Source organism: Psittacula echo (assembly GCF_963264785.1).
Source record: "Psittacula echo genome assembly, chromosome: 2".
Lineage (NCBI taxonomy): Eukaryota > Metazoa > Chordata > Aves > Psittaciformes > Psittacidae > Psittacula > Psittacula echo.
Window position 1 is genome coordinate 34,716,226 of NC_137737.1, and position 144,179 is coordinate 34,860,404.

Consider the following 144,179-nt stretch of genomic DNA (forward strand, 5'->3'; position numbering starts at 1 on the left):
ACTAATACAGCACCAATATTTCTGTTCCAAAAGGTAATGCATTGCTTCCAAGGCACAACCAAGATCTTCATATTTCAGATATGACTTCGTTTACAATTAGCAAATAGTATTACTAAAAAGGCAATTCTGTTCTTAAATACAATTAAATATAGAAGAGGGAAGCAAAAAATAAGGACTCAGAAATGCCTATTTTGCTTACACTTGCTTCAGCTTGGGGAAAAGTATCTCTGGATAAATGGCTGAAAGGTTTTTTTAGAAACTGCCCCTAAAACAATTTTAGCTTTGTCAAATTTGAAAAAATAAACCCAGGAGAAACTACAGTTAGCAAGCTTTAGGGGGAATCTTTTCTTCTGAGTAACGTATTTTGTTGTTTGCTTGTTTGTTTTGTTTTAATGGATAGGATAATGACTTTGACTCTGCGGGTGGACTTCTGGGTGCAACTATGGGCAGACTGAGAACACTCTCCAGAGGAAGCCAGACAAAACTATTATGCTACATGATGCTCTTCTCATTGTTTGTCTTTTTTGTAATATACTGGATTATTAAACTGAGGTGATGTGATGCATGTTACCTCTAGTTTAAATGGTGTAATTTCAACTATAAAGTAGTCTTAATTAATGAAGACATTGATCTAAAGTGGCATATTCTGTTGATAAAACACAGTGAGATTGTTGGAAATTGCATTAACAATTAATGCTATGTTATATATATATTATTCTTAATGTATCAGAATTTTTCCCATCATCCCCTGTTTTGGGGGGATTATTTGTAAATATACAGAAACTGCTAGCATAGTAAGTTGCTTTTTTAGGGGAAAAGAGTTTTTAGAATTGATTTTTAAAATACAGAAAACAGCAGTTGTTCAGATATGAAGTAACTGCAGAATTACAACGCTTTCTCTTTCTTTCTGCTTTTCATTCTTGGCCATGCTCTAAATTAGAGCTCCAGTTTCAGGCATGTAGTAATTTCTAGGTTGCAAAAGCATGAAGAATAGTTGGATCTTTCTAAATTGGTTTTATCTGTGGATTTTTGAACGGCTGGCCTGAAGCTAACAAGTGTCATTGTGGGAACCCAAAAAAATTTTTGTGGATAAGTCTGATAGTATATGTATTTAAGTAGCTTAAACTGTGTGTTTGGGGAAGAAGTTACTTAAAACTGTTGTTTTGGTTTGTTTTTTTTTATTTCAATGTGACAAATTATGCTTATACATCTGCTCTTTTAGGCAAATGCCTTAGATCATTGGGATCAACCAGTATGGACACAGTACAAGTGTTTTCTTTATATTTAAAGTATCTAAACCTTAATGATTCCATTGAATCATTACAACTTTTACCATTAGTGTGTTTACATTTGAATCTGTGATGATCCCTAACTCTACACTGCACAATGTCTGAAACAAAGTCAGATATTTTGAATTTTATATTAAAGTATATTATGATGCACCTGTTGGAGGTGCTGTCATATTAAGGTATTTTATTTTGAAGACTTAGCTTGGCTCACCTAATAGTTTCTTATAGTTGGAACTATTACATTGCTGAGTTCAACATTAAAGAATAAGTTTCCAACATAACTGAAATTGTATCTACAGTTTTTGAAAAACTTTTCTAGAAATACCGTAGAATGTGTTGCCATTAGTAACTAATTATGAACTAACAAATAAAGTGTCCTGTAGTATTCCAGCCAGTGTTGTTTATATACATTCTTTTCTACTGTAGAATACCGGTGTAATTTTTGGAAATGATGCTGCATTTAAGGGGCTATCCTGTGTGGGGTGCAGTATTAAGAGTAAGAAATGAGGGTGTATGCTACATCTCTTTCATGTTAGATTTCATACATAATGGAAGTATGCCATGTAAGTCACTAATATGAACACACAGAATGTGTAAAAGTAATTTGCAAAACTGAGTATTTCTAGCTGATTTAATCTCTGACTGTTAGAAGGTTTACAGTACTTCTACAAGTAACAGAACATTTAAGTATTAACACTAGGGTAATGCATTGTCTGTATATGAGAATTGTAGGCTTGCTAAACAAGTATGGCATTCCCAAGGCTAGTCAATAGATATAGTCTGCCGTCCAAAATTGATGCACTTGTCTAATTTTAATGAGACAGTGGAGTGCAAGGTACCTAACAACTGAGATGATAATTACTGACATGTTTGACAACCACACTCCCCTGATAGTTGTCATCTTCTAGAAATACATTTCTGGCTCTTAAACACGATATCTGAACAATTTCTAGACTTCTTTTTCAGCAATCAGTCTGCCATCCTAATAAATGGAAGACGATTTTAACTACCTAATTCACAGTAGAAAAATGGTGGATGCAGCCGGTTACACAGCTGATGCACTTCCTGTCTTTGTTCTAGAGAATATGCCAGCGTGTCCCTTAAGTTCTGATAGAACACACGTTGCTAAAATGTTTCACCAGTCCTTCAGATCAACAGGATCTGAAAAAAAACCAACAGGATTTCAGTTTTAAATGTCAAACTAGATTAAAAGGTAATTCATTCAGAACAGGAACTATGCTGTTGTCCCTCTCTGCCTCCCAATTCTTCCGTGGTGCAGAGGAGTGAGGGGAAATGAATTGCTGGTAGAACCTGCCTTTCTCTGTTCCTTCACTTAAGGAGGGTTATCAGTTTGCTGTCTAGATAGGGTGGGAAAAGGGAGAAAGCTTAAGCACAAGGAATACATGAAGCCTGCAAGCAACCCTCTGCATGTTCATTAAAAAACAAGGGCTTTTTTAAAGTACTGAAACAGTACTTTAGGTTCTTTTTAACAGGAGCATTCTGAACTGAAATGTAAACTAAAAGTCAAAACGTGGCAGGTTTCTCTATGTTTCTATGTTATTTTACAGAATGTAGCACATTTCCCTTCAATTCCAGTAAAAGTTAATTTTCAGTTTAAAATCTGAACTGAGATCCTGCAAATTTGCTTAGAATGGTTAAGGTGACTTTACATAAAGGTGAAACTGCTTTGAGAATATTTCAGGGAAGGGGTGTAACAATTAGTGAGAACCATATACCACAGCTTTAGAATTTTCCTTAGCATCTGTACTTGTTTTACTGGTCATTTGCTAGTAGAAAAGTATTGTTCTGACAGAAAAATACTAGTAGCATTAATTATAGTTTTACAAAGTTGCAGTTAATAGCAGCCGCATAAGAATACTGCAGTTGTGATTATTCTTAGTTTTAAAATCTATTTTTCATAATTTTTACACAATATATATTGCATTTCTCAGTGTAATGTAACTTAGACTCTATCTAGCAACTATATAGCTTATTTCCAGATGGAAGGAAATACCATATTTTAACTATAAAACTGTTAACCTTATGTATCATGGAGATTCCTTAGGAAATGCTTAATACTTCCATTTCATAACAAGGATAATTCAACTGAAGGTTTGTGGGTTTTTTTGCAATGGTACAGGCTGTCTCTTCTGGCTTAAATGGCTGGTTTATGAAGAGCTTAAGTAATTACACGTAATTTTCATATTAATATGTTTATTTTTAATGTTTTTCTTTAATGATTACACACAAAAGATACCTCACTGCTGAAGTTCAGGCATCCAAAAGCTTCAGATACGATTAAAGTTTGTTGTAGAATTCTACGAATAAAAATCCACCACTACTCCCATCACCAAACACCCACGACAGTGTAGTAGAAGTCCATGGGAACTTGGCCAAGATGAGAGAGCTCATTTAGATTAAAAGGCAAGGTACTTGTAATGGAGAGCAAAATCACTGTGCCAGTATTTGAATATGGCAGGGAATAATTTGTGCCTTAATTACTGGTCTTGAAAGCTACACAGAAATTAGGATCAGCTTCTAGTGAAATCATAGCTATGTACCTATGGAAGCTCTCTTTTTTAATTGGCAATTTAGCTGCTTTAAAATGTAAATACACCTTGATTAAAGATGACATTCTTTCTGGGTGCTTAGTGTGGGTCATTAGACTCCCCAAAGCAGTAACCCACTGAAAAAAGGGAAGAAAAGTCTAGCAGGAGGACACATGTTTTCAGACTGCTTCATATCGTATGATTATATCAGCAATTTGACACTGGAGAACACACAGAATGATACTGGTCAAACACCCTGACAAACATTTCAGCGGCAAAATTACTGTTATGTTTTGTACTTCTTTTATGCTTGAAATGTGCTGGCTGTTACCTTCAGTGTGCAGTACAAACCATGCTCTTGCTGTCTTAATTTTCAAGGAAGAGGAGATGTGTCACTTGTTTGGAAGTATTTCCATATGACGGAAAGCATAATTTCGTCTGTACCACCTCCGGTTGACATAAACCTCAAGTCTCTGTAGAAATACAAAGAGTAGATTTAAACACAGATGGAACAAATGCAGGACTTCACATATCCATTTATTCTATGAATTTATTATGGACCTGCTTTTATTATATTGAAAACCCTTGCTTACAGACATATATACATGGTATGGACAAATGTCAGCACTGTAAATACCTTTTTGTGTACAGGGATGTTGCTAATTCAAAATCAAAAGGCCCAAGATAGAATTTGGCACATCCAATTTTCAGATTCTTTCAAAAACAACCTTAACTTTACATAACACTGTATTTTCGTCTTTAAGTTAAAAACCTCTCCTTAGTATGCAACTGCCCCTTAAGGCCAGCCAAAGAAACTGCAGCTGAACTGCACACAGACCTCTCTTTAGGTCTCACCACTTTGGACTGACATGTAAAGCATCCCAAGGTTTTCTGCTGGGCTGCCTGCTCAAATTACCTATACATTACACACCACTAGCAGTTGTATGCAGAACATCTGATCCCCTGCCTCCTCCTGGTGGGATGGTCTGCAGTACTGCAGCACTACCCACAATATCCCCCATGGTCCTTTGTCGAAGCTAAAGTGGTCTAAGCCTACAGCTGAATTTTAGGAGGGGAAGGAGCTTTTGGAGGGCCAGCAGCAAAAAGTGTTGTAGCACTTCACTTTGCTTAACTGTGTGATGAAAAGAATATTAGTCAATTAGTACATAAGCCATTGGAGAATTGTATGGAGAAGGTACAATTTTCACTCAAGTTTTTTAACCAGCAAGCATCCTGATTTCCCTACTAGCTATGTGAGATCTGGCATAACCTGTATTAGTATTATATAGTGGTATAGTAAATATATAGTATATAGTAAATATATAGTAAGTATATAGTAACTAAAGCTGCTCTGCTTTAAAAATTAATGGCTGCTCCAAGCTTACTTTTGATTTGATATTTCTAGTCATCACATTCATTTAGAAACTGCCACTACTATCACTGAGTCATCCCTAATAGTATTGACTAAGTTCCCTGTGCTAGCCAGACCGCAAACTACTGTGAGCTTAAGCAATTTTTTTGTTGGGCCTTGCTGAAGCAGCTGAGCTGGAGCAATGGTAGGTTACTTGGACTTTGTGTTGTGGTGCTGTCTGCTTTTTCAAGCTGCAGAAAGCCACTGCCAATGCTTAGAATCTTGCATCTTCACAGCACTGTAGCAACAGTAAGTAATTAATCCTCAGAACTTCTCTGTGATGCCAGTGAAAACCCTCCATTTGCAGCAGGAATCCTGGACAAATGTGGCTTCATATGAAGTTATAAAGAGGCAGTGGTAAGGTCTGGCTTTGGTGGTGTGTGACAGACATGTGAGGTTATCGCATACAAATACATGTTTCAAAAGACCAAAACACCTTTCACGTATGTTTCTGTTTGTGTGGATATTTATGTCTGCAAAATTGCTGGTGATTGTATTTTTGTCTCTATGGGTTAGATAAGGACTATTTCCTCTAGAATCTACAGGCAGGTGGCTGATGTTCTCTCCGCTGGAGAGACAGGACAGAAGGTTTCACCTAGTCTAAGAGGATTGAGATGACAGTGATTTTAATCTAGCAGCCCTCTTCTGGGAAAGACTTGCCTTAAGCGTTAAAAAAAACAAACCACAGGACTAACTATCCTGCCAGGAACTCTGAGGTAGCTGGGAAGATGACATAGTAACGTAAGCTTGTATATGAGCTACTTATTGCAAGTTTATGGTTTGATAGTTTATACTGTCTCAATAATGCATTCTTAATGCAGCACATAAATAGTTTAATATATTTAAATATTAGAATTTTATTGCTTTGGTTAGGCTAGCCATGGCTTGCTGCTGATCTGGCACAGCAACACTTTGCTTTCTGATTTCTCCATTGCCTCATTGCTGCCCCCATGACAGAGCAGCACATCCTGCACCACCTGCAGCCCTGCTGAGGTGAAAACTGACCTGTGGTGCCTTCACCCTGGCCAAGGACAGTGAGAAACCAGCCTGCAGTGCACCATACAGTTATGTAAAGGTGTCATTTTAAGGGACCAAACCTCTAGCTGCTTATTGAATGCTGTTCTCCTCAAGAGAGTGGGAGTCTGCCTGAGATAAATCCTGACTGTTGTGTTCTGCCCCCTAAAACACTCCCCTCCTTCAGGAAATCCCATGCACCTGAAACATCCACTGTAGATTGTAAGACTTACTCTACTCAACCAAATCAAGAGATGTAAATGTTAAAAAGCAATACATTTTTTGACAGATTAAAAAAAATATTTCTTCAATGTTAAGTTAAAAACTGCACGAGGGAGGATGAGGAGCCCTTCCCATCTACCAAACTCAATCCAGGTTATCTCTAGTGAGGCAGCAAAAGGAACAAAAAGGACCCTCTACGTCGTCAAATCAAGTTTCCCATCTCCATTGGTACCATGTCATATAACCACCTTCAGAAATGTATCAAACACTGCTTTAAGGAGAACGACAAGCTCCCTTTAATCTTAGACTATCCTAATTTGAAGGCTGTCACATAACAAGGTTGATTACAAAACATTTACCCTTTTTTCTCACAATTATTAAAGTTGTACCACTGGCAAGATTTTTCTCCACAAAATACACTGATGTACCCTCAACTTTAATACTTGTGACCTCTTCCATCTTCAGACTCAGCTAGATTGCTTACGGCCTGTCCAAATTAAGCAAGATCTAAAGGAGACTTGGGTCCAGAGGGAGAATGAGCTGACACTACCCAGTGCGCCAGGTCCAAGGTTGGCATTGCCAGCCAGTTTGCATGGCCCTGCTCATTTCCACTAAGGGGTATTCTTAAAGCCCAGCTGAGCAGGAGTGGATGTCATCTTGGATGGCTCTGGAGCATAGCTCTGCCTTAAAGTCATCATTGTACAGTTACCTATTTTGATTTGCCATATTAGAGCTAGATGTCATGGGCTTCATCTCCTAAATTCCTCCTCAAGGTACTCATAAAAGTCAACCAAAGCGGTAGACAGGAATCTGTCCCAGAACCTCTGCAGAAGAAGTTTGAAACTATGGCTGTTTTCACAGATGACTGAGGAATCGCTATTAAGTCTTGTCCCAACAGTTAGCTACTGATTTAAAAGAAAATTGGTTTTGTCAGCAGAAACAGATAGGTTTCATTTCACTTGGTACAACCATAAATTGTGATGACAAAGACTGATTAAAAAGAACCCAATTGTCTAGAGTCATTCTAGTTTAGACATGCTTCGTAAAGAATGAAAGAATATAAAAAATAAAATAATGAACCTGAATAAAATATTACAATGGACATTTTAAACTGTGGGGAATACAATAAATAATTTAGAAGTAAATGCATTACTTCTTCAAAAAAGTCCACTTAAAACTATACAGAAGTTTGATTTTTAACTACCCTGAATTACAAATAAAACTTCATGTTGCAATACCTATGTGACAGCTGAGGGGAAAAAAAAAATAAATCCATTTTTCTTCTGCAGCTATGAGCATTTGCAATGCTATTTATGCTTCATCTATTTCACACAAGTCGTCAATCAATAGTTTTCACTACTGCTTTCTCGAGTCTTTCATAACACAGCAAGTAAAGAAATGATCGCATTCTCTCCATTACATGGCACAAGAGTAAAACACGTAAGACTGGCAGCAGTTAGGCGTAGTGTTTAGTACTTAGAAACAATCTTGATTTCAAAACAAACAAACAAACTTTAAGAAGGCTAAACAAGTTCTTCCTGTAACAACTGAAGTGTAGATAGTCACTATTAAAATATATAGATCACCACCTGAAATCTTTTAAAATTCATGTTAATTCTGGAAAATTTCAATATGCTCGCCACAAAAAGTTTTCATCCCTCTGATCTCTCACAGCCTGGGGTTTTCACAGATTGTGGGTTTGTTCAATAATTGATTTTTCCCTAGTCATGATGCCTTTGAGGCATTTCATGCAGGGGAGAGAAAAATAAATGCAAGTCCAGTCTGACACTCTCCTTCTCCAGAATCCTTTGAGTAGGGTAAAGTCTGGAGAGTCAACTCAATGTTTTTCATATGGGCTTGTATTTCTCTATTAAACCTTTTGATATTTGGACTCAAAACTTCTTTCAAACTCATTCTCATTCTTCAGAATCCCAACAACTGAAAGTGAGAGACGCATATATATAAAACCAGCCCTGTATAGGGTCCTACATGGTGAAACAGCTATCTTTACATCTTCCAGAGAATACTGCACTTTAGAAAAGTCAGTTGTTCTACAAAGGTTAAAAGACAAATTATTAAACTGACAGACGTGACTGAAGTCACTTGGCAGACAGTTTTGTGCTGGGCCTGTTTATTATCTCCCCACCAACACTAACAACTAGAATTCAAAGACTTCATGCACTAACCATGCATTATGTTGTGTGCTCTTTGACGAGTAACAGCCCAACACGTGTCAAAAGACTAACATTTCCTTAGAAACTTGGTAAGGATTATGCTACAAAAATGTTTGTATATTATGACTAGATGTCATGCTGTGCAGTTACACTGCTTGCTACTTGACAACACAGTGATGTGGATGGTTACTCAGACTGCTGTAAAAAAAAGAATGGCTTTAGGAAAGTTGATGCTTTGCTTATCGTTACAAATTAACAGGATTCTAACTTGAACCTGCAATTGTTTATTTAGTTAATACTCTACTTCTCCCTTCCTGGAGCGTATGGTTACTCAACAATGGACTTTTACTGATTCACATAAAATTTTAGAGTACGGATACCACATCACCTTTAGCCTCATTTATAAGTGTTTGATTTAGAGACAGAAAATGTTTCTTTAGCCAACTGACAGAGTTTATACCAATTGGAAATACTCTGGATGTCTTCTCAGGAAAAAAGTCACTGTGCTGGTAAATGTAGAAACCACTCTGGAATTCACACAGAAAAGCCCTGCCCAAACTTAGCAATAAAATACCAGGCTGGGAAATCTAAAGAAAAATCAAAGCAAGATAGAAGCACATGCACATTAGTGTGTACACATTACTACATTGACAGTAAGTGCTGCAAGAGAAGGATTTATTTTATTCAAAGTGCCTCCCGCAGTAGCTTTTAACATCAGGACCATTAGCTGCTAATAAAGAGGCTGTGAAAAAAATAACTAAGGAAAAATGTCACATTGACAGCTGGCTTAAAACCACCACCATACAGCAATCTGCACCTTCACCAGAGAATTGCAGGAATTCACAAGTCGAAAAAGGCTGAGAATCTCTCTGGCTTACCACAGTGGCATTCTTGTTCATAAAATGCTATTAAAATAGAAAAAGTAACTCAGCCTGCTAAAAAGAAACCAGCTTTTTAAGTGTTCCGCTCTCACTTTACACAGATACATTTACCAAAACTTTCAACTAACTGAACCACTAATCAATTTTGCTAACCTTTGATTAGGTATCGTATATATAAGGGCTGAACTGAAATCTGTTACTGCAAGAAAACACAAGCTCCTTTTTGGTCCTTCTACAGAGTATAAGACACTGCGACCAGACAGCTGTCAGAAAACTGTTTGCTCTGAGAGAATTTTGCTCTAAGTAGATATATGGTAAAATTTCAAGGGACTTTAATTAGTTTGCAAAAAGGCATCTGTACCATTTTAACTGCTGGAAAAAGCTATGACTTTCATATGCCCCACGGGGCATCTGATGTGACTAATCAGTTGGAGACTGCTATTGAAAAGACTGATAGTAGGCTGAAGTAGCCTGATGGTGAATTCCAGTTTCACACACGTATCTGGGGGAAAAGATAAAGCTGATTTTCATTGGAAGAAAGCTTCTGTTGTGTTTTAGTTCTGCTCTTGTAACCAAGGAAAGAGGAAAAAATACCATCTGTTTGTAGGCTCCCCTCTTCTTCTCCTTGTCCTATTGTTTGGTATATATCAGAGGACCATCAGGGAAAATGTGGAGTCTACTTCTTTCACCAGAAATTCCAGCTAACCTGTGGGTAGTTCAAACTATACAGTTATAATGCAAGGCCAAGATTTGGCAAAGGAATAGTCAGCCTATGTCCTGACACTCACACATGATACCCCAAAGTCAATGGGCTGTGGATGCCCTTGGATTCACTGGGTACATCAGTGACACACCATTCAGTGGAACAACACCATTCACACTGCCTAGGAGCTGGTGCCCTTTTCAAGTGGGTGATTTTTTAGGAGGACATTTAAGAGGCCAAATTTCAGTAAAGCCATTTCCTATTCTCTTCACTCACTCACCTGTATCACCAGTACCTCACTGGTGAATCCCATTCCTCCCCAAAACTGGAGACAGCTATCAGTCACTTCATGGGCCAGATGACCTGCCTTTAGCTTAGCCATGGAAACAAATTTTGTCACATCATTGCCTTCCACATAGCGAGCTAAAGAAACAAAACAGAAATAAATAAATCAGACTTATTCGTTTGGTCACTGATCCCAGCCTGCCTCTCTGCAGTCACCTCCTTATGCTCCTTCAGCCTAGCAACATTCTTTGCATGAAGAGAAGCACATCTGGGAAGGCAGATGTGGGAGCTCAACAACAGTGCGGTATAGCAGGGAGCAGGAGCTCCACTTCGGTTGCCAGCTCAGCCAGGCGGAAATGCACAGCTTGGTTGTGCATCATGGGCCAATCAAACACTTTCCACTGGTGAGTGTAATCAATAGTCTCTTGTTATTATGTTTATATATAATTATAGTTGCCAGCAGTGTCAGGACTTGAAGAAGCAAAGCACAGAACAAGACATCATTTTAGCCAGATCTGTTGTTGCTCTTGTTGGAAAAGATGTTTTTTTTCACATTGTATGAACAAGACATTAGGTTTTCTAAGGTAAATGTTTCCATACGCTCACTTTGGGGTGCAGTTTCAATTCTGAAAAAGGTCTAATATTTCTTTGTACCTTGAAGACCTCTTGATCACTATTTTACCTGAGCCCCAAACTGCCAAAACTTGGAGGAAAGCAAAGTGGTGGGGTGGAGGGAAGGAAAGTTATAGAGAGTAGTATGTGATGATGATGAGTATGATAACTTTATCCTTAATGCCTCATTTGGGGGCCTAGCCAAAGCTTGTGGCAACTCCTTCTTTCCATGCTACCCATGTCCTGAAGGTCTGTTACAATCCCAAAAGAAAATCTGAAGGCAGACAGTGTGCTCACTGAAGAATGCTGTAGAAATGTAAATTCATGGAAGCTTTCAGGGAGAAGGAAGAAACCTCTTCAGAGATCAAGGAGCATGAATAGACTACTTACTATGTCTGCATTCTGTGCTCAGATCCCAGTATAAAAAGGAAGGGAAAATCATTGAGATTCACAGCTGCTTTTAGTAAATGCTAAACAGTGCTTCTAATGGAAACAGAATCAAAATAGGATACTACTAAAAGACAGATGAGCAAGATGGCAGACACTGCCTTAAAGAGAACTATTTCGCTGCTACTTTTTGAACAAGAGAAAAATGAAAAGTTCTTTTCTAAGGCTAATAAGCCTTGAAGTGAAGGGCTAGACCACCAGGTTCTTGCAGCTTAGCTAGGATAACAGCAGGTACTGAATTTATGGAGAATTTTGTTTGGCAAATGCAGATCCATGTCACTATGGCAAGCAGTAGGGAGAGAGTTCAGAAACCCATCTGTGTGATCATTTTCTTTTCTTCAAAATACGCATATCCACACCCTTTCATATTTAGAATCTAAACCACAAAACTCTGAATCTGAAACGCAAAACACAAGCAAGCCCTGGACTACTACAAAATCCCTTTTCCCACATGCCAGTTACTCACATGACAAGAGTTCGTTACAGGAGCCTGGTGTGCTTCCATATTCCTTTTTGCATCACTTTCCAGGTCACCTCTGTTTAAATTCATCCCTATACTGCTCTCATATGCAGACTCCGCATCCCATCAATTGCTCCCTTCCAGGACCATTTCCCAGCTTTTCTGCAGAGTGCTATTTTTCATATGCTGTCCCCATATTCTGTAAGGTGATCAGATTTTCTCATGTCTTAAATATTTTCCCCTTCTTTCTCAAACAACTAAACTCAATGCTTATTTTTCAAAAGAGCATATACTCTAATGTCCTCATTTCTATGCTATGCACTATGCTGCCACCCTAATGTTGGGTTTTGGACAAGAAAATACATTGCTGTTTTCAGGGATATCTCTTGTACAAAGGAAGATCCCTGTTCTTCCAAAGGACCATTTAACACTGTAGCATATGGAACACTAACAAGTTTTTCAATTGTATGTCTATGGTGTCCAGATCGAGAGATGATAAAGGAAGAAGAAGAAGTGTTCAGGCACCTTTTGCCCCTTGCCCTCAAACTGGTACCTGTGAAGCATATAGCCAAGCAGTAAATGCTGTGGTAGGACAGCAGAAGGGAGGTGGGAGGACAACAGGTTAGTCTTGTGTTTGTCGGAGCAAAGTGCTCCAGCATGGCTCCCTATGGTTCTTAGCATGCAGCATCAGTGAAAGAAGAAGTGGAAAACAGCAAAGAGGAGGCAGAAACAGGACCTGGGAAGGAACAGGCAGCACCTAGTTAGGTCCTGAGTGTAAAAGGGCTGAAGATCATGAAGGGGTTTTGGCCCATCTCTGCTCACCACATATCAGGGCTTGGAGTGGGGGCCTGAGAAAGCTGCTCTCACAGCGCCCACCTCTTTGTTTCGCTGCCTCCTTCCCGACCCAGCTGATCCATCCTCCTGCTTCCTTAGCTCATCACCACCCTTCTGCTTATTCCTGGATCTGCCATTTGCACACAGACATAAACAGAGGAATTCTTTTAAGGACAGTCCTGGGCAGCATGGCCACCAGGTCAAGGGAGGTGATTCCCTCTACTCTGCTCTGGTAAGACACCACCTGGAGTACTGTGGTCAGCTCTGGAGCCCATAGTACAAAAAAGACATGGACCTGTTGAAGAGTGTCCAGAGGAGGGCACAAAAATGGTCAGAAGGCTGGAGCACCTCTCCTACGAAAACAGGCTGAGAGAGTTGGGGTTATTGAGCCTAGAGAAGAAAAGGCTCTGGGGAGACCTTGTTGCTGCCTTTCAATATATAAGGAAGCCTTTTAAAAATGATCGAGAGAGACTCTTCACTAGAGCCAGCAGTGACAGGACAAGAGGTGTCAGTTTTAAACTGAAAAAGGGTAGATTCAGACTGAACATAAGGAAGAATATTTTGGGCTTTGAACTGCATGAGCTTTAAGGTCCCTTCCAGACAAAACCATTCTGTCATTCTATCAGTCGAAGAAATTCTTTATGATGAGGGTGGTGAGGCCCCGGCACAGGTTGCCCAGAGAAGCTGTGGTTGCCCCATCCCTGGCAGTGTTCAAGGATGGGGTTTTGAGCAACCTGATATAGTGGATGGTGTCTCTGCCCATGGCAGGGTAATTGGATGTGATGATCTTTAAAGACCCCTTCCAGTGAAAACCATTCTGTGATGTTACATCTACAGGTATTTAAAGCTATGAGCATAGCTCTAACATGGCAAAGCAGTCATGTAAGTACAGAGAAATGTCATTCTTAACAGTGAAACTAACTTTCTGATTTCCCCTTCCCTGTATATTTGTTTCCTCTTCTGTCAGACAATGTTTTCCACATGCTCAGATTAACTTGGCCCCATGGATTTCAACTGACAGCACATGTAGGAAATATTGCTCTAGGGCAGCCTGAGGAACGCATGGTCTACCACACAGCTGAAAATTGTGAAAGCACTCGAAGCTGCCAGATATAGAATAATCTTTTCTTGTACCTCCATCCAGCTTACATTTTTTCCACTTGGAGCTTCTGCTCACTGTAAACACGCTTTGCCTTGTTACATCTCCTTTCAAAAGGAAATTCATATATTTTTCTTCGGTTGTGGCTGGTCACTTTCTAGTGAAATGTACAGTGAGCTGCAAGCTGAGCATCTGTCTCTTAAGGACGTGCATTGCCCATGTAAAAGGATCTGTCATCCTGCTTACTGGCCATGACTCAATGACGCTCATAAAACTGAGACTATGGCAGCAGATAGAAGTCATTAGAAAAGTGCCATTCTGCTCTCTCACACACACTGAACTCCCTCTGCCTCCAAGTTAAGCAATTCACAAAAAAACCTGTTTGCTTTCTTGCCACAGCAACATTCTTTTCCTGTGATCAGTGCAACAGGTCCATAAATGGACGGTCTTTACCAAGTGTCACAACACATGAGAGACACGTGGCAGCTCTTTCACTGGAGCAAGAAATTACTTTTACCAGTGCCTTTGACACGTGTCACTTGGAAGAAAAGACCACACCGTGACCAAATTTTGCAATTCCAGGAAATTAGTTTTCCATTTATATTTTAACTCAGTTTGAATGAAAATTCATTCTGAGGGGAGAAGTGAAGAAGGAAGGAAACTTTCCCACATGTTGGCCACAAAGAAGGTAATAATAAAGAGAAAGCTGGAACACATGATACGTGGTACTAAAAATGCATAAGCAAAACCAACAACATTAAAAAAACCCACCAAACACAACAAAGCAATGCCCAAAAAGGAAGGAAAGAAAGAAGGAAGGAAAGGAAGGAAAGGAAGGAAAGGAAGGAAAGGAAGGAAAGGAAGGAAAGGAAGGAAAGGAAGGAAAGGAAGGAAAGGAAGGAAAGGAAGGAAAGGAAGGAAAGGAAGGAAGGGAAGGAAGGGAAGGAAAGGAAGGAAAGGAAGGAAGGGAAGGAAGGGAAGGAAGGGAAGGAAGGGAAGGAAGGGAAGGAAGGGAAGGAAGGGAAGGAAGGGAAGGAAGGGAAGGAAGGGAAGGAAGGGAAGGAAGGGAAGGAAAGGAAGGAAGGAAAGGAAGGAAGGAAAGGAAGGAAGGAAAGGAAGGAAGGAAAGGAAGGAAGGAAAGGAAGGAAGGAAAGGAAGGAAGGAAAGGAAGGAAGGAAAGGAAGGAAGGAAAGGAAGGAAGGAAAGGAAGGAAGGAAAGGAAGGAAGGAAAGGAAGGAAGGAAAGGAAGGAAGGAAAGGAAGGAAGGAAAGGAAGGAAGGAAAGGAAGGAAGGAAAGGAAGGAAGGAAAGGAAGGAAGGAAAGGAAGGAAGGAAAGGAAGGAAGGAAAGGAAGGAAGGAAAGCAAGGAAGGAAAGGAAGGAAGGAAAGGAAGGAAGGAAAGGAAGGAAGGAAAGCAAGGAAGGAAAGCAAGGAAGGAAAGCAAGGAAGGAAAGCAAGGAAGGAAAGCAAGGAAGGAAAGCAAGGAAGGAAAGCAAGGAAGGAAAGCAAGGAAGGAAAGCAAGGAAGGAAAGCAAGGAAGGAAAGCAAGGAAGGAAAGCAAGGAAGGAAAGCAAGGAAGGAAAGCAAGGAAGGAAAGCAAGGAAGGAAAGCAAGGAAGGAAAGCAAGGAAGGAAAGCAAGGAAGGAAAGCAAGGAAGGAAAGCAAGGAAGGAAAGCAAGGAAGGAAAGCAAGGAAGGAAAGCAAGGAAGGAAAGCAAGGAAGGAAAGCAAGGAAGGAAAGCAAGGAAGGAAAGCAAGGAAGGAAAGCAAGGAAGGAAAGCAAGGAAGGAAAGCAAGGAAGGAAAGCAAGGAAGGAAAGCAAGGAAGGAAAGCAAGGAAGGAAAGCAAGGAAGGAAAGCAAGGAAGGAAAGCAAGGAAGGAAAGCAAGGAAGGAAAGCAAGGAAGGAAAGCAAGGAAGGAAAGCAAGGAAGGAAAGCAAGGAAGGAAAGCAAGGAAGGAAAGCAAGGAAGGAAAGCAAGGAAGGAAAGCAAGGAAGGAAAGCAAGGAAGGAAAGCAAGGAAGGAAAGCAAGGAAGGAAAGCAAGGAAGGAAAGCAAGGAAGGAAAGCAAGGAAGGAAAGAAAGGAAGGAAAGAAAGGAAGGAAAGAAAGGAAGGAAAGGCAGTCACCTGCTTCTTCCAAGTTTTAGGAAGTAGTGATAGCGAGGATGCCAGGACTGGTCCCTAAAGTGTTTAAAAGCAGGCTGATGATTTTCAATGTCACATGAATAGTCATGAACTGGAAGGAACAGAAATGTCCTTCTGAGGGCCAGAAGTGAGGACTAGGAGTACATATGCAGACCTAATCACAAAGCTACTGAAGGCATGTATGTAGTTTTGCACATCTGAGCTTTCAGCAAAGCACTTGTTGAACATATGTAAAACCATTTGCAGGACTGGAAGGTAACAGCTAGATGTCGTGGTGGTACAAACCGCATCCATCAAGCACCTGGCTCCTTTCTGAACATTGTTTACTCTTTTTTTCTTGTTTATCACAACTGGTTACCCCTAAAGTTCACAACTTGACCCAAACAATGAGTCTTGCTCCTGCTCCTAGAGCTTTCACGCACTTTATATGTGTATAAAAGCAAAACCAGGGGGCCCAGCAAAGTACAACATACTGTCTACTGTGCTGAAGAAGGCGGCTCCCTCTCCCTTGGTGAGCTCCAAGGCTTTTCCTACCTGATGGCCTCCCCAGACTGCTCATCCAGGGCGAGGGTTTGCCTGCTCCACTGTGTTGTTCTGGGCAAAAAGAAGAATTGAAACCTGGTGTCCCGGTTCCTGGCAGAGCACGGTGACTGTCAGGCAGTTGTGCAAGGCTGGACAGCACCAAGCCGCCAGTGGTTTTAACAGGAGTGATCTAACCTGCCAGGCTTTGTGTCTTGATGCTGTCAGTGCGCGTCACTTTTGCCTGGGGCATGACTAATGCTGCGGGCTACTCTGCTGCTTGGGGAGTATCACTGCAATCCAGGGTTTCTGACTGTTAGACCTCAAACTGAGCGTAGAAATGGACAATGCACATCCTTGCAGTCTGTGTATGCCTCAACTAAAACAGGAGCATCAGTAGGACCATGACTCCTCCTTGCCTGAGCCTGCAGTAGCATCCCTTACAAGTCTGTTCTTCACTAAAACCACTCTCACAGTTACTATTTGTCGCAGGCTGAACTGAGAATTTTGGACCAAAGCAAAGATTTTTTTAAAGCATCTGAACTCTAAAATATTTGGTCTGGGATCAACCCACAACAGGGAGTGATTTTTTTATTTCGTCACTGAATCAGAAAATCACTTCTTAGAATTCCCAATTCCCCAGCCACACACAGACAATAACAGACAGGGTATGCGCAGGAGCACGAATATGGTGAGATTATATAACCCTGAAATTTAAAGAGGATCAATCTTCTTACAGTGAACCACATCATATTTAAGATGAAACAAACACTGTGGGGTGAGAGGGAAGGTTGGGAAGCTGAAATTGGACAATCCAGACTTGGATCTGTTTACCTGGAACATCCAGAATCCATATAATTCAAATACGTGGATACAAGTACAGCCTGAGTTTAGAGTAACAGGAACCCTGTGACAGCTTCAGGGAAAGGAATTTGGTGTTGTACCACTGACGTCCAAAGTGCACACAGGTAAAACACATCCACAAAACAAAGCTCTCGTATCCTGTAAGAGCCAATTCTCTACACAGCCACTACGTTAATTTTCTAAAATCCAGGATAAATATCACAGCTTACTGTACTACAGGAAAAGTCACCGTCCTATTTCATGGCAGTATTTTGATAGCCTTTGTACTATTTGTAGCAGACATAATATGATGCCGTATTTTCTTATCAGCAGAAAAACACCACAAAAAGAGAAACAAGGCAAAACCAGCCTCTGTGATGCCTCACAAAATGTTTTCTATTTTTGGTTTTCCTACAGAAAGGGAAGGTTGTCTATACCCAGGCTGTGACAGATTTCAAAAACAGGCTGTAAGAGCCCATTGCAATCTATGAGAAAAGGAAAGTCCTGTTACTCATGCAAAGGGTGGCCCCTGCGTCCCTGCCCCGCCCCAGCAGCACAAACGATGATTTACCAGTGGGTACTCCCCACAGCCGCTCTTCTTGGAACTGCAACATCTGATATGTAAAACCCGTTCCTTCCTCACCGATGAGGTTTTTGCTGGGGACCCTTACATCTTCAAAAAAGATCTGTGCTGTGTCCGATAACTTCATGCCCAGTTTATCTATCTTTTTAGCAACATGAATGACTGAAGAAAGTATTAGAAAAGCCACAGAAAATAGACACACTATATACAAGTACAGCATTTTAAGAAAGCAAAGTTTGCAGATGTGAAGGTATGTGCCAAGACTACAGTGAAATCTGCCTTTAGGAAAAACATAACAGCGTTCTGGAATTCAAGAGTAGAACAGCCCATGTCCTATTTCCAAGAGTTTTTATATTTTATTTAACTAGCAAAGCAGAAACTGTAATTGTAAAGGTTGCGTTTTTCATTATGTCTCCAAATAATAATTCTTTACTAGTAGTAATAATCTTACTTTATGCACGTCTTGAATCAATGCAATATTTATTTGCTTGCTTGATTTTTAGTGCACTGTAATGAAATGCTGGAATTCAATTTAGGAGTATTTGCAGATTGCTTACACTGCTGTGGAACAGTAGAGAAATATTTAGTAATGACAAAAACAGAGCTACATTTTAAGCTGCAACTAGAGAATTTCTCCTCCTGGAAATCCTATTCCCTTCCCCTCTTTCATATTTATCCTTCTCTTTCTAGTCTATCCTGATATTTTCTGTAGAAGAGACAGTTTATAATCACACCACACCAATTTGTCCTAATAAAAATTTAGACTCTAATTCCTAACTGCTATGAACAGCCAACAATTCCATATCACTCCAAATTTTGTTGAAACTATGTATTTTATGATGGCTTATAAAATACTGTTTAGTTCACCTAAGTAGTATAGAAGGGTTCATAATGATCACTGTTCATATCTCTGAGTTTTATCATGGACGTGCTTGTGAAGAGGGTTTGCTTCCCCACAGGCCTCCCTACACAGCACTGACAGACCCCACGTGCAATGGCCTGCTGGAGATGAACCTGGTTCCTTCAGGTTCAGTCACCTAAGACTTCAGCTACCTAGTCACATTGGTTTTTTCATAGCCACAAGTTCTTTCTTGCTCTTGTTCAGATGCAAGTATGGCTTCATCATTGTCCCATGAGAGCTTAACAGACACTCAATGATTTTATCTTTTTCTTTTGGGTGGCAAGTCCCTTGTCTTCAGTTTTCACCTCCTTGTTGCTCTGGGACTAATGAGAATATTCAAGATGGAAGTCAAGAATATTTCGGACATAAAATAAACTGAGGCCGACAACCAGGTGTGAGGATTTGTGCAAAATATGCTGATTACATCTGCCAAGTCAATATATATAGAAAAACAGTTCTCCAAATCAGCATGTATGTCTTTGAAGAAAACCAAACATTTTACTACCCACATACATATTCTAACCAGCTCTGCAATGAAGAGGTATTCTGGTAATATTTTCCTCTTTATAATTTTTCCAATCCTCTACTACTCTCTAACACAGCTCAGTAGGAGCTGGTCACTGCACAGCCCACTGTCATCTTTCATGGAGTTCAGTGAGCAACTAATAAAGACATCTCATCTTCTACTAAGAGGAGGCCCTCAGTCATATGAAAATTACTTTGGTTTTGCAGGCAGAAGAAGTTGGCAATCATTCCCTTCAAATTCACTCTCTCTGGCTGCACTGAATAAGGCTATGGAAAGTTTTACCTCTCTGCAGACATTAAATACTGACACCATTTCCAAGTGCCATGACTGCTCTCAGAATAAGTCCACGCAGACTTCCACACCTTCCACTCAAGATTTTTCTCCACTGGCCAAGCCATAAAAGGACTATGTGTTAGGAATACTTGCTTTGATATGTGTTCAACACAGGAAGAAAATCAGGACAGCTGTGTAAAAATGTTTTACTCTTATCCAGAAATTTGCACCCACTCATGCAAAAAAAAATTTGTGGTTTGTTTCTGCATTAAAATCAGAGCTAAACAAACACACTGAACCATTTACAGACCCAGAGGATTTCTAGAACACCTTTTCCTATTGGATTACTGCTTGGTTTCTTTGAAAGTCTCAGATCATGTCTTTGGTCTACTTCTAGTTGGTTTTCTGCAATCACTGCTCTTTGCCTATACGAAGATGTGCTTACTATCTGCCCAGGTAACTTGTGGAGTTTGTATTAAATAAATAACAAGCAATAACACAGAAATCTCAATCTAGCAAGGCCAAGCGCCTGACAGTTGGCACTCTAATAGAGCCATTTGTGCTACTCACACCAGTATCACTGAGATGGATTGCTATATCTCTTCCTGGGCAGTTCTTTCCAGAAGTCTTTGATTTTTCATTTTCTCCCACTCCTCCAGCTTTCTGACAATCTCTTTTGTTTTCTATGTTCCATCATGAGAGAAAGGCAGTCACGCTCTCCTGATACCATTAAGTGCCATTACAAATGGAAACAGGCACATTTCAAATTGCAGCCTGAGAAACATGCTCTTTCCCCTGTCCTGAATGTTCTTCTCTTTATTATCTCCCCCTTGCAATCTACCCTAGTGCCATTTGAGGAACCAGAGGATAAACCATTGCACAAACAGTTGCCAGATTAGGGCTGCAAGTCATTTGTCTATATATATTACTTACAGACATTCTACAACTTTTTAGATTCTCTTTCATCATATGAGAAATTAAGGTTGGGGTTTTTTTTAAGACATTGTTATTATGAAGACTATTCACCTAATTTGGATATCTATTGAAACCACACTGCCATTCTCAAAATTCCTTTTATGAGAAATGTATTCAGCAGTGTCTGTCAAATCTAGGCCATGATTTACTTCACCCAGAATACACACTGTACACACATGAAGCAAATCCTGCTTCATATCTCCAATAAACTACCGGCTGTTGAAGTCAGTAATTCACTTTTAGACCTGGAATTTTTTTTCTATCATCACATGATGTAAGTATGAAACAATTAATGTTTTTTGGGGTAAATGCTGGACTAGTCTCCCATGTCCTTCCAGCTGCTAGCAAGGAATGAGTTACCGCTGCACCACAGATCCCTTCCTTACTGCACCATATAGACTGGTGACTGCAGCAGTTAGTCAGATATAACACACTCATTCTCCACTGCATGCATTCTTACTTTGACACACATACATCTACAGACGCTTGGTAGTGCATCATTTGGTGATGTCCTCCAGACACTTCCTGCACAGTCTTGATCTGCTGCCCTCCAAAGAGCACCAATCTTTGGCAGACAGACATCCTTAGGATGTATCAGAACAGCCGGGACTTCCTCCTCACATCTGTGTCAAATGGCAGCCTTTTTCACCCTTTTCCTCTTTATCTTCCTGAAAATCTCCTTTCTGATATGACCCACCCAAAATCAACTATTAATATTTCATTTCCAAAGGTCAGTCTTGGTACAGTGACCCTTTTGGAAGCCAGTATCTGTATCACACAGAAAAATGAAAGTTTATATACTTTAAGGAGTGCAATTTTTGTTTCTGGGAAGACTTCTACAGTTCTGCAGATCAGCTTTGTGCGACTCAGGCAATTTTTCGACTCAAAATCTATTTACTGCAGTAAAGAAGATCTATGTGGCTGTGTGACCTAACAACACCTCCCACCCCCAAACCCCCCAAGCTATAATGACTCACATGTCTTTTTGCAATAAGCAAAATAGCTGAAAGCCTCCAAGTCGATTTCTGTATATTTGATCTGCCTCTAACAATGGGTTGGCTGTTTTGGTTTTGGAAAACTGATCTCTAAACTCTTTACCCTTTTATTTTCACATACTTGAGAATCACTTTCAATATCTTCTGAACAAGACAGCAAGCTTAAAAATACTTCTCTATTCACTGACAAAAGCAGCATGCAATCTGTTCATCAGTCCTCACACAAACCAGGAAAGAATTTAACACTCTTTTTAAAAAGTAGTTTAAAAACATTTTACAAAGAGTTCATGTGCAAAGGTCTATGTAAATAATGTTATTTAGTTTTGCAGACTGTTTGCATCTTCTTTCTGCCTTTTGGGACAGAAAACAACGATACAAATTTTTGTGGAACTTCTCCAAAACTAAACGACACCGTGTTATAACTTCCAAACAAACAAACAAAAAAAAAAAGGTTGGCCTTTTAATGATTTCTTTGAGGCATGAATTTTGTCTTTGGCATTGATTTGTATATTCATTCTCACAGAAGGTTATGAAATCTTACCATGCAAATGTATCTGAACAACTTTTATAAACTTATTTTTGGCAAAAAAGGACTCTCCTTATGAAATTATTTGGGAGTCACAAGCTGAAGCCTGCAAAATACTTAACTTCCTTCTCATTTTCTCATGTCCCCTACTCTTTTTTGAGATTGTGCAAATGCATTTCAGGACCAAATTCGTAGGACAGTGAAGCACCTAATTTAGAAGAGCATTTATGGGTGCAGTTCTTCCTGTTAAACACCTTTCCTTCTTACACTGGTGCATATTTAAAAACACCAATGAAATCAAATTAGGAGAGAAAAAGTTTTGTGTTATTACCAGGTAGATTCATTGGCAGACATATAAGAGATTTATTTTGATGGGCAGGCCCTTCACTGGTGTTTGCCAGCAGGCACATCCAGTCCGCTTGGCATCTGGACATAGTCCACATCTAACTATCATTTATGATGTATTCATCCCCTTTTTTTACAGCTGTCTTGACGTCTATTTCAAAACAGAGGAAATGAAGGGTTATTCTTGTGAAGGAGGGGTAGGCTGGTCCCTGTACAACTGGCAGAGTCACTCCTTTTCTCTCAGAAAGACAACTAATATTTGGTTCTCCCTTCTTACCCCCCCCCAGGTCCTCTAACCCTACCAGGCTGCACAAGGCTTGGGCAACTCCTGAAAGGCACACAAGGGAAAAGAGACCACTTCTCGCACCCTCCTTTAGGTAGAGTCTTCATCCTTGCTGATGAAAGCAAAAAATTTTCCCTAAGTAAATTTGGTTGTCAGAAACTTGGGCCAGAAATATTTGAATCTGATGTGATGCATTATGCATTTCTGTAACTGTGCATGTTAGTCACTGAGCAGGTCATTAATTTCTGAGTCCTGACTTAAACAAACATATGCTTCACTATCGGTGTATGCATAAAGATATATGTACACGCATTTCCTGAGTGTTCTTGGTCAGAATGGTGTAATACATTCAAAGCTAGTAAACTTTCAAAAAGCCAAGTCTAAATGCTAAGAATGTCTTTATATAAAGGAGTTCCAGACGCCTGCTATTTATACCCCCTGGCAAAAAACAATGTTCTTTTCATCTGTGAGTGTTCACATCATGCTGCAAGCAGCCCTAGCTGCAATAGACAGCCAGAGTGAATCATTAGTTATTATTTACACACTAGCAGAATTTCCAGAGGTCTGGATTTTTTCCTCTGCAATTGAACTTCTTCAACTAAAACCCCAACTGAGGAAGACTCTTCAACAGATATCTAGCTATAAGTAGGTGATGGTATAAGAGAACCCTATCAAACTCCTAGTAGCACCTGTAAATCTAGTAAGTCTGTGAAGTCCGTAAGAGTCCACCTATTGTGAGGGAAGCAGTAAACTTGAGGGGTAAGAGTCAAGACATTGAGTGGGGAGGCACATTTAGGTGAGCTGGCTATACCTTTATACACACCCACCTCAATCTGTACATGAACCTTCTTCCCAAAGGCTCTAATTATAAACCAAAGCAAAACCAAGTATCTGATCTTCATTTATGCCAAAACCAGCATGATTTACAAGATAAACCAGGACTGAGGTCAGCATGGCTGAAGTCTTGTTAATGAAAGAACTGGGAGAAAATAATGGGAGAAAATTGCATAAAATATAAGCTAAGAGAATATCGGATATAGCTATGGCTAAAGGAATTTACAAGCAGATAAGGATGAACAGAAAGGGAAAGAAATAGTAATAATGTGGATAAAACCAGTAGGCATATAGCCATTTTGTCAATGAATGACAGACAAATCTGTCCAAGGAACTTGATACAAAATCCGTATAATAATTGGAGACCAACAAACTGAAGGAACCTAAAGTACTGATAAAAGCTCATAATATACAGACAAAGAGACTAGACAATCATACACACAGGGACTAAATAATAAAAGAAGGACACATAACAGCTGGGATAAGAATTATGACAACACTATATTGATGTAGCATAGAAAAGATGGAAGCATTCACAGTGATTTACATCATGCATCCCTTTGTTGTGGAACAGCTACTGAAGAGATTAGATAGAGGTTCCGTGGAAGGTCTGCAGAGGAACAATGAGCACTGTGATGTTATCACAAATGTAAACAGTTCTTGCAAGCAATGGCGTCACAGGGGACTAACCACCCAAATAACAGATTCAAGAGCAAATGCCTTACTAATGGAAACATTCAAGTACTCCCAGATGTGCTGGCTTATAGTTTGCTTCAAACACTTGAAAAATGACTATTTATAATCAACTTATGAAGAGTTATTTCTCTTTAATTAGAAGAAAGATCAAGTTAATAAGTAAGTTTTATGTTTAAAATACAGTAGGCTCTGAAAACCTACTTAACAATTTACCAAAGCCAAGTGGACTGAGTCTCAGGGATTTGGCTCAGAATATAATTTGGAATACTTGACTGTAATTATTCTCCCAGCTAGAGCATAGCTCTGGGAAAAGGCCACTTCAGTGGGTGCTCCATAACTCATTCTTGGCAGCCCACATCACTGCCCCTGTAGGGACTATATAACTCAACAACTTACAGAGCATGCTGTGTGGGCTCCTTCCAAGAAAGGCCACCATCAAAAGGCTTTTGATACAGCTAGTGCCATCTATAAGCAACCAGGGCTGATCACTTCACCATTCAAGTCACAACATACTTGAATCTTCAGTTTTCTTCTGCACTGCGCTCTTGAGTCCAGCCATGCATCTAGATAGATTTGACAAAAGACAAGGTTGACTTCAACTTTTAAGGTCAACATTACGATCAAAGATAGGCAACACATATTCTTCAAGCAAACAAACAAGCAAAAAAGAAGAACAAATATCTGGGATTTACATCGTCAGCACAGGAAAAAAAACCCAAAATGTGCATGAAATAGCTTCAAGTCTAACTGGATGAATAATCACTTTAAAAAACAGTAGATGGCCTACCAGAAAGGAAAGAGATTAATCAAAGTAAGCTACAGTTTGGAGGTCAGAAGGTAAGAACTGCCACAGGTCAAAATAAGTTAAGTCTTGCAGATGAAAACCAACACAAGCAAGTAAGATTTAGGTGGCAAACAGGAACATTCCAGCCACAGAAATAAATAGAGAACTAGAAAAAACATGAGGCATATAGAGAATGCCTCAAAACTAAAGAAATATTTCACACGAGATTACAAAGGGATTCACAATGTAGCTGACAAAGCAAGACATCTACAGGAAAGACTAAACAGAATTAAAATTAGCGAAAATAGAGGTTGTTGGTTTTGGCAGTCTGCACGGCCTCAGAATAGATTTGGAAAGAAAAGAGAATTCAATTTACCAGTGGTTTCTTATTTAAAACCAACCTGATCTGTTTGCTATGAAAATGGATTTTCTAGAGAAAAGAGAATGGAAAAAAAATTCTATTGGACTCAAGCAAACTAAAATTGATGCTACTAGGTGACTATGAGTTAAAATTTTGACAAGATAAGAATTTGGACAAAAGTGGAAATGTGGGCAAGGAACTTGGCAAAGGGGAAATTGCATCAGGTTGCATTAAAAGAGGAAGTGCTGATATGCAGGGAGGTTACTATTGGAGATCTTCCTTGGATATCAGCCTTTGGACAAAACCTATTGAATATTTCCATTAATGATCTTTAAAAGAAGAAAAGGAATAGACTAATGAAATTTGTTGGTGGCACAAACTTGAGAGACATCACTAACAAAGACAACTGAGGTATCCCCCAGCAAGAAAGGAATCATCTTGAGTTTTCAAATTAAAGATGGAAAGTACAAGTAACTAGGCACAAAGTAATAAGAATGACTGCTGTACCTTACAATGTTTCAATAGCAAACCAATGATGAAGATGATCTGCATAGTCAATCACAAGACTCACAAGCCAGCGAACTTGTGTAAAATTACGTATTAGAGGGTAATATTTCTATCAGGGTTGGAGAAGTATTTGTGCCACTATAGACAGTCTGTGCAATTTTAGTTTTCCAAGCTTAAAAAGAATTACCTAAACCCATAAAGACAGAAAGATTGGATTCCACAGAGACAAAAAGGTGCAAGGTGTCTATGCTGAACCAGAAAAATAGTTGCATGCAAAGTAACTAAATCACAAAGATAATAGATTTGACATGGCAAATTCTTCATTAGCTCTAAACAAAACAATCACCAGTTCAGAGACATTTTTGCTGCACAGGAATGACAGAAGGGGCTGAGGTGAGGTAAGAATGAGCAAGAGGAACCCATTGTGAAAGTGATGCCATCATTTTCAGAATGGACTAGCTCTGCAATGGAGAGGTCTGTTTTAAGGAAGTGCAAGTTTTAGTACAGTTGAACAGGCTACACCCCTATCATACATCTGCAGATTTGCACAACTGATGGTGGCTGTGCAATTACAGAAGTTGCTGGAGTGCTACCTGCCAGTGGTAAGCTTGGACAGAACAGAGAGGCGGCAGCAGCAGGGCAAAAGCAAAGGATAAATCCAGGGCCAGCATATCAGCTGCATACTAATCTGTTCTGCTCAGCCTCTACAGTGTTACAGCTATCAATTCATTGACAGATACGTTCAATTTGACTGCTTTTGGATGCATCAGAGGCATGTGTTACTTCTCCTAGAATATTACTTTTTGCTCTCACCACACCAGTCTTTCCTTCCTTCATATTTGTTATAGACAGTGGCAAATGGAAGGGTCAGGGAAACCAGATTCCTTCCATTAAAATACCAGGCTGTCTAAAATTGGCAATTTGCTAGGTTAACTTACTTGTGACATCTGACCCAGCTCCAGCTTCGCTGATTTCCCATGCAAACCACAAAATCTCCAGATATAGCTGGTCCTGTTTTTGAAACTCATCAGAACCAAACCTGCAACAACATAATGAAAAAGATAGGCTAGCCAGACGGAACAGATACCCTCCAAAGTTGTGATTCAGAGCCTTCACCATAAGTCCAGCCACAACAATTTTAAACAAGGTTTTTAAAGTATTCAGGCATCTTACTCCCACAGAAATGTGTGGGCTAGATGCCCCGAATCTCATCTTTGACTTGTCTTGAGAGCTACCAGATCTAAATAAACATAGTCCCTGGGATTTCCGCTCAATGCTGTTGCTCCAGTCTGCAGTCAGCCAGGATGGAGGACCTGCTCTCTGCCTATCTTCTGACTTTTGCACCAGCTCTTTGCCAGGTTTTAGCGATGACTGAAATGTTATGACATGTGATGGCCACCCCCTGCAAATAGCTGTATTTACACTATTAATATTCCACATATGCACTTAAATCACACAATGAAAACCATCAATGCTTCTTCTCATGGGTTCTTTTAGTTCCCCGCAAAAATAAAAAGTGAAACAGCAAACTGTTGATGGCATTTTAACACAAAAAAATCACTTGTCCATATTTCAATTCAGTTAAGAGGAATCCTATTTTTTTCAGCGTTTCATTGCTTTCATCCATTCAAAACATAGTCTCATTTCACGTTTTATTTTGTCCTGATGAACATTCACTGATTTGGTCTTGCAGCATGAGTGGTGAGCTTGTGATCTAGTTCTTGAACCTTTCTTGTGCTACACTTAGGACATGAGATGTCTCTTCAGTGAGCAGAAATCCATGAAAGTCAAGTTCCTCCTCAGCCTCCTCTTCAGCATGAGGCTTCTCACATTAGCATCTTCACCCATCTCTTTAGGCTCTTTGGCTGCCTAAACAAGCTGCAGTTACCTGGGCCCTTCTTCTAAAACACTACTTCCAAAGAAGCAATGCCATTTTAGCTAAGACTTCATCCTTTCCCCTCTGCTCCAACCCTGACACAAAACAGTCAAAGGTCACAGGATGGTCAGAGAACAGACTGGGAGCTGGCAGACACTTTCAGCTTGTGCACACAGGGAACTCAATTCCTAGTCCTGTCCCTGCTGATAATCACTGCAGCAATCCCAAATACAGCAGCAATCTTTGAGTGTTTACTCCTTCCTCCAGCATACTGGGACAAAGTCCCCTCGTCTGTTATGCAGTGTTTTTCGCTTGTTTTTTTCTTTCCCTTGGGACATGATGAAGTACAGCCAGCTGAATGTTAATTAGACTAAAAACTCCAACCAACAACATAAAAAAATCAGATTATGCAAGGAGCTAGCAGGAATTTTTGGCAATGCTTTCTGATGCTTAAAACTTCGCCAACCATTAGTTATTTCAGCAGAGGATTTCCGTGACAAGAACTTTTGTCAGAATAATATTTTGGTTTGGTATCTTTCTTTGTTTGGTTTAAGTTCCAGAAAACAATTCAGCTCTTCCCAAAAATGAGGCTACAGAACATGATCTTTCGCAATTAAAAAGAGTTTGGCAACATTATCTTCAGAAGATCGCGCGTCTCTATGCCTTGCAGGAAGAACATGCAGCTCAGCAAGCAGCTAGATATTATGTTAGAAACATGCTGTTTCTGTAAAATTCTACCCATCTTAAATGCATCCCAGAAAAATCTCAAGTTTGCATAAATACCCACTTCTTTCCAGTTTAACAGCCTCAGAAATTAGAAAACTGCAATGAGATCATGCTCTGTCTCAAAACAGAACAGACTAGGTCTGCTTTCTGGGCAGGGGCTATGCCCTAAAGCACAGTTTCCCATGTGATTAACTGTGCAGCTTTAGCATTACTTTAAAATATATTTTCATGTATGTGTGTATGTATGCATACACATCTACAGTCTACGGCTCCCTTTTGATGCTGAGTAACCCAGAAGTACCAAGTGTGAGATTCTGACACAGTACAAGTTGCATGGAAATGGTCCACCCTTTCTTGCTCCACACTTTATAAGTGACATTGATGGAATGTCATGAATACAAACAAAAATGACAGTGGTATACAATGATGTCAATGGTGGGTAAAAGGAAAATAAAACCATGGCAAAATACAGATGTAAGAACACTTCCTTGATCCACATAGTTCTGTTTATGTGCTCTGACAATTAGAAATTTGAACTTACCTTTCTATATCTCAGATATACATATACAGATCTGGTTTCTGACAGGTTAGATTGCTACATTGAATGAAAATGTCTATTCCACATCACTATTCTGACTCAACTGGATTGATAATCACCTTGGTAGAACCGTAGATCTTACTCACTTTTGTTTCTTCTGCTTCTGGGGAATAAAACTGAGCTGAAGTGAATTAATTAAATTAATAAGGAAAATTCTGAGTAAAACTGGCATATTTTCTGTAGTACGATACACTATTCAGTGCAAATTGAAATTGTGACTCTGAACAGCTGCAGGCAGTTCTAACATAGTTATCAGCATTTCATCAACTCAAGCTTTCTTGCACTGGAGCTCACACATTCAAGCAGCATTCGCCACCAACATAAGGGGTGAGGGGCAGAGAGAAGTTTTTAGATTATCTACTCACTATTCTACAGTATCTCAAAGATAATACAATTGTCTACTCACGGACTTCCTAGGAACATCAAGATTTCCTTTAAGCAAGGAGAAGTTAACTTTGACCTACAGACACTTCTTACGTGCTAGCAACAGGTGAATTTCTCCCAGTTCTCTTTCAGTTCCACTCCTAGACTCAAACTATTAATAACGCAGTAGCCACATGCCACACTTTTGCTGCAGTGTAGTACTGCACAGGCATCCTACCATCTGATGTCCAGGTCTAGCTTAGCAGTACTCCTTGGATCTTCAAGATATAGGAAAAAAGGAAAAGGAAAGGCAAACAAACAAACAAACAAACCACCCCCCCCCATACACACAAAAACCAAACAAACAACAAAAAACCCCCAACAACAACAAAAAATAAACAGGAAAAAAAAAACAAAACACAAAAAAACAAACAAAAAACAAAAGGGAAGAGATGCTCTTTAAAGGCACAGAAAGGGTTAGAAATGCATGGTGAACAGCAGCGAGCACCCTTGGCCAGCATGGAAGCCTCATGAAGTTCAGTAATTTACATAACCTGGATTTAAAAGAACCCACACTGCAGTCAGCTTTCTCTCCTCGAGTCCCTATTTCAGTTAAGAAGACACACAAGCTTAAAACCCCACATTTAGAAAACTTATTTACTTTCTGTGAAAGACAGCCTAAGAAAAGCGCTCTGACTCCCAGTTTTTAATCAAGCCTTTAAGCTTCAGTTACTTGAAGATTTTATGAAATAAATTGCTCAGTTTGAGCTATTGCTATGTTCTGCAAAGAATATAGAGATGAGAAGCCTGTATGAGACTACCTGACAGGTATGGCTACCTCATGCAGATGGGACTGACTGAATGGTTTTGGTTAAGAATGATGACATCAATATTCTATTTAGAGATGTATTATGCACTAAAATGCACGTGTTGTAGAACAAGAGTCATATTAAAGATTACCCCCTTCAAATCATGCAGTTTCTAAGAGCTACTCACGTGGCTCATGTCCTGCTGCTACCACACGAGCTCTCAAGGCTGCCCACCAGACAATCTGTCACTGTCACACAGGCAGGCTGTCACCAGGAGCTGGAGAAACCTCAAAGGTATAGGAACAGCAGGAAGCTGTTTCAAGGAAAGCTAGTTCAGAAGTAGCTGCTTGACTTCATATTGTTCTGAAATCAGGTTAGACCCTCACAGGTATTCAAAACCACAAAGCAGCAAACTGGCCATGGCTGCAACATAACCAGCCATCATGGCAGTAATGCTAAGTGATATGTTGAAAGCTGCACCTATAACAGTCTCTGCTCTGGCCTACCTTACATGCACTACACAAATTAAGCACTAAATGTGAGAATGAGACAGATCGGTGTATCTGTTTATTGAAGAAGCAGAAAACCAAGCCTCCCTTACGCTATGCTAGTGGGAAAGCTGCTCGCTCTGGAATGATGCTCTATTTTCACCCTTTTCCCAGTTGATCAAGTGGATGATCCTCCTTTTCAAACCTGATTGTCAACTGCAGCTTCTCTCATTTACAGCAAACAGGAAAAGAGACAGTAAAACTAAATTTTTTGATATATACTCTCAGTTATGCTGCTGTTAGAGAGGAGAAAGAACCAGTGATGAGTCAGCTGATAGAATAGAAAAGCACTCTCTTACCACTATAGAATCATCATTATTATTTATTTCCTATAAATAACAGGAGAAAAAAAGAAAAGTTTACTGCCTACTGCCGAGATAAAGGAGCACTACACTGAGCTGGTATCACTATGTGTCACCTTGTAGGTTTATTTATGTGCCCAGCAAAACGTATCTCATTCACTGCCTTAGCTGAGAGCTGCTTTCTCCACTCCGCTTGCAAGCATGAAAGCAAATGTTATATCTGAATGCATTTGAAAGATCTGAAAAAGAGTTATGTTCAGAACCAGGTACATCAAAGGTCAGATCACTGCTGACAAAACATTTTTCATTTAGTTTAGAAAGTGCTATTGCTTTACTTAGAGGAATCGGGGAGGGGAAGAGGGAAGGGGAAATGGAGCAGTCTGGGCATCTTCAGTGAAACAAAACTATTTTCTTCTCTATTTGTCTGCACAATAGAAATGCTTCTAAATCAAAATCTGCAGGGTTTCTTCTCAATATGATCACGGATATAACTTTCTGAAGATTGTAAAAAAAAAAAAAAAAAGATAATCATAATGGATGAACTAAAAAGGGGCAGGTTCAGTGAAGCGGCAAACAGACACAGGTAACATTTTCAAAATGTATTATTTATATAATTAAAACAGTTACTATAGTCTACTTCCCATTTAAGTGAGTATCTCTAAGACCTTCACAAACTAAGCCTTGCAATAGCTTGTCACTGAAGCGAGAAGGAAGTTGCAGAAACAGCATCAGAAGGCACCCTGACTCTTGATCTTTTAAGACTTTATTTCTCCAAAGTATTAAAATTCTAAAAGTTGTGTACATCTGCATATGTGTATCCATCTGTTCAAACTACTGTGCTGCCTATATATCCAACTAAGGGAACATCTCTAACTTATAGTGGCAAGTGATACTTCATGATGTATCACATCCACTGAGTTGGTTTGCAGGTACACTGATACATGCTTGATGAAAAATAAAGCCCAAAGTTAGAAAAGCCAACAACAAGCTCCAGACTTCTTTTTTGAAGTTGTTTTAGGAGATGATGGTTGGTTTCCATATTACTGTTTACTTTGTGCATCATGCATGATGCATCATGTGTAACAATGTATAGTTAAATTGTGAAATTTGGATTATCTCTTTGAACTTGTTTAGGATCACCACAGCACACAGATACCTTTAAAGAAGCCATCCAGGTTGTGAATGCAATTTGAACCCATGACCCAGGACAAGTAGTTAGCCCTCTCACTATATGACATGAAGGAAAGCTGCAGCCATGCAAAATTTCCTGCAGCTTTTCTCTTTTCATTACCAAGTTTAATTTTTACATCTTAAGAGTGGTAAACTGCACTGTATAAGTAATCAGTGGAACTGACATAACGGTGAAGGAAAAGTTCATTAATACAGATGCAAATTCAATTACAGATGTCATCATGTTGAAAACTTTTTCATATTTACTTTCCAAGAACATCCCCTTTAGGATTTTACTAGCACAGATGTACACAGTTTCATTACTTTACTACAGCAAAACAGAGTAATAGAAGGCCAAAAAAAAAATGTAATGGAAAAAAAATCCTGTTTTCCTTTGCCCACAGATTTTTTTTAAACTCCTGGGAATAAAAGGCTATCATAGGGACAAAGTACTGTTCTCTGAAGTCTTTTAAAATGCTACTTTTATTCCCAGTTGACCTGTAACTAAGCTACTGTTGAAACAGACATACCGAACTCCATGCTTTCAGCAAGTTTTTGGTGTATTACACAAAGGAGAAGAAACTTTTTGGAAAGATTTCCCATGGCTGAGACCTCCAAAGACCCCAGCAGGACAAATGGATATCAAGGGAACAGAGTGTAAGTTCCAGACCATACAGTGGATAGAACCACCAACAAACAACCCAGCCCTAAAATGCTCTTCTGTGCAAAAATTTCCCTCATGTATATGTTTTGTGCAGAGAAATTCCTGACTTCACCATCATTATTTGAATTTAATCCCCACCCCTGCCTTCCAGAATTTTCTGTGTATCCATATACCAGGGGCAAACTGCTGCACTAACCTGTCGCCTCCCTCTCGTTCTGCAAACTGCTGTTTTGATGCAGAATGTTTGTGAAACTACTACATGAAGAAGAAATTGGTAACTTCCACTTTTATTGAGGGAGGAAAAAACCCCAATAAAACAGATTCAGGAAGTGCAGGAGCCTGAATGAAAGCAAGTGATGAAAGGGGAACACTGACACTAGCAGATGAGAAAAAGCAAAATGAGTAATTGCCTGGAATGGGCGTATTTAAGAAGCATGATACATATGGTTTAGGACTCACACCAACATTGACCATTACTTCTGAAAAGACAGAGTCAGTAAGGAGCACCTTGTAAAGCTGGAAAACAGCAAGTAAATTCTAAAATAGAATTAGACTGAACCTAATCATTATAACTAAGTACATTCTTAGTATGACTGCAGTGGGATCTCTGGCTAAGAAAGAACACAAACATGAATAGGGGATTCTGGAATTAAAATTGTTTATTGTCTCTGGCACCAAGGTTCTGTTGTGTAAACATATCATCTACTATTAAATAAGGTCTATGTTGTAATATGTAATATTCTAACATTAAAAAAATAAAAACAACCCAAAAGCATTATTTTCTCCCCTAAACCAAACAGAAGATGTAGACAGTAGGTTCTTTTCTCAAGCATTACTGAACAGCAGCTAGACAGTAACTCTTCATAGTTATGGGTTTTTTTCCTACTTTTATATAGATTGGGTTTTAGGCCAAAACACATGACAACTTGGGTTTTAGGCTGAACTAAGCTTCTGAAAATTACCCTGTAAGAGCAGGAGTAGCCATGCCAGCTTGCACTCCAATAGCCATAGGAATATGTCCACAATGGATATATCCCAGCTCTTCTGCTACTGCAATGCTATAGGAGAAGTCCAAGCCCATGCCTTCATATTCTGAGGAGAAACAAACCCAAACCTATGACACTCATGTTCTAGACTGGCATAAGAAACAAGGATAAAATAAAATATTGAAAATACTGCTACTGCAAGGACTTGCCAACTGCAATTTCATTGCTAAATTTTAAATATTTGACAATTATCAGCTTTCCTTTCAGAAAACCAGTGCCATGCTGTTCTCTATAAAACCTGAATTTAAAATTACATCCAATCTAATTACCTCTGTGCACATCAGGTCACCTCCGAATATCCTAAGTAGCATCATTATTTTGACTGGAAACAGCAGGAAAAAGTGATGTGCTGCTGAAAACTACAATAGAAGGCAAAATTATTCTAACAGCAAGGTCATGTGAAGAAATCACCACAAGCTAAGAAGTGGTTTTATTTCTCCATGATAATGCTTGACACCTACTCTCTCCCCCAGTGCACTCAAAAGGAGCTCATCTTGCTCACACATTGCAGTCTAGTCAGCACAGAGCAAGACCGTGTGCAAGTCACGTCCCTACATTAATTTACTGCCATAGCTCAAAATCCACAATAGACACAAGTACAATAGTGAACACGTGTATTTTGTATCCTGGCACCTGGTTGGTGCAGTCATTAAAGCATTTTTCATCAGCAGGAGGCTGACAACCTGGGATGCTGGCTGGGAGCCAGAATGGGCCATTTCTCCTCCCCACATTCCAATCTGCAAATTCAATTAAAAAGGATATTATTCTTCACCTCCTTCCCATGCCCAGCCCTGTTAAACCCACTATGTAGTGAAAAAGGGCTACATTACTATGATGGATGAGGTAATTTCTATCTGTATTAAATAGTTTATAGTCTAAAGGAAATATGGTGAGAAAGAGGTTACTGCTTGACGTCATTAGTTGACTGAGAAGCTGCGATTAGATAACATTTTCCTTCTTTTTTGTTTTGGAAATTTTTCTCCCTCTCCCATTTGGAGACCAACTAAGAAAATTTCAAATAAATAGATACCATCCCCCATCCCTCACACACACAATAAAGGGCAGATGGACGACCCTCTCCATTTTCACTTGCTGACGACACTGTCTGAGCTCAGCCCTCTACTGACCCACTTTGAAGTTTTCAAAAACTACCATTAATTAAAGATCAAAACACCACAGTGCACTTAAATACAGGGCTTTGTGTGTTATCATCTGCTTCCTAAACCCACAGAAACTATCTTTGTGCATCCTTTTTCTGTAGACAGAAAGAAAAACACAAATGGAAAAGGGTAAGTGTGAAGTTCAATTCTCAAATTAGAGTTCTCCTAAAGTCATCCTCAATAGTCTGGATCATCAGAATTTAAAAAAAAAAAAGCTATTTTTCCAAACTTTTATCGGAAAATAAAGAATGTTTCTTAAAAATATACACAAAATTAAAATTCTTTCTGGGAGCTTAAGCAGTACAGTGAAACAACAGTAACATGGGAATGTGTTTAGCATAATATCTAATCCAATTCTCTTGCCTTTACAGAGTCCTCATCGATAAATAGACGCTCTGAGGAACAGTAAAAATTGTATGTGCATGCAAAGGCAAGTCTATTTAAAGATGCATGGTCTGAAAGAGTTTTTGCTTGTTTTATACGAATCTATAGCAGAGTTATAATAGATAACCTCAGTTCTGGTGTCACACAAAATGCTTTCCATTTTGCTTTTAATTTTGTTTTTAAACAGTCAATCATTTTATTGGCAAACTACAGTTATTAATAATTTTGTCTTTAGTTTTGTCTACCAAGCAGTTATACTCCTGTGTTTCACTTAATTACACAAATCAAAACATTTGTTTCTTGATTTACTCAGAGCAATTTCACAGGAGGAATGCTATGCACAAACTGACCATTTTATGCAAGTGTATGGCTTACATACATACTTTGTTCGTATCACAATTCATTATATATAACAATGTCGCAGACTTGTCTGGCTTTCATTTGAGGTTAGGCACTAAGCTGTACATTTTGAGAACAAAGTGCTTCAAAAGGCCAGCTCTCAAAGCGATGACACTGAAGGAATTTCCTACCAAAGAGAGGATATGACAAGAAAGAAGCCTCAGGAGCTGAGAATGTGTAGAGGAGGGAAGCCCTGCCAGGCAAAGAGATGATGCATCCCCCAAAGATTTTTATAATCTGGGGATAGATAATGCGAGAGACAATCACAGATGCAGACCAGCAGGAAGGGCAGAAGCAAGTGGTAAAAACATTAATCAGACAATACATGACCTTTCATCAGTTCTCTTCCAGGAGCCAAGGAGAAAATGTTTCATGGAGAAGTGTGAGTGCTTTGACACAAGGTTACCGGGAACACCTCTTTTGAACCCAAACAACTTGACTGAGACAGAGATTCACTTGTCAGTGCAGTCTGTGCAGCTATATCCCCAAGTAATTTGGGTAACCAATGCCATGGCTAAAGACAGTTGTGTCTGATATCTTTAAAGAACTGGATCTCCGCACCGAGACATGCTGCCAGCAGTCACACAAAGCAGTAGCAGGAAGTGCTTGGCTCTGAACACCACTGCAACTTTCTTTTTTCCCTAGCACATGGTGGCAGCCTGGCTTTCATAGCCCTGCTGCTGGCACTCCAGACAGCTATTCTGGGGCTGGTCCAAGCACATCACCCTGTGTGCTACTGGACTCAGCTCTTAAACTGAGACAACCCCTCCCCACCATTCTTACTTCCACCTGCTGCAGTGATGACAGTGAATGTTTTACTGATTGACTGTTTAATTTTTATTTGGAATAAGACTTCCTCTTTCATTTAACTCATTTGCAAGAAGGGAATAAGCTGGTGGTAGGAGGCTCATGTTTGCCAGTCTCATCAACAAACACCACCTCCTGGGAGTATCTGTACAATGATGTACTGCTAATAGGTCAATTTAATTTTCATTCAGAAAAGCAAACACCACGCGGAATATAATTTTTGGTGAAATACCCATAATGAAAGGAACCAAATCAACTTTCAGATTTGATTGGTTGTTGTTTTTTTTAAGAACTACAAGCTATATGTAAGAGCTTTAGTGTGAGGTGTCCCACCCCATGGCAGGGGGGTTTGGAAGTAGATGATCTTAAGGTCCTTTTTCCAACCCTAACTATTCTATGATTCTAAATATTCATGTGAAAAACATTTCTAGGGTAAATATTTCATTTAACAAGTGACCTTTAGAGAATTGCTTGGCTACATCTTCATTTTTAATTTGCAAGACATATTAACATTTCTTATTAAAGAGAATGAAGCAAATCAAAACTACGCAGAAAATCTAATGCACTAACGATTTTATAATTCAAAACAGATAGAAAAGGGCAACTCTGCTATATTCAAATTGTTACAGTTTTGATGACAGTAGCATAATTTTCATCTGTTAAATGGCTTAGTACAATATCTCATTGTTCTTCTACAAAGAAATTAAATTATAAAACCCAAAGCAAGAATACATGAACATGTAAATAAACAAAAGATTTTGCACTGCAGACCATGGACAGGATCCACGGTGGAGTAAGGGAAAAGTGTGAGGGAAAAGGAGAAGCAGAGAGGAAGTACTATGGACTGACTGCAATGCCTTATCCTGAGCTGTCAGGATGGGGAAGGAGATAGATGACTCAGGAATGAAGGACTGAAGCTGAGCCTAAGAAGAAGAAGAGGATGGGGGGGAACGTTTTAATTTGTGAATGCTTCTCACTACACAAAACTATTTTAATTGGCAGCAAATTGAATTAATTTTCCCCAAGCCAAGTCTGCTTTGCCCATGACAGTAACTGGTGAGCAGTCTCCCTGAATTATGTCAAGGGCTGAGCCTTGCCATCGTATTTTCTCCCCTGTTCTGTTGAGCAGGGGGAGTGAGCAGCTGCATGGGTGTCTGGCTGTTGGCCATGGCAAACTCACCACACCACATATTAACCTATTTTTCTTTTAAATTGGCTCTGTGCTTTTCTACTAATCACCACCAACACAATTCTACAAACACCCCCCAAAAGCTTCTTATTTTATACAGACCAGCTTATTTCTACATATTAAGTTTGTGATGCTGCCAGTGGAGTGGGAATCCAAGAGAAAACAGCAAGCTTAAAAAACCATCATTTATAAAAGATGCAGATATACATTCTACAAAATCTGATAATTTAAGGTATCAGGACTTTTACATTCGAATACAGGCAGACAGCAAATATGATGCACAAAAAAACAAATAAAAGATCATGACTGTCTGATCTGTAACACGTCAAAACAGAAACACTACTGAGAAGATCAGTTGGCAAAACAAAGGCAAAGAATGTCTATGAAAAAGGACTTTAAAAGCCGAAGGAGAAACTGAGGTCTTTCACATAATAATTTCATTTTTGCAAAGAACAACACATTTCTTGTCACTTGTTCAGCTACAACTTTCCTGTTCAATTATGAGACAGGCTCAAAGTCTCTAGTCCAAGCCTTGTAAGAGTTTAGAAATTTCTCTTTGGAATTTGTCTCTGAGACTCATTTAGTACCTGTCAGTGGGAATGACAACAACTGTGGTGAAAAGTGTCTAAGTGAGCTGAAGCAAGGTCGAACAGCGTGTCTTCAGAGTGTTTTAAGAGTGTGAGTGAGCCTGGAAAAAAGAATGGTGAAAACACCATACAGCTGTATCAGTAACTCATTCATAGAATCACAAAATGGTCATGGTTGGAAAGGAGCTTAAGATCATCTAGTTTCAACCACCCTGCCATGGGCAGGGACACCTCACACTAAACCATGTCACACAAGGCTCTGTCCAACCTGGCCTTGAACACCGCCAAGGATGGAGCATTCACAATTTCCCTGGGCAACCCATTCCAGTGCCTCACCACCCTAACAATAGAGAACTTCCTCCTTATATCCAACCTGAACTTCCCCCGTTTAAGTTTAAACTCCTTACCCCTTGTCCTACCACTACAGTCCACGATGAAGAGTCCCTCCCCAGCATCCTTGTAGGCCCCCTTCAGATACTGGAAGGTTGCTATGAGGTCTCCACGCAGCCTTCTCTTCTCCAGGCTGAACAGCCCCAACTTTCTCAGCCTATCTTCATACGGGAGGTGCTCCAGTCCCCTGATCATCCTCGTGGCCCTCCTCTGGACTTGCTCCAACAGCTCCATGTCTTTTTTACGTTAAGGAAACCAGAACTGCACTCAGTACTCCAGCTGGGGTCTCACAAGAGCAGCATCACCTCCTTTGACCTGCTGGTCACGCTCCTCTTGATGCAGCCCAGGACACAGTTGGTTTCTGGGCTGCGAGCGCACACTGAACCTGGATCATATTCAATTTCTTGTCAACCAACACCCCCACATCCTCGTCTGCAGGGATGCTCTGTGTCACTTCTCTGCCCAACCTGCAACTGTGCCATTCTTAAGTACTTTTATAATTTATCTTGTTTGTTTACATGGCCAAAGTTCACATAAAGCGTGTCTACACCAAAGGAAATCGCGCAGTATTATTTCTACTATTGGAATCTAACTCAGCGCAAGAAAAAAACCAAACTTGTGCTTTTATTTCTAGTGATTAGAAAGACAAATAAAACATGAATCACCTCCCATTTCTGAAGATAGGTCTGAGAGATTCCTACATCTGACCCTAGGATAACACTAGTATGACAGAGCTAATTGCCAGTTTTCATCACAGCCTACAATTTTAAAATCAACAGAAGCAAAATTTAAGTGTTCAAACCTTACTCACCTGCCATAAATGTAGCTCAACAATTTCAACTCCAGAGGACTACAAAGAGCCCAAAAGTTACAGAACTGCAAATGTCATCAGGTAGCATCAGGTATGACAATACAGAAATCTGACCATGATTCCTTCCTCTTCTTTACATAAAAGGAATTAAAAGTATTACCGAAGGTGTACTCTCCACAGTGTGCAATTTTCCACAAACCCATTCTGAAAAGTTGAGGCTGATCAAGCTCAGAAAACACCTCCTGCCTTCTTAGTGGTTTACTTCTTGCTGGGTACAATGGGGGAAAAAACCTAACAGAACAAAACAAGAAAACAACCAACCAAAACTCCCACAAACCTAAACAAATAATCCTTTTGTACCAGATGCAAAGTTTGCTTTAACCGATTACCTCAGTCAGACAGATCAAACTCCCTCAGTTTGACTGCAAGTTTGTCCCAAACTAGGAAAAACTAGTGCTTTACGAATTTGTTTTGTTGATCCTAGAAAGACTGAAACCACAAACAGTACTTGATCCCTCACAGATACTCACTAGTTCATCAAAAATTTCAAGGCAGATAAAGACCTCCTCTGCTAACCAAAGTTTGGCTTGTAGTCTCACTCTAGTGATCCAGTATTCTTTGGAAAAGGAAAAATGTGGATTGGCTGCCCATTCCTTTTCAAACATGCATAATTAGCAGCACAAGTAAAATCCCCAAGCAAATAGTGTGCAAATTGCGTGTTTGTGCCATACTCATCACTACAGAAGTCATCACGGTTGCCACGTCAGAAATGAAATTTACTGAGATGAGTAAGGTGATTGGATTTGTATAGCATCATTTTAGATTAAGACAGAGGAAAATACAGGAGAAACTTCTCCCATAGTGTAAGGGCAAAAACCCCCTATAAAACCAGCTCAAAATACCAAGCAGGGATTCATTAGTGCCTGCTACTGAGAAGATAAATGCACCACACAGACCTGGCTGCAGCTGGGGGCAGCATGGATGCATTTAAATAGGGTTCAAAGCTGTATAGGACACCATTTAGAAAGTGAGAGCAGTATATTCTAAATCCCTAATTGACAAGAGCTGTACTTGTTACTCTGATTTCCAAAACCTTCACTTTCAAATGTGGAAGCTTTCCTTTATTTTCTAAATGGTTATGCAGTGTCACCAAGTGCCATCTGAGTCAGCAATTACATCTGCACAAATCCTCAAACTCAGAGGGATATCAGAACCTCTTCAGAAAAAATAACACAACCCCCCAAAACTGTATTCAAACAATATTACAGGGAAGGAAAAGCTAAGATGCACATTACAATATAAAAAAATATCTACATGGCAACACAAGAAACATTAACAGTGTTAAAAGATGCAGTCGCCAAAAAAAGGGAGAAAGAAAAACAAAGACTGCACATATTTCCAAGCACCAGCTATTGCACCAGCTCCAACTCAGAGAAAAATCATGCAATTCCTTAGTCATCTACTTGCTTTTAACCTGAGATTATTTCCACACCTCAGCTCTAACCCAGCATCAATTCCACAAAAGCCTAGTTAAATCATCCTACAATATTTTTTTAAGGTTAAAAAGTACAGATCTCAATAACTGTATGTTTGAAAATGCCAGTCCATCTAAATGTCACAGCATAAAGAAAACAACAAAAAAACCACATGGAAAGATGTAGTCAACAAGTGTATGAACTGCGTATAAGCTGAATATCACACCCCCTGAGCTTCAGCAGCAAAATCATGCTTCTTCTCGTGGGATTTCTCTTTGGGCAAGCTCATAAACTGTAGATAGTCTAGGTTTGAAGGATATCACTTCCACAACTGCTCCACTGCTTGAGGTCAGTCAATCAGCAACAACTGCCATCCTCTTTCAGTATATTGAACACATTAATTTCTACAACCTGTTTCATGTTCACCTGATTTAAGCTTTGCCTGTCGATGCTCAGTTTTATTTCTCCGAGTCAGGCTTATCCAGTAGGGAATACTGCTTCTCTGCAGCTAGAAGGCTGCCACCCTTCTGATGAACAGGCCAACGCTGCATCAATGTTCTTCAACACACTGCATGTCCACTGCAGTCCTACTAACAACACTGTGAATCAGCCCTCAGAGGCACTGAAATCTGCCTTCAGGCTCAATGAGGCATCATCTGTCACGTGTTCTTGTAAAATATGCTCTTCCTTCCAAGAAAACAAATTCACAGCTGCTCATCTAGCTTCTTTCAAATTCTATTCAAATATTCATTTGAATAGGTAACAAAACAATCTCACACCTGTACATGAATGAAGCAGGTACATCATCTTTATGTGCTGCTGGTGCTCCTATTCAGGATTCTTCCTTTCATGTGAACTACTACAAACTACTAAAAAAAATTCACACTACTCTGCATCACAGCAAATTTTACTCCAAGAGGATCTGAACTGTGAATATTATAAGGAATCTACAATAACGTAGAGACATTCATAGGTGAAGATGGAAAGAAAATGGAAGTACACTGTCAATAGGTAACAGAGAGAGCCTGAAGAACTTTCTCCAGTTTAAACACAACACAGAGATAAGACGAATAACAGGACTGAATAAAAGAAAATACATTTGCAAGGATTTTTTTAAAGCTGGCTGAAAAGGGGTCAAGATCTGAAATCAGAGGAAATTGTACTTGGTTTTGTAGCAAACCCTAGGAGCAAAATGCAGACTGATTACTTCCATTTCTTACACGCATCAGGATAGAGTTAATATTCAAAAGATCCAGAGCTCATTCGGACTCCTCTGAATTCCACATAAATAAATAAACTGAAAAGCAATGCTATGTGATTCAGGGATTAAACAGATTTATTACATTTGCTACTTACTAAAATTTCTATGGTAAGATTTAATACAAAGGCTGAGTATTTATCAGCTGAAAGCTGTGTTTAACTTTCTTCCCTATCTTTTATTCCAGTCCAAGTGATAAATAGCTTGTTGGAAATCCAAATTTGTCTGGCATGGAAAACTTCAGCCACTTAGCTAAGATGTCACATCCTAAGACATAAATTTTACTAGATCATAAGTTCCAAAACTTGCAGTCTCCAAATGGAGTTATAAACTGAGAACTGAAATTGCAAGCATGGGGGGAGAAACTTGTGAAATGCTGGTTTTGAATACATTCCAGAAAAAGAGGATTTCAGAATGCATGCAGTGAGTAATTAAATGAACTTTGGACAAGCTCTGGAGTTAGCTTGCCTAGCACAGGGGTTTTAGTTCAGTAGCACCAAACTCAGAACAGAAGCACATCGCAGGAGGCTTCCACAGGAGTTTCTGATCAGCAGAGGCTTACAGGACCAAATGATTTTCCAGTGGCTGACTCCTTAATTCCTTGAGAAGCTGAGCCAGATACTGAAAACAACAGGCCATGCCACATTGCAGATCAACATATTCTTACCACAGTCACAGCAAACAAATTGTTAAAGAGACATCTATCAACTAATGCTGCAGCCAGAAGAACACCCTTCTGTCATTAGTAATTTCCTTGTTTATAAATATTAACAGGTAAAACCCTCCTCAGCTGGCACAGCTGATGCAGCCATCAGTGTGGGCAGGGCTGGGACCGCCAGTTCCACAGCTCCTCATCCCCAGCAACTCCCAAGCCCTCACCCCATGGGACAGCCTGTTGTGCTGCTGGAGCATCTCCAGATGTTTCAGATGCAGAGTACAGCAGAGACCAAAGGAGAGCATCTTCTGTATTTTGTGACTGTTTGTGAAATCTGTTTATTTTCGAAACTGCTGCTGAGTTAGCAAAACAAAACAATAAAAGAGCATCTCTATTTCTGAGCAATCTATTGCGTGGTTAGCTGTTTAAGAGAAAACCCAAATTTTCAGTTTTTGAGGAAAGGTCATGAGTCTGATCACAGACTGGGAACAGAAGTCATATGAAAAGGCAGAAATTGGAGTATTTTTATAATATGAAATTGTATTATTTTGTTAGCTTGGTTTTGTTTTTTTCCAAAAGACAATGGAAATTTAACTATAAAAAAAAAAAATCCTTTCTAAATGAAAACCGAAGATTTTTCACAGTGTCAAACTAATGTATTTCCCCTTTTTCTCCAATAAAATAGGTATTTCATTAGAACTGACAAGTTCCTATGTTTGCTCTATTCTTGATAATTTTAATGGAAAAAACATTTCATTGACAATTTCTATTTGGTTTAAGAAGTGTGAACAATGTTTTAAGCACTGTTCGAGAGCTGAAAATATCTGGTGTAGTTCTCATTTTTGCCTATGATTCTGCTTGCATCCTTGCTTTTAAGATTTGTCAGCCAGTGTATTATAAAACACATTATCCCTCTCTATTTGTAAAAGAGCTACCACAAGAGCAGGATTCTCATCTGAATTTCTGACCTGAAGTACGCTGCATCACTATTTTTATTTATATTGAAACTGGAGAATGTGCTTTACATATTGTATTAGCCACACAGAAATGAATTTTCAGTTTAGAGTGAAGCATATCAGAAACCAAATGCCTCATTCAAGAGTGTTTTTTTCAAAAAAACCTTCTACTCAAAATATTATATTATTTCTATGACCATTCCATCATCCTTATGATATGCTCCAAGAAATTATCACTGATCAGGATTATATGTTCCTTTGTATTTATATCTGTTTTCTGAAGTCAGTAACAAATCAGCACTCAAAACCATGAACAGCAAGTTATTCCAAAGGGCAATGACAGCACAGAGCAGATAAAATTTTAATACAGTTTACTCCTAAAAACCACATCAAACTGCCTAATCTACTGCCTAATCTGGCAGACACAATGTGGTCTGTAACATGCACAGAGAATAATCAAGGGCAAAAGGGAACAATGACATGGTTAAAGGTATCTGTAGAAGACTGAGATGAGTTAAGAAAACAAAAAACCCACAAACCCCTCCAGAAAATCCTTTCACCTTCCCCGACTCCCAGTCCTACCCAAATTATATGACCCTATGTTTTTATGCACCTAGTAATACAATTACTCTTTTACTGTGCAGTTTAACTGTAATGTTTTACAACAGAAATAGAAAATAGTTTTAGTCATAGCAAGTTAAAGACTACAGTAAAAGTGCATTTGCACTACTGACTGTATGAACACTTGCAGCGAAAGTCAGACCTCTTCCAATCATGAATACTATCCCTCCTGCTCACAGACCATTCAGGAACCCAAGCAAGGACATTCGTGCATTCAGCTACCACTCAGGAGCTCCAAGAATACCAGGCAGAGACAGGCTATGCAGCTCAATCATTTGCTTTTTTGTAAGTAGCTATACAACAGATTATATCTCAAATTCTTGTTCTTCAAATATCACACTAGATTTACATAGCAATAAATGTATTCTTCAGGAAAACAATACCTCGAATATGTGGTCACATGAAATTTAATTCCTTTGCAAATTTGCTATTTCATATGCTCAGTGATTCTGAAAGGGAAAACATCAAATCAGCATGTACATTGTATTATATGTATTCATACTCAAGGGATGGCACTGAAACTGAGATGTAAATATTCATAATTGAAAATAAAAGCAGCAAAACAATGTCTATGGAGGGGTGAAAAAAATTCATCTTCCCAGAAATTAATAAATTATTCCAGGAGATATTTGAAAAATAATCTTGGAAGTATTGCCAAATACCTGAGTTGTTATCTTCATGGCTCAATAATTTAGCCAACAACATACCTTCCCTTAAAATCAAAAGGAAAATGCCAGCGATGTTGGAGTCCTCTCCACCTTCCACCTCCTTCATGTTTCCCCCATCTCTCCCACGCATGTACAAATAAAGGGAAGATGGTGGGATGGGGCAGGGAAAGATTGCTTTTCATGAAGAAAAAAGCACTTGCCAGAGCTTTACTACTTTTTTTAAGTTGGTCTTGTACCATGCACATTCCATTGCACCATGTATTAGATCCACCTAATTGCAAACAATTTTAAAAACATGATAGGCTTGGCAAACACCCATCAGATACCAGGGGTTTATTATAGTGTTCTGTGTACTGCTTCTAAATGACTGAAACATCTGCAATCCCAGTCAGTTTATTGGTACTTAGGTATAAGAACCTCCAGAAACAGAACACGCAATTATAAAATCATGTTACTATATTAAGTCTTTCTGGCATGTGCTTTCAGAGTTCTACATTCTGTAAAACATTTTGACCGTTTTACACTCCTTTCCATCTCATTCAAAGTACTATTTTAAGAAACGCATCCAATCGTCATAAAAATATCTGCCTGATTTTCATTTGCCCCCATCCATCCAGCTGTAACACAATAGGCTTCCACGGCCATGAGACACTGCTGAGTGGCACAGGGCTCTAAGAAAGGGAAATTATGAGGATTTTATCACCACTGGCACCTTTTACCATGCTTAGAAGGCTCACTGTGTAGCTACTGTTTTCCCATGGTCTCCTGGACACTATTCCGGTTCAGAGAGAGAGATTTTCCACCGCCTCCTCATTACTCTTAATCTCTAAAGAGGTGGCTGATAAATCTTCCAGAATTTCAAAGACACTCTGAAGAGGTGCTGAGATGAACTTGTTTGCCTATTTATGAGCAGTGCATAACATGGGAGGTAGCTAGGCATGCAGGATCATCCTGACAAAGCACTCTAGGAACCCACTGCTGGTGGACCTTTGGAGTTCACCTGCAGCCAAGACTCCGCAGGCTTTACACATTGCTCAGCAGATGTGCAGATGTCTGACCTGGAATGGCTCTGGTGAAGACATGAGTCCCACACCAACTCCAGACTGTCTTTATAAACTGCCTAAGAGCCAGATCAGTTTAAGTTTGTGAAGCAGCTTTTTCAGCAGTGCTAGAATGATCCAAGTCCAGAGCTAGATGCAGAAGCAGCAATATATAAACAGCCACAGATTTTAATCAGTGACCCATTCTAAAGCTTCTGCAATGCTTCACATGAAGTTACATAAACATATTAAAACTCACAATCCTCATGATGTTGAGAATACTGCATATCCTTTCAGCACTGCATTATTATAAAGGTTTCTCTCCTTTTAAGGACTACAACTATTTGATAACTCATTATGCTTACTGAAAATCCAGATTATAGCATCTCTCAGTATTAGATAGCCCCAAATCGAGTAATTTTGGCAACTCTAAATTAAGAGCAAGCAAAGCAGCAGTGATTGTCCCTCCTTTCTCCCAACTACATCATTACATTGAACCATGAAGAATGAGGAAGCCCACACCAAAGACATCCATTTATGCTCCACTCTCACTCTATATTTAAAATAGTTTAGGAAAGAACAAAAATATTGTTCATTGAATACTGAATGACCTCAAAATTTGCAGTAAGTTTGAAGACCATGCAGTACTTTAAGGCCATGCAATACAGAAGCAATGAAAAGTTACATTAACTATTCCTCAAACATAAAGCTGAAATTCTCTTTTCATTAAAAAAAAAAGGGGGGGGGGGGGGGGAAGGGCAAGATAAGCTTTCCTACCAGGAAGGGATCACAGCATCTCCTAGGCTACAGCCCCACCATTTCAAGAGTGACCATAAAACAAGACGATAGTGAATTAATGCGTATCTCCTTCCTAAAAAAAAAAAAAAAACAAAAAAAAAAACCCAAACCAAAACCCCACAAATCCAAACCCAGAAGGAAATGAAAAAAATGGTTCATTTGTGTGGCTCACGTTTATGCAAACACAGTAACGGTAATGACTGAGCTACACATTTTCTAATTTTTATTTACGACACCAAGTGTTGGTGAAGCGCTATTTCTTGTTTGAAATCCTTCTCACATTGTGACTGTGGCTAATGCTGTTTTCTAAATTTTAGAGTAGTGCTGATAAAGTATGGACTAAACTGAGTCATTAATTAAAGCAAGGCATGAAAAATTAACCAAACACAAACTCACTGAAACAGCATGCTAAAACACAAACCTTAGTAATTATGCTTTCAAACCAAACCGAGTCACTATTCTCTGCATTTTAAGGAGGTTTACACAAAATAACCAGATACATTTCCTATTGCACAGATCTTTCTTATGTGTCAGAAATATTGCCGTGAAGAGAAAAAAAAAACCCACAAAAGAAACCCCAGCCTACTTCCACTTTAGAAAAATTACTGTACTTAGGAGCAATGCTGTTGCAGACTGAGGTTACCCTGGCTAACTAGAAAATGCCTCCCACTTGCAATGTAATTGCAATTCAATTGCAAGATATGACTTCCTTCTGATTTTGCGTTGGAGTGGTTAGTGCTGCTGGAGTCCTGTTTAATCCAGCCCTGCAAGTCGAGAAGATGTGCACAGCCTTTTTTTTTTCTGAAAGCTGACAGAACAGTGTTAATGCTAAATAACTTTGAGCAAAACAGAAAACAAACTACCAAACTTTACTATATTGGAATAAAGAACTGTAAGAAACGGGTTACTCTTATTTGAAGATGAGTATGGATAAATCAAACAACACATCTCGATATGGTTTTTATTTTTCTTCCAGTTGTTTTCCATCTCTCAGTGTGTCTCTTTCATGCTAACTTTCCAGAGTTTGGATGGATCTTCAGGCAAACCCTGTCCTGTAGTTTGTGTTTCCCATGCTGGCATGTGATGAAACTGCTTCCTAACTTCTCCCGTGTTGAAAGGTCTTCAACAGTGTAAGCCAAGCATCCCCCAGTGCTGCTCCTTATGCTCACAAAGATTCTTTTGCCACATGCAGGAAGCTTTTGGAATATCTTAGTGAGATGAATGGGCATTGCTGATCTGATTGTTTTGTTGATTACAGACACAGAAAACATGGAAAGAAACAAACCAAATTCATACAGATTTTACAGCTGGATCAGGAGACTTCTCTGTTTAGCCCTGCCAGCAATGCAGAATGTGTGACTAGAAGGTTATATAAAAACTAATCATATTGGAATTTAATCCCTAATGTTTCCCTGTTGAGTCACTATTTTTTTTTTCTAATGTGACCTTTAGCCAAGTTTCTCAAGTGCCGTCAACAACAGCCACAGTGCTGTGCTCTGTCCATCGCTGAGCAAAAACCCCTCACCTCCCCACACTGCCTCACTGCTGTCCCCGCTTCTTGACAGTCAGGTCTCACTTTGGAGATACAAGGTACATGCTATCAGGTCTTTCCCGCTAAGAAAACATCATACCAAATAGAGGGACTGAATACCCATACCTCTTATCCCTCATTTACCCACCCATCTACCTTCATTTTCAAATCTTGCGTAAGCACAGACACATTTTGTGTGCCTTTAAAATAAATGGCCAGTGAGGCAATAAAGTCATGGTATTATACCACAGACTTTCTTTTAAAATGCCTTACTACTTAGTAAAAAGACAAAAAATTCTTTCCCCTTAATGATGACAGCAGGATCCATAAAACTGGTAAAAGAGGATGGTGTGGAAGGACAAAGTAACTTAGGAAAAGATGCGCTGCCTGCAATTTAACATTGCATTGTTTATGGTCTCTATGGAAAAGTAGATGCTGCAAGATACCGAAGAGAGGTATAATGAGCAAGTCTCTTGACACATGAATTACGGGATTTTGCCACAGACTTGAAGAAGTCTAAGGAGGAGAAAATAAAACCCTACCTGAATCTGGGAAGAGTGTAATTAATTAAGTAACAACAATAGAGGAGTAATTTCAGGGAAGCACATAATAGAGGAGTAATTTCAGGGAAGCACATAATAGAGGAGTAATTTCAGGGAAGGAAGGCAGACAGAAGGGACGAGTGATGCTCTCCATCGCACAAAACAAAGGAGAAGGTGGGGTGTCCCTGCCCATGGCAGGGGGGTTGGAACTAGATGATCTCAAGGTCCTTTCCAACCCTAACTATTCTATGATTCTATGATTCTAAGGAAGTTTAAGAATAAAAGTATTTTATTTTAAAACCTAATTCAATGAAGCAAGGGGTGGAAGGAGATATGAATCCTCATAATCATTTTGGTATGTGCTCTAACTGAAGATTCCTCTTGGTAAAAGCAAACAGTAAGAGAAAGCTGCTTGAGAGGCAGGTGGAGAACCTGGAGAAATACAGTCCAGGTGCACTATGGGGTAAAGAAGCTCAGAAGCTCTCCTCAAATACCAGCAGGGCAAAATGCAAGACGGAGGCCTCCAGAGCAAACTAGCCCTCAGGTGGACAGAAGTTGTCAATGTGCACTATCCAGAGCAGCCAAAGCGACACACTGTGATCTTCTTGTGAAGTTAAATCAAGAATTTAAAAAAAAAATTAATAAATTATAATCTGCATTTCCAATTTTGCAGCCAGGCATCTAGTTGCATGTTTCAATAGATTAAGCTTTTTTATTGACATCCCATAATCTCCTCTGGTATAAGAGTAGCCTCCACGGAAATGGGCAGACACAGGACAAACCTAACCACAAGGTGAGGGCATGCAGCCCTGCAGAGACTGCCACCCCAAACACATATCTGTGACTTTTACCAGCTGGGACTGTTGTTTTCCTCATCGCACTGTGAAGATTGGTTTGAAGATAACAGATTATCCCTACATAAGTATGAACCACTGCACCCCCAGCAAGCAGAGGTCAGCAGGAGGAGAATTTTAGACTCCTGGTGCAGTGGTGACTGTCACACCACTGCTGTCAGCAGCACTGCTCTTATTTCAGCCCAAGCACAATTTGCCTCCACCTGTTTCCCCATCCCTCAGGCATACAATCACAACTGCCTGAATGCAATAGAGAGTTAGGAAATAACTGGTACTAAGACTAGTTTACAGTACACTTCAGTAGTTACTCTATCACCCTGCCCAACAAATTGGGTCCCTACTATTAATTCTTAGAAGGATACTTTTTTTTTTAAAGCATGAACTTATAATATTTTCATCAGCTTTCAAAGCACATTTGTGACAAGAAAATATGCTTTCACATTAAACCACCGTTTTTCTAATGTTAATAGCCAAGCTACACATTCATTAGTAAGTGTCACTAACCACAACAGGAAGACTGTCTGAATAATGCAAAATGAAACGATATATATGAAAAACCTCTTGTCCCATATCCAAGCTCTATGTAAGAAGTTTCATATTTGTCTATTTAATACCCACTTGGGTCTTTTAGATGATGAAATAGCAAAAGATACAAACAAAATCACACCAATTTTGTGGTTTGTTCCACAAAATTTACTTTGAAAGTCCTTCCATCACATATGCTGTCTAACTTCAAAGCGCTTTATCAAGCTGTCTAGAAGGAGTAACAAGAAAAACAGGAAAAACATCATCCTAGTTATCTTTTTCCAAGATTATTTTCCCATTAGTTTCATAATAAATGATTTCACATTTTTCACTACTTTCAATGATGCTAGGTTTCTCTTACAGAGAAGCAGAGGAAAACTTAAGAAAAGGAAGAAAAAAATATTACAAATTCACAAGAGAACTCACTACTGAGAATTTACATGCAACTGAAGAGTTTTCATTTGCATGTAGAGAATTTATAAACATGCGTTTGAAATTGTTTAATAAACACTTTGTCTGAAAAAATCTATGAAGATATTGAAGACAAACTGCCTATTGACAATACCAAACTGATTCCCTTTTCATTATTCATAGTGACACTGTTCACAGAGAACATACTTATTTCTATCCATTTCTTATCTATAAAGGTAGATGCTCTTACTGATGGTTAAACAAGAAAGACTTGAGGACATGAGAAATAAAGCCAAGTAATTATACAGATATATTACATGTACAAGTAGTCTGTATATAAATTAAAGAATATTAATTTCTTGAATTCCTACTTATATACCTCATATGTAAATATTAATATTGACCACAGGACCCCCTCTGTTTTTATCTTGACTTACTAAGTTACAAAAGCTAATCTAAAATCACTCATTGCACTGTCATTTCATTGTTATTTCAAAGGTAAAACCTTTAAAGCATTTCCTGAGTTTAATGGAAAAAAAAAAATGTAAAAAATTAAATTAAGTCAGTGTTTCATAAATAAATCTGGAAAAAAAAAACCAACCCACCACCTAAAAACTTGGATAGCATCATAGATAGTTGCACCACTGAAGATTCATAGAAGCCAGGACTTCCCAGTCACTGACACTAGGCCAGTCCTCAAGCAACTCCATCACAGTAAAAATTCAGTCTGGATCAGGCACAAACACGTTTTTGCATCAGCACACAGCGAGAGGTTACCCGCTCTACACTGACTCCAAACTGAAAGATGCTACCTGCTCTGGCCTGAAATCTGCTAGAGATGTTACCCCTTCAAATATTTGTTAATGAACTTATATTGGTATGCTACTTTTTGATGCATTTACAGTAGCTTTTGGTCTCCCTGCTGTCATCAAAGCAATGATAACCGAGAAGGCAGGTAATACATGAGCCAACAGGCAGAAGCTGAAGACAGCAAAACTGAGTCTTGAAACAAGACACAGATTTTAATCCAGGAGTATAACAAATTGTTATAAAAATCCTGCCAAGTAGCGTGCTGCCTGTTCCTCTATAAAAATTAAAATCTGATGTCTTTTAAAGCACATACAGATGCACACAATATCTTCATTATTTCTTTTGTTTTATTGGCCTTTTTCCCACCTTCAGGGACATAATTTTTTACAGCAAATATCTGAGCCTACTGACAAGAAGTTTGCTGTCCTCCTTAACTTTTTGCATTCATCTTGAATATATCCTTCAGAGAGCCATAGGCCACAGGCTGAAACCTACTTACCTAACTTATCCACATGTATTGGATTTGATCAGTTGATTACCACATGGAACTTAATTACCCATATTAAACCTGGAGTCAGATGACATGCTCAAGCAGTCCCCCGCTTGACACTAAATCTGAAACTCATGAGGAGTTCCAGAAGAGTGAGTCCCAGCTGCATACCTTCTCCTGCCCATTAAGTACAACTGGTAGGCCTCCAGCAGTAAGTTTTCCAGCTTTTGATGGTAACTCTCACCACTTTATCTGCTGGTAGTTTTTCAGGCTGTATTTCTCCTTTTCATTCATGGTCCTAAACAGCTCCTCCTTCCTTGTTTATGCCTGACACATACATTGTAATCACATGCCTTTAATCACTCCCCAGCTCAACTACTGAACTCTTTAACTGCTCCTATAAATCAGTCCTTTGAGCTTTCTTTGTTTCTTCCTTGAACTGATTAGCTTGCCAAAAACTTTCAGGTCAAGACATGCCTAGCTAAGAGCTCCCACTCCAAATCCATCCTTCAGTGTTAGTAAAATATGCAGATAATTTCAGGTTTGGGCAAAGAGTTGTAGATGAAAACTCCATGAAACACAGGAAAAGTCAATTCCTTCATTTTTGAGCTCTCTATAGTAATTACAATGATGACTCTTGCAACATTTGTGGTAAAGAGATGCAGAAAGCAGCCTTGTAGCAAAGAAAAGAAAGAAAACATCTTCTTAAAATAAAGAAGGGATCAAATTTTGCTTACATTTACATAAAGGATAACTGCAAGCTTCTGACAGCAGAACACAGTTCAGTGCTACCTACTGAACTGAGGTCTTTTACTAGCAGCAGCAGTCCAGCACCACAGCAAAGTTATTCCAAGAGTCAAACAAACAGCTTTCAAAGATGCGTCTCTTGCTGACAGAAAGATGGTTTATTAAAATACTGTATTAACTGCAGACAGTCAAACAAAAGACACCTCACTTAAGAATATCCTCAATTGCTACTCTGGATTTGGAGCAGCTGATGCATGCAATGCCAATTTTACTGCAAGAAAGAAATCTTACTGTTCTTTTTTCTAAATATGAAGGGTGACAGAAACTGCAGTCACCCTCCCTACTACAGACTCAAGTCACTCAGACTCCAGCTCCTGCAAGCAGCATGAAAACAGCTACACTTCATCTCCTATATATTTCAGGAGACAGCTCTGCTTCCTTCATCCCCTCCTGGGAGGTTGGGAGACGAGTGCAAAAGCAGCCACAGTTTTGATGTCAGTGTGAAGAACAAACCCTCACACTGCATTATTGCAATTTACAGCAGGAGAGGGTCTCTGAAATGCAGGGCACCCCTCCAAATGGTAATTTGTTTAGAAATATATGTTGCCACCACAACAGGAGAAAATACAGACTCACAGAAAAAGAGTCTTGCTAATATCTTCCCATCGCAGTTACCAATGTACTGGTTTTAATCAGGCAGAAGTTGGGTTCATGCTGCCATTGGATCAAAATGACAGAAAAGCCTAATCCCCATACCACTGCATGACCAGATCCCACAGGGGCAGAGCAGTTCCTCAGGCAGCAGGCTCTCTGCTCTGCCATCTATACCTTTGCTGCCCTGCAGAGCTGCAGACACATGGGAGAACAGCTAGCCAGGAAAGATTTGCGCAGCATGCTGCAGCAATGCTTCTTTGCCTGCAAATCCACTGCTAACAAGTCACGTCCAGCCACTCAGCAAGATGTAAGACCTTGGACTAAAGTCGCAATGAAAACCAAGCTATCAGCAGAAAAACAATGGACATCATTGTTTCAGAAAATGTAATAAATAAATAAATAAAATCCCCAAACTAAACACAAACCATAAAACCACAAACCTCCCCGTAATTTTGACTTTGTTAGTCTTCTAAGAGTGAGCTCTGAACCTCCACATCTTTTCTGAACGAACAGGGAGACTCAGGTGTATGTTGGTCATGACAATTTGAGATTGCTTAAGAAATTCTTATGCAAAACTGCAAGAGTTATGAAGCATGAGCAGGCTTCCTCACTTCAATAACACTGGCAAGTTTTCAAATTTCAGTATGACACATTTATTGCAAATTTACAGTAATGCCCATCTGTTCAGTAGTGAGAATGCAAAACTTAAAGAGTTTTTTATGCTTCACTGAAATTTACCTTGCTGATTAACAAATGAGCATCTCCAACTAGCCAAAGAAAAAGCACACTGATCCTCTAAGAAATAAGGCCTCCCCCGTACCCATAAACCAAATCAGGAAAGGGCCTCAGAAAAAACACTATAGTCCACAAGCAATGCAATTGTTTTGCCTTTAAAAATTCATGGCAAAATAGAAATAGTTTATTAATACTTCTTTAAAGCCTGGAAAATATATGTACATCATGTACATCTGAATGACGCTCTAAGTCACATGGTTTCATTTCAGGTAGTCCTGCGAAGGGCAGGGAGTTCGATTCAATGATCTTTATGGGACCTTCCCAATTTGAGACATTCTATGATGTGTCTTCACATGCATATATGCATACACACACACATACGCATAATAAAACGCACACGTGTATACAAAGGGTATGCACGCACGCACACCAGCAACATGTCTTGCCACTATTACTTACATTACAGCCACTGCTTAGGGCTTACTGCCACTCACCTCTTCCCTTTCTGCAGATGGCAAAAAGAGGTACAGAGAAAGCTGAGGACATTTCATAGAATAGTTTGGGTTGAAAGGGACCTTCAAAGGTCATTAGTCCAACTACCCTGCAATGAGCAGGGACATCTTCAACTAGATCAGGTTGACCAGAACCTCATCCAGCATGGCCTTGAGTGTCTCCAGGGACAGTGCATTCACCACCTCTCTGGACAACCTCTTCCAGTATTTTACCACCCTCATTGTAAAAAATTTCAATTTCACTTCCAGCCTGAATCTCCCCTTTTAGTTTAAGTCTACTCAGCCACACCTGAGCTTCAGTCTTGATCTAGAACCACACCTAGCATCTTCATAGGCACCTACTTCCTACTGTTTCTACATCTGCAGGTCCATGTAATTAACAGTCAGTATATTAGTCCAATTAGTTTCAAATTAAATCTTTAAAAAACTCAGAATTACAGCAACTAAGCCATGCTAATTAAATATTGAAGTGGAAATAAGCATCAAGAGAGGTTTTTCTGTGCCCCACTCCCAATGCACAAAGGATTTAAGGACATTTACTGGAACACATTAATTGGATGTGTGAGCTTCTGCTTGACCCCCAATTTTTTTTTTTTTTTAGCATATTAAGGCTCTGTAAAATATGTATAAATGCATGAATATGTAAAGCACAGCTACTGAAAATACCATTAGAAAGTCTTTCTTAGAAAAAGTAAACCAGTGAAACATTTCTAAAATACCAAAAAAAGCTCCACTGATGTGTAACTAATGTAGGAAAAAAAAATACTTTTGACAATAGTTAACATACCATCTCAAAGCAATGCAGAAACATTAGTAGTGTGCACAATACACAGTAAAAAAGCACTCCTCCAAAACTAGTACAATAATTCTCACAATAACCTGAATATATGCAATATTACAGTAGCCCACAAGCATAGAGTAAGGAGTATATATGATGAAAAATTAATCATTTGACAATAAGCAGAGAAACAGTGAGGATAAAAAAAAGCCATTCGTGAAAGTGGAAGACAGGATGGAATTTTGTTTCTATAATTAATTTATGGCGTCAGTGATGATCATTACTTTGCCTGACAACCCAACGAAGGAAGAAGAATTAAATTGTGATATCTTTTGCCATCATGTCAAGGGAAATCCTGTCCAAAAAGCAGAGCTTCAGACGCTCTATTCCCACTGTCCTGTGCTCCTCAGGGCTCTGCACCACCAGCTGCCTCCTCTAGGCCCCCATGCAGCAGATGGGCAAGAAGCAGCACACAGGGCAAGTGGCTTGAAAAATGGCTGCCTTAGCTGGTACCAAGGCAGCCAATAAGCCAAGGGAGCAGATGATTTCAGATTACACCTCCATGTGGTGGCAGTCATTCTTGTCTCACGCCTCTTACCCATTAATGGCTTTCTCAGACACACAGGAGCTGGTTATCTTTGGGACCTTGAGTTATCTGGCTAAGCTTGGTAACATCCAAAAGTATGGACAGTTTACAGACAACTAAGCACTCAATAATGTAAGAGCCTTTTATATATATTTATATATAAAGTCAACTGAAAACACATCATAGGTTCATAACAACAGCTTTCAGTGCCTTGCTTGCTTCTAAAGACCATCACTGCAGCACAGGTAGCATCATTATTTCATCATGGTTAAACCTCTGCCCAAACTTTAAAAGCTGCTCTAGAAAAGACAGGGGTATGGCAACATGTGCCCATTCCCATAGTTGTCGTATTCACAGGTGGCTCAGGGAGCTTCCCTTGGTTACATAGAAGTTGCAGGAGACATTTCCTGCCCTTTAATCCAGGGTTTATTAAAGTCAGTGAGGATGCTGCCTTTAAAATCCCTGCAAGCAAGACTCTTTCTCTTCTTCTATCTCTTCTTCTCCTTGCTCTGCATTGCTCCAGTTGAATTGGGCAGGAGACAGGAGAGATCTGCAGCAGTTGAACACTTAGGGCAGACCGACTGACAGGCTTCAAGGCAGCTTGAAAGCTTCATTAGGAACCAACAAAGAAAGATGTTCTAAGAAAGTAAACAAAGAAGAAGCATATTTATCACACTGATTCCCTTTTCTCATTACAATCTCAATCTTCAAAAAACTGAAATTGCAAATACATGCCCAACTCTCATTGATGTTCGACAGGAAAAGAGACAATACCTAACATTCAAACCTTATTTTGCACAGCAGTTAAAGACAGGCAATATTTGCCCCTAATCACAGGTAAGCAACAGGGACACTTTATTCCACTGACACACAAGTTTTAGCCAGCCACCTGAGTATGTAAAGCACTGCTGCAAGAGTAAGACACAAAAGATGACATATGGTCTTCACAGAGTATCACCCTGAAAACAAGCTTACCTATAATCCCTTCAGTTTGTTCCTTTCCAGAGCAGGTTGCAACATACATCTCACAAAAAATAGTAAAGGAGTGTTTTGATTCATAAACATGGTAAGTTCAATGTATATATCAATGGATATTTTCATCTGGCCCTCCACTTTAAAACGATTCCATAGCACTGAGCTATTTTTTCCCCTAACTGATGCTCTGATTGGTTGCAATTTATTACTTAGAAGTAAAATTGCAGCTGACCACACATTAAAAACACATTTGTGGTATCCTTCAGATTCTCCAAGTTCAGCTATAATAAAAACACCCCAGCCAATTGATTTCACAGCCTGATGTGTGAGCAGCAAGAATGTTTTCCAATATGCTTTTAAAACATTCCCTGTATTTCTAATATTAACACTTTCACTTGGCTGAAAAACATCACAGACAAAAATGGAGAGGGGAAGGTGAAGCTGAGTGGTAAGCACTCTCTGCAAAGTTCATCTGCTTGGGTCTTTCAAGCCTTGGACTACAGTAATTCCCTCAGGATTTTCTGAGAGCAAACACAAACCATCCTGGTCAGGAATCTCCCACATTCATCTCATCTACCCACACGACTAAAATTAGGGTCCAGTTCCTGGCTTTGCTCCAGACTACCTTTGCCACCTCTGCATTTCAGCTCCCAGATGTGAAGTGTCCTCCTGGCAGGTGTCTCAGGCCAGTGTTGAGCTCCCACCAATCACCCACCATCACAGGCCCTGCTTATAGTGGTGGTCTCCAGACACAAGCAAAAATAATTATGACCATGTGGGAGCTTCCATCCCACTTTTATCATCCTGTAAGTGTAGCTCTTGTGTTGGTTTTGGTTTGTTTTTCCTTTTAAAATAGGTCAGTATTCCCCTGGCATAAACAGAGATAAAAAGGAATCATGTAAGGGCTTGCGCAGCTCTAAAGCCTGGGATAATTGCAAAACATGAGCCTTACCTCACCACTCTCTGCTTTACTGAACATTTTGTAACTGTGGTCACAGACAAATTGGTGCCTCCTATCTACACTGTTTTAATTTCTCCTCTTATTTGCTGTATTAATTTTCCTCTAATACATCAACAAAATGTCAATCTGCTTTTTTGCAGACTTTCATGTTTGCACTTGCACACTCATGATGTTAACAATGTAGAATCATAGAATGGTTTGGGTTGGAAGGGACCTTTAAAGGTCATTTAGTTCAACCCCCCTGAATGAGCAGGGATACCTTCCACTAGACGAGGTCACTCAAAGCCCCATCCAACCTGGCCTTGAACACTGCCAGGGATGGGGCATCCACAACTTCTCTGGGAACCCATGCCAGTGTCCCACCACCCTGATTGCAAAAAATTTCTACCTTACATCTAGTCTAAATTTACCCTCCTGTAATTTAAACCATCACCTATTGTCCCATCGCTACAGGCCCTACTAAAGAGTTTATCTTTCTTATAAGCCCACTTCAAATACTGAAAGGCTGCAAAAAGGTCTCCCCTGAGCCTTCTCTTCTACAGGCTAAACAACGCAAATGCTCTCAGCCTGTCTTCATAGGAGAGGTTCTCCAACCCCCTGATAATCTTCCTGGCCCTCCTCTGGATTTACTTGAACAGGTCCATGTCCTCCTTATGCTGGAGACCCCAGAGATGGATGCAGTACTGCAGTACTCTGCCTCACAAGAGCAGAGTAGAGGGGCAGGACCTTCGACCTGCTGGTCAGGCTTCTTTTGATGCAGCCCAGGATACAGTTTGCTTTCTGGGCTGTGAGTGCATATTGTCAGCTTATGGCCAGTTTTTCATCCACCAGTACCCCCAAGTTGTTTTCAGCAGGGCTGCTCTCACGCTTTACAGCCAGTAGATATTTGGGATTCAGAGAACAACTTGGGTATTGCTCCATTTTGTTGTTTCTCACTGAGCTGTATTATGGCCAAAAATCACTGATTTTAATAAACACTTTATTATTATTCAGTAGAACTTATATTTAAATTCCTTTCCCCCCCAAAAAAAACCCTGTTAATATGCTTCAATAACTACCTTTAAGGATATTCCCTTGCCAGAAATTAAACTGCAGAGCTTTGTGGTTATTTCTGAGTGTTGTCAGATTAAACTTAATATTAAATTAAGAGCTGTTTCACAATGTCAAAAAGAATGTTCTGTATAATAATCTGCCTTCTGATAGTAATTTTGTATAATTAATGCCACCTTTTCATGCAATCTTTTGTGTTTCTGAAGTTTATTCTGTACTCCCACATGGAAAATGAGATCATTCAGCATGTGGAGTCATTTACAGAACACAGCTCACTACTACCCCTTGAATCAATAAAATACTGAAAGCAAAATAATTTTAAAACATCAACTAATTTTTTCCATTAAGCACTATCAGTGTCTTCATTCAAGAGAGAGCAAAGGGGATATGGCAGCCTAGAGATCACCACCCTTCACATGTGCTGCTGCATCTCCACATCAGGACATCAGAAGTTTCTGCTGGCATGTCTCACCAGCTTTCACTACAGTTGAGCTTGTTACAGCTCTCACCGGACTGTCAGGCAAGGGGGCAGTTTCACCCCCAAAAGCTACCAGCCATGTCAACATAACCACTCTCTACCCAGTTTCTCCTCACTAAATCCATCAGTGGAAAATGATCCACAACACACCAAGGGACAAACACAAATCTACCCAAACCCAGGAAAAACATTTTAAATCCATTCAAGACAGCTGCACCCACAGTACACAGCATGAGCCACAAGCAGCTTGGACATATGACAGGAGACCTGATGCTGCTTCCTGATTCCACATACGCAGACACAAGGTACAACATTGCATGTCCCCCTCTTCTCCACACTTCCCATTTTGCTCCATGCTATGCAGAAACCATACTATGCTACAGATCTAGATAACAGTCACTACAATGGTCAAAATCTCCAACATCCATCATCTTGTATTTTTAGTTTTGAAATCTCAGACTGTTTTAAAATCACTTGTCCTAAACCTGGGAGCAATTAAAACCTGTTAAAGCTTTAGCAGACCAGAGTTGGAAGGTGTTATAAAACATGCAAATATAGAAAGTTATATTTCAGATAGCTAAACTGCTTGAACAATATCCTCAGAGAAAGTCTGATTCATTTCATTCTACTTTGTTTCTCTTGTCTCCAAACAGAAAACTGACATTTTCCCTGTTTCCCTAATTTAGTGGGCAGCACCATAGAAACTCTGCAGCAGCCAGACTCCGATCTACTGCAGACACGTGCAACTCTGAAATCTTTGGAGTCACTCAGGGGTTATCCAGTGCAGTGAGCCTATGGAGTTTGCACAAGCATGTTCAGTGGGCATCTCCAAAACTAGGGGTTCCTTCAGTTTTAAAAGTACTACCCAGCAGAACTCGTAACACCTGTTTTGTGTATTAAAGATCTGCTGGTGACTCAAAGTTGATGGTAAGTAATAGCAGACAAAGCTTTCAAAGACCAAAATACGTACCTCTCTTCCTGGAGAGAAGAAACTGGATTCTCAGTTCCAAAGAATAAATGCAAACCTGAAATTAAATTAGTATCCTGAAAACAGTTACAAAGAAAGTCTGCAGGAAGAAGCAGAGCATTTCCTGTTAAAATGATTCTTGCTTGAAAAATGTTCCTCCTGATATTTGTTTCCTCTTGTTATTCTCCTCTCTCCTGTCCTCCTCTGGGACTATCAGACTTTATGACACAGAGCTACGACTTGGGCAGAAACAGAGGACGAGATCCCCAACACTGTGTTTGAAAGAAGATATGGAGAAAGCATAGGAAACTGCTTTTACTCTTGAGAGAATCTCTTTTATCCAGATGTCTCATTAGCATGGTGACTGGGAGCTCAGGAGAGATCTGTCCAAAGGTAGCAAATGCATGATCATTTTTCTTACAGATTCATCAGCCTACAGGTTTTACAAGCGCAACCAGGACACAGAGTTTACACAACTTTTCCCATGCAGAGGCATGTAAAGAGAATAATATGACCTACAAAGGGGTCAGAGAATGTATCATGGTCAGCTCATGTTTCCCACAGAATACAAAGAAGCCAACATCATCCCTTTTGAAATGCAGCACTGCTACAAACATCAGCTGCCATAACAATTTTTTAGCAATGCAGAACCTGACATGTGCAGCATGTGAATTAGTCTATTACTGCATGGAAGACAGCACACAGGTGTCATGGATAAGAAAGCCAAGGGAGATTTTCAACAGCTAAACACCCCCAAACGATTACATTTTGCACAGTTCCTTTTTGTTCTTCCAAACAACCCCAAGTACAGTGTCACTGTCCAACCAACACAGCTGTCCTCCCTCCATGGTGCCAAAGGACCCAGCTAATAGCAAAATAAAAAGCAGTCTGAGAGTGATGATTTTTTATTTATTTTAATCATGTGCCAAGTATGACACCAGCCTTGTGCACAGGAAGCATCTGGACACACTGGAAAGAATTTCCTGACTTGCTGCAAGTAACAAGCTCAGCTAACAGCTTCTTCCCATCAGCTACAGAAGAGCAAATTACTCCTGTGCTGCTGCTTCTAGAAGAAAAAGGGTGAAAACCCTCAGTATTCTACCTAAAAAAAAAGCCCAAAAAAGCTAGTAAAATGGACTCAGAAACTTTCGTTTTGGTTCATTTTCCATGATAGCAGGATTTAGGCTGAACTGCTCAGCTATGAGAAGAGAGACTTGGAAAGCAAATCCCTATTAGAATGCCCAAACAGTAAGATATTCTATTTATGTTCCAAATTAAAACTCCTGAAAAGGTTATTGAGCAAGAACAAACTAAAGACCAGGTAAAGGAAACACAGCATATTACCAGCTCAAGATAAAAATACTCAATTTAATCTTTAATAAGCTTTCCCCACAAAGAAAAGTCCATCTGTCTAAATTTCTCTTAAATGGCACAGGCTTTGAAGAATAAATCCACTGCAAGTAGATAATAAAAAAAGCCTGAATTTTCTCAGCCTTCACAACCTTAAGGTCTTTAGTAATGCCAAGAATATCTGGCCATAAAAAATTTCCCTCCTCTTACACCCAGAATTTCATTGGTTTATCACAAAATAATTTTATCCTCAGTCCTTCCAAAGTAAGGTAAAAAAGAAGAAATGGCAAATAGGAGTTGTTAGAGAAGTAACACAAGGACTCACCTGACTCCTCTTAAGAGAGGAAAAAAAGTTAGAAGAAGGAGTTAAGAGGCTCAGTGGGAAAACACGAGCAGACAGAGGTGCCTGAAAACAACTGTTAAGATTTAGAAAACATGGATAGTAATAATCCATAAAAAATGTGATCACAACCATCCCAATACATGAAGGAGGGAAGTGCAAAAATTAAAAGCTTCCTCTCTTGGACTGTGGGAGGATCCTGAAAAAGCTGAATTGTCCATTGTGGGGGGTCTTACTGTTAATTTTTTGTATTTGTTGTTTGTGTGGGTTTTGGATTTTGTTTTGGTTGTTGGTTGTTTTTTTTTTGGAGGGGAAGGGTGTTGGTTTTTTTTATTACTTGAGCTTTTTATTCCTGGCAAAACTGAGCCGGGAGTGAATCTTTTGCTGCTAAAAGTAGTTTCCCAGGAGATTATCTTCTTCCCACATGAGCCCTAGCTCTGCCATGCTCCACCTGAATCCCTAGCAACTCTGGACCAGCTGGCTGCAGTCTGATATAATCTTCCTTCTAGTGCTCAACCAGCATGTGACGAGTGCTCTGACAGGGTGTCTGCATGAGCTCAGCTTCAAACAGGACTTACCATATAGCTCTCAAGTGGGTAAGAGCACTCAGCCCTTTCTATCATAGTCCTACAGCTGCAAAGCCCCTCCGTGGGTCAACAGGTAGAGAGAAAAGTTTCAATCAAAAAGCCTGAACTTTCTTCCAGAGCTCTTCAGGGCCATAAGCCAGTCTCTCCAACTAACAGTGGTACTCCTGCTGTCCAACCAAAGCATCAGGGCTACACATTGTGCCTCAGTGAAGCACTAAACTCCATCCAGAAGAGCACAAACCACCCTTGAGCAGCATTTGCCATGACCAAAGGCTGAACTCTGCTCTCAAGCAAGCTGGCATGACCATCATCCTCAACCACATCTCAGCCCAGAGGGTTACTAAAGTCATGAGGTAGAGCTTCGATTTCTGGCATAAAGCTACAACTTCTTCCTGGGACTAAAGCTCTGATCCACCTACTTGCTACTATCCACAAATATGCTGCATTACCCATGCCAGACTTAAAAAGCAGTGTTAGATGTGCTATTCAGGGGAGGTATCAGTGGTGGCCATAAAGTATAAGAAACCGTGAAATGGTGTATCCACCAGATGACTGAGTAGTTGATGATCAGAAACACAATTCCTCACCCTGAAGTAACTGTGGATGGTCCAGCATCTATAAAAGTATGTAATAGCTTATGGATTCTTATTAAACTTTGCTCCTTGTGTCTTCTGCAGGCTGGATTTCATAGGTCATACATAATGTATATGGAAAAGGGAAAAGAGATAATTCCTTATAGCAGGCTTATAACTCACTGATCCACTCCTCTGAGAGACCCCAGTTCTTGAATAATAAAGCGAGGGTGAGCATAACAGTCTCATTCATTTCCTGTGACATACAGAAAGGAAGCAGAAGAAATGCTGACTAAAGTCACCTCCAGAGAGTTTTAAACCATTTAATGATGCCAGGAGGGGAAAAAAAAAAAAAAAAAAAATAAAAGAAAAATCCTGCCCCTGTGACATTCATTTAAGGAAATTTTCCATTAATTCCACCCTGTGTTTCCCCTGTTCATCTGTACAAGTAAAGCTAATTTGTAAATGCTTGAGGTTTTGGGCAAGTGCACATTTTCTGACAACCTCACAGGCTCAAGGAGAGCGCACAAACACAGGCCATGGTGTTTCAAAGGTCCTGTGCAAAAAAAGTCCCTGCTCTCCTCCAGAACCATGCTGTGTTCCTGGCTCCCACTTTCCAGCACTGAAAATATTTCCCAGAGCAGACAAGACCACAGTGCTGGTTTGTGCTCTCGTAGGAAACAACAGCCATCGCACTAGAGATGACTGAGAAACCAGCTCTTCCAGACTGCCCCAGGAAAGGCAGAAAGGTAACAAACAGGCATGTTCTTCAGCAAATGCCACTGTCCTGCAAGAAATACTTTGGGACAAACAAATGGTCTCCCCTGCATCTGCTTGAAAAACAAAGCAAAGCAAAATAAAAACAAAACAAAAAAAAAAACCAAACCAAAAAACCCCCTGTCCTGGGTTCAGTAGCAGCAGTCAGTTCTTCTCCTTCTTAGTAGCTTTTGCAGCACTGTGTTTTTGACTTTCGGCTTGGGAATGGAGCTGATAACAGCGATGTTTAGACTGACCAAGGACTTTGTGAGTCTCATGCTCTGCCAGGGAGGAGGAGAAGCTGGGAGGAAGCAGGGACAGGACACCTGACCCAAACTAGCCAAAGAGGTATTCCATACCACAGCACATCATGCCCAGGAGGTAGAACTGAGAGTCCCCGGAAGGGCTGGATCATGGCAGGGTGGGGGTGAGGTACCAGTTGGTGAGCGGTTGTATTCTCTTCCTTGTTATTTCCTTTATCATTATTACTATTAGTGGTAGCAGTAGTGATTTGTGTTATACCTTAGTTATTAAACTGTTCTTATCTCAACCCGTGGGAGTTGCATTCTTTTGATTCTCCTCCCCGTCCCTCCAGAAGCGGAGGGAAGAAAGGTGGGGGGGGGAAGTGGACTTCGTGGTTCTGATTTACGGCCTGGGCTTAAACCACGACACCCCCCAAAACCAAACCCAAACCTGACATGGAATTTTGATTTCAAAATGGCTTCTCTAAAACAGAAAAGTGGTATTCAATTTCAGTGTATTAACAATTCTGGTGTTTGGAAAAACACTTCCCTTATCACACTGTCCTTCACAGTTAGCCAAAACTTCAAATACTTTAAACAGATCTTTTTTAACAATTCTATGCAGTAAAAAAAAAAAATAAAATCCCCTCCCCAAAAAATCCCCACCACACTAAAAAAACCTACCAGAACAAAAAACCCTCAAAAAACACCTAAACATTAAATTTAAAGGGTTTCTTGAGTGGACAAAAGGAAGATAATTTTTAAAAGTTTTAATTCAGCCTTCCTTCTCATAATACTTTTTTTCCAATGACACGCATTTTTCCTAGTTTTTGTTTCCTTCTCTTCAAACTGGGTGAAGCTGTATTGCCTGCAGATGATCATGACTTCAAAAACGACAGCACAAAACCAAACACACCTGGAATAAAACTGTTAAGCTAATCTTCACACCCTCTTACGGCTTCTTCCCCATTTCCTCCTGAAATCCATTATCCCATGCCCACTCCTCAACCTCTGCCCCATTAAACATCTGCTTCACCTCCTCCCAATGTCTCCACCAACAAGGTCAGCTGCAAAATCTCTCAGATTTCACTGGCACCACACTGCAGAAGCAAGACTGCCACAAACTCTGCTCAGCACACCTAATCCACCACCAGTCCTGGTCAGTGCTCCTTCCCCACTAACTGATACTGTTTCACAGAGCCTTGGGGTTGTGGTATTTTCCCATCCTTCATTTTTACATTACATTGTGCACCCATTCCCCCTGGAAATTACACTGACACCTGATCTAGTTTGCCCTGAATGTTAACTGTATGTGTTTCCACTTAAGATGATGTTTTCATCATTCACAGTAGGAAACCAAATAAACAAAACCCATTAAGACTACAACATTAAACTTCCAGCATGTTGATGCTAGTCTGCAAAGACAGCATTTTACCTAATCAGGACTTAAAAAGAAAAAAGCCACCACACACACACACACACAAAAACCAAACAAATAAACAAACCAATCCCTCAGCAGCTTCAAAAAGACAGATTTGCTTATATTCCTTTTTGTGCACAAGGTGAGGTGCACAAAAAAGGAAAATCTGAAAAACTTGAGCACAAATCAAATAATTTCCTTTGTTTTCATCCACAATTCTAAGAAAAATAGCTATCAATTCATCACATCTTATCAGTGTCCTTTCTATGCTTACAGTTTGCAGAAACAACATTTGTGTTTTTCTTCTCAGACATTATACATTACATAAGAAAAAAAAAACCTGAAGTGTGAGTACCTGATACCAAGTGACAACCAGTTCAAAGCCACAACTACTCCACTTACTAGAGGACATCATGCAGTCTCTGATGTGCGTATCAGCATTACACGAGGGTAAAAAATGAAATTAAAGTAGACCTAAAAACAGTATAAATGTAAGCTCCATGTCACAATAACCAGAACGCAGCTAACTTCCAGGTTTGTTGTGAAATGATGATACGTATTCCACACAACATAGCATGATTAAAAACACTCAATTTCAGTTCTAAATGAAAATTCCTTATATTGCTACACTTCTCAGATGTCTTATTGCCATGTAGCATATGAAGTTATTAAGTGTTGTGTTCATTACTTTACATGTAAGCAAGTTGCCTGTCATACAAAGATTCACAAATACTGGGTCCATGCCTTTGTCCGTTGTCCTTTCTGGGATAAATCACAGAATGATCTGGGTTGGAAGGGACCTTACAGATCATCTAGTTCCAACACCCTGCCATGGGCAAGGGCACAACATGTTTTTTACTTGTATGAAAAGGCACTTCACTGGTATGGGGACCTCTGAACTTCCTTACAGATGCTGGAGTAACTAAGGGCTTATGCAAGACCTGAAGGGATTAGCTTCTTAATGATGCTTATGATTTTGCACAAACTGGGTCACTAGGGATTAGAAATGTTAGATCAGAACCTAAATACATTTTTTCCCCCCTTTCATTTCTTCTTATTCAGCTTCACATGTTAAGGTTTGCACAGCCTAGACATCAGCTTCTTATCTTGGTCATATGTTGGGGATAGAAACACTTACCTAGGAACAACACAGTTTTACTGCAATCTTGTTAATCTTCTCTTGAAGTCAGATATCATTCAGTGTTTGTGAATTGGTTATTGACCTATGGGATCTGCAAGTGTTCACAAGCCAACAGCTCTTCAGAGGTTTTTTTCCATGTCAACCTCAGAATTACGGTTTCACAGTATTTTTCCCCATTTCAGCCCCAGAAAATAAATCAACCTTCAATCCTACCAGTTAATAATGCAAATGTGAGTGGGTAAAAGCGAATCAAGCCTATGTGCATAAATATAACGTTTCTACGCTCTCCACACTTGGCGTACTGACATGTCTCAAAGCATAAAGGCGGCATTTATACCTTTCAGAAAGCTTTCCTATCACACCATCTAGGTATTAGACAGATGTCAAAAATCTAGCATCAGACTTTTGAGACTTGAAAAACAATTGTGTATAATTAGAGAGACCTATAATACCAAAGTTATTTTACTATAAGCTCATTCCTTGGCCCATGGTTTATCAAGAGTCTTGACATTCAATCCACAGAAATAAAGGATTAACTCATCTTCTCTAGAAGAAACTTCTCAAATAGTACGTCTTACTTGATAATGTCTCAAGCCCTGTAACTCTTGTTAGTAACAATTATAAAATTAAAACCACCACTTTTTTAGCAACACAGCAGTTTTCTGCAAAACTGAAGGAAATTCACAGTATGCTAGAGATTGGAATGGACCTCAAAAGATCATCTAGTCCAATCCCCCTGCCGGAGCAGGAACACTTAGATGAGGTTACACAGGAGTGTGTCCAGGCGGATTTTGAATGTCTCCAGAGAGGGAGACTCCACAACCCCCCTGGGCAAACCAAAGTTATACACAGAGACCTTCAGAAGCACAGGAACAGGGGGAAACAAAAACAAGAACACTCTGCAGAAGGATAAGACAAGTCAACAAAACTTAACTGAAGTATTCATTCGGTCTAACAGCATTTAGTACACAGCTTCTGAAACAAGTTGACCTCCAAATAAATGATCACAAGATGCTTGAAGCATTAGTATATTAAAAAAAAAAAAAAAAAAAAAAAAAAAAAGATAGATAGAACCTAGAACACTAGATAGAACCACAGTTTGGATTCTGGAAACTGAGGTTCTCACTCTGACACTCCATTTCAGTGTGACCTTCCAACGTCACAGCTGTGCCTTCGATTTTCCAGCCTGGCTTTTCCAGTTGCATTTCTGGACTGCATTCCCCTGAAGACACATACTTGGTATATGAATCCACACTGTTTTGTTCAACCTTGAAGCCTCATTAACACGCCTCATATAAAGCACTCAAATTGGTGCATTCTTAACCTAAAGTCCAGTACAAGAGAGAAGGATGGGCTCTCCTACACCACCTGGTGTGGAACTCCATGCGTTGTGAAGAACAGGGACAGAACAGTGACAACTGCTTGCAGCTGTCTCTTACGTACAAACAGAAACTAAGTGCTCCTAGTCAGCTTCAAGACACCATATGGATATGCCAGTTTGTGCAAAGCCTGTGATATGCAGAAGCAAATTTGGCATGGCAGGTATGACAACGGTGCGTCAACAGTTCAAGCACTTAACTGCATGTACGTAGCTAAGCTACATATATAACGTATATAACCCCACTGAGCTGAGTATGTAACATTCCCAGTTATATACTAACTTCTTCCAGGAAAAAGGCACTTTAAATTTCTCTCTCAATGCCATTTTGACATTAGCTATAACTACCTGTGGTACCTGTACCAGATTTCAGAAATTCCTCATCTGCCTGTAAGGTATTAGAATATGCATACCTGAACTGGATGATTTACTGCTGTGTCCTGTATTACAAGTCCCAAGTGTGAGGATTTGCCTTATCTCAAGTACAAAAGCAGAATCCCAGGAACTAATCCGATCCCTCTATCAACAAAACATTTAAAGGAAGATTATCTCTTCCACAAAGACTCACTGTCCTTCAGTAAGTCTGTTCTCTGTTGGGTGTTTCTACAAAACTGCTGTTGGTAGCTGAGTGAGCTATTCCCAGAGGTACTGCTGTAATTCCTAACTGGCCACGAAGAATGAAGCACGCCCATTTCCAAGTCATGCGCAGAGTCAAAAAAACTAAAGAGGAACTCAAGCATCTATTTCCTTGTTTGATCAGAAATAATCTGATGATCTGTGAAATGCAGCAAATTGCCTCCCCCTTACTATTTTCAACTGCATTTCATCCTGAGTTTGCAAGATGCTAAATGAGATTCAAATTGTCAGTATTTCACTAAAGGGAAGGGAAAAAAGTCTCAGCAACACAGAACCTACATATACACATACAAAAGCCTGTTTTCCTGAGATTCCAATCCAATACACCAAATTATGAAAGTCAGATTTCTTATGCTTACCTGATCAAGGTCTCCAAACCCCTGCCATCCATCACTAATCCTGTCATCAATTTGATTCAAATGAAGCAGGGACTTATTTTGAGCTATTGTTTTTCAGAGGCTTATCAAAATGATTTGATTGCAAAACAGCTATACCTCATAGCTGGTAAACATTTCAGAGTGCTGATTTACCAGTTCATTGGTATCTGAAAACATGACACAATGGCTTCTCCCACAAACTTTAGAGCAAAACTATTATTTTATTTATTTATATTTTATCTTCTATTTATCCCCTTTAGCTCCTATTTAACTTCAGCTACATCTGAAAAAGTTTATTTCGGTTACTCTCCTGAGGCGATAAACCTGTTTCACCTGAACTACTAAATGCATTTCTAGTAACAGAATTCACTGCTCCTCCCAGTTCTTTTGCTCATTTCATATAACAACAATGCTTGGTATTACAGAAAGGGAAAAAGAAAAAAAAAAAAATAAAAGGAATGAACTCCACACACTCTTTCCAAGTGACTCTCTACTACCAAACTCTCACAAGGCCTCATCTTACCAGAGAAATGTATACTTGTGAAGAAAACAACAAAATTAACCTTAAAGGATAGTCTAGATATATATTCCCACATTGAACACAGACAGTTGCAACAAACAGGCTTTCCTTAAGGAAAAATATTGCATCATTTTCCAGTTGCAGTGTGATCAGTCATCTGAAACATTTGTTTTGTTTCATCAGATGCTTATCTGTCTCAAGTGACAAGAATGCACTGCTTATTACTCTCTCCAGTCCTGTATCCAGCATATATCCCAGCAGCAGGTGAAGGAGATAGTACAAAACTGTACTCTCCTATCCATGTACAAGTTTTACCATGGAGTTTCTGGATTTTCCTGATATATTAAAGAATGTATTTCTGCAAGTGCACTGTTAAGTGTTTGACAGAAATAAATGAACAGTACTATTTGGACATAGCTGTCATAATTATTTCTACATGCTCATGCATTCTGGTAAATATTCCTACAAGAGTGCCTGTGTAGTGTTTAGAAAACACTAAAGAAACAGGCAGAGTGGGCATCATCATCACTCATGTCTCATGGTGATGCTATGTGAATATGCAGGACAGTGACACTGCCCTCTTACAAAGCTTTCCCTTCCCTCATCTTTGCCTTGAGCCTTTACTGGAAGATTCCTGTACTTTTGCATCAGCTGATAAAAACAACTTTTAATCACCTGCATCGGCATAAGCAGGCGTATAATGGTACATTTTGAGCCTGCATCTTTGGCAACGTCCTAAAATTTAGCAACAGTCAAAGCTTTGATTCATAAGCCATAAGATCACAAATGACGGCATAGATCTTTTTAGCTTTTGCTCTAGTATCTCATCTAATGTGCACATAAAATACTCCAAAGAATATGTCTTGCCCACTTCCCTTGGCAAAACAGACAATGTCCAACTACTAAGACTGCTTAAAATATTTTTGCTGCCTTCCATAGTATTTTTGCCCTTAGTTTTGGGACTGTCAATAAATACCTCAATAGCTGAGAAACTTCAGAATTTAAGGAGAAATACACAGCAAACATAAATGAACAATAAGTATATAAAGATGTTGGGTTCCCCCCCCCCCCCCAAAACTAAACACTTCAGGCTGAACTGAGTAATTCTGTAAAACAAATTTTGCATAAACCAAAAAGACACTTTTTATGCATAAATTATGTTCAATTTTTCAGCATATATTTTACTAGTGGGAAGAATTTCCTAACATAATGGAACACCACACTTTTTTCCCCCAAGGAAAAAACAGTGTATGCACTATTTTCAAGTTGTGTAAAAAATATCAGAGCAGAGAAATGATTCAAAGAGAAGAATCTTTCTTTGGCAGAGGACTGACCAGACAGTATAATAAGTTAAATCCATTGATCATCTTAAGGATCCTCCAATTATGGGTACGCAGCTGGGCCTTGCCCATCGTGTTTACATGACCCCTCCAACTAACATCCTGAACTACTGTACTACAGCAAATATTCACTACAAGCAGAAACAACTGTGAAAAAATATACAGGAAAAACCTTGACAACATTGTAGCCCGTAACTGCATATGGTGGGAACTGATGGAGTCTTTGCAATACAAATAGCGCTCCAAATCAGTTCTCCACACAGAGAAAGTTTCCAATGATAAGGGACACATGTAAGGCATGTTCTTTTAAAAAACTTAACTCCCATTAAGCAGCTCATTGTTCATAAAGGGAATGGTGTTTACACAGGAAAGAGTCCAGTTTCAACAAATCTGAAATTCAACAGATGTTTCCTTCTATCTAAGCAAAACAAGTTTGTGACCCATTTCTGCCCAGCCAGAAAGCTTCAAAATTAATTCTACAGGGTGGGGCAGAAACCAAAACAAACTAAAACTGTACTCGACAGAATGGTCTTCGAAAACAAATTCAGAAAAGCTTGCATTTCAAAATTACAGGTGCTACTAAAGTGAATTAACTTGAAAAATTCAGTCTTCTTTACAGAGAATGCCTTAGGATCTGGGTTTGAAGGGATACAACATGTTAATTATAATTTTGGTTCGTGCTGGAAAGAGAAAGTACGGCAGGCTATTACTCACATGGTTCTTGTAGCAATTGCTCTCTTCAAATCAGTTTAACCTTTCCCCCCCAGACCTCCCTCAACATCCCTCCAAAACTCCCTGCTGCTTTTGGCTTCATTAAGTCTCTTAAGACCTCTCTTCCTCTGCACACAGTAGTTAAATAATAGAAGTGGCTGAGCAGAGTATAAAAGGTATATCTCAATTTCATTGGTAATTATTACTACATATGCACATTATACAGCAAGTATAAGCATTTTGTATTAGTTTAGAAGATACCGAATTTCAGGCTTTGCCGAATTCCGGCTGCTGAGATTATGCTGTTACACATCCAACTATTTTACTTACCATCACAAGAAAGTCTCAGGACTTTCAGGATGTACCTGATGGTATTACACCATTACCAGAGCAACGCTGGATTGGTGACATTCTGTTACACAGCTGAATGCTGCAAATGCAGCATCTTCCAGGGAGTTAATGCATTTTTTGTAAGTAATGATACTTCGCTCTAGAAGATGAACTGAGATGGACTATTTGTTGCTGAGAATTTTATCCAGGGTGTTGGGATTTTTTAGCTTTTATAAAATGCAGCTGCAGAGGCCCAACAATTTAGATTAACAGCTAGATAAAAGTGCCAAAGCTAAAATATTCTTAATCATGAGTATGACAAGTGTACTCAGTGCATGCAAATTCAGTGCCTATCCTTGCCTTTGCAAGTCCTTTCAAGTCCTTTCTTGACTAGATTTCACTCGTTATTTCTTGTCCTAGCTATTTTGTAAGCATTATACAAAGTTCCCATCTCCACACCACTTTATGCACAGCATACTCAGCACTGAGGTTGCTTACCCCAGGCAAGGCCTCTGCATGTCCTGAGAAGAATAAACCAAGAAGACAGGGCTGTAATCTGGCAGCAATGCAACACACCATTATTATAACCAAAACAAGTATCAGCAGAGTGAAGGAGACCCCACTGAGACACTTTCAAATCTGCCTATCAAACAATTATAGCAGAGGTAGAGGTGGCTTTCTTCCCCCCTCCAGTAATCCTATTCGTCCTTTAAATAGATCTTAAGTATAATCTCAAACTGTCAGCATTTTTGTTAAGAAATACCAGCTCAGACTTAATTGGATTTGTCAGACAATCAAAGCTAAACAGTTCTGTGAGCTCCAACAACTGAACAGCTACAGAAAAAACCTTCCACGTTGGAATGTATAAGAATACAAAAGTTCGTTTCAATAGGAAACATTTCCTCTGAAAGTAAGTGGTAAAAATACATGATTTGTTCCACAGTTCAAACCCTGTCCCTTAGCAACATAATGATGTGGTGTGGCACAGCTAAGGTAGTGTGAGCTGCTCCACATAGGCGATTATCTGCAGTTCATTTCAAATATTGTCACTTCGGACTGCTCTGAATTCACCAGAATTGCTAAAGGTTTGCCTATGCAAACTTGATTTTAGACTTTTTAGAAAAAAAAAAAGTGGTGGTAGGGGGGTGGGAGGGGGATGAGAGAGAACCCAGAGAATTCTGCCAGGAACACGTAACAGTAGCATTTGAAAATATCTATATTACATAACATACATGCAAATAAAAGAAACCAACCAAACAAAAAAAACCAAACCTACGGAAATACATACTTCAGCTGAAGAGCAGAAATACCTCCTATTCCTCTGGGCTTCTTGACCTTTTTGTCACCAATATATATATGTATACATGAGACTTTCTCCGAATTTGCTGGTTGTATCATCAGCTTCTTTTTCTTTACTGCTTGTGTGGGCTGGAATAGTGTATTTTAAAGACAGTCTAGGATATAAGGGCCTAAAACCTACACAAACCTCATCCTCTGAATGGTGACGCAGAATACTTGACGACGACAGAGGTTACAAGATAAGGAAGTATAACAGGCCACATCTTAGAGCACTTTCAATGCCTTCAAACTGGTGGTTCTTTAATGAAGATTGAGATTATTCCATATGTGTATGGATGCAAAAGAAAAGTCATTATACAGATGCTATGTTGAAAATTGAAGTGACATTCACTTGCTGACTTCAAAATAACAGCCTCACAGGTTTTTAACCTTTATATTTAGGACAATATTGATTTGAGCACTCAGCAACATTATTTTCTGCATGTGCACACTTGGTAACCAGTACACCTGTGACTGAGGAATATAAGAAAACTTTGCATTGAATTCCAAACCGTGTTTTGATCAGGGGTAAAAATGATTTGAGATAATGTAAGGAGTCTATCACGGTCAATATCAATACTCAGGAGTTACATGCTCTCTTACCTGTTGTCTTATCCACACCAGGGAATCCAGCCTGTCCCAGGGTTTTTAAACACTTCCTGTGCTGGGAACTGCCCTTCTTCCTCCCAGTTGTCCACAAAGCGATTAATCTCCTTGTTGATGATCTAGATTTGAAAAATGGATTTTAAAAGTTATTAACACAGACATTTCTACAGAAACAGCTTTGACGATTTTTGTCTAAAAACTTCAATTTAAAAAGAAAAAAGAAAACAACTACAGAGAAAATTTTGAAAGCACATTAATTTTCTTACTTCCCATTGGATGTCATTTTCCTGTGCCTACCCACAACTACAGCAGACATAATGAGGCAAATTTAAATATCTCTTTCAGCAGTAACAGCTACTATAACAGGAGGTCATCAGGGCTGGTTTAGACCTCTCCAAGACCTATGAAAATGGCAGCTCCCCCTCACTATTTTTTACCTTTTTTGGGTACAGTTTCTAGAAAGTGACAGGAAAGGAAGTCTGGATTATCCTCAGAGGGACCTTGCCAAAAAAATAGCGATGATCTGTTCACAGTGACCACACAGTACGCAAGACAGGCAAGTAGGAGAGAACTCATTTCCTCTCCCTTTGCCTGAAACACTCTTAAGGACATCAGTGTTGTTCAGGTTACTTACGTCCAGTCTGCATTTAGATTTCCCTAGAATCTGACAAAACATGTACTGGAAAAATCTGGTTGTCTTCCAGATTGTGTAGCATTTTCCTGAGCAACTCTCAACTGGGCTGTTGCTGCTCACATTCCAAAAGTCAGAGTCCTAAACTGCCTGGCTACTGCCCTTGTTCCATTCAGGCAGCTGTCTTTCCTTCCAGCTGTTGTCAGCAAAACACATCTGGAGCACAGCCACTATGTTCAATAACATTTTCAGATTTCAGAGCTCAAAGGTTGGACGTGTCAGCCCACACAGTTCCAGATTTCCATGGCCATGGGATTAGAGCAAAATGGGCAAGCTGCAGTTTTGCAGCTGACCTCTGAGCCTGGCAGTAACTCCCAAACAGCACTGTCTCTGTGTCAAGCAGCCTCATGCCGCTGGGTGCACAGGGCATTTCTTCTTCTGTCACCTTGTTCTTGCTGACTACCAACCTGACAAAAGACAGACATTATCTTAATAGCTTTCAAAAGCCATCAGTTGTGTAGTGCCCACCTCTGCCTACTTTTACAAGCCAAACTAGGAGCTGGCACAGGCTGCTTTTGACATGCCATCAAGTGCACCCCATACCCGGAACAGCAGGCACAAGGGGGTCCAAATGTGTAACAAAAAGCCACCATCCTGCCCCTAAACCAAACCTTACCAAAACAAACACCAGTTCCCAATAGAAAGGTAATGCCTTTGTGACCACAGTTTTACTGCTACACTGTTTCACAAAGGGAGAATTTACTATTTTAAGAACTTACTTCTCTTAGTCTTCTCTCCACACTAAGTAAACAAGTTCTGTGGTGCTATTTCTTGAGCTGGAAAGACTCCTCTACCTCCCAAACTGCTGTGCTCATGAGACCCTGCAGAGCCTTCTTCTGAACTATCTATTTATTGCACATTCTTTGCAGAATTTCATCCCATATATGGCTGCTCTCTGCTTCCCAGTCAGCCACATAAATAAGGGTTCTTCACTGTTGGTAACATAAAAAAACCCCCACTTTTTCACTTCTCTTACCAAATTCTGAGAAATTGATATAGGGAATGTTCATTCAGTAATTACCCTCTCTTATACTGAATAATGAAGGCCTCATGATCAATAGTAACAAAATACTCACCAGGACACTATCTACATGCTTAACTTCTATATTGCCATATCCTAGATGCTCAGACTCCAGGACACTGACCCTCAATGTTGAGTTACAGGTGGTGAAATATTTTTTTAATTGTTTTATAATAACATCTGGCAATTCTCATTGCATAACATCCAGGGAAATGCCTGGAAGAGGTTATGAAGTATGTGCACAAAGTTATTCCAGTGTTTTGATGGATCTTGGCAAAAGCATGAAGTGGATGTACTAACAGAGTTTTGTGCTTGTTATGGCTGGTACTAGGCCAAATGTTTCACAGCCTACATACAAAGCTACCTTTGAAGTTAAACAGAGCCAGAGGAATTGCTAAGGAGTGAGAGAAGTTATTTTACATGATTTCTGCAGATTATAACCTACTTGCTCCTGTGCCTCTGAGTAAAATTCTAATTAACAGACCTGAAGTTTAATTATTACCAGTTGAAGTTTACCATGTCGAGTAAAACAAGATCTTCCTTGCCTGACAGCAGCAAAAAAAAAACCATCCCAAAGACAACCTCACTGGACAGACCACAAACAGTGCATACCTCTAAGTTCAAGAAAAAAATTACTATCACAGTCTGGATACTGGTATCCACAGTTTTTTTCTTAGTCATTGGACCATCAACTTCAAACTGCATTTTTGCAAAGAAATTAAACAGGTCTTGTCAAAAGCTTTTATACTTTAGACCCAAACTCTTTGCAAAAAGATCACACATGCTGTTTATTTGGGGGAACATCTCCCCTTGTACTATCACATACAAATGTAAGCCACATTGCTGGAGAACTGCAGCACTGGTCAACTGGCTGATGCTTCAGTGGTGACTATTGGATATTATCATCCCTTCATATACAAGCAAACAGAGAGAGAGAGGGCTTCAAAGTTTCAAACAGCAATGACTGAAGGAACACAAGCAATTACACAGAGTGCATAAAACACTGCTAAAGACAGGTTTATTTCAATGCAGGTCAAATAATGCTGCACACCTAACCATTTGATTTGCTCCTCCCCCTTGGCTTTGGTGACTTCCTCACATCCACGCGCCCAGACAAATATTTCATGCCTGAATTACTTTAGATCTTGACTAATTAACTTTGAATTTATGTGGTTTTTTGAATGCACGCAGCTTTTAGAAGCCAACACTAACAGCTGCAGGCACAAATTATGCAGGCACGTTAACCTAAATCGTAAGGTATACGTGCAGTATTTGGCAAATACACAGAAGTGAGCTTTTGGCAGTACATGAGCAGCTGGCCTGCTTATTTTTTTATGCTTTATCATAAGAAATGTGGAAATCATGGGTGATGGCATCTATACTTGTATCACTAGGATACCAACTATAACAATACCTAAAAATACCTATACCAAATATAAACAATACCTCCTCTCACTAGAAATATTTTAACACTGCATACTACAGATGCTATCTGACAGATGTTCCCAGACACAAATGAAATCTTTTCACCAGATCTACCTGGCCAAATGTCAGTGCATTTGGGATGTAAAGTCAATTTAGGAGCTGTATATATTCTCCACTTGCTGATAAAACCAGTAAACAGAATGTCTGTACCGTACACGCTGCCAGTACAGACACTAGTATTTTCCTGACAGTTAGGGCACAGTAAGCCTCATTATGGGACTGGTGGGGTTTTTTTTCAGGCTGCTTCATATGAACCATGATGCAAAACTAAAGGATTGAGCTCTGGAGACAGCCTTGGTTTAGCCTGCATCCCAGCAAGAGCTCAGGCTGCTCTCTGGGGAGCCTCTGAAAGAATGGCTTCAGGGCTGATATCAGCCGTGAATTATTTCAAAAAACACTGTGGATATTTGCCCAGTTGGAAACTGATCGAGCCAACAAACTCACTGTGTTGAATAACGGTAAGAAAAATACGTCTGTTTTCATTTAAAACAGTCTTGACATCAAGTTCTGTGAAAACAGCACCTGTAGCTTCCTACCCAGGAAGAGGGAAATGCGGTGGCAGGGCTGAGGAGGGGATAGGGAAGTTCAGGTTTAATTTTTTTTTTTTTGTTATAGATTATTTTAATTTCTCTCTAAAGCAAAGCAATGAAGATATCTGCCAAAAACACTGCCATATAGTTGCACATTTTTATTATTTTTCCACTGGAAGTTAATACAATATTTAAAAGATAAGCATTTAGGGATTTTTCTTGACATGACAATCAATATTTTGTGCTGACATTATATCAGCACCTACCTAGAAACATTAAGGATTGGCACTTCTCACCATATTCTAAAACAAACAGACTATTTCTACAACAGTAGAAACTAATTGAATTAATTTGGCTACTGAGAGCACATACAGATGTTTTTTACAGCAATTAGAGATTTCTTTCCATTATTCACCAGCAAATTTACCTTCTCTTGAGCAATTCCAATCAGAAATTAAAGGCCACACTATTTCTCTTGTATCTACCCTTTATAATACTGTATAGTAGTAGTATATTTCAGCACACAATTAGCAAGATGATGAATCTTGAAAACAAAACAGTAAATTGAAATCTTACAAAGTAATAGAAATTTTGACTAAAATTTCCTGCAACTTACACCTAAACTGAGATTAGACTTACTAGAAAAGCAGAGGAGAATATCTGAGAAAATGGTATTTTATATTGAAAAGATTAAATGGATTTAATGGTGCCACATAACTATACCATATTTTTACAAGGAAGATTTTTTTTCCTTTAAATCAAGTTACAGTAATTAAACTTAGCTCTGTTAATATAATAAAAGATTCACAATTAATGGGATCTTATATTAAAAAAAGCAAATAAATTAGCAACAAATCACTAATGACAGTTCTTCAGTGGTTATAGCTAGACATTAGCAATACACTGACTTGAAAGGAAGGAGGTAACAGAGCAGAGAGCCCCATCTTTGACACCAGCAATAACTAAATAATTAACAGCCTGCAAAATATTTCTCCTTTCAGGTTTTGGTTTTTTTTCCATAACCATCAGCAGAAACAACTGCACCACAAGACAACTCAGCATTGTAGGAACACCAGTGTTCAGAATGAGGCAGTGCTGTAGCAAGATGTAAGGCAAAGCTGAGGTGGTCAAACCTATGGGCAATCTATTGGGTGCTACCAAATCTGGCCACCAAAACCCACACCATGGCTGCAAGGCAGACAGGATCCCACCAGTGAGCTCCTTGCTGGCCACCACACCACAGCCTGTGAGGATCCTCTCACCTGCTCCTCAGAGGGCCTCACAAATCCAAACAGCAGCTGTTCATTTCCCACTTGTTGGTCTCTGTCAGGGTCCCCCTGAGACAGGCATCCCATTGTCCTGAGGAGGGCCATGAGGATGATCAGAGGCTGGAGCACCTTCTGTGCGAAGACAGGCTAAGAAAGTTGTGGCTGTTCAGCCTGGAGAAGAGAAGGCTGTGTGGAGACCTCATAGCAGCCTTCCAGTATCTGAAGGGGGCCTGTAAGGATGCTGGGGAGGAACTCTTCATTAGCGACTGTAGTGATAGGACAAGGGATAATGGGTTTAAACTTAAACAGGGGAAGTTCAGGTTAGATATAAGGAAGAAGTTCTCTATTGTTAGGGTGGCGAGGCACTGGAATGGGTTGCCCAGGGAGGCTGTGAATGCTCCATCCCTGGAAGTGTTCAAGGCCAGGTTGGGCACAGCCTTGGGTGACATGGTCTAGTGTGAGGCATCCCTGCCCATGGCAGGGGGGTTTGATGATCTTAAGATCCTTTCCAACCCTAGGCATCCTGTGATTCTATCCCAAGCACACCAGAATGACTTTTCTAGTGTATATTCCCTGCTTCTTCTTGCTTCTGGGCTTATAGGCCACTGTCCTCCTCAACTCCCTCAGAACTCCTTCAAAGCCCTAACCAAACTTTGGCAGCCAATCCTTTCCCAGTAATAGTCTTTACAAAGTCAGGGAAAGGGTGCAGAGAAAGAGACTGGGATGGGGAAACATACTGAGGACAGAACCAGGACAAATCCAGGTAAGCGAGAGAAGCTCAGTTCCTCGTAGCTGATACCTACTAGAGAGACTGTGGAGAGAATGATGCTTCTGTCATGGCACCTCACTGATAAGAGTACCTACTGGCATGTGGTCGGCAAAGCAGGGTCCTATTGTTCCTCCTGCCTCATGAGGTCCCTCCAGGCAGCTGCTCCTGTGCTTCCAGTCCCCATGACACATGCTAAGAGACCCTAGCAGAGCCAGGCGCTTCCTGATCACCTAGATCCTAGTGCCTAGATCACCCAGCCTGGTGGTGGCAAGCCTGGATCAGCAGCAATCAGCTGAAGAGGCAGTCATACAGTCTCCAATGATGTCATGTGCAGAACCAGAGGCAGTATGTAACTTGGAAGACCACAACAGGTTAAAAATAACCCCATCACACAAAGATGATTTAACCACACAGCAGGCAAGAAGTGCTCCCTGCAGTGCTAACCCGGCCTGATCATACATAGTGCACTTTCTTCTGGTTGTGACTTAGGAATTTACCCTATTTGAGTATGGGATTCGGGACTGGGCCTCAATGACGACAGGGAAACCTCTGTACTCTGAGCTGTCACCAGACTGTTGCTGAGAACAAGCCAAGAAAATGTTTTTCACAGTGATACGGGGTTGAACTGAAGAAGTTCAGCTGAAGTGTAGATATTCATTTCATGATGCTGTGAAAAACACCCAGCAGCAAAAAAAAAAGTCCTAAAGGCAAAATATCCATTTAATTAAAATAAAGAACAAAAATGAAGTAATTTGGACTTAAGCTTTTTCAGCTTTTTGGTTTCCCCAACTTTTAAGGCATTTTGTATGCAGAACCCAACCGCTCCACACCGTGCCTGCAGGGCAAGATGTGACCCACTCAGTGGAAAAAAAAAACCAAACCAAACCTGCTGGATGGAAAGGACACCTCAAGCCACCTGAAGGTACCATTAAAAAGAAGTAAGGAAAGCCAAGTCAAATACAACTATATTTTCTCTATTTTTTAATTCCATACCTGCAAACCTTAAACAGATGTTGAAAAGCAAAATAATGGTTCCACCTACTCTATTTGAACACATTGCTAGTCCCCCTGCCTTGGTGGGATTACACAAAGATAAGGTTAGGACCACACTGAAGTACCTGGTTGAGCATGGGCTCCATAGCAGGCATTTAATGCTCACCAGCCTCTTTTTCAATGGACTACACTGCTGATCTTTTATTTTGCTTGGACATGTACTAAGCACTTGCCAGAATAAAGAAGGAGACACATCAACTATGTCGGCTACGTTACACATAACCCCTGAAACTTCTCTGTGCATGTGTGCGCACTTAGATATAAATACACACAGATTTCATGTTGTTTAACTTTCTCATTTTCCCAGTGGGCAGTGTGTAAGCTTGAGACATTAAGAATTAAGAAAAAAAAGGTAATTCTAGCTTTGCACTATAAAGACAGTTCAAAGGGGCTGATAACATGTTGGCTCACATCTGGATTTCTCTACTGCCATTTGCACACAGCTGTGGCCAGAGCTGAGTCTCCAGAGAAGCTTCCAGTGGATTTAAAAACAATATTCAGTGTGCTTATACAAGAGAAAACCAGAAAAATTTCCTATGTGCTGGAAAACATATGGTTGAAATGGGAAGACGTATTTAAAATTCATTGATTAGAGCACTACAATTCCTTTTTGTACCTTCAATTAAGCCGTGCCACAGGTAACAAAGGCACTGTGCAATCTGCTACAGCGCTGGATACCAAAGGCTGCAGAGATCAGCAAATACAGGAACAAACTGTTACTAGATTAAATTTTCTCTTTCTCAAAGGGGAAAAAAAAAATAGCAGACGGAAAACCTCTAACGTAAGAGTCGGCAGCATCTTTTATATAATAAAACATACTTCTCCTCATTTCTTTTTATAAAATCTGATTTTTTCGGGGGGAGGGGGGGGGAAATGCATGTACTTTATGAGTGTTCTGCAATTTCACCTGGTCTGTTCATTTGGAAGTAACTCGACATGATTCTGCTTAAATCATTGTGCTTCTTCCCTGCAACTGCAACACAAGTCCTCACAACATACCTAATACATAAAGCAAAGCGGATAACTGATTCAGAAACACAAACACTGCAAATTGCTTTGTCCTATATATCTGGCTACAGTTTTTACTCCAGGAAACAAAAAAAACACAACCCTCAAACCCTGAACCAACCACAATTTTTTTGCCAACGTTTACCAAAAACTTAAAAACCTACAAGACCACCAGGGAATACAGAAGTATGTGCTGTCTCCCCACCCTATGCACATCTGGAAGCCTCCCCACCCTGCTGACACATCTGGAAGCACCACTGTTGGAGCAGAGGGCACACATCATCATCATGCTAACAAAATAAAAGGTCTAGTCCAGCACCTGAGCACTGAGCCTAGCCTAACCTTTTCCTGAGGAATGAGACACTTTTTGCCCTCAGCCAATTATTAGGAAAATTGCAAGGAGTAGAAGGAAGACAAAGAATGACAAATTAAAAGTTGTAATTGAAGCTGTTGCTAGAGTGGAAATCCATGATGACTAATTTCCTATTCTGCCTTCAAAAACACAATCACAACATACTGTGCTTATTCCACCGCACACTTGTAACATCAGTGCTTGTGACAACAGGTCTGAGAGGACCTGCTCCCAAGAAACCCTCCAAAATGTGCCTGCAGAGCAGCTCTGCTCTCAAACACCGCAGAGCATCTCCAACCCAGCCTCCTGCCCACAGCAGGATTGGGCAGTGCTGACAGAGGAGAAAGAAGGCTCCTCATGACAGACAAAATCTTGCCAGTTCTGCAGCTGTGCCACAGACCACACCCCCTCAGGCATGACCAGGAGTACATCAGAGCATATACCATACTCCAGCCTTTTTGTCCTTTAGCTTTCAAAAAGCACATTCTTCCCAACTGGCCTGGCATGTGGCACGGGCAGGAAACAGACATCCACCACCAAAGAACACCTTCAGGTGCAACGGTTTGGCTTTCACACTGCTCCCTTCTCCTTAGGGTCTCTGCATCTCACCATTTCAGACACTTGTAGCACTTTCAGAAGTGCAGTGTGCCACGCACGCCATTTTCCCCTATCACCCTTTGAAGGCTGCCATATATAAAACAACAGATTGCAGATATAATGGCATTTCTGGAATTACTTAACGTTATTAAGCTTGTCCTGGCTAACTCCTACAGACAAACTAATGCTCTAAGTTTTCAATGAGAAGTTAAAAATTTGTCATTGAAACCTATCTTAAGGTACATGCAGCTGAGTTGGTACTACCAAGGGCTAGTGACCAGGGATCTCTGGCTGTTAAAGGACATTGAAAATGTAACAACCACTGTCTAAATGCACACTTCCGGCCACGTAAAGGCAAATAATTTTAAGCAGCATACCAAGCATCCTGGAAGTCTCCTTGTTTAACCTATCAGTATTCATCTATCAAATTTCATCTTCAAGGACTGCAGCTGGATGTAGGCTTTACTCTCCTCCTGAGCCCAAAGAGAGAGGAAAAAACAACAGCAAAAAACCCCAACTCCCAGAAATTCAAAGTCCAGAGCAAGGCGAGCTGAAATACAGCTGAGCTTTCAGAACACCCTGTCGCCTGGCTGTGAGATGTCACATTCATTAGTATGGGCACACAGGAAGGGGAAGAGAATTAATTGTGCATTTCAAGCAAATGTGACGTAAAAAAGATTTGAGCAAAAGATTCTGATCAGTCATGGCAAAACCTATATAAATCCCAGTTGTTTACCCAGTCACAAACCGCTTATTAAGACACGATTTTAGTTGGCTTATAAGAAGTGTGTAACCACTGCCTAATCCAATCAGATGTGACAATGATAAAGCAATATAATAGCTAGACCCAAGCCACAGAAATACCCCTTAGGCCCAGTTCTACTAAACAATGCTCACTGAAAAGTTTAGCTGGATGCAGTGAAAATGTGTTCTAACATGAATATAGAATACGAAAAAACTCCAATGTCTGGACACAGCAACTGCAATCTAGTAGTATGCACTACTCTGACACTAAGTAACAAATAAGAGCATTGCTTATATAATTGCCTTTACTGCATTTTTGCTACACAATGAAGTATTTGTACATTAAATGACATTATTCTGATTATCAGAAAAAGCTTTTTATAGAGGTTGCTTGACTATTGAAGCTCTTTTTTCCTCTTCTACTCTCTGAACCGATTTAAAAGAAGCTCTTGGTAGGGCACGAGCGAATGTATGGGATGGTTCTGCTTATTGCTGTGGTGTATCCCAGCTGCCCCTTCCAATAACAACAAAATTCTATTATGAAAATTTTCTCTCTGTTAAATTACCACCAAAAATTCTTGGCAGGGATATTGCTGTGTATCTATACCAGCAAGAGAACTAGCACCCACATGTTTATATTGTATTTCAGCCAGACACAAAGGCTATTGCAAACTCCCTGTAATCTGGAGATACATTTTGCTCCCCTCATAAGGGCACTCAGTGCAAAATCTGTGAGCCTTACTAAAGTCTCAATTAACTGCCACCTTCCTGCAACTTTTACCTTGGGCGCCTGATAAATAAGATTTTAAAATTACAGATGCAAGTCACGTATTTTGCAGAGTCAGCTGTGTCTTTTCTCTCTCCCAATTTAGTGAGAGATCAACTTCTACCTGATTCATTTGTAACACCATCAACCTACTACTTTGCTGTTCAGTGACTGGTTTTTACGATTTGCTAGAAATATAGTAAACCAACTCAATCCAAGGTGCTCTAGTGGCTATGATGGTCACCCTTCAGTGTTTTGCAGGTCAAAAAGAGCCATATTCTTTTGACAGAGAATTTACAGCAATTTTACTGGAAAATTACAATGAATGTCAATATTCAATTCAGATCCTGCATGCTCTAATATGAAGGGGCTTTAAATCTTGTAAAAATACATGTATTAGTAAACAGAAACTCATGACATACAAGCCAAGAGTGACAAATGAGACAGCTGTGTCCTTTGGGAGAATCTCACTGTCAGGGGAAAACCCCCTCATCCTACAGAGATGTAATACAACGTAACTACACCAAGTCACTACTAGGTATGAAATTAAATCTCATTTATATTACATGCAACTCCAGCAAAATATATGTCAATCCTTCTCAAACCTATTTCCCAAAGCCTCCTGCTACTAATGCCAGAGGAAACAAAAAATAGACAGCATGTATATATTCCATATGTATATGCATACTATTATGCATACACAAACAAAGCAGGTTAAATCTTTTTCTTTCAAGCCAGTTATATTGTAATCTAAATACTGCAGCAAGCTGTAGGATACCAGTGCACTGCAAGCAATGTTCAACAAGTTAAGGAAAAGTTACGTTTTCGATTTCCAAGAGGAAGGGTGGTGACCTATAAAGTTGTAAAGGAAACCACTCACAGGGTTATTTCAATACCCTTGCTAAAAACAGCCTTCTGGAATTATAAGAGTCTCTTCCTCATCCTGTTCAGAACAATTGGAAAATTACAGATCATTTAAAATACATTAATTTAATAGACTAAAAAATACAACTAATGGAGGCAAATAACACTTCTTACTCATGGAATTGCCCTGCTCATTTCTCCAATTTCTCGGGTAGTTGCACCTGAACTTAGCTAGTGGAAAGAATGTCCCAAATTACATAACAGGTACACTTAAAATGTGTTACAGATCTGGAGTGGTCATTCCCTCCTGAAGACTTTTCAGTTTATCCTAAAGACACTGAGAACAGGCTTAACTTAAGCAAAAATTGATTGCTAGAACCTTTGGGGTGAACAACATCAGACTGGATTTGACATAAACTACTGGGTTATTTTTTCTCCTATACGATCAGATAAAATGTACAATAAGTGATATACAAGCGTTTTGTAAAATAAAGGACAATAATAAAACGGGGCTTATACTGCTTGTTGTAATATCTTCTACGATATATTCATCACAGGGATTTGTGTGGTAAATGTAGCATCACATTCCTTTTTAGCCCACAGTGCAATTATCTGCATTAAACCCAGATAGGTAGGGCATACCATTAGCTACACTTTAAGAGGCATAGAGGGAATAAAAACAAGGGGAGAAATATTTGTATTTGTAAATAAAAGCATTGTGTCACACAGCACACCAACAGATACTAATACAGCCACTTCCCCCCACCTCCTTACATCTGATCCCTCAGTAAACACACAGTTGCAAACACCTGAGATACAAAACAACACCTGCCTTAACCTATCTGTGACCAAGCAGGACTTTAAGATCTTCCAGATCTGGATTACTGCCTTCATAAAGTCTGGCCTTGTCCTCTGCATTTCAGAAGGCCGTTGATATTCACTAATGCAGCTGTAGGGCCTGGGCAGGTAACAGAGAACAGTGTGCCCAGGAACAAGCTCATCAGGCAGATGGCTCCACAGATACACAAGAGCAAAGGCTTGCTCCAGATGAGATCAGCACAAATTTGACAGTGTGGTATTAGCCACAAAATCCTGCACTATTAACCCAGGTGAGAGAGAGGATTCCTTTCAAACTTGTTCTACTGATTCTTTCTCCGGCAGTTTATTTCCGCTTTGCAGAAGGGCATAAGAAATTAAACTAATGAAATGAGTTTTAAGGAAACACACTGGTCATACATCTTTTTCCTTGGTACTCAGGTTTCTTTTTTGTAACACAGAAGATGAGCCTACAACTGCTAAAGCTCAATGATAACACATTTTATTTTAGTAATAGAAAATTTGATTAAATAAATGGCCTTTGTGCTGTCTTGTTTCAACACTGAATATATGAAAGTTAATTCCTGGGGGGAAAAAAAAATAACATTCAAATAACTCAGAAATAGTCACATAGGTGCATATTGGTTTTAAAAAGCTACAGCAGAGCCCTGCACCACCAACTAGAACTTGTAAACTTACCCACCTGTAAATCAGGGCCAAGGCCTTACATTCTGTAACACCTATCTCTGAAGACACATCGTGCTTGCTCCAATTGGAAGCAATGCTCCAACTGCTGCAGTTAACTTTTTACTCTTTGTAGTAAATACTGAACTCCAGCACTTCTCATCAGCTCATAGTTTAAATGCAGACACAGCCCCAGAGCATGGGCCACACCAGCACTTTCTACCTCCCAATAAATTCTCCAGCTGACAGGTGTGCTTAATTATACTGCAGCCTTCTACAGGTGACACTGACCTCACTGCTGGGAGCATACGAGAGTTCACCATCACCACCGTTACTTGCAGGTCATCACTTGGCATTCAACGCACATGGTACCTTACCAAAGTGCCTCCTTTCCTCTTGATTTATGGCTCGGTTTTACTGGAACCTGCCATTGCTCCCCTTCTGGCAAAGGTGCAGTGACAAATGGCCCTTGTTCTGCCTTTTCTCGTGCTCTGCACCCACAAACAGCCCTTCGCCTTGCAGCTGTTAAGGACAGCACACAGTGCCCTCACCCGTATCAGCGCGCAGCAGGGAAGTGTTCCGCTACCCCAGTGTCACACGCGGGGAGCACAGAGTTTGTTTACACTAGCAGGGAGAAGTTTTACTTCTTTGAACACATCCCGAACCGCTCCGGGGGGCTCGCTGGGTGTCCCGTGGCACTCCCGGGCCTGCCCGCCGCTTACCCCCGCTCCGGTACCTTCCTAAGGGCCGCCCGCAAGTCGTGGTGCTGCGGCCTGTCCCTGCCGCACCCCGCGTCCCGCCGCCCCGAGCTGCCGCCGCGCAGCGCCATAGCCGCCAGCACCCGCGAAATCTCCTCCGCTCCGCGCGGAGAGGGCCGCGACCTGGTCCGGCCCGGCGAGCTTTAAAGGCGGCCCTGCACCGACCCGTCCCGCCCCGCCTCGCCTCGCTTCCAGCTCCTCTCTCCCCCTGCAAGCCATGGCACGCTCTCGGGTTACCGACAGGTTTTCTTTAATGACAACGAACAGCCATGAAGCGACCGATAAATGGGTGGCGAAAGCGGCGCCGCGAAACCAGAAAAGCCGGCCCCGCCGGGCAAGGAGCAGCGGCCAGGCTGGGGTCGGGGGCAGCCGGCCGTGCCAAGCGAGCGACGCGGGGCTCGGCTGCTTTCAGGGGAAAGGGTTCTTTATTTTTGTGAGGAAAAGAATTTAGAAAAAAATTAGAAATCCGCTCCTGTGGCCGTTCAACACGGAGACCGGCGGCAGTGGGGACACGCTAGTGACTCCCTACGGGTACAAGTGTCTGCTCTGGTGACAGGAGCCGGAGTGGGTTTCCTAAGCGATGACACAACCTCCCTTCTCCTTGAAGGGGTTCTTGTCCTCGGGAACCCCCTTTACGAGTGGGTCCTCGCCCGAGCGCTCCTCGATGTAGTTCTTGATCTCTTCGGAGCACTTGGACACCTCGAGGGAAAGAACAGAGAAGCAGCTGCGTTACGGTGCACGTCCAACCAGATACACAAGATCTGAGCACAAAGCCAGCACTAAGCATGTGCAAACTCAGCTTCCTTCCACTTTTTCACAGCCCAATATTCACAGAACGCGTGAGTACCACTGCGAATGTGTATACCACTCAGAACAGCACTTGTTGCATAGTTAAACTGGGTTTTGTTGTTTTTTTTTTTTTTTAAATAAAGTAATACAGGTTTTTAAGATGTAGATCACACCCTCCGTCAGCATCAGCGTGACTTACTGACGGTCAATGGGTTCGAGATCTATAACTTTCAATTTCAGAGTCTTGATGACTCATGTTTTTCCCAGACAAAGCATTCAGTAATTATTTTTTTCAGTGGCAATACAAATTCTCACCTTGCGGTCCTATAATAGCTACCGTAGGTCATGAATGGGAGTAAAGACCTGGCTGGGAAAGACAATTTACTTACAGGTTACCTGTGGTTATTTTGACCAACGGTTAATAAAACAGCCTGTTGTGTTACGAGAGAGCATAACATGCATAACAGTCTGCTTGACATTCATAGAAGACTAGCACTGGTGTAGGTAAGCCCACAGAGAACCGCCTGGGAAGAAGAAATGGGTTTACTTTTGCTCACTGAGACAGGAGGAAGCACATGCAGTACATAATAGTAACAGTGCCAGTGGAGCCTGAGGGCACGCAAGCAAGTCCCACCAGCTCCAGAGGATCCTTGTCCACACACACCTCTCAGTTTCCCTTCTCTGTCAGCAGAAACTGTCCTTATGTGCTTGAATGCGTGACATGTCTGAGGACAGGCTCCTGGCTCTGTCCGCGCCTCCTCCCTTCCCACTTGTAATCCCTGTAGAGGCACAGCAGTGCAGAGTCAGCAGCAGGAACCAGCTGCTGGCCAGACCACCAGATGACTAGTGTTTCTAATTTAAGGGCTTCTTTGTTAATTATATTTTACTCCATAGGTAAAAGCATAATAAGAGAACTCATGAATTTACCTTCTGTATCACAAACCAACAGAGTGTGGCCTGTGCAAGATTAAGCTTTAAGCCACCAAAAAGAATTTAGTTTCCAATTAAGTGATGTATAAAATAAGGTCTAACTACCTCTAGCTGCCTTACAGCAAAGAATTTGGAAATACAAATCCCATTACTCGTGCCTTGCTCTTGTGTACCTTACAAACACTGTTCATTCCAACTGGGGCACCTTATACTATAGTAAAGTTGTGCTCCAACGCACATGCAGGACCAGGGTTTGTTTTACTTCAGTCTGCACTATCAGGGTCTTTTTCACATATAAGAAAAAAATGTCTGCTTAAATACACATTCAGACATTTTTATTAATTTGAAAAATTATTCCAAAGAACATTTGCTCATAGTGCTACAAAGGTATAAGAAAGGGTGAAGAAAACTTTCGCTAAATGTTTTTACTTCTGGTGACAACAGAAGTGTGGCTTCTGCATTTCCCTGTCCTTGTATCAGCCATATAGGTACCACAGGACTATGACAACCACAACACAGCTTACAGTCTCACAGTGAGACTTCCTCTGTAACGCACTACTAAAATTGAAGATGTTGTCTGTGCTTTACTACAGGTGATGTGAAAATACCCATTTCCCTGAAGTAAACAAGCTTCTGGTTTATTCAAAAACAAAACAAAAAGGCAAGAATTTTAAATTATTATTATTAAAATCAAAATCTGTACATCCTACAGAGTTTATTTCAGTTGTTTGAGAGCTCTCTGAGAGATGACACAGACATCTACAGTACTTGGTTCTGAAGCCCTCAGTACTGGTGGAGCTTTAGACTGTACTGTAACATCCACAGTCACTGATACCTGACACCTAAAACTGAATGTGGCTTTCTTATTTTATGGACTAAATACCTACACGTGCAATTTATTAGCATGACTAATGCCACTGATTCCTTCATATAAATGTATTTTCAGTCCTAACTAGAAGCATTTGTTCAGATGTAGTTTGCTCATACTGGCATGCAGAATTAAAAAAAAAATAAGAATATTAAAGAAAATTAGTATTAGTTTTATTATGGAGCAAGATCAGTCCTGCATGTCTTTCATCTATAGAAAATTGCAAAAATACAAAATTTTCACTGGACACCATTTCTCCTGCGGAAAGGAAAAATCAGTGTGAATGACTCAAAGTCCAGTGTTTCTATCAGATGAGGTGGTATGGATGGATGAATGGATGGATGGATGGTGGCCCAGCACCAGCACTCCCTGGGTCCTGCCTTCTGCCCGGGCACTGCAGAGCCTGTCCTGAGAGGGCAGAGGGCGGCTGCAGCCCCGCAGCTTCTCCCGCAGCTCGGCGGATACGGTGCGGTCCCGGACGGGACGGCACGGGTCCAGTAACGGGACAGGGAGCGGTGCCGTAGGAAGACTTCCCGCCGCACAGCACCCCCTTACCTGGCACTGCCAAGTCCCAACGCGTTTTACAGAGAAGGGAAACAGCTTGACGCGCTCCTCCCTCGTCAGGGAAGCCTGCTTTGTGCTGGCACTGGGCTCCAGGGACTAGCAAGGGAGGGGAAGCCAAAGGTGCCAAAAGCAACGGGAGCAGCCGCAGCCGGCGGGCCCATGTCGGCCCCTCGGGCGCCTTGTCCCGGGAACGGCGCGCCCCTTTCCTCCCGCCCCACGGCCACCCCCATGAAGGACTGGCGCTGCGGCACGGCACTAGAGGTGGTATGTCTCCAGCACCGTCCCCGGTCCTGGCCCCAAAGAGGCTGACTGGACGCGTCGTTGCAAAGCCCGCCCGTCCCAGGGCTGTCCTGCGAAGAGGCTCCCCAAGCCCCGTTGCCCCTGCCTCCGCCAGGATCGCCGCGGCGGGACGGGACACTCCGGCTCCGCGCTTGGGCCGCCGCACCCGGCCCCGCCGCCTGCCCGACGTGCTCTTTCTTCCCGCCCCGGGTGCCGTATAAACCCCTGTAGCCTGCCCGAGGAGTAACGGGTTTCTCCCTGCTCCGGCCTCGGCTCTGCCGTCCGCCCCGGCGGCCGGGCAGCCTTTCTCTGCGGCCACTCACCGGCTGCCTCTCCAGCTTCACTTCTTTCCGGAGCTGCTCCACTTCCATTTTCAGTTTGTCCTTCTCGCTCAGGTCCTCGATGTTAATGGCTGGCATCGTCTACACTGCCAAAGCGCAGAGGGAGGGAGGACACAGGGTTACCTCTGGGCAGCGAGGGCGCCGGGGCCGGAGCCCCCGGGCGGGAGCGGGACGGTGGGACGGCCGCCCTGGCCCGCCCCCGCGCTCACTCACACTGTGCCGTCCGGGCTGCCCCGGTGCTCGACGGTGGCCTCTTCCTCCCCGACGCGCTTGGCGCCCCTTTCCCGGCCTTTAAGCAGCCACACTAATCCCCCCTAACCGGATTAAATCACGCCGCCGGAGAGTTGGCATGGGCCCTGCCTGCATAGTGAGGGTCCGGCCGCTCCGGCGCGGTCCCGGGCAGGGCGCTCTGCCCCGCCGCCCGGCCCCCCGAGGGGCAGCCGGCGGCAGGAGCGGGGAGCTGCAGCGACCCTTCGGTGCCGGTGTCTCCCCTCCCGCTTCACCAGCACCGTGGGGCAAAAGCAGAAAGGTTGGACTAGTGGTTTGGCCCGGGGGTGAGGTCTTGGTCCCCTGTCACCTCCTGCTCCTCCTGGCCCTCGCGGTGATTCTTGTTTGCCTCTGACACCAGGATCTCTGGGCTCCGTGTTCCTCTTCCCAGCAGCTAAGGCAGCAGCAGGTGGTTTGCATGGGCACGTTCCTGCATACTTGTGTATTAAAACTATAAATGAACTGGATTAAAAGGTAGAGAGGGGAAGGAACTGCTCTCAGGTCAAGTGTCTTGGGCGAGTAGCCAGTCTGTCAGTGGCAGACAGCAACTTTTGTTGGTAGCTATGTCTGCAAAACAGAGTTGCAGCTCTGCGTGAGAGGGCTGTTGTGCCCAGCCTGCAACAAGCGTCTCTGGAGTCAATGGTGTTACGACTGGTGTTGAGGATGGAGCACTCCCCATAAGAGAAGTGATGGGTTCAGAAGGAGCAAGGAGGTAGGAAATTCTTCTCCTGTGGTTGCATATACTTTTGAGGTTTAGATCCCAAATAGGGCACTATGATTTTTTAAAACAGAGTGGTCCCCTGTGCATCTTCTGATCCTAACAGCTGCTCTCCTGCAATACCAGTGGGGGCAGAATTCATGACCTTTTAAAGTGAACAAAGCTCAGGCCATTAAAATGGGCCTGCATGAGTCCTGTTATCTGGCAGTTCAAAGATCCCTATAGGCACTCACACGTCCCTATTTCTACCTCTGGCTTTTCCTCTTACAGAGATTCCTTTCTGCTCTCCCCACTCACCAGATGTAAGCAGCTGTCAGCAGTAGGCAAGATTTACATCTTTCTTCTCCAGTGCTGCTCCTATAGTGGTCTTGGGCTTTGCATTTGTTTTACTTAGACAGCTAACTAAAATCAGTTCATCTTCCCCTCCCTCTGGCTGTTATCTCTCCCCTCCCAGTTGCTGGTATGCAGCTTCTACACCGCCATCATCTAGACTGGCAGCTGCATCCCCAAACTCCACCAGCAGCTGGTCCTGGTGCCAGATGAAAGGGGTGGAAGGAGCCAGCTGGCCAGGGGCTCCAGGGAGCCAAGGCTGTTGGTGGGAGCGCAAACGTTGTGGTGAAGGGAGGCAGAGAGTGTGTGGGGTGGTGATGGCAGGTATAGGGTGCAGGACTGAGCTGAGGGTGGGCTGTGGCACACGGTTAATGTGGTTAGGGTGGGAGGGACAGCTGCAGCTTGGTATTGATGATCCTGAAATGGTGAGCCGTCTGCTGACATGACTAGCTCCACTGATGGCAGTGAGTAAAGGACTTTGTATCACTTGCGGTGCTAGTTCTTTTACTCACGTTTATCTGTTTTTACAGATATTCACCTAATCTAAGTGAACTTTGCTGTTCCAGCGAAGAAGCTGCCGAATAAATACTGGACTGTGTTGCAGCACTGGTGGATAGGTGAGCTTAGCTCAGACTTTGATGTGTATGTGCACAGAAGAAATGGGAAATAGGGAAAATGGTATTTGCATGACAGCATTCATTTTGCTGCTGTTGTTTAAAGTGGCATTTCAATGACTTTCTGTGCAATTCCAACAAAATCCAATGAAAGCTAAAGGACATCACTCTAGTCATATTAAAATCACTTGAGAGTTTCCTAATATTAGAAGGATGGCCTTTTGATGGGTTTTTTTCTGGAAATGTAAAGCGTATGTTGTTTATGTGTTCTTTCCTACCAGAGGGACAAATGCTTTATTACAGTTGCTGTGCTTAATAACCTGAACAAACTCCTAAAAATGAGGACACCTGTTGCTAACAGTTGTAGCTGTAAGTTTCTAAAACGTGGCAGATGTGTCCTTTGGTGATGCCTCAAACTGTACCTTTTTAATTTTTTTGTCATTAAAGCACCCACTTATCCTTTGGCAACTGGGGATTCTAAAAAAGGAACAGTGCTGAAGAAGGAGGGAGAGGTGATATTCACAGCCTTTCAGAAGCCACATAGGTGGGGTAGGGATTAAATTTGCTCATTTTCTTGTCTTTATGAAAAACAAAATTATGTCAGAAAACTAGGTTGTAATCCTCCACAATATAAGAAAAGCAGAGAAGCCATGGACAGAAAGTTCCTGAAATAATGAGGTTGCTATGAAGTTCCTTCTCCTTTTAGCCTGTACATATTGTGGCTTCTTTCCTGCAGGCCACAGATTTCAAGGGCCCTGTATCACAATCCCATCGAGGGCAGAGCCTGCCTGAAGGACTGGGGCCGGGCACAGTTGCTGTAAAAGGGAGCGGAGAAGAACAATAGGAGATCAGATTAATTTATTGTTATCTATAGAGTGCACGCCTAATTTGCAGCTACTGTTATCTCCCTTACTGTAGTAAATCTGGAGTAAACACTAATTAATGTAATGTCTCTAACAGATTAGAGAGGGAAAGTATGCGGTTCTCTGCTTACCCCCTCCTCTCCCAGATCACACTGGATTGCCTGATGGGGTTAAAATATACAGAGTAAGACAAGTCATGCTATTTCCTGAAATCCAGCTCTCTTTGAACTGGCCAGAGTTTTCAAGCATTCAGCCCTTAGGTTTCCCGGGAGTCCAAATCCGCTGACGGCGCCCCGGTTTTCTCAAGTTCATTGGCGTTATACACAGCGGTACTAAATCAGTAACGTGGGTTTGTTGGTGTTTTCTCTAGCGGCACTGCCTGTGCTTGACCCGGCTGAGTCAGGATATGCCGGAGGGTCCCAAGGTTGGATTTCAGGGTCCAGCCGCCCGTTGTCCGGAGCCTCCAAACAGGGACCGGCCACCATGGGGGCGACGTCGAGGTGGGAGAGAACTTTCGCTGAGTGGCCCTTCTCGGATTTCCCCGTGATTAACAGGAAATGCGCTTTGAGCATCATCCCGTAATGTGAGGGGGTCGGGGGGGACAGGAAGACACAGACGGGGACGGGACAGCCGTGGACCCCGGCCAGCTCTCCGTAGCTCCGCAGCGGAGAACCCTCCGCCCGGCCCCTGCTGCTCCCCAGACCGTGGGCCCCCCGACGGCGGTGGCGGAGCGGGGGCTTCCCGCGCCCCCCGACGCTCGGGCTCACGCAGGCGCGTAGCCTGCCGCACCCCGGTGACGGCCGGGTCAGCGGGGAGCTACTGCCCCGCTGAATCAGACCTTCCCCTCCCACCACATGCGCAAGGAGGGAGGCGGCCCGGGGAAGCCGCCTCGGCGCATATAAAGCGCAGCCGTCGGGCCGGGCAGCACCGTGGCTCCCGGGACCCCACTGTCACCCACCCACCCGCTCGCCACAGCCGCGACATGGCCGCCGGCTGCCGCCTCCCACTGCCCGCGCTACTGCTGCCCGCGCTGCTGCTGCCTCTGGCCTGCGCAGCCCTGGCCCCTCGCACCCTCACAGGTAGGAGCGAGCGCTCGGCGGGACCCCGCGGGCGGCTACCGGGGCCGGGGCCTCCTCCGCCGCCGAGGTGGCTTCAGCCCCGTTCGCTGGTGTCTCCTGCAGAGAAGCAGCGCGCCTGCCTGCTGCCCCCCGATGAGGGGCCCTGCCGCGCCCTGGTGCCGCGCTGGTACTACGACAGGTACACGCAGAGCTGCCAGGAGTTCACGTACGGGGGCTGCCACGGCAACGCCAACAACTTCCTCACGCTAGACGACTGCGAGAAGAGCTGCTGGACCATCAAGAGTGAGTCCGAGGATCGGCCCCGCCACCCTCCCCGGTCCCGGGGGCTGACCCTCCGAAGTTCCTTGAAGTGCCTCCGGGGCGGCAGGGGCTGGAGGCGCCTCTGCGACCCCTGGGGGGGTGGGGTTGTGGTGGTGTGTGTACTGCTGGTGGGATGCTTTGCACCCACCCCATCTCTCACTCGTGCCTGTTGCAGCCTCTCCCTGATGCAGAGAAACTTAACTGCTAATTAACGCGTTGGATTCCTCCCTTAAGTCTTATCCCACTTTATTAAAGAATAGGTAATGGGACAAGCAGGGACTTGCCTGCAGCTGGAGTAATAGAGTAGGCACCACTACCATGTTACTTAGTAATATGGGGAGCACAAAGGGTTTACAGAGGGTAAAATTGTATTTCTTGCAGAAGTACCCAAATTATGCCGGATGGAGGCTGATGGAGGACCTTGCAGGAGTCATCTAAGAAGATATGCCTTTAACTTGAGCTCAATGAGGTGTGAGGAGTTCATCTACGGTGGCTGTTATGGAAATGGCAACAACTTCAGAGATTTGCAGGCTTGTGTGGACCACTGTTTGCCAGAGAAAAGTAATGGTTGTTCCAAACTTTTAATAAAATAGATGGTTTGAAAGCGACATGAAGATGATATTTTATTTGATGTTTTCCTCTGGATACCCATACAGTGGTATTTTTGAAGACTTCTGTGAAGCAGATGTTCATCTTGCCGGCAGATTTTTGTGTCACTTGTCTCAGCTGTTACTGAGCTGTGTTGGTTTACTGTGACCTTATATATGTCCACAGCTGCACCCAACTGACCTCTTGACTTCTAGAGAGCTGTACGTGTGTAATCTGAAAGGAAATAAGGTCAGAGATCTGTGTTGTTGAGGCAGATGCATGAGGTGTTGTGGCAATCATGTTCAGGGCGGCGATACTGTAATATAAAGCAAAAGTGCCTTTCTAAAATTCAGGTCTGAGAGATGGTGTTGGGTGGCTTGGGCCTTTGACACTTGACAGCTCAATTTATGGTAGAAGTTTTCTGCCTGGCATGACTCTTCACTGTCTTTCCATATGAGCTTTAAAGAAGAGAGGTGGTAATTATGGCAGGTGACTATAGCTCTGCTGTCATAAATAACCAGGTTAATAGCGAGTGTGAGATAGGATCTCTGAAGAAAAAAGATCTGCCAAAATGTATAAAAACTGTCACTGCCTAAGCTTTATTAGTGTTTGATGAGACAGTTATGTTTGGCTGATGACAGATTGTCATCATCCTCTTAGGTGAATGCTGAAATATTTTTCTGTATTGCACATTCGGTAAATTGATAAAAGGTCTGCAGCAAGGAAAGTAAACTTATGCTGAGGAAAAATGAAATACGATTTTTGAGAGGAAAGTAGTGGGGTTTGTACTTTTTGCTGCAAGTGGGCAGGATTTGCTGGCAAAATCATAGGAAGGATAAAGAAAATTATGCCTTTTTCCTATGCAGAGGTCATTCCAATGGAATTATTATTATATATTGTTATATATTGTTAGATACTATGTGAATATCTCAGTTGTTGTATGCATGGCATCACAAAGGGGGTAAGCTGATACATTTCACTTGTGGGATGGTAATCCTATTTTCTGGGTCTGTTTGTTGCTTTCTCAATTCCATAACTCATAGGAACAAGATGTAGAAAGTCTCTGAAGTCACTGGTAACAGTCATGTCACTTCAATGGGAAGAATGCTTGGCCACAAAATTTATTGCAGGGTTAATGTTAAGAAGCCTGGCATAGAGATTACATTTATGTAATTTATTTTTCTTTTCTTTTTTTTTTCTTTTATTTTTCAAGCTGGTCCCTCGCTATGCTATAGCCCAAAGGATGAAGGACTGTGTTCTTCTTCTGTGCCTCGCTATTACTATGACACCAAGACTAAATCATGTAAGCAGTTCAGATACACCGGCTGTGGTGGAAATGCCAATAACTTCGTTACTGAGACGGATTGTTACAACGTCTGCAGAAAAGGTAAGATTGTCTGTATTTTGTCAGTCACATACAGATAAAGCAGTCCAAATACCAGTAAGGGATACTCACTCACAGTGTTCCTTTACTCAACTTGGCTTGCTACAAGTGTATGCTTTTTGCATTTTAGACTCCATATTTTCAAAGGCAGGGAAAATTGAGATGCAACACTAAATCCTTCTGAAAAGAACAATGTGATGTGAGATGGTTACACCATTTTTAAACAAACTGTAGAGAAGCGCACACTAATTAATTGACTAGAGCCTACAAGGTATAAACTGTTTCAGCTGTTCACTACCATCATGAGCACTGATTTTCTTCTAGATATTTTTAAGTAGGATTAAAGTGAGTTGTGAAATCAATTTTTTTATTTTCCTTTGCATTTTCAGCAGTTACCACCTTCCCCTGATGTCCTGCTGCTTGTTCCCATTTCCCATTCCCATTACTAAAAGATATCTTCCTCATCAGTTGTGCTGAGTCAACTGTTTCTGTGGCCGTGGGGGGAAGGATTTTGAATGATAATTGATTTTCCTTAATTGTTTTATTCAAATTTGGTGTGCTTGGAAGCCAAAGCACTTGTGCTTTTACCTGCAGTGATATGTTCATACCAGCTATCGCAAGTTTTAATGCTCTAGTTTAATTTGTTTGATATGTAAATCAACAAGAGAGAGAAACACATAATTATATGTTGATTCCCAGAGAGCTCGGGAAGCCAAGCCAGCACAGCATTTAAACAATTGATACTAATGGGGGGAGGGGAAAAAGTCTCTGTCTAGCATGTACCTGCCTTTGGAAAACAAAAGAAAAAAAAGCCAAAAAGTAGCTCCAAGATATGCACAGGGTCCAAGTACTTCAGTATTTAAGGTGTGTAGTCAGAAGGCTTAAATCAGGATATGATTCTTTAGTTCTGGCCTGTAAATCCAGGGCTGTGGCAAGGATTGCATGCTGAGCACAGTGCTCAGGAGTAAAAATATTGCTTGCCAGTTAGTCATGACAGTACTATTTCTGAGGGTGACAAGCCTGAGTGTGTCTCTGCCATTCTAGTATTACAAGAAAGTCTTTAATAGCTAAGTCTATATGAGATGCTTGTGATTATCTAATTTGCATCTATTACTACCTGGAAAATGGTAGGGCCAGGCTCCTGCCTAAGTGTGCAGAGATGGAGAGGAGGAAGGAAACTGCCTCTTCAGCATCTCGCCTTTGTGCTCTGCCCCTGCCTACACCCAGACAGATCCACCCTGGGGGTTCTTCCTTCCTTCCTCACTCTTTTGTGGAAAACAGAAGGAAACAATGTCTGTCTCAACTAGAACACCAGGTAGTCAAACATAAATGATCTCTTACAAGCATTTTCACCAACTTGTGGATTTCACAATTCAGTAAGGCTTGATATAACCAAAGCCCATAGTTAAGGGCATAATTGGTGCTAATTAATGTTGTGCTATGCATATTCATTTCTACAGCTTGGGAATGTACAGCAGCATTAAGCAAATCTTTCAGGCAACTTAAGCCACTCCCTCTCTTCCTCTCCCACAATTCCCTTCCCAGCATCTTTCCTGTTCCTTTCGTAGTCTCAAGTTGAAATCAGTTGACCTTTACTGGGCAAATATACAACTGCTGTTTAAATTGATCCATAGCTTTTGGAATGAAAACTTTTCTGATTAAATTAATTTTAAAACAGTTGATTTTTGGAAAAGAAAAATACGTTGGGTTGACAGTGAAATGATTCAGAACTGGCCACAGGGGCTCTGTATGCTAGTAGATTGGTAGCATAAAGACAAAGATTTTCAGTCAAATTTGCGAAGTATTTGTATTCTCAACTGCACTCACACATTGCATGTAGCCCTTGTAAACGTTTCTAGAGTTAACCCAAAATGTCTTTGTGGCTTCTCTGTGAAACCCAGTTCTGTGCAGAAACCCCAATAATTTCACCTTTTTGTCTCCCACAAGCACTGGTTATGTTTTAGATTTAAACCCACTATTGTTCTGAGAGATGCAGTAACAGTCATTTTCCTCCACTACACACACCCAGTAGAGCACTGTGTTTACTTCCATACTGCTGTCACTGCAAAACAGCTGGAAAAGACTTGGATGCTTGCTGAGGAAAAGAGCAGCAAAGTTCCAAAGTACCAAAGGCTGACACACTGGAAACCTTACAGTGTGTGAGAATAGGGTGTCCAGAACACATTTTGCAGTTTCTGATACATTTGTTATTGTTGGATCAACTGCTTCAACAGCATAATGTAACACCCTCCGACCCCGAAAATAACCAAACAATAAAGAGTAGTAACAGTTTTGTCATACTGTTTTCCTAACTGCTTCCTTTACTTTCTTAGCAGGGACTCAGAAACCAGGAATCAACAAAACAACAAATGTATTCCGCAGAAAAATGATGAGAAAACTGATTAAAAAACCTCAGACATACAGCCCTAAGTCTTAAAGCTGATGTGCACTTGGATGTTTGAAACACCTTCTTTTGATTCCACTTTCTTGTTTTGTAAGATAGTTTCCACACAGTTTTATACACTGACATAGTTCTGTCTTTCAGAACTGCTTTTTATTTCCAAATTATACTTTATAAGGAGCTGCATTTAATGGAAGAAGAATGAACCAAAGTTTGGTTCTTCTGCTCTGTTGTCTTTGCAGTAATACTTTGGCAAAGCCAGGTGTTTAGATTTCCATGTTTTTATGGGGGAATGTTACTACTGCTTTGGGATAATATTTCAGTTTTTACAAATAAGAGTTGACAAATCAATTGTCCCTTAGTATAACTGAGGAGGGTACAGAGGGAAATCTCTACCATGGATTTTTTTTCTTTTTTGGCATTCTCTGGTTACTAAAGAAAAGAAACCCTTCAAAAGTATACTCAGAGGCTTATTGCCCTGCCATTTTACGTCAGCTCTATTATTAAAGTAGGCTGTCCTTTATGGTTACATTCATAGTCAATGTGTTAAGAAAACACACTTGACAAAGGCAGTGAGTAAGCTACTTGAGTACTAAAATGAAAATGTTATCATTACTTTTTCGTGACGTTTAAAATTTCTGCCAAGTTACACTCCAGATCCTTGTATGGCAGAAATCTGCATATTTTTGATTTTAAAAGAGCTATGCTGCTTGTATCTGCTGAGGATCATGATGTTTGTGTTTTATGCAGTGGCTGTTCAAGCAGAAAACCAGAAGCTTCTGCAAATCTCGTGTAATCCCTCTTTTGAGGCATTGTTGTATTTCTTGTGGTAGATTATACTTATGTTGATACTATTGCACCTTCTTTTATGTTTTGTATTTGAGCCATGTCTGAATTTCAATTGAATTCACCTACAATATTTTCTAAATACAAATTTGTAAGTAATGTTAATAAAATGTTTTGGGGAAAAAAAGGAGAGCTTGTTGTGTCATTATCCTGAATTAGTTGTATACACCAATATGTGTAATGGAACCTATTATTTACTAATTATGACTCTAGCAGAGTTTAGTTGTCTCTTAAATCATTTCCTTACGCTGAGTTCTTTATGTGAAGAAAGCCAGTAAATTGCATTGATGTCATTCATCCCCAGCAGTTTTTATGGCTCATCTGGCTCTCCCGAGAGAGTTGCTCTCAAAGGGTTGCTTCGTTAAGCTGATTGTCTGCTGCTGGGTCTCCTGTTTGATGTTGCACTATCTGAAGAGCTTTTGTGTGGATAGCAGGCTGTTTGCTTAAAATGACATTGGCTTTCATTCAGAAAATTCCAGGTGTGTGCTTTATCCCCATTTCAGAGAGGGAACATGGTGGGGAAACCAGTTAAGGTTTGTTTTTCTCACTGTTTTTTTCTCTTGCCACTGGATTTTCACTTGAAGCAGTTGTCTGTGCTTTCCATTGTCTTTCTACCACTCAATTGTTGCATCTTGATCTTAAAAAAAATCTTATTTCAATTAATCTAATGCTTAGTGCAGAATCTGACAGTTTTGCATGTTTGTCTCATACCAAACCTCTTCTCTAGTAACCAGCCTTCCCTCAGGCTGTGAATTTTGGCCATGCTGCTTAGAGCAGCAGAGAGTGTCCCTCTGAGTATTTTTTCACACATAGCACTGTCATTTGGGTGACCCCAGCTGCGTTTGTTGCAGATTTCTGACCACAGCTTAAAACCCCACAAGCCTGTTTTGGAAGTCAAAGTTCAATTTAAACACTAATTTTAATGGTGGCTGTCTTTTAACAGCATCACTGGGGACTATTAGTTCTTACCTCTATGAGCCTTTGGTTTTTTAGGAGGACCTTGGGGTGGGATACAAAATACCTGGTATTTAAATGGAGCCCGGAATCTGAGAGTAGCTCCATCTCACTTTGACTCTTGATCTCAGATTTGTGTGCCTGGTCACACATCACTGCATGTCCTGACCAATGTGGTACCCAGCTAGTGTCCTGGAAGGGATCCAAGAGTTTGCCCCTTAGGGGCTCAGCAAGAGCTGTCTTAATGGACTGGGCTCCATCCAGGGTTTCACAGCAGGCACAGTGGTCTTTTGTAATGAGGCTGTTCCACATGCTCTTTTTTTTCTTGCATAGAAATATAATTTCAAATCTAAGGGCTTACAGCTAGGGTACTCAGTGAAACATCAGAGGCTTGGGGTTTAGCCCCTTTTCTACCTGATACCAATCAGAAATATAACCTAAATCACCCATAATTCTTGCAGGGCTTCCTAGTGAGAAGGCTGCAGAATATTCTGGAGGACTGGGATGAAGAACAGGAAGGAGGGGGACTGTGGAATGTTCTTTCGGTTCCTTTGTGAACCTATTCCACTTTGTGTAAATTGTATCTTCTTTCTAGGTAACTGCTTTAATCTTTATTTAGCTTCAGAGAATTTCAGCTGCCTCTGTGCTGCTTTTGTTTCATGTTCTCATGTTACTCTAATATCCCTCCAGACTCCTGTGACTTTGACTAATCTAAATAATTATCATCTATAGCATTTTATATGACTCATGACTTACTTCCTTTTTCAGTTTGCTGATGAAACAACACTGGCCCGAGGTTGGGTCAACTGTTAGCATTTTGCCATGTTGAAAATTAATGCAGCCCATAACATCCTGCAAATTAACTTTTATTATAGTAGCCAGTGTCCAGCAGCTGGTATCGTGTGTCACAGTGCAAATTTCTACTGCAGAGGAGGGAAGCAGTGATTATAATCAGTTGGGTTCGCATTGTCTTGCATAGGCAAACAGCCACTGAAACTCATGACTAGTGATTTGCATGGGACAGTCATACATGTCTCTGAGAGGTGGTTGCTGAAATAAGCAGATTTGAATTAACTCCATTCATTGCATATAACATCATAGCTCTTTAACTTTCCATTGCGACCCATAATTCCAGTTCTTTTCTTCGTGTTATCCTGTGAAGAACTATATCAAAGGCTACAAAGACGAAAATCTGTGCTGATTCATCATCCTTAATCTGTGACAATGCTCAAGGAATTGCTTTTAAAGTATTTCCAGGGTGGAGGAGTGGCTTCATCTTTTAGTGGAATTTGAAGTGTCAAAAAAAAAAAAAAAAAAAGAAAAAAGTTCTATGTGGAAACACATATATATATTTTTTAATTGATAAGATTAAATGATGACAAGCAAAATGTCACCATATCTCATTTTAACAGTGATTGAACCAAATGGCTTTCTCACAATTCCATACTTTAGGAGCAAAACGGTGATAAGTTTGGCTTGTATTCAGAGGGTCAGTTTTCTGACTGCCAGAAGTGTCTCAGTTCCTCTGTTGCTTCTTGTCAGCTAAGAGGGTAGAAAACATACACATTTATTTAAAATAAAATAAAATAAAATAAAAAAGACGCAATGGGACACATTAATAATAACAATAACAATATCAATATCACTCAACTCGCGTCTCAGGTAAGAGGTGAAAGATCTTGTCCCTAAATTTGAAGTCAGCTGTACTGCTGAGGGCAGCTGGTCTGGATCCGGGCAGGGTTAAGTTTTCTACTAGATAAATGCAGTCCAGCTGTGGTTATGTGCCTCTGGAAGAACCACAGTGCAAATGTGCCAGAATTATTATGCATTTACATTAGTGTTACTGAAAGCACAATCTGCCTCGTTATCTTTCCAGAAAGAAAGACTATCACTGGTGATAATTTGTGCAGAGATACTTACTTCTGTTGAAATGAGCCTAATTTTTCAGTGTATGGTGGTCCTATACAGAAATGTCTATCATCTGATAAACTACTTAATTGCTGAGGAGAAGGGGGTGTTGATTATAGTGCATAAAGCCTAATGAACAGCAACGGTATTAAAAACAATCTATGTAAACAAGATGAATAAAAGCATGCTCTTTGAGGTGTTAGCAACTGATCATGAGCTGTGATTTCCAAATAAATGCCAGAGGAATGAGCCTTCCCAGCTCGTGTCTGAACTATGCATAAAAGACCGAGAGTTCAGGCAAGTTAAAGACTAACTTATGAAATGTAAAACATTGTACCTATTATATGGGAATAAAACACCCTAATGAAGGCTCTTTTTGTACTGACCATAATTTCAGATGAACGTGGACAAAATGGGTGCTCTTTCAGACACATTTGATTAGGTGCCTTACTGCTTTTGTGTGAAGGGTTTTAAGTGCAATTTAAACTCAAAGTACACCACATTGTCTCACTTGGTGGGGCCAAACTTCAAGCTGATGAACATATAGTGATATTAAGCCTTATTTTTTTCTCATGCTAGATCCTTTTTAAAAGGCCATATTGTATTAATTACTGATTGAATTCTTTCATATACCTGGCAGCTGAATTACAATGGTTTTGCTCAGTGAGGCTTCATGGAGCTAAGGTACTCCTTGCTTAGCAAGTACGCAGTGTCTTTTCTAAGATGGCAATGCATGTTTAAATTTTTTAAAGCATAGCATGACGTGCAGCAATAAAACTCATAGGAACTAATAAATGCATATGAACACTATTCTCTGTGAGGTGTTTTTCTCTCTGTGTGTGGGAAGCAAGATGAAGAGGATAGATTATACTAATAAAAACTATTTAAAACAGTCAAGAGAATAAAGGGTGAAAAACATACCCCATTATCAAACCACAGAAATCCTTTCCATCCTCACACTAGTTTTCAACAAGGAGAAATCTAGAGTTTTATTAATGTTAAAAAAAGATGCTTTGTAAAAATGCCTCCAGTGAAGTGGAAAGTAGTGAGACTAGCGAGACCTTTCACCCAACCCCCTTTTTTTTCTCTCTTAAAGTGGGAGGGAAGTCTGATGAGAAAAACAGTAATTACAAATGGTATTTATTGCTCTCGCAGATCCAGAATGCTGCATTGGAGCATAAGGAGCCTCTACATTTCCTGTTGTGCCAGCCAGAGGGACTCTACCATGATTTCAATAAGTTATGGAGTGAGTTCAAAGGCTCCAATAATAGCCTCCTTGAAATGCAGAAACATGTTCTTGCACAGAGAAGCATCCTCCTGCACAAGCATGTGTGTCTCATCTGCCTGAGATCTTTGTCAATGTTTATCAGTGGGTGCAAGCAAATAATCAAAGGCTAAGCAAAAAAATCCCGTCCTTTATTTCAGTGCCCACATGGTTGCTGGACATACGATGTGAATGATTGTGTGCTCTGGTGGGGCAATAGGTTCCTTTCAGGTGGGAAAGGAAACTAACTCATTTCTTTGCTCCATATGTCTTCAAAGGGGATTAGGACCAAAACTGCTATGAAGCCTATTATATAAAAATGCTGGAAAATTCTGTTCTAATATTAAAGGCATTTCCTTGACTGGGTTTTATCAGGGTTTATTCCTTCCAAATTTTTCAAGACTCTTCTTTTAAAATCTAAAGCAATGTTCAGATAATTATATCACTGTATGAAAGCGACACTTAGGTGTTTACTATTGTATAACATATCAGAAGGAATAGATTTTTTCTATGATTCTATGATAATTAGAAATGGGTTTATAGTGAAGGAGGCATTTTTAAATCCCCTTAGTTTGGATTAAATTCATCAGATAGCTTGGATATTCTTCCTTCCAATATATTATATGTTCATAGATACCTTTTTTTAAGTGTCGCTTTCGTATTGGCAATTACTCTGCATTCCTTAATTGATCTCATAATGGCAATTTTGCATCCAAGGAAGTTGTGAATGCTCCATCCCTGGCAGTGTTCAAGGCCAGGCTGGACAGAGCACTGGGTGTCATGGTTTAGTGTGAGGTGTCCCTGCCCATGGCAGGGGGATCGGAACTAGATGATCTTAAGGTCCTTTCCAACCCTAACTATTCTATGATTCTATGATTCCATGATCCTTCTAGTGGGAATTAACCTAAGCAGTACTAAAGCAAAACTGTGCAGTATGAATCACAATAATTTGTAATTCTCATAAAACTATTTAAAGCTACAAGCACTTGAAAAAAAAAAAGTGTCACTGAAGTAGAGCTCATTTAATTTTGTTTTTCAATTTTGTATTTTCTATTTTCAAACTGAGCCTGAAAAAAGATTGCAAGCTGTACTCTGCAGTTATGCTGATAGAAAGCTGATCTTGATCTCCAGATATACAATAAAGAAGCTCTTTCCAAGCCTATTGCAATGGAGCTGACAGAGAATCATCCAACTCTTTATTGCCTCATTTTTGAACAGACACCTGTAGTTTATATTTCTATCCCCAACAGAGAGAATTATGCCTTTGAACGTGATAGTGAGCACTCAGTAGCATTTTGGGTTGCATTTTCTTCTTTAAAAACCTGATTTTATTTTTTTCTCAGTTTATCACTTTCTCATTTCATCCCAAAAGGCGTTAGGGAGGAGTGAGCTTGCTGAGTGTCAGCTGCAGAGGGCGAGGCTTCAGATCTCAGAGCCATAAAACACCCTTGAACTATTTATTGCTGAAACTCTTGGCCCTGTGAAGAAACCACTGAGAAATACTCAGATGACTCTGTGGAAAGAAAAAAAGTAGGACATATCTTGAGGACTTGAGAAAGGCAAATCAGAATAAAATAAAAATAAAATAAAATAAGATAAAATAAAATAATCATGGCTTTTGTAGACTCCCTCCTCTTCATGAGAGACACTTTTGCAAGTTGTGCAGCGATGCTCATTCCCTGGCTAGGGAATCCTAGGCTGGAAGGAGGAGGGGAGAGTTTTCTCTGACTCACTGCACTTCCTCCTGCCCTTGTGAACATCCTCTGCTTGCACTGCGTTCACGCAACGGCCAGGAATTTCTGGACCTGACCATGTTCTTGTACTTATTAACTAGATGACCTCCAAGATCCTTAAAACCTAAATTTTCCTATGACTATGAGTGACTGTCTTAAAGTGAAGAGTAATGTAATGCTGGAAATGCAAATAAACTTTCTGAGGGTGCATCCGACTGAGTCCATCCTTCTGGGCACTTGGGGCACTTCCCATTGCCATTACCTGGGGAAATCCCCGTTCCCAGTGCCTGTGCTAGGAGCTTTCCTCAGGTTTGGGGAAGATGTCTGTCCCAGTGCTGTACAGAGCTATAGGCGGTTCCCTGCAGGGGACACAGGCTGAGAGATACAGAGCAAGAGGAGCAGGGCATGGGGAGGGACCCTGCGCTGTGTGCATCACTGGGTGGGAATGGGGAGGTGGCTATGGGGAGAGGGAGAGCAGGAGTGAGCAGACAGCTCCCACCATGCGACCTGGCCTGGGGTGCTGAGGCTGGTGACAAATCCCCCTGTCCCTGCCCGTTCCAGCAAAACCATCCCACTGCCTTTTCTATACAGTACGCTCTGCACAGTGCTGAAAGCAGCATATTTTATCCTAAGGAACAATATTGAACAATACCTCTGAGTACTGCATGGTAAACTTGGCCACATGGTCATATTACAGCACTATCATATACCAGCTAATATACAAAAGCAAAGAAATAAATTCAGCTATTTGGCCATGCAGGTGGGAGCATACAGTATTAATAAAGCTTTGAAATGCATCATTGTACTCAGCAACTGCCTAAAAATAATGTTTTTCTCCTTCAGACATCCAAAACCATAGAACAATGACTATTTTGTTTTCCAGCTGATGCAGTAAATCTCAGCAGCACTGGAGGAAATGCTCCATAAACCACACCAAAGCATGACATCAATATTTTTGCGATTGCTGAATGACTATGACAGCTCTTTCTCTATTTTATTGCATTCAAACTAAGCAGATATGAAAAGAAATTGCAATACATAACTAAAAACTTACCTAGCAGTGGTATGGATTACTGGTAGCATTCATTCACTGTTGTCAAACTTACTCTCTTTCAGACACTGGTACAGTCATACTCTGAAACATTATTAGGGCAGTCTTTCTGTGTGCATTTTTTTCTGCTAAGTTTCCATTTAACAGTCAGTCAATGTTCAAGAAAAATGCTTAATTTCCAGATCAACAGGTATGGGATTCTGTGTTGTCTCAGAGAGACTTTCTTTGGTATATTTGGTCTGTACTATGTCCCCTTTACTAGCAATGCAGACTTTGCAGTCTCTACTTTGACCTCTGAATTTCCTCAGTTTTGATAACAAAGGACAATCAAAAGGAGATTGTTAGGGAAGAAACTGCACATCCTGTGTCTGTACAGAGTGTACAGCTGAAGGATCAAGAAGAAAGGATCAGGAAACAGACCACATTTTCAAAGGTATTCAATGTATGGGATTTTAATAAGCATCTAGTTGCCTAACTTTTATTGATAGAGTGGGAATTTCACAGGCACTTTTTAAAAGTGTATAGGCCACCTTATTTCTGTCCTTGGACATTTATCTCCATCTTTATTTATTAAGGTAATTATCTTTGAAAATCTACCTCCACCTCTCATTTGCAAAATGGTTGAAGACTAAATGGTTCATAGTTCATGCAAATTGTCCTGCTCAGAACCACACAATTTGGCATTGCCTAGTGTTGAGACCCTTTTTCTTGTATACCAGGTGCCAGGATCCCACCATGCAGTGCTCAGCAGGTTAGGTCACCAGGAAAAGGATCTGGCTCACTAGATGGGCAGCTGTTTAGAACGAGATAGCTGAAAAACAGGAAAACAGGTGAAAAGTGCACATGTAAGTGCCTGACTTAGTGAATTGGTCAGAAATGGGTGTCTTCTATGCAGAATCTATGGCCAGATCCCAATCTCTGCTGCCTTCTGCCTTTGAATCAATAAATTGAGGTCAGTGCATTTTGTAAAATTTGGGGTTACCCAAAATTTAATTATTTGGATAAAGACAAAAAAATAGTAGAATTTCTGTAAATGCTGCAGTATGATGCAGAAGATATCAAGATATGAACCACCCCAGTTTCAGTTTTGCAAACCAGAAACCTGTCTGGCATTTTGCACAATCAAACCCACACCCTTTTCCATTCAGCTCTGATTTATTAACTAGAAAGCTGTCATATCATTCCCTCTTTCCACAGTTGCTGGTACTATCCACAGTTTCAGATAACATAAAAGAAAGCTTGCTGTGCCAAAGATGGCACTGATTATCATTTTCATTTTTTAACACAGTTATCCTTTGCACATTTCTATTTTCTGTGCTTTCCAGGTCTGAAATGAATCATATATGGAGAAAAGAGAAACCTCTTCATATTAAACTGGTTTCAGAACATTAAGAAAAAACATCTACCGCACCCTGTGATTAATTCATTAATCTGTATTTCAAAACAAGTAATCTGATTAGCCTGCAAACAAGAACATGACGCACACGTGGCTCTTCAAATAGTGTTGACATACTGAATAGCTCAGATTCCTGCGATACACAGCCTTTCACTTGCCACTTCCAGTTCCAGTAAGACCCACGTTCAGAACATTTTTGCTCTTTAGGGTTACTTGATGCGCGATATGGGATGAGCTCATAGTCCAAGGCTGGCATGCAAAGAACAGATCTCTTTCTTTGAAGGAAGTTGAAATTTGAAGTACCTCTAACTAGCAACCCTAAACACAGTTGACTAAAAGATATGCAGATGTTAAAAGATCCAAGTGCTGTCGTTCGGCATCTTCATGAGCACTAAAACTCAATCAAAAGTGCAACAGCTCATGCCACATGTACGTATTTATATACATGGAAGAGAAGGAGAGCTTAGGGAAGTAGACTGCCTGGTGAAGAATGTAAGGAGAGGTAAGTCGGTGATATCAGTTAAGGGAGTTGCATTGCATGAAGAGGCCACAAAGCTGTGTAAAGTAAGGGTGATAGTTTTGCAGGGGAGGGAACTGAAACTGAATTTCATGGATACCTATCATCCAATTGAAAGGTATTCAAAGAAAAAGTACCCATAAAACCACTACTATTCTATTCATAATAATACAATTAAGAAAATTAACCAGGATAAACAGGCTGGTTTTATTATCTTATTTTAGTAATTTTTGTCCTGAGGTGGTGGTTTTATTTTTTTCCTTGTTTATGTCTGACTCTGCTGTCATGTCACAAAATCTCAGAAATGGAACTGAGGTGAGCCTATAGTTACTGTCAAGGTCTGTCATGGCACCCATATGTCCTTTCAGTTAATGGAAGTGCTGCTGCACTGAATTCATCCAGCAGGGATTTTGACTTTTTGCTAATATTTTTGGCAGAGACTGTGATATAAATGGAAATTATTTCTCTTATTTTTTTTAATTTCCACCTGCCCTCCCCCAGGGTTCAACCCAAAAGAGAATTCAGATGCTGGCTCTTTTGTTCATTACCTTGTTTATTTTGGAAATCTGTAGAAAACACAGTCAGTTTCTGAGAATTAAATTCTCCCATTGACTGCTGAATAAAAGAAGAGAGATACAAATGTGATAGTGAAGACAAGGAAGACATTTACCCATGTCTGACAAGATGTTCTTCTGTCACATGTAATACTTGGTTTGTGGCTGGACAAGTGGAGAGCAGCATGGAAAAAATCATACGCACCTTATGTGTTATGCAATGGTTTTTGCTTTGGGTTCCCTGGACATGATCTGAATCAGAAAGCTGTTATGGAGTGGCCTTACAGCAGACTGTGGGAAAAGCCAGAGATTTGGGTTCATGTGGATCCAGTCATGCTGATAAATTGGCAGGGAATCTCAGAAGTGCATTGATGGCTGAGGATGACCAACACAAGAGTAAATCATGAACTGACGAATTTGTCCTGCCAGTAAGAAACTTCTCAAACTTCCAAGAACCTGGCCTGGAAGCAATGGGAGCACTCAGTACACGTGAAATGCAGACCTGGTAAGCAGTGCTGCTTGTCAAAAAACCAAAATTCCTGTTCTTTGGGTAATTCTGAAACTCCAAGTATTTTCTGCTGCTGCTGAGCTGGTACGGAAATAAAAGTAGAAATATCAAGGGTTTATTGGAAGATGAGTTTTGTAAGATTGAGTTACATTTCAAATGTATTATTTTTACTGAAAGAAGTACAAGAGTAATCAAGTCCAACCAAAAAGTACTGAGTGTAAGGAACCAAAATGTTTTGTTCTTTTCTCCCCTATAGTGTGGGGAGAAGTATGCTCTCACTAAACAATCAGTCTCACACAAACTGGTATTTCTCAATAAAATGTTTGTTCCTTCTGTAATGCTGTCAGAGCCTAGTCAGAGATTTAATGTATACACTGTTCATATGTACCTTTCATATCAATGAGAATTATTGGAAGCCTGGCAGATGAAAAAATTGGTATGGTCATTTGGCTGAGGATTTCACAAAGAAATACAGCCAAAAAGCCAGTGTTACATCATTTTAATATCTACAAGGCCTAGGAGTCCTTTCAGGGTGCTTAAATGTTCACCATTAGTGCAGTTATTAGGCATGTTTGGTCTACGACGAGTGCCCTTTATCTGAGGCATTGGGGTTGTGGGTGAGTGGATAAATGAATGTAAAGAAAGTGTTACAGCTTCTGCAGGCTCACAGATTCCTATAGAGCCATATAATCTGTTTCTGCACTGTGTCCCCAGGGCTTTCAGCCCGGAGTCAGCAGTTACCAGCCCAGTCTCAGCTCTGCGTGAAAGCACCAATGCTGCTGCTGTCCTGAAGTGACTCTGAAAACATAATGAGCTGTATTTTCTTGACACTGCACATGACTTAAGAAATCCTATCAACAGGAAAACTGGAGACAATTCCACACCGAACATGGCTAGGCCTCAGAACACAGTCTCCCAGGTGATGTGTTGTCAGTTGTACTTATGTGAACAAGTGAGGTCCTTTCACGTTCATTGTGCAGAGGAAGAAAGAGGAGCCATGTTCTGAAGAACATGTTAGACATGTATTAGACACGTATTTCTTACAAAGTTAATGGAAGTTACTTACAAGTTAACCCATAGAGGACCTAACTGATTTGCCTAAAACAGAACAGAAAGACTGCGGTACAAGACAAACTTCAGTTTGGATAATTCTGGTACCTAATGCTAAGAAAATCAGCCTCTCAAATAGGTTATTTGTCTTAGCACTAAGACAGTCACGTCCAGCCAGATCACTGTACAAGCAAGGCAAAGTTGGTCTGCCTGCAGAAATTAAAATGGATGTACTCTTAATTTGTTTAGCCAAGTGTTTTCTATTTGAAGCTTCTATGTCAATGCCATTTTATTTTGCATTTAGTTTTCTTACATACTTGTTTTCTGCTCTACTTTAAATATTTGGATTCTTTTCCTTTAAACACATAAGTTTGAAATCTGGTATAATGGAAAGAGCAGATACTGCAGCAATATTTGACATAGGCAGACACAGGTGGGAGTTTTCTCATGTGTCTTTGACCCATTCCCATACCATGTTTCAAAAAGTAATATCCAGCTGATTCTTAGAAGCTACCTAAATAGCCATACTATTTTTCCAAAGTTAAATCTGCTCAGCAGTTCCTCTTGTTGTACAAGACCACCCTTTTTTACTTAGACAAACAACTTAATTTGGTGTTTTGCAAAAGACCTTGTCCCTAAAAGTTTGTCATCTAAAAGACAGATATATAGAACACAAATTGTACTGAAAAATGGATAAGCATAGTGAGATCACTTGGAATATTTTTCTAATCAAATAAAATGGGCCCAGAAAACTGTGAGTAATAGGCTCTTGTCATAAAATCATAATCTGAGGAGCAAGCATTTATTTTTTCAAATGAAGGGTTACTAATATACTGTAGTGTAAAAGAAGCTATTCTCTCCTACTTAGTTTCCTACATAAAATACTGGCTAGTTGGAGGTATTTGGAAGAAACATAGATGATTCCTCCACTTCCTAAGTCATATTTTCCTCTAAAGTTAAAATAGAAAGATTGGTTTATAGACTGTTTGCAGTTTGCTTTTATTATGCACCTCTGTTTTTATAGCCCACTATTTTATGATGTTCCATAAAACTAACCCAGAAGCATCCCACCATATTCTTCTTTCTATCCAAAAGTCTAACCTCCAGTCTTTTTCCATGCAATATTCTTACTAAAATTCTTGGGAATTGAGTTAAGACTAACTTTCTACTATAGGATTTGGCTTTAAAACCTTTTTAGGTTTTTCCATTTGCTTCAGCAATTTTAATTTCAGGCATGCCTTACCGCAACCAGATATGATGACAACATCTTTCAGAAAATCGTACTAGCTTTGCTTCAATAGTTTTCTACCCTGAAATTTTTGCTTTGCACTGTTGTACTCTGTGTAACTCAGCTCATTCTTTACCACCTTTTACTGTTGATAGACATTACTTAACAATTCTTCCCACATGTTTGCTGAAAAATGAAAAGCTGTTAGCAATGCCAATTAAATCAGGAAATGTTCTTAAAAATGTAATAACCAGAAAAAGTGCTAAAATAACTCTTTTGGTACTGTAATGAGATTTTCTTCCCATGTTCAAAAAGTCCTCTGAACTGCCCTGAGGACTGTCCATTTTCTTTATTTTTTTTATGTCTCAAAAATATGTAATGTATGGTCTCCAAAATACAACTTTTTATTCTGTAAAATAACACTTTTTCATTAATGTTTTTGAGAAACCATTTAATAGCTCAGAAGGGGATAAATTCAGTTTTAGAAACAGATGCCAGTCAGACTTCCCAGGTCATGCTGTCACAGCACCATGAAGCTCAGCCTTTGTGGTACCGTTTCCAGTGTTTCCATTCCACTGGGGCTTGGCAGCAAGCTGGGCTGAGGAAGTGATCACCTTCTGTGTTATTAGAAACAAGGTTTGAATCATGCTGGTCTGGATTTGGACAGGCCAGTCACATGGCACTGTGGGACAACCATGCAATCTGAATTTCCGCTATGGAGCATCCGTTACCCTGTTCCTGATATAATTCCTCCTTTTACTCAATTTTGGTTCCAATGCTGCACAGAGCTGACATATTCCACAATGAAATGAGATACCGTTTCACTAAGTACTGGAGAACAGAATGAGAAATTATATTCAGTAAGCTTGACTGAGAAGTTTTTAGAATACAAAATTGAACCCAATTTCAATATCATTATAAAAACATTTTTATCTCATTCCTTATTACAATAAGAGATTATTCCTGATAAATGCTGAACTACTGCAAAACACAAATTCTCTCATCTTCCAGGAAATCCAGTTTTCTGTGAGACCCATCCTGCACATTATAGAGCATCAAGAACCTCAGAAGTATTTAGCTGTTCAGTACTCCATGATATACACACAGGTTCTCATGTTGTGCTTCCTTATCAGTGTGTAGAAACATGGAAACCTTCCAGAAGTGCTGTGCTGGGTTGCATTCTTCATTTCCAGAGCAGGAACAACATGAGACATGCTGTTTCTAAAACAAGCCTTCCCTGGCCCCAGCTGCTGCAGTGTTCCCCTATCCTGATCCTGCTTTGCATTCTCCAAAACCTGATGAGAAGATACGTTCCTTGCATGCTCCACAGGTTTCCTCCTTGCATACCACATGACTGAAGCCCACAGTTGCTGTGTCCTGAGGCACAGCAGCTGAAAAGGGTGCTCAAAAAGGCAATATTCTCATTATACCACGGCAGGATTTTTTTCCTCCTCTCCTTTCAGCCTGTTAGAAATACCAAGGAGCCTGTTTTCAGAGCTCCCAGAGCCTTTGAGGTTATTTTTCTACAGAAAAATGGAATCCCTCTTTTCACGTGAGGGATATTAGGCTCATATGCAGGTAATTTAAAGAAATTAATATTTCATATCCATGAAAATTTATGATAAGCCTTGATCATGACCTGTTAGTGCCATATAGTGAGTGGCTAATTTTGCCTATCATTTAGCAGGGTAGAGCACTGTTGCAAAGAATGCACTCAACAAGGCTTAGTTACTTAACAATCAGAGCTAAGTGTTCATGACATCTCGCACTGACCACTATCATGTTACTGCTCTGAAGATCCTTACCTGCTACAAGATGTCAGTGATCAGTAGGTAGGTCACCTGAAGACCTGTGCTATATCCTTACTGAAATAGCAGTACTGATCCATGTTTAAGCAATTTTTCTGAGTTCATTTCCAACTTTTACATAGAAGCTGCTTTCCTGCTGATGAAGAAATTAGTGGCTCGGTGGCTTAAAAACGCAAGGAACTATTTTAAGTCAATTTGATCTCTTCTGAATTGAATGGCTTAAATACTTGGAGTAATATTTGAGCCTCTGCCCAGTCTTTTCCTAGTGTCCTGGGCTGAGCAGTAGCAGTCATTTTTCTCCATAGTAGCTGGTGCAGTGCTGTGTTTTTGACTTTCGGCCTGGGAACAGTGCTGATAACACCAATGTTTTCAGTTGCTGCTCAGCAATGTTTACTCTGATCAAGGACTTTGTGAGTCTCATGCTCTGCCAGGGAGGAGCGGAAGCCAGGAGGAAGCAGGGACAGGACACCTGACCCAAACTAACCAAAGAGGTATTCCATACCACAGCACATCATGCCCAGGAGGTAAACTGAGAGTTACCCAGAAGGGCTAGTTCACTGCTCAGTCGGGCTGGGTATTGGTCGGCAGGTGGTATTATATTCTCTTCCCTTGTTATTTCCCTTATCATTATTACTATTGGTGGTAGCAGCAGTGATTTGTGTTATACCTTAGTTACTGGACTGCTCTTACCTCAACCCGAGGGAGTTACATTCTTTCGATTCTCCTCCCCATCCCTCCAGGAGCAGGGGGAGGAAAAGGAGGGGGAGTGAGAGGGCAAGACTGCATGGCTGACAGAGTTTAAACCACGACACCTAGATGTAAGCTACATTTTCTTTACTTCATGAACAGTTGATTTTCTGAGTAACTGCATCTGGTATCTCAAGAAGCTCTTCAAAGATGGACAGGTAACAGAATGTTTCCTTGCTCCTTCTTCATTTCAAGGAGAGGGAGAGAAATACTTCAGTAAGACAAGTTAAAATTGTTATTGTTTCTGATTTTATCTGTAAATAGCCCATCTGAAGATATTCTGCCGGGGGTGCTCCTGTACAATGTAAAGTCTCTGCCGAGCTACAGAGTCACTAAGAGCAAGAATGAAAAGATAGGGAGTTTATCAGTTTAGAAAGGAACAGTGAATGATTGGGAAGACATGAGAGAAATTACACTCCTCTGGTTAATGCTATTTCACTCAGAGTACTATGAACATGGCATTTACTTAGAGGTATTAGCTACATCTCTGTGCATGTTAGTTCAATCTCCTTTTTATCTGTAGCATTTAACCCCAGATCTCATTGTGGTACTGAACAGATAAATAAACATTTAGAAGGATGTTCTACCTGAACTGGTAGAAAACATTATTTCAAGCTGCAAAAAGCCCACATAAAGCCTTAAGACAAATAAGGAAGAAATATTTCTGGCTGAAGGGCCCTGTGGCAGGCTTGTGTACAGCATCTCTTGGGAGGATTGCCTTTCAGAGCCACTGTCAGATTTCTTCTCTCCAGGCAAAAGAATTTGGCAACATTTAGAAGCTGATTTAGATAGTTTCTAGAGAGACAGTGCAAACATACTACAACTGCTGGCCAAGCATGTGATGGAGCACTCTGAATGTTGCTGTTGGGAGAGTCTGCATGTCCAAACCTCCTGACTGAAGGGGCAGATACTACAATATGTGCTTGCCTGAGTGCCAGCAGAAGCTTTGAAGTGTACAGGAAAGATTCAGCTATGCTGAAAATCCTCATTATTAGTTAAAAGATGATTCATCAAACAAAAAAAAAAAATAAATTCAAGCATACTTATTCTGCTTCGTCACAGTACAAATGTAGAAATCCACAACCTCTCATGGAATTCTTGAGGTCCCTAAATTGTACATAAGGAAAGTTAACTGCCAGCAAATAGGATCCATTAAAGCTAATATTTAAGGCAGTAGTAAAAACTGGGTTGCAACTGGGACTTTATTCAGTCTCATCAGAGTATTGGCCTATCATTCCAGTTAGGAGTCCGTACCTGAACCCTTCGTTGGAGGGAAGTCAGTACTAAATAATATTACTCCTACTGTTTCATCCATCAGCTCAGTGCTGATGTGAGTAACTGCATCTGGTTATATTATTAACATATTCATAAATACTCTAGCCTCACAATGTAGCCTATTTGTAGCTGAGTTTCTCCCAACCACTCTTCTCGAAATTACTTCATCAGTCAGAAGTTCATTGAAAGAGAAAGATCTTATTAAGTGTAACTATATTCCAATGGAATATACAAAAAAGAGAGACCTGGATTCCAGAAACCTGCTTCAGAGAACATTTTGTATGAACAACTTTAGAATCTGTCATCTGAATCTGCCTCTCCAGAAAAATTAAAAAACAACATAAAACCAAACCAACCAACCAAACCAAAACCCCTAAAACAAGCCAACCAACTGCAAAAGCATAACCCTCCTCCCTTCTTCCCCCAAGCCCCACCAAAAAAACTAACAGCTTTACAGTCATATTGTAGCATCTGGTTCATCTTCCATCTCCCATAGGCCCTGTGTGTGTGCAAGGCTTTTCTCATGTATGTGCTCTAAGAATGCCAACATCTAGATGATTATGAGTCATGAAAGATTGGCAACTTGATAAGTCTCACTAGAGTGGTTATGAGCGAGATGCTGGTTTACTTCTGACCGTGGCTGAAAGATCTCTATTCACTTGAAGTCTTTGAAGAAAAAATGTGGGTATCTACAGAATTTAGCATCTTCAAAATCAGCTGGGAATCTGAGGACCTGGATTTTGAATGCAAACAGCTGTAGAGCAGCCACTGACAAGTTTTCTTGTATGTGTCTTTTCATCTTGCTCTCAATAATTTCCTGGGCTGGTTCTCCACTTTACTACTTCTCTGGAGCCAGTGCTGTTATACCAGCATACTCTGCTTGTAGGGTCTGTCACATCTATTTCAGTTGTGATTCTGCAGTGAATGCCTTCAGCACCAGCATCTTTTTAACATTTACAGGTTTTTATTCTATATTGCTAAGCAGATAAAACAACCCCTAAAATTGCCTGTGAAACAAAGTGCAGTTACAGATCAAGGACTAAATTACAGAGACAAAAATGTTCACCATGCCAGATGAATTACTTCACCCTAAATATTTCACATGAATTTCTAAGTAACTGCATGTTCCAGACAGTATCATCTAACTCACTTCAGTTTTCAAATGCAATAAATCCTGTAGGTTAAATAATTGCAGCTGCTAAGCAATCCTGTTTTAACCACTTTAACTGAGCATTGCACAATGCAGAGAAATAGCCAAGGAAGTTTTTCAGCAAATCAGCTCCCTGTGGTGAGGAAACCTATGCTAATGTGAGGACAACTCACTGTGCTTTAGAGAGTTGGTTTTGCTGCAGTATGTCCAGACCAATTGCTAGACCAGCTCCCTGTCTCATGGAAAGTAAAGTGTCACCTTGTGTTGTGATTTCAATTACCTTGCACTGTCAGATCAAACTCCTCCTTAGGCTGCATCTGTCTGCTATGAGAAGTGTGTGTGGGGGGTTTTAAATGAATAAGTTTAGAAGACAGTGAGGTTAGATGAGTGCAGATCCCTTTATGGAGATACTCATTTTAACCACTGAAAACAATATCTTTGTAAAAAAGGTTCTTGGGTTTGGGGGGTAAAATAATTTGATTGCATGCAAAATGCTGCTTTCTCAGTGATTTCTTAAATTATACTTAAGCCCCAGCTGTATTCCCTGGACAAATCATCTCTGAGCTAGGCAAAGGAATTCTAAAATACGTAAGAAAAGAATTCTGGCAAATGAAATACTGCCATGATGAATTCATTCCTGAGTACCTCCATAAAAATTGTACAAATATTGTCCCAGTTTTTTTTTCAAATTACTTTTAAGATAAAGCTTAATAAAATAATGAATGCATTTATTGCTGCAGAAATAAAGTCAGGGATGAAAAGGTGTTCCTATTGAAATCAGTGAATAGATATAATCTGGGTATAGATATAGTCTGGGTAGTCTCACGTGCTGAAGGAGGCTCCAGATATCTTCTAAACTAAATCAATTTACATGTTGAAATTATTAAATGAACAAATATGAATAAAATCCTCAGTGCTGATCTATCTACTTTAAAATTGACTGATTGACTCCTACATTTAGTTTGAAAAGCAGATGTTCGTGAACACGTGTAAAATGTTTGCAAATTTGATAAACAAAAGCTGGCTAAGTGCTTATCCCAGAAGCTGAGGTGTGTCAGAAATTGAAATATCACAGGCATAGTGACTTTTTTGCGCCTCCAAATCCTGCTCTGTTCTGCTTCATATCTTAAGCACCACAAGTTGCCTGAAAAAGAGAGTGTGCAGGACTCTGCCATTGCTGTGTACCTTATTATGGACTACCCTAGAGAAGCGAAGGCTATCATCTTCTCTACTCTTTCCCTCTTCTTCTATACATATTCATGCTGTGATGTTTTTATTCCAGCTGGGACATCTGTCAAAGACTGAAGAGATAGAAATGAAAGAGGAAGTTGCTTGCTAACTCTAGGTCAGTGTTTGCCAACTGAACAGGCTTAAACATCTAATGAGAGTTAACATGAGGATGCAAACCTTCTGTGAAGTTTGCTTCTTCAAGAAAACCTGCACTCAGACACTAATAGGCTTGTGCGTATAGAAAACCTTTTCCAGAGGAAAAAGCTAAGTAGAGTAAAGCATCCTCACTTATACAACACAGAAAAAAACCCCAAACATACAAGAGTGAAAAAAAAAAGGCTAAGAAAGATGTTATTTCTGTTGAAAACTTCCTCTAACTCTAAATTAAGAGGAATTTCTCTGTTGCCAGACAAGGCCACATCTGGTTTTGGGTCTCAAGGAAATAAGCATCAATTCTCACCAAACCAGACAAAGCTGTTTACATACGTTGCATTGTAACTCACCTGGAACCCCTAATATTGTTTGCCAAATATAAGAGGTATATATTTCCTACTGTTACTACTGCTGGGTAGATAGGAAACCATAGCCTTCAGCAGTTGTAGCTGCTAGCCAAGGTATCACATTTGTCCTGTAAGGGGTCTGGTTTCATTGTGGAAATGTTCGCATCTAAGCAGAGTTATTTTTCATTGTCACTCTCAAGTTTGTTTCCACAGCAGGGCTCCCACTTATGTCCTTGCAGGTTTCTTTTGTAATGTCATCTTGATAGGAACTGCAAAAATGCAGATCCAAATTGTTGGATTTCACAGGTCGGGCTGGACTATGAGGAGCCAGATATTTTGTCTAATGAGTTCATGGCCAGTACTATTGGAGACTACGCTTCCCTAGTGTGGGGCCACTGTATCAGCTTGCCTTTTGTTTTGAAAAAATCAGACAAAACAGTGAGTAATGTTTCTCCAGCAGTTATATCTATGCAGATTGCAAGTGGTTTATTGTGTGACTTGGCTTTGGGATACTGGTTTTTAATTTACCCTTTGCTTGTACAATGCCCCCCACAGCAGCACTGTGCCCTGGTGAGAGCTTCCAGGCACTCTAGAGTCTTGGTAAGCAAATCCAGCCAGAGAAATGTTGACTATTAAATTCATTCCCATTTGGTAGCAAATGGTGATGCATCCTTAGGCAGTTTTTTCTTATACTCACTAGATATGGGATCATTATAGGTCTCCTGAAAAAATGTTTCCAGCAAATGTGGAGGATGTTCAATGTGTTCTTTGATGATGTCCTAACAATTTAAGGAATGAACAAGAGAAAAATAATGACATGAAATTGAAGCACTTTGAAAAAAAAAAAAAAGAGATATTTTTAATATCTACAGAGCAGGTGCAAGACATTTATTTCCTTCTGGTTTATAAAATCAAATAAATTTCATGGCCACTATTAAAATAATAGGGAATGACCGAACATTTTACAGACTGATTGGGTATTACAGTAGTAGAGCATATGAAGGACAGTACAAAAAGGAGCTTTGGTACAAACCCAGTTATGTCACACCAAAAGTTCTGCTCTTTAGAGCACTCAAAAAAAGCCAGAGGAGCAAGAGGGTTTGCTAAGGTCAGCAAGAATTACTATTTGGAGAGTACACTTGCTACCAGGAGCCAGTGATCAAGGGAATTAGGAGGAGGTATTATGTATTTAGATGTGGGGAAAGGCTAGTAGAGATAGGAGAAATACCAGCTCTGTTGAGGAATCCAAGAGGGGAAGCAAAACAGCTGGCAAAGGCAGAAGGGGAGGAAGTGTGCGAGCCACTACTGCAAAACTGACCCAGAGGATACTGACATTAATCACAGCAAAGTTAAGAGTAAAGATGATAATATTTTAATGTATTTTCTCAGAGGAAATTTCAGAAGTCTGTTTTTGTTTTTTCCCTTTTCTTCTGCAAATATCAAAATGTTTTCTGGCATGTAAACTTTAACTTTATTGCATAGTTTCATTTTAACTTTCATTCTATGCTTTTTTCAGTATTACATTTATATCATATGTCTGAATATTTAATACTGAATTATGTAGGGTGTTTGAAAGTTGAAAAAAGGGAAGTTTGTCTTTCCAAAATGGCATTTTATCTTGCACAAAAGCATTTTAGATAGAATTCTCTTCAGGTTCCTTAAAAAGGAATAAAATAAAACCTGAACTGGGAATTTTATGGGAAGATTAGCCAGTTGAATCTCTATTACCACTGTCAGATTATAGAGACTGTGAATTATGTTAAATAGACATAAATTATTTTCAGCATTTAATGAGATTAAATGAGGCAGAAGTAAACCTTCAGAGGAAACCCCTGAAAATAAGCAGAAGAAGAAGAAAAAGGAGACCTGCAGATTTCAGAAAGGAAGATGTTGGTATACCTGCAGCCGCCAGCAAAGCCTTGGCAGTGAATTCTCTGGTCACCACTTACCTTCCAAATCCATAACCATTTCTATAGCTCAAGACCAGGGAAGGCTAATCCCCTGCTTTAACCCCAGAAAACTGAGGAGAATTTCACCAAGTGATCCAGGAGAGAGGTAATGGAATTCCATGCTCAGCTTTCTCTCTAAAATTAAAAAAGAGAAGAAACAGTAAGCTCTAAACCTTTGAACTTTCAGGATTAGCAACATAAGATCAACATGAGCCGGCAGTGTGCACTTGCAACCCAGAAACCCAAGTGTATCTTTGGTTTTATCAAAATCAGCATGACCAGCAGTTAGTAGAAGGTGATCCTGCCCCTCTACTCTGCTCTCATGAGACCTCACCTGGAGCACTGCATTCAGCTCTGGGGTCTCCAGCAAAAGAAGGACATGGACCTGTTGGAGCAAGTCCAGAGGAGTGCCACAAAGATGACCAGAAGGCTGGAGCACTTCTCCTATGGAGACAGGCTGAGAAAGTTGGACTTGTTCAGCCTGGAGAAGAAAAGGCTGCATGGAGAACTGCCTTCCAATACCTAAAGAAGCCTACAAGAAATCCGAAGAGAGACTTTTACAAGGGCATGCAGTGATAGAACAAGGGGTCATGGCTTTAAACTGAAAGAGGGAAGATTTAGATTAGATATTATGAAGAAATTCTTTACTGTGAGAGTAGTGAGACACTGGAAGAAGTTGCCCAAAGAAGTTATGGATGCCCCATCCCTAGCAGTGTTCAAGGCCAGATTGGACAGGGCTTTGAGTGACCTGATCTAATGGAAGGTGTTCCTGCCTATGGCCGAGGGGGTTGGAAGTAGATGATATTTAAGGTCCCTTCCAAACACTGATCATTCTCCTGATTCTATGATTCTATGATACTATGATGTTGCCAGTAGTCTTGATTTCACCTTTGTGGGACACTGACACACTCTCCATGATGTATGATGTCTGCATGTGGAGGAAGCTATGTTGACCTATTGAATGCGTTACCAGCAATCTGCTGGAAAGACTGGGGTTGAACATCCCGCCTCTCTCTTTCTGGAGCAGAGGTTGCTGCTTTATGGACTTTGAAAGACAGCAAGCTCCCATCTGTGTGAGCAGGACCTGTGGTATTGCCCTTGAACTCGTTTACAAAGGTTTGTTGGAGGGCAGGATCAATGCTGTTTCCTTGGGTTTGCAATCCAAAGGTTGTGAGCAAGCACCAGTGATGCAGACAAACAGGTCCTACAGGGTGAAAACCACCACAGAGCAACTTCAGATGCTACGCCTATTATAGTAAAGAGATTGTATCCCAGAAGGCAGACTTTGCAGATGTACAGGAAACCCAAGAAAAACACAACAAATGAAATTATAACCCATGTAAGAAAAATCTGTGAAGAAACACTTCAACACTTTTGAGTAAGAAAAAGTAGGACATTTTGAAAGCACTCAATTTCTAGAAAGTTCTGAATTCCAGCTTTTTTAGAAATCAAGACTTTTTTGTGCAGTGCATTTTCAAAATCAGCCAAAATGTTGTGGTTCTTTTTTTTTAGCCTCAGCCTGTTTGCATGCTGCAGCAAACTGAGCAAAAGCAGAATTTATTAAGCAACTTCCGTCTTTCTGCATAGTTATGGGGGAAATACATATCTGCCCAGCATCCTAAATATTTCATCAAGATAAGAGGGGGCTTGTCAGGGATAATTTCAATCTGTTCTTGAAATGACAGACTAAAGATCAAAAGATTGCTTCCCATTGCATAAATGTTACTCTTAACAGCCTCCTGCTGGGAAATCATAGGTCAATGATAGGTTAAGAATTCTTAGTAATTTTGAAATTAAAAATAAAATAAAGTTCATTAAGAGAGTGATACGATGCCGTTGGCTGGAACAGCCCAGATCCAGAACATGGTCTATATCCTTAACTTGAGCTCTGATTGTCAGATGATATTACCACTGCTCCTCTCATAGCAACATTTTAGGTTTTCAAGAAAGGATCCGAGTTAGAAGAGATTCATCATTTAAACCAGTCATGTGGCAATAAGTGGGGTGCCACCTTCAGGAATAAAAAGTCCAATGTTGGGGGAAAACGCTGCTGCTATAAAATACAGCTGTCCTGGGAGCTGCGAGTTCTGAATTCACTCCTATGTGGGAAAGCAGGCAATGAGAGAAAGAAACTGTAGCACTGTTATGATGACTCACTAGTTCTCCAGCTCTGATCCCCTTCAGGGCATCTCCTGGTGATTCTTCTCCCTTCTATTATTCTTCCCACACAAGACCTTCTGAAATATCATGTCAGACAGTTTATAGCACGGATACCAACACAGCTTTAATGTTTGGCAGATGCTAGAAGCCTTTTCCATTAACTGGGACCTATAAGAAACCACTGGTCCATGTTAAGTTAGGAGAGAGAGAGCTGGACTGCATGAATGTTTCACACTAGCAGCATGAACTACATCATCAGTCCCATAAGTTACTTAGGAAAGGTTCTTCTAATGAGCTAAGCTGTCTGGGTTTGTTCTGGTTGTTGAGATTCTGCCACAGGAACAGAGCTAAAGATGCGTGAGCAGAGAGTGACAGGTTCCCTGGCAAAAGCACTCTGAGAGAAAAACAACCTTTTGACCCTAAGGAAAATGTAAGGCTAGAGCAATTCTGTTGTCTAACAAAAAAGCCATGACAAGGCTTAAGGGGTGATTTGAAAAAGTTATTAACCTCCTTAGATGCAGTTAAACTTGCTAATGGTAAAGTAGGTGTGTTGAAGGACAAGCCTGGATGGTAGACAGAAGACAGTATAACGTAATGCAAATTTTTTACACTATGGTGCAAGTGCATTAAAAAAAAACAAAACAAAAGAAAAAACAACCAAAAGACCCCCCCTCAAAAAAACCCAAACAAAACAAAAAACAAAAACCCCACCAAAACAAAACCCCAAACAAAACCAAAAACATAACACAAAAAGCCCCAAAACCAAAAAACCTTTTGTGGATTAAAAATATTGAACCAAACCAGTGATGTACCCTGGTATTTACCAGCTGTACCAATGAGGGCTCCTGCTGGCCAGGTGGACCATGCTTTGACAGAGCTTCTGCACATCATAGTCAGTCACCGTGAGGTGCTGTAGCTGACTGGAAGGATTTGGAAGAATGGAAGAATTCACTCACACAGCATGGGTGTCCTGGGTTCAGCAGCAGCAGTCAGTTTGTCTCCTTCTTAGTAGCTGGTGCAGTGCTGTGGTTTTGACTTTCGGCCTGGGAGTAATACTGATAAAGCCGATGTTTTCAGTTACTGGTCAGAATGTTTACCCTGACCAAGGACTTTGTGAGTCTCATGCTCTGCCAGGCAGGAGGAGAAGCCGGGAGGAAGCAGAGACAGGACACTTGACCCAAACTAGCCAAAGAGGTATTCCATACCACAGCACGTCATGCCCAGGATGTAACTGGGAGCTACCCAGAAGGGCACCTCCTCTTTTCTGTCGGGCTCTTTTCCAGCAGGCGGTATCGTATTCTCTTCCCTTGTTATTTCCCTTATCATTATTACTATTGGTGGTAGCAGTAGTGATTTGTGTTATACCTTAGTTACTGGACTGTTTTTATCTCAACCTGTGGGAGTTACATTCTTTCGATTCTCCTCCCCATTCCTCTGGGCCGGGGGGGGGGGGAGTAGAAACTGCGTGGTTCTAATTTATGGCCTGGGCTTAAACCACGACAATGGGCAATCATGAGTTTGATGGCTGGGAGAAAACACAGAGCCGGCAATCTCACAGGAATGTTTTAGACTCTTCCCTGTGCCTATGAAGTTTATGTACTTAAGCTTAGCAGTTATCAATCAGCACCTGAGAATACTTATATAATATATTATATAATTTATATATTGGTTATATATAAAATATAACCAATTCCTCATCCCCACCTCAAAACTTCATTTTTAATTCTGCACATAGTGTTACATATGCTGATGGATCTGTGGGACTTTCTTTGCTAAGCAGATAACTGACAGCACATGTTTTTTTCTCTACGGATATATTTTTCATTTCATTTCAGCTGCAAAAGCCACTTTCTGCTGCAAACATAAAGGATTTATACTGTTAAGTTGAAAAATTGTCTTAGATAGTTTTTCATCTGTACAACAGTGGGATAAAATGTTTTCAAGAATCCAATCAAACCATGGCAGAAAACCAGGTCCAAATGTCGTCTAAAAGGGGATCAAACATTTTATTTTAATTATAGCAGGAGCAGAAAGGAAATGAGAAATTCAGAGCTGCTCCACTGGGCGCATGATATTCATTTGAGCAAGTTTCTATTATATTAGTGATTTCAGCAGAAAACAGGGAAGGTATATAAATGACTTTTCAGTTTGATATCAGAGAAAAGTAATTTTACCAGGCCAGGCCTATATTATGCAATTTAAAAAGAGAGTGAAAGACTCTAAGAAAGATCTTCTTTATTCACCCGCAGCAACATATTTAAACTGTGCCCAAACAGACAGTGAAGCAGCTGCATGGTGGAGCACTCCTGACTAGTCTGACTGAAGGCTGCCTGGGGTGCACCATGCTTCTCACTTATGCAGTAAAGTTTGTGTTTCATGAAAACAAGGAATGGAGAAGGAAAGAGGGTGAAGGTCAAGGTGCAGTGAGCTTGTGTACCCAGATGGAGGAGATGAGAAGTTCTTTGAGAACCCATGACTTGCATGTAGTATAAGCCTAGAGTGTTAGTCATGTCCTGACCAATGCTGGGATCAGTATAAAGCCAAACAGAGTCTTGGTATCTGATGTTCCATATAGTGCTACAGGTCTCAAAAAAGATGATTTTTTTTTTTTTCTGTTCTGTTCCAAGGGCAGTGAGAAGTCTGGCCTCAATTTCTTCGACCTTCAGGAAATCCTCAATGTAGACAAGTTCATTACAGAGGAGAGTTTTCATCCCCACTGGAGTTCGTTGCTTGGAATGTGCTCTTATATTATTAGATGCACAAGAATACAGGAAAGACATCCCATCACATCCCAAATAAAGTCTAGAGAAATAGTCTCTGATTCCTGCTAGAGACTGAACCTCTACATTTTTAGTTAAATTGTACTGCTGAGAAACTTTTGTGTATGAGGAAGATCACACCAAGAAGCTATTTATTATTAACTTGCTCTACCCTTCAGATGAGAGAAGATCTCACTTCTAGGGCCTTTTTTTCTAGGCCCAGTTATTAGCACACAACCATAGAATAGTTTGGGTTGGAAGGGACCTTTAAACATCATCTAGTCCAACCCCACTGCAGTGAGTAGGGGGACATCTTCAATTAGATCCAGTTGATCAAGCCTAATCCAATCTGACCTTCAACACATCCAGGGACGCGTCACCCACAATCTCTTTGGGCAACCTGTTCCGGTGTTTCACCATCCTAATTGAAAAAAATTTCTTCCTTATATTTAGTGTAAATCTACCCTCTTTCAGTTTAAAACTATTACCCCGTGTCTTATCACTACAGGCCCTACTAAAAAGTTTGTCCCCATCTTTCTTACAAGCTCCCTTTAAGTATTGAAAGATCACAATAAGGTCTCCCTTGTGCCTCCTCTTCTCAAGGCTGAACAATCTCAACTGTGTCAGCCTTTCCTCATATGGGAGTCATTTCATCCCTGTGATCCTTTCTCTGGACCTGCTCCAGCAGGTCCCTGTCTGTCCTCTGCTGAGGACTCCAGAGCTGAATGCAGTACTCCAGGTAGGGTCTTATGAGAGCGGAGTAGAGGCAGAGAAGGACCTCCCTTGACCTCCTGGCCATACTTTCTTGAAATAAATAATTTTGTTTTACTTTTCTGAGGCATTTGGGTGACACTGTTTACAGCTAACACTAATTGCATGCTAGAAATGTAGTGTCACCACCTACTTGGTGGTGCTGCACAGTGCTGGGACAAAGCCTGAAAATACTGTTACTTTTGGAGCACAGTCCTTGACCACCATGCTAGACATGCAAATAGGAATAAAACAGTTAATCCTGTTTGCATTTGCATTTCACATTGCAACTGCCTTAAAGAAGCAGAATCTGAAAATAATTAAACCACTCAATCTGTTACCTGCGCTGGCACCACTGTAAAAGTCTTTAGAAATAACCAACACATAAACATGTTAAACATGTTTATTCTATGTAAAACATTGAGAATCAGTGCAGGATTAAGCCACTGTTGGCTGTGTTTACAGTGCTTTGAGAGTCTGTTAATGATTAAAGCATGTAACACACAAGAAAATCACTTTAACAGCCCATTACTGACAAAACATACAGTTCCCGGCACTAGGTGATGCCAGACACATTGAGGAGGAAGCTTGACTTAGTTACTGTACAGAGTTTTTGCCTGAACATCTTTATTTATAAAAGGGTGGAATGATTTTAAGTTTTACTTCCCATCAGGATCAAGTGCTTGGCTAACATTCAACCCCGTGGGCTAGAGTCCAGCTCAGACTGTGTTTGCATCTAAGCATGGCAGGCCTATGACTGAAATACAGATAAGTTCTTGCATTGACTCATCATGTAGTTATCCAAATATCTAAGTACTTCTTTGGAATATTATGGCACTTGGCTGTGGCAATTCATTCTCCAGATGCCAGTCTAGAAACTGCATTTCACAAGATTTGTTTTGCTCATATTTTATCTTGGGGGTATTATTAGATTTTAAGATTAGTGGTGGACTTGGCAGTATTAGGTTAATGGCTGGACTTGTAAAGGTCTTTTCTAACATATACAATTCTATGATTCTGTGATTATGGTAGGTCAAAACAGTTCACTTCTCTGCCTTTTCAGATTTACAAACGGTTATATTGAAAAAAACTTGCTGCAAACCTCCACTTAAAGATACATTCGTGATGGAATAAGTTCGGTAGCAACGGATATGTATTATTTCATTAAAACATGACAAATTAAAAAATTGCTGTATTTTGTGCTTTCGCACAACAGGTTAGATACGGGTTTACAATTTTAACTCCATTTAATGTACAATTTACTTGAGAATTATTGCATTCCCCTCTCATTCACAAGAAACTGAAGCACAGTGAAAGGGTAAGAATGAGCAGTAAGAAAATGGAATCTGAGCTTCCTAACTTGACATCCTGGACCTGGGTGACTTGGAGTCCCGGTCCTCAGCCCCTGGAGATGGTCTGAATGCACCCTGCTGGTTGCCAGAATCAGACAGGTTCAGTGTGTGACAGTTCTTGAATAATGATTTGAGAAATAAGCCGAAGCTGATTGCACAAACCTTGTCATATTTCATGCTAACAGCTGCCAGTCTCTGCAGTGCTTGCTTTTGTCATTTGTGTCTTCTGTCACCTAGATAAGACATCACAAAAAATAAATAGCTGTATCCATAGAACAGAAAAAATGTGATGGCTTTGCAAAACTTGCTGTGTTTTTTTCTGTCCATGTGTTATTGTGTTATTCTTTCCCTAAGCTCTAAAGGAAAAGAATAAAAACACAGAGGTACTCTCCCTTTAAACGGTCTATAAGAAAAATATTGTTAGGTACTCTTAGTCCAAATACACATAATCACTAAGTTGAAGGTTACATTTCAATTTGGAGTCAGTTTCATCCTGGTTTTAAAAATCCAGGATCTGTAACATTTATTCTGTGACTTTTGAATTATACTTTCACTGCATTAGCAATGGTCTTGTATTTATATGGCAATGTGTTCAGAGAAATCAGGCTGCTCAATGCATGGTTCAAAACTAGGTAAAATTGGCCTGGTTTTCTCAGACATCAACCAACTACAGACCTCTGAAGAATCAAGAGCTCTGTGTCTGAGCCATTTGTTTGCATATCTATATCTAGATTTAGGAAAGTAACATTTTTATTTTCAGCAGCCAAATGTGAATATTTCAGAAATGTAGAAATTGCTTCTGCCAAGAGGTAGAGATAAGGAGAAAATCTGAGTTTCATCAGAGTCATCAGTGAGATGTAATTGACAGAATGACCTTATTATTTCATGGAAAACCATGTCGTAAGGGACTGATTCTGCCTAGATCTTGTAGCGATGCAGATACTGTGGACAGAAAAGCCCTATCCACAGCATAAAGCCAAGGGTCACAGGAACATAACATTTGTTCCTGGGTGTTACCAGTCCACAAGGGAATATGAAACAGAGTTAGAGGAAGGGCAGAACTGCATTTTTTTCTCTCTTCTGATTTGCCTTTGTCAACAATGACCGCCAGTCACTGACAGGGAGCCATGCTGCATCTTTCCCAAGAATTACAGAGCTACCACTCTGGATGTGCACATTGGATCAAATTCCTGCCAACAAATCCTCTACCTGATTTCAGCCAACAGCACAAGGACCACTGCTGGCTCCACTCCTCCCAGTGTCTCAGTGAAGCCCAGAACAACAGCAGCCCAAATTCAATCTTAATTTGTTATTTACCTTATCCTCCATGAAGAACTGAATGACCTCCAAAGTACTATCATCACTCTACTGCTCAACAGAGCTCTTCAGCTTAGTGACATGGCTGCATCAGTCCTATTTTGTCAAGCCAGCTTCTTCAAGCATTAGCATGGGGATCATTACACCGTGCATAGCTCTAAAAGTATGACAGATGCTTGCCTTTCTCAGTCAAAGAGCAAAACAAAGCCTGAGATGGGATGTGGTTCCTCCCTGGCCATGATAATTGAATGACAATGTTGGCACAAGAACAAATAGAATAAACAAATAGTGGCCAGCTTAGGATAGAAATTCAAAAATGGATCATGAGAACAGTGATATTTTTGAGTAGCTGCTCAGTAAAAGCAGAGCAAAAAGTCCTCATTAGTTTTAAGAGGGACCTTAGCCCTTTTTTTTTCTAGAAGATATTTTAAGACGTGGTTTCCTGAGCAGGTAAAGACTCAGTCTCTTCCAGTTGTATCTGCTGTGCTGGGAGATCCTTGTTCCTTCCCAATCCACTCATTTATGTGGCCATCTTCCAGATGCAAGTTTGCCTGCTGCTCCGATAAAACCTGTGCTTACACGCATAAATGACACATTCTCCAGAGAGCCAAGACTGTCACGAGGCTCATCACTCTATGTATCTGTCATGCTGCTGCTCACCTCTTCGCACAATTTCAGCATCTGTGGAGGAGCTCTGCTGCTTACCTGAGTGTAAATCTGCAGGCAAGGCTCAGCTATTATTTTGTGCTTGTATCTCTCTTGCCTTTTTTATCTGGGTCTGTATATAGCAGGAGTATTTACTTAACAGAAAATGTAAATCTTAATGTTTTTTAAATGATGTATTGATTTGCCTAACCTTGGGGTCAGTCTCATATCTAGCTGTGTAGATGAACACTTCTTGTATATTTTGATAGCAATGTTTCAGGATCAAAAAAGAGATGCTCTGTTGTGCAAAAACCATCCTTGGGACTTTCTTTAAATTCAAGACATGCGCAGCAGTGCTATATATGTGCCAGGTTGTACTACCCTTCCGATATAGGACAGGCAAGGATTATATGGATGTGGTTCTGGGCAACCTGATCTAGTTGAAGATGTCCCTGCTCATTGTAGGGAGGTTGGACCAGATGACTTTTGAAGGTCCTTTCCAACCCAAACTATTCTATGATGCTATTTGTTTTGTATTTGTATTTAGCCTTTTTTTTTCGGACCTTGACACACTTGTGAGGTGGGCTGATGCCAACCTGATGAAGTTTAACCATGCCAAGTGCAAGGTCCTACACCTGGGTCAGAGCAATCCCAGGCACAGCTACAGGTTGGGCAGAGAAGAGATTCAGAGCAGCCCTGAAGAGAAGGACTTAGGGGTGTCAGTCAATGAGAAAATGAACATGAGCCGGGTTCAGTGTGCACTCGCAGCCAAGAAACCAGCCGTATCCTGGGCTGCATCAAGAGCAGCGTGACCAGCAGGTCGAATGAGGTGATCCTGCCCCTCTACTCTGCTCTCGGGAGACCTCACTTGGAGTATTGTGTGCAGTTCTGGTGTCCTCAACATAAAAAGGACATGGAACTGTTGGAACAAGTCCAGAGGAGGGCCACGAGGATGATCAGGGGACTGGAGCACCTCCCGTATGAAGACAGGCTGAGAAAGTTGGGGCTGTTCAGCCTGGAGAAGAGAAGGCTGCATGGAGACCTCATAGCAGCCTTCCAGTATCTGAAGGGGGCCTACAAGGATGCTGGGGAGGGACTATTCATCAGGGACTGTAGTGACAGAACAAGGGGTAATGGGTTAAAACTTAAACAGGGGAAGTTTAGATTGGATATAAGGAAGAAATTCTTTACTGAGAGGGTGGTGAGGCACTGGAATGGGTTGCCCAGGGAAGTTATGAATGCTCCATCCATGGCGGTGTTCAAGGCCGGGTTGGATAGAGCATTGAGTGGCATGGTTTAGTGTGAGGTGTCCCTGCCCATGGCAGGGTGGTTGAAACTAGATGATCTTAAGGTCCTTTCCAACCCTAACTATTCTATGATTCTATGATTCTATGCTATGATTCTGTATCTCTGAGCAGATTCAGACCTCACAGGCTTTCCTCTGTGCAGATGTTTCCCAATGCACATTTGTACAACTCAGTCTTGCCAACACAAATCTAAGAGAGATTCTCTATGCAATAGTTATTCCCATTTCAAAGTTGACTGACCACAGGTAGTGATCACAGTTGAGTGACCCATCGAAGGTGGCCTTGCACAGGCAGTCTGTGGGGACTCACTCATACAGCAAAGTTCACACCTGCTGGGAGGTGTGAAATTAAGCTTCACATAGGAAAAGGCATCAGGTTGTCTTCCTCAGGGACTTGGCAACTGCAGATTCTACAGCCTATTTCACAAATGATACTACTTAGACGTATTTATCATTTGCAAGTTTGTCCTAAAATCTAAAATGTGTCTTCTCTGCTCCTATTTAAACTGGTTTTTGTCTTGATCTACCACCACAGACTGCATAGAAAACCACCCTTTTCATATTGTTCAATTACATCCTCAGTAAGATGCCCAATTTTTATATCAAATGAATATAATTTTCTTATTTTTTTAGCTTTACATTTTCTAAATTAAAGTAATTCTACTGTGCTTTGAATGCAATTTCTTCCAGTGTCTTTCTGTGCACCAAAACTAAGTTGCCTAAGCTGTTATTCTCTAGATCACACAAGTTCTTCCACTTTTAAGACAATTAATTGTCTTTATAATACTTGTCCTCCTCTAGTCTTCTGGGACTTCAGTATTTTTGTAAATGTACTTTCTTTTGTTAAAAATCATCAGTACTCAAGCACATAGAGTTTGACCAGTTCCATAAGGAATCAAGGACATTTTCATATCGTGCTTTCACTCTGAATATATCCCACTTGCTTCAACAGTCTTTAATCTACTCTTTGCCTCTCCTGAAGTGGACTTGCCTTCTCATTTTCATTATCTGTTTTAACAGCAGTTGCTATCAATATTTTTGTGACATCTACACCAAATAGGTGTACCTTAAATAGTTTAATCCTCTTCCTGACGATTAGCTTTTCTCTCTTTTTAATGAGAGGTATATGTGGGTGAAAATGTAGTGTATTACTTAACTTCTCATGCATTTAGATGACTTTTGGTTTATTCGCAATTTTAGCTTCTTTCTCTTTGAAATTAATTTTACCCCTCTGCTTGTGGCAATCAACTACAGATACCTATAGTTACTAGTACTGATTTCCCTTTTTATTTCCCTCTGTTTTTGTGATTTTCCCAGGTATGCCTCATCCAGCCTGATCAGCCACTATGACATTTTCCTATTTTTATTCCGTAGGAATGGTATTGTGTCCTTGATAATGCTTCATATAGGAATTAACATCTCTCCTGAACTGCTCTCCTGAACTGCTTTATTCCCTTGTGATTCTTCACTTTTTCTCCCAGTCTGGAGGCTGTTACATTGGCCCTTTCGAAGCACATTGCTACTGGCTATCATCTAGTCTTCTGGCTGAGTTATGGCTGTTTGCAGAAATTTCAAATGTCTCTTCTCTAGCACTGGCAACAGTGCCAGCTACAGCTGATCAGAAAGTTTGATGAAAACCACTGATAATTTTAAATTCTTAACACAACTACAGAAATCCACGGCTTTACCTCTTTTGAAGCTTTTCTGGAAAGAAAACAGGGAGGCAGAGGCCCTCCATGCCTTGCCAAGGCAGGGTGGTGCCTACACATGCCCTTTCAGCTTTTATTCTTATACCCGTGTAAGATAAGCAGATTGTCCCAGTGAAACCTGTTATCACCACATTGTTTCTCAACATGAATACAACCCACATATTTTTATTTGGTCGAATAAATAATTGTTATAAGCGTGTACGTGTGTTGCCTATGATGTATTTACTGAAGTGGTTGCTGCTGGTGTTTGTTCAGCTAAATACTATTAATGCTTTTGGCACGAGAAATCATTTTATGCCCATTACAGTCCTCAGCTCCAAACCTATTAGAATAAGTATCCTGAGATTTAGAAGAAAAATAAGCATATCTGTGAATACAATATTGTCATAGACCTTAGAGAAAGCTGAAAGTATTTAAAAGGAAGATGAACAGCTGCTTTAAACTGGAGAGGTGGGAATTAGTTCTTTTTTACATGATTTTTTTTTTTACACAATAATTTCTGACTTTGTGTCTGTATTGTGCCTGCGCTAGACTGTAGATCTTAACCCTCAGTGTTAGATCCCAACTGGATCCCTAGCATTGCTTATAATTATTATATAAAGAATATTTTCACAATTTGAAATTAATATTTTCGCATCTGTAAACTTCTGTTTTTTAGATGTGTGTCACTCCCTTAATGTCTATTTCCTCCTAATGTATGAAAGCAGAAGCGGGAGCACAAACATGCTGCCCTGGGAGCTCTAGGAAAAACTGCCCCAAACTATGTCAACTCACACCCTGAAATAAAACCTATAATGGCCCAGTCAGTGCTAACTCAGCACTCATAATGCTTTAGCCCTGTGAGCACTGGGTATATTTGGGAAAAATCTGAAGCACCAGTGCAGTGACCCACAATAAGAACTCAACCTCAATTCCTTTTTGTTTCTCATGTCTCCCTCAAAGTAAAAACATAATTGAACTGTAAATGCTGGAAACCAGCAGAGTATTGCAACAAATATTCCACAGAAGGTTCCTTTTTTAGGAGGGGGAAAGCTTAACAAAATTTTCATACCACAGATATAGCTATTTGCATAAAGTAAATTTCAACCAGCGTGACATGTACCGCTTACCTGGTTACTGCAGCTGTATAAACTCTAGTTAATATCCAGATGACAAGACGAAAAGCTCAGTTTTCCAGATGGATACAAATTGAGCTCAATGGCAAAAATCATAAACTTTGTCAAGTTTCAAAAACAAAGTAGTGAATTTTACAATCAGGTGTCTGTCTACATCTCACTAAACCTTGAAGAGATTTTGGCTCTTCAAGATCATCTTAGTGGTGATTACTGCAGGCTCCTGTCTCTCAAAGGACATCTAAAGGTTGGCATTTTCAGAAGTACCTTATAGACAGGGGTCCATACAGATTCCTGAATTCTCTCACCAGCTTGCAGGCCATACTGTAATGGGTAAGCCTATTCTATTCTGGTGTCTGATGTTCCCATCACAAAAGCATTGATGTTTCCAGTGTCAGCATTTGCAGAGGCCCTCTTGCATTTTACCAAATTCCCTGCTTCGCTCCTTCAGCAATGCCTTTCATGTACATTTCTTTTTTTTTCTCATCCTCTAGTGATTACTTTTGCTCCAGTCTGTTTTACGAATGTAAATTCTTGGCAATGATACTAGTTGACACCTGAAAGTATATTTTCCTTTGACTATGTAACATTCATTGAACCTTGGGGAAAAATGAGCAAATAATCTTATATCTCTTTAGCTGTCTACATCAATTTGTGCAGAGCACAGATAACAAGGCTATTTATACGCACGTTTGGCAGGACAAAGGATTCCTATTTTTGAAGCATGGGAGAGATGGGAAAACATGCTACTTCCTCAATTTTATGAACTCTGTGCCGGCAACACGTCTGCCACTTCCTCCCCACAGCTATGCAAGGAGCCCAGCCCTGCAAGGCCTAAAGAATTGACTCAGGATGCCTCATTCCTGCAGGTTACAGCTGAGCTTTTGGTCCCAGGAGGTTGACTGAGTCATGTTGGGGGAGGGAAAAGCCAACCCAGAAAGCAACTACTATTACTGTGCGTCAAGAAATGAAAAGCCTGACACGTTACTGGACACAAAATAAATAGACCGTGAGACAAGACATCCAGTCTTCAGCACAGGTCCTTCACTCACTTTTTTGAGAACTTGTGATAGGATAAAGTTGATATTAGAGGTATAAATTCATCCCACATAACCAGCAGACTTGACACGAAGTGTAGAAAAAGCTTCTTTACCTGATATGCAGCAGAGTCTAGATTCCACATTCCACCTTCAGGATTTATTTTGATCTTCTCATGTCTAGCTGATGATTGAAGTAACTTGCATGCTTTACCAGGTAAAGGATTCCTGAAAGCTGCATTTATTTGTAAGTCTTAAGCTTAAAAAAAACCATTATTCTTTTTATTGATTATTCATTTTGTAAGCTGCTTGGAGTGGACCATAGAATAAGTGATTTTTTTTTTTCTTCCATGAACTTACACATGAGAGAGGAAGTTTTTTCTTTTGCACAAATAGCAGAGCAAACACTGACAAACTCATACGCCTAAGGTTTTATAGCAAATCTGGCATTTTGTCCAATTGCACCACAAATTTTCCCCAGCTTGCAGAATTCTTAAATGCACTAACACCGAAGTTGAGAAGTTCAATTAATCACCTGCCCAACAACCTGCACCTTGGGCACAGACACTTGTTGTGGGTACTTCTACTCCGTGAGGAGGTAGTACAGGCAGTCCTGGGCTTGCCAGTTTTACACAGTAGTGTTTCAGTTGGGTTATTGGAGGTGCCTGTGGCTCTGTGGTTACTCCCATAGAATTCCGCACAACATTTACAGCTGTCAAAACAGTCCTCATATCTTTGAACAAGCCTCTTCTCCCTCTCTACCTAATCTTTTCTAATACCTATAGCCTGATCCAACCTCAGTGTTTTCACAGGGCTTTTAGCTACTAGCCTGAAGCAAGCTGGGAGAAGCAGAGGAAGGAAGGGAGTAGATCAAAAAGCCACTAAGCCAATTTCCCATTAACCAAACGAGCAAAGTCCTGCAAATTTTCCACCTTCTCTGAAGCTTTTTTGAGGTCACGAAGTCTGAGATGTGAAAATCTCCTATAGCCTTCTGAAGGTCACTCAGCAGTTCATGGCTTATTGTAGCTTCCAGACAGTATCCACTACTGATTTTTGCTATCAGGGCTATATCTCAAGTTGCTAGTTTTCAGCCTTGGACTATGTGCATAGCAGAATTGAGACACACAGTGTGGTCCACGGCTGAGGTCCACCAGGCTCTGCTTTCTTCCCCTTATGCATTCAGGTTACCCATATCTGGCTGAATGTCGGGATCCCTGTAACACCACCACGTGTCCTTTTAATAGCTTTGTGTGTACCACAGCACATACTCATTTGCTTGAGGCACCATGAAATTGTGTTGTGATCCCTGAATTGACTTAAATGTCCATTCCTGTTTCCACATTGTCTTGCATGATTGATCAAAGGAGATTGCCTCTACCAGCAATATCAGACAACTTCTTCCCTTATGTAATCCAAAGTTTTCCTTCCTAACTGCATTAACTTGTATTTACTGTAGCTCTTTTATTTTTGAACTCATGTGATTCCTTTTTCTTCTTTAATTAGTCTTGCTTCTTAAGTAGGCCACATACATACTAGACTATCATCTGATAAAACGAACAAATTGCTTCCTTAAAAGGAAGATGATCCCCAGGGTAAAGGAAACAAAGATCTAATTAAAACAAGCTACAAATACGATAAAGGCAGTCTGATATGTACTGCCTTGTTCCAGTAATATCATGACAGACAGGCTTATAAAAGATTAATTCTCCCATGTAAAGTCATCTCTCAGTCTCCAGCAATGTTGCTCTAAACAATCCAGTATTTTTTGGCTTTTTTCTTTTTTTTTTTTTTTTTTTAGGAAAAGGAAGCTAAAAAGAACATATATTTAAAATGCATCAATCTCAGTTTGGAATTCATGCAGAATCTGAGCTGAACCGATTGCATAGGGATTGAATTTATTTTAAAAAACAATTTTTTTTTCAGGATGCAAGCATAGATTTGCACTTTTTTCTTTTTTTTTTTTTTTTTTCAGAAACTAAGAAAAAGAAGGCATCACTTCTCAAGTGAATTTTTGCCATGTTTTGAATTTTGCACTTCACAGGTGAAACCAGCAAGATTTTTGTGAGAAATTGGTGCTGTCAAAATGTAAATAGGATTTAGTGTTCAAGATGGACACAAAGGAGCTCTGTGGAACTCCTAGGCAGCTGAATAGTTGCTCAGCAGTTTGATGTCACACAATGTATGTGTATTAATATACACATACATATGATTCATCCCCACTTCCTAGGAAGATGAAATGACATAGGAAATCCACATTGTTGGATGAAAGGTTGTACTTTTCATTAACATGTGGTAAAACTTCATAGACAATTATCACCATCAAAAGAAAGGCTTTCTAAGAAAATCTATATAAACCACTGTTTTTCTTGGACAAATAGAAACTGTTCCTCACTACAAGCTCTGGAAATCTTCCTGGGAAAAAAAGCACAAAAAGGTCACCTTATTCCCTTACCCTGGGCCAGACTTGCTAAAAACTAACTAAAAATGGCTTTCTTAATTTCTCCTCCATGTCAGGAATATTTGACTGTGGTTTATGCATCCTCTGGAACTTAGCAGTTCTTTTACTATATAGACGACAACTCCAGGTTCTTGCATTTCTGAAAGCAAAAATTAATTGCTCTCAAACCCCAGGTTTTCCACTTCAACTCTTTATAGGAAGTGTGATGCCATTTGTATCCCAGGCCGCAAATTATGGCTGAATTTCTATGGTGATCTTTGCAGTCAAACTTATAATATTCAGATTTTGGGTAAAAGGGACAATTATTCTTCCCATCCCCTGAATACAAGGATTATCATCCACTGTATAACAAGTTTCAGAGCTTTATAACAGTTTCAATATGTACATTGGCTTTACTTGCTAATCTGCTCAGCTGTATCTGTTCGGGAAAGGAATCAGAAGTCTTGTATTTGATTCAGGAGCCATAGTAAAAATCGTTGGCTGAATAGACTGACTCACTTTAAGGAGGTGAAAGAGACTATGCAGGGAGGGGTGTAAATTAGACCTCACATGTATTGCATATTGTAAATGTTCAACACATGCAATGGACTAAATGGGAGAAATATTCCAAGTACAGCTTTACGTGAGATATTTTACTAGGTGACTGATCAGTACATCCCCAGGACTATTCTTTGCCTTCCATCTGTGCTACCTGTGATTAGATATAGTGTTATTCAAATAGAGAATAATTGTGTTCTTCTTTTCTTTCACCTTATATCAACACACACCAGGAGCCAACGGAGTTAGAGGGGAGTAAGGATACTATCTCTAATTACCAGTCTTTGATATTAGTAGCCTGCTATTGAACCTTTACAGCAAAACAGAGTATGTTCAAGTTTAACCCCTATGATTATTTCCTCACCTGCCTTACTATGTCTCAAATAAAGAGCAGTACCCAGCATAGATTCAAGCAGGAAAGGATATGCTTAAGCAACCACCTGATGCTCTCTGAAGAGATCACTGGATGGATGGATATAGAAAATCCACTGTTTGGGGTTTTTTGACAGTTAATAAGTTTTTGGCAGTCAATAAGTTTTCACACTGAAGATGAATTTCTAGGAGCTACTGATGGGCATAATAAAACTGTAAGTGTTAACCTGCTTATGTGCAGGAGTCAAAGGCCAATAGCTTCATGCTAGGAAGGACTTTCTGCTGTAGGAATAGACTGAATTCTGCCTGAAGACTATGTTTTGTTTCAAAACCTGCAAGAGCTCCTGTTCCACTTCATGTCTGTTGGGTGAGTCAAGTCACACAGCTGCCACAATGAATAAGTTTGTAAACAATCTCCTGAAGGCTCAAAAAAAACCACCCAAGTAACGCCCTCATAAGGAGGGAGAGAACAAGCAAGAACAAGAGCTGTGAAAGGAAAAGCAGTTAGAGAAGTACTTGCAGTGATCTGTGAGGAAGGAAATGATTGAAAGACACACTGAGATGTACGGGAGGATATAGGTGTTTCTGGTCCTTCTGCAGAGTAGGGACTTTCATTCCCCTCCAAATGGGCTCCAGGAGTCTGCACTGAGCACCTGGGTGACCCTATACTCAGGAGGCAAAGTTATCTCCCCCAAGAAGTACCCACATTTCCCTGAGATCCCAAACCTCAGCATTCGCTGCCGTGGGCAGCAGTCTTGTCTGACATCCTGCTCTGCCTGAGTGGGATGAATTCACCTCTAGAGCATTTGGCTCTCGCTGGGTTTCAGCTGACCTGCTGGTCAGTTGGCTAAGAAAAGTACACCCATGCACCAGGGCATGTGACCCATCACCTTTTGTGAGAGATGCTGGCTGAGCTGTGAGAACTTCTCAACAGAGAGGGAACCCACATCCCAGTCGTGCTCCTGTACAAGGGGAACTTAAACTGAGGAACTATGAGAAAACATCTCAAACCCCAGGGAAGAGTGACCTGCCAGGTTCAACTCTCCTGCCTGAGCTTTCTTTGTGGACAACTTTAGGTCCCATCCTCAGGAACATCAACCTCATTGAGCATCCCAGTGCTCTGTGTGGCACTCCAGGGGCTACTGGCCATACATTGCTCTCAGCTCAGCAGCCTGCTTGCTGCTATTCAAGAGGTTGCTGAAGCAACAGGCCAAGTATGACAGGCCAAATAATCTTTTATTTAGATTTACTCAAAAGAAGATTTAAAATCTGCACATGCAGAGTCCTATCTCATCTGTTTCAGTGACCCACATGGCTGTAAAGGGAATTAGAAAGCCTTCTTTTTTGGCCTAGGATTACCTGACTTATCCACAGCTGGGGTATGTCAAAACATGGATTCTTTGAGGAAAGAAAGGTTTTTGCAACTGATTCAACAGGAATTTTCCATCTGCAGCATATCCCTGTCAGAGTGGGCCCTGAGGTCATATTTCAGATGCATTTTTGACACTGAGAATCTCCTAAACTTTGGGGATGCCAGGTTTATCCTCCAGCTGTACTCATCATTTCACTGCTGATGTCAAAGAAACAGGTACCAGCCAAGATGTACCTTTTTTCTCTCAGCTCATGAAATGCAGATACGGAGATGTGAAGTACAAGCCCACAAAAAGGGCCAACCAGAACTGCTTTGGAGGTGATGGATCAGATAATAATGTTCCTTGTGCCAACAGAAGCCTCCCTGAAGCACCCTTCATTCTCAGTTTTAAAAAGTATAGTGATATTAATGTTGCTTTCTTATAAAAAGTACTGAGACGCTAGAGTACAGAATATTAGGAAATTCTCTTTATAAGAAAAATATCTATTCTAGTTCTCTGAATAATGTCTTGGGAGTTATTTTTTAAAATGACCTTTGGATTTTTCTCTCAGCTTTAGTTACATTGTGCTGAGAATTATTTCTAGAATTCAAAAAGGCAGTGAAAATCCCTCATTTTCTAACACCAGTAAGACAAACCGAATTTTGTGTACTAACAGTCACGAAGAATATATATATGTATATTCAAATGTGTAGATACACATATATACATACAGATCATATATGTTTTAGAATAGAAAATCCTTTGAAATACACAGCCAAGATTGTTGCTAACTGTGAACAAAAGCTTTAAGAGAAGACAAGATTGGCTCTCCTGTAACAGCAGATTTATGAAGGGCACGGTGATGCAGCTCTGTGGAGGAGTCTCCTCACAAGTGGATAGTGCTGAAAAATGCAGAGCACAGGAAAGAAAGAGTTAAATGCACAGAGTCTGTGTTTAAAGCCTTCTGTTGTAATTATGAAAAAAGATGATAATCAGAGAACTACTATTTTGAACTCCTTGCTGAATGAGTAAATGACCACTTAGTAAGGGACCAATGCAAAACATACAAGAATGTTTACCATATCAAGTGAATAAATAGTCAGAAGTCTCCAGCCTTCACTCTAATAACAATTTTTAATTTGATGCTGCACACAACACTCTCAATGGGTTAAAAGCCTGGACTTCATAGATGCCCTACCCCCCTGAGATTTGTCTAGACAAACCAACCACTTCCTTTCCTAAAGGATGTTCATACCATGACAGGAAAAGCCATAAGGCCTTGGTCATCTCCTCTTGTGTAAAATCACACAGCAGGAGAGGGGTTGGGGGGTAGGGAAACAGCCCCTGCACTTTTCCCCGCTACCAGGTAAACACTGATGCTGGACCTTGCCTCTGTAGAACCAGCTATAGAGTCCTACTCCATGTAAGGCAACCAGCTAAACCCGTTATTACAACTCTTCATCAGCAGTGGTCCTTTCAAGATACCAAGTCAAAAAAATCCACAAGCTACATTAAACCAATAGTTTCTATAGCATAGGTCCCAGGAAAATCTTAACAAAGGTCCAGTTTTTGTAATGTTTTCTCCATAAGAAGGCAATAATGGGTTTAAAGCTTCTTTCACCTTTTTCACTTTCCAGCTTCTCTTTTTCTTGTATGCTGTTCATTGTTTGTTCCTTTACATGAAGAGGTGCGGTCTCAGTTGTTTTCTGCATTCATTCACTGTCTTGTTTCCCATGCTTTGTTAAGATTAAGACTTTTTTTTTTTTTTATAGAATATAAGAAATTTATATCCCTTGTTCTGAGTGTTGCTACTACCCTCTATTAGCTATATCATTTTATAGTCAATGGGGACCAATATATGAGCTGAAGAAGTAGGTAAATTATTGAAGATACAAAGTACATCCTGTAACAAGGGTTGAGTATGGCAGTGAATAAATAAGTAGTTATTGCTGTGAAAGGCAATGTCATGAAACAGCGCATTGTTATGAGTGTTGTTATGAGTGGTTTTGCACTTATTGCCTCTCATAGAAAAAAACTTTTCCTCACTGGGATTCAAGAAAATCCCATTTCACACTCAGTGCCTCTGTAGAGGCTCTCAGCACTGCAGGCACTGAGTGGAACCCTCTCTACTACTGCAGCACCACCTCCAAGGCTGCAGAGGCTGCAGAGCCTGTTACTGCTTCAGCTGCTCATCTGCCTCTCCTCAGCTGCAGCATCCCTCATACCCACAAAAATCACTGATGGAGGAAAGGCACTGGTCTTTATAAATAAGAGTGAAAGAATTAGCTGGAAATCACTAGGAAGCACAGGTTCAAAACTGAGATTACAAATGAGTCTGGTGATTCCTAATGACCAGGAAACATGTTGCTGAATGGAGAAAAGACAGAACACCAACGCCTCAGGTAATCTGCTAAAATCAAACAGGAAACAAAAGAGACCATCTTTATCAACATGGCCCAAATAGAACAAGTCTACCTTCAGGCAAGACTTCTACTTGCACATTCTTCTCCTCTAATAAGTATGTGGTCTCTACTTCTGACTAATTAGAAGTAACTGTGGCCTCAGCAGATCTAAGGTATCAGCTCTTACTCTGCTTGGTGCTTCCTCAACGCTTTTAGAGCAAAGGCTCTGCTTCCCTGTTCCTTTCCTCTGCCACACTGACCCTCAGTAGACTGCAGAACAATTCACATTTCTTTAAAATTAAATCAACGAGGAAAAGCAAGGATTAAAAGTCCATGAGTGAGCAGTTCAGCTTCCTGGTGCCACTTTAGGTGTTGCACTACAAAATTCTATTATCACTTAACTTAATTGATAAGCAATTTAACATGACAGGAAAATCATTAAGTAACAAACCCAAAGAAATGGGCTTCCCTACCACGAATAAGTGATCGGGTGAAGGTATCTGTCTCACCAGATGGATGGCTTCGCTGTTCATTCTGATTAACTTTTGTGCCTGTGCCAAGGCTGAGTCGCTAGTTACGCTGTGCGCTTGTTCTGTGCACAGATTTAAGAGACAAAGAGAGAGAGTTCAAAGACAGCCCAGCTGTTGCATGAATACACACAGCTCTGAGCATGGCGCAGACCTAAGGACAACACATCTTGTGAGACTCTTTTTCCAAAATATTGGTTGATCAAAGAGCTGATTCTGCTTTCAGAAATGTAGATGTGAATGCAAAACCACATGAGTATGTCAGGTCCTGCTGGTTGCCAAGCAAGAGAGGGAAACTTTTTGCAGCAACCCTGAGTTCTCTTAATGGTTATAAAGGAGTTTCTTACTGGTGCTGTACCAGTTGCATTCAAG

At 40.6% G+C, this 144,179-nt stretch overlaps 4 protein-coding genes across 4 annotated transcripts in view; 2 read left to right on the top strand and 2 right to left on the bottom strand.

The window, feature by feature from the left end:
- Positions 1–1,400, top strand: part of BET1 (Bet1 golgi vesicular membrane trafficking protein) — a 7,291-nt gene extending 5,891 nt beyond the window's left edge. Inside the window, exon 4 of the mRNA XM_080611531.1 lies at positions 401–1,400. Within this exon, the coding sequence (XP_080467657.1) occupies positions 401–556 (156 nt within the window). The 3' untranslated portion in view covers positions 557–1,400. The remainder of the gene's footprint in view (positions 1–400) is intronic.
- Positions 1,401–4,211: 2,811 nt separating this feature from the next.
- Positions 4,212–88,100, bottom strand: LOC308216901 (putative acyl-CoA dehydrogenase 6; the record flags this gene model as incomplete). Its single annotated transcript, XM_080609611.1, is given in 16 exon segments — positions 4,212–4,311; positions 4,476–4,552; positions 10,524–10,666; positions 10,823–10,845; positions 10,847–10,956; positions 10,959–10,999; positions 18,056–18,229; positions 22,595–22,706; positions 22,710–22,759; positions 27,012–27,045; positions 27,047–27,084; positions 27,087–27,112; positions 34,092–34,221; positions 74,621–74,666; positions 74,668–74,742; positions 88,008–88,100. Coding segments are annotated over 16 exon segments (1,272 nt in total).
- A 438-nt stretch (positions 88,101–88,538) lies between these two features.
- Positions 88,539–91,879, bottom strand: LOC308217557 (guanine nucleotide-binding protein G(I)/G(S)/G(O) subunit gamma-11). Its single transcript, XM_080610694.1, has 2 exons — positions 91,783–91,879; positions 88,539–88,728 (listed from the first exon to the last, which is right to left on the bottom strand). The coding sequence occupies exons 1-2, from the start codon at positions 91,876–91,878 to the stop codon at positions 88,603–88,605; spliced, it is 222 nt and encodes a 73-aa protein (XP_080466820.1). The 5' UTR covers position 91,879; the 3' UTR covers positions 88,539–88,602.
- Positions 91,880–95,559: 3,680 nt separating this feature from the next.
- TFPI2 (tissue factor pathway inhibitor 2) lies at positions 95,560–100,380 on the top strand (the record flags this gene model as incomplete). Its single annotated transcript, XM_080610269.1, has 5 exons — positions 95,560–95,671; positions 95,774–95,953; positions 96,353–96,532; positions 97,773–97,946; positions 100,277–100,380. The coding sequence occupies exons 1-5, from the start codon at positions 95,575–95,577 to the stop codon at positions 100,378–100,380; spliced, it is 735 nt and encodes a 244-aa protein (XP_080466395.1). The 5' UTR covers positions 95,560–95,574.
- Between the last annotated feature and the right edge of the window lie 43,799 nt (positions 100,381–144,179).

Bases quoted from the DNA above. Each gene is read 5' to 3' on its own strand.
- LOC308217557 (XM_080610694.1), bottom strand. From the start codon at position 91,878: ATGCCAGCCATTAACATCGAGGACCTGAGCGAGAAGGACAAACTGAAA. The intron at 88,729-91,782 runs GTGAGTGGCCGC...CTTTCCCTCGAG, and splicing joins TGAAGCTGGAGAGGCAGCCG to GTGTCCAAGTGCTCCGAAGA.